The 114,286-nt window shown below is 32.1% G+C and overlaps 4 protein-coding genes across 4 annotated transcripts in view; 3 read left to right on the top strand and 1 right to left on the bottom strand.

Annotated features, from left to right (window-relative positions):
* Positions 1 to 14,586: 14,586 nt before the first annotated feature.
* LOC100242790 (mannosyl-oligosaccharide 1,2-alpha-mannosidase MNS1) lies at positions 14,587 to 63,903 on the bottom strand. Its single transcript, XM_002263448.5, has 15 exons — positions 63,587 to 63,903; positions 62,283 to 62,330; positions 61,952 to 62,146; positions 61,343 to 61,455; positions 61,089 to 61,154; positions 60,762 to 60,933; positions 49,640 to 49,729; positions 49,288 to 49,412; positions 42,625 to 42,690; positions 35,848 to 35,956; positions 35,656 to 35,754; positions 25,134 to 25,214; positions 24,876 to 25,046; positions 15,139 to 15,398; positions 14,587 to 15,034 (listed from the first exon to the last, which is right to left on the bottom strand). Exons 1-14 carry the CDS (start codon positions 63,809 to 63,811, stop codon positions 15,165 to 15,167), a joined length of 1,794 nt encoding a protein of 597 aa, XP_002263484.3. The 5' UTR covers positions 63,812 to 63,903; the 3' UTR covers positions 14,587 to 15,034; positions 15,139 to 15,164.
* Positions 63,904 to 67,254: 3,351 nt separating this feature from the next.
* On the top strand, positions 67,255 to 69,716 carry LOC100249663 (probable inactive purple acid phosphatase 28). Its single transcript, XM_002263580.5, has 4 exons — positions 67,255 to 67,480; positions 67,550 to 67,697; positions 68,368 to 68,777; positions 69,082 to 69,716. The coding sequence occupies exons 1-4, from the start codon at positions 67,301 to 67,303 to the stop codon at positions 69,547 to 69,549; spliced, it is 1,206 nt and encodes a 401-aa protein (XP_002263616.1). The 5' UTR covers positions 67,255 to 67,300; the 3' UTR covers positions 69,550 to 69,716.
* Positions 69,717 to 105,610: 35,894 nt separating this feature from the next.
* LOC100254779 (probable inactive purple acid phosphatase 28) lies at positions 105,611 to 107,215 on the top strand. The gene is made up of 3 exons (XM_002263550.5): positions 105,611 to 105,852; positions 105,931 to 106,078; positions 106,168 to 107,215. Exons 1-3 carry the CDS (start codon positions 105,658 to 105,660, stop codon positions 107,019 to 107,021), a joined length of 1,197 nt encoding a protein of 398 aa, XP_002263586.1. The 5' UTR covers positions 105,611 to 105,657; the 3' UTR covers positions 107,022 to 107,215.
* Positions 107,216 to 108,717: 1,502 nt separating this feature from the next.
* Positions 108,718 to 114,286, top strand: part of LOC100853430 (protein At-4/1) — a 10,146-nt gene continuing 4,577 nt past the window's right edge. The window contains exons 1-2 of the mRNA XM_010658596.3: positions 108,718 to 108,930; positions 109,026 to 109,131. Coding sequence (XP_010656898.1) covers positions 108,868 to 108,930; positions 109,026 to 109,131 — 169 coding nt within the window. The 5' untranslated portion in view covers positions 108,718 to 108,867. The remainder of the gene's footprint in view (positions 108,931 to 109,025; positions 109,132 to 114,286) is intronic.

Raw genomic sequence — 114,286 nt, 5'->3', positions numbered from 1 at the left:
AAGTTAAAAAGAAAACATTGATTTAGGCGAAGATACCTATTGGCATTAGATTTAAGGCAACATAAAGATATCCCATGGAAACCAAAAAATAAAAAGGATTTTTATTAAGATTAATCCACTTCCATGAAAGACAAAGTTCTAGAAATGCTTAGGTTATGTTTGACATATAAGATGTTTGGATAAGATGGGATATTATTTTCTAAGGATAATATATTGTCATTATTTATTGAAATAAGGATAAGATTTACGATGTGTTTGTTTTTTTTTTAACTTTTTGTTTAATGTAATTTACTGCTTTTAGATCTTAGATTGTTTATTTTTCTATTCTTTCATGATTTATTATAAATTTTTGGTTGAAAAAAACAAAGCTAAAATATTTGGTTTTATCTAAATTGAAAAAGTAATATATTAATTTTTCTTTACTTTTTAATTTTTAATAAAAATAAGTAAGTTAATACTTAATATTAAGTACTATTTAGTTTTAAGTTTTATTTAAAATTAAATAATAGAAAAACAACTACCCCTTAGTATATTTAAACTAGAAAACTTTCACTAGGTTGAGATGTGACATTCAGCATCTCATATAAATTTTTCAATCCTATTTATCAAGCATTAGAGGCACCAATTGGATAATCTATCCAAACCCTTATCCCATCCTACTTGTATCTTGGAATAAATTTATGTACTTTGGCTCTCGAAAAATACTAAGAAATGAAAAAAAAAATATTAAGAAAAATGATTTTTCTCATATATTTATTTTCATCATGAAAAATATAGAAAAAAAATGTAATTAAAATTAATTAAAAATTTAGATATTTTAAAATTGTTTAATTTGGGAAAAAAAAGTAAAATGAATATGAAACAATATATAAATCTAATTTATTGAATTTAAATTTTCTGATCCTACATTTCTTTTCTATTTTTTTTCTCTCACGGGTTTTTCTTCAAATTTTCTTAGAAAAAAATATAGCCTTAAATCCTATCTAACCTCCTTATTCTACAAAATAAATAGAACCTTATAAAACGAATATGGACAAATCAATTTTGGAAGTAGATTACAAAGTGTATTAGCTATCATGAAAATAATTTTTTTACTATAATTGAGATGTAGCTTTTTTCCACTGAAATGATTATAATTAAAGCTATAAAAGAGTGCTTAAGAGTGTAATGTGAATGTAGATATAGGTAAAGACTGAAGTCAAAGACAGCTTGGTGTGAACCCTATGAATATAAGCCTACAATACTAAGGAAAAAAGTCCTCCAAAAAGGTTTTATGGTGTTGATGGAAAACACACTGTTGAATAAAAGGGTGGTCGGTTACTAAGGGGACCAGAATAATATCCATGGTGGTCAAACATAGAAAAGAAAAAAAAAAGGGAAAAAAAGAATATGGTACTTAGAGTTTTCCATTATTGTAAAGATTCTCCAAACAATTCTTCTTGCAAGATATAGACAAAACAATTCATTTGTTACTTTAAGAAATTGTGAGGGCATGTTTGAAACTGTTTTAAAAAATCGTTTTTGAGTTTTCTGTAATGTTTTGCATAACAAATATCTATTTGGAAATGAGAAATATTTTTAATCTATTTTTTTATATTTTTAAAAACAATTTTTATATATAATGTTTTAATTTTAATCAATTTTCACATTTATGTAATTATTTTTTAAAATAGTATTTTAAAAACAATTGAAAACAATTAAAAGATTTTTGAAAACACCTTAGGTGTTTGGTAACTATTTTAAAAAATAATTATAAAAAATAATTTTTGAGAATAGTTTTTGAAAACTATTCTATGATTTTTATAGAATAAAAGTCTGTTTGGACCCTAAAATGTGTTTAACCTTTTTTTAATATTTTTAAATATGTTTTAAAAATTATTTTTATCTATATTGTTGTATTTTTAATCATTCTATATGTTTATATAATTATTTCTTAAAATAAACCTTAGGAAACAAGTGAAAATAATAGAAAACAACTAACAGATGTTCTTTGAAAACATCCCATTTTATGTTTTTAAGAACAAAAAAAAAAAAAAAAAAAAAACAATTTTTGATTGTCAAATATGTTTCCAGTATTTTTGTTCTAGATAATAGAAATCTATTCTAAAAAACAGTTCCCAAACATATCCTTATTCCTATTTTTAAGAACAAAAAAATAGTTTTTTATTTTTTATTGTTAAATATGTTTTTCTGTTTTTTTTTCTAGAAAATAGAAAATTATTTTTAAAAACAGTTACAAACAAATCCTAAGTAGTGAGAGTGTCTTTTTTTTTTTTAATAGATTTTTTATATACTTTTTCAACAAGATATAATTCATAAATATATTTAATTTTATTAAAATTATTTTTTATAACCAATGAGCTTTTCAAAAAATAATTCTATCCATAATTGTAAATATGGAGAGTTGTTAGAAGTGTAATAGATTAAGATTGGCTCTACTTTTAAAGAAGGTTGGGATAATGATACTATACTAGACTAATTTTACAAATATTTAATTAATTTACTAATTGAGATTAGCATACATGGATGCATGCATGCAATCAATACAAGCCTATTACTGCCTATATCTTCAAGCAAAGCCCAGTTAAGGGCAAGCCCAACTTGACACAAAGGCAAATATTAACAATTATAACCTAAAATAAATAAATAAATAAATAAATTGAGGGTACTATTATACATTTTCCTATCCTTTCTAAAAAATGTAATATTAAATATATAAACAAAAATTTAATAATAAATTGAATGGTAAAAGAACTAGTAAACATGATACTAAGAATAATACATGAAGTGTGTAAAAATTGTATGATTGCGATTGCAATTGAGACGTGTTGGACCGATTGGAAGGTTAATCCATGTCAAACTCATCAATATCCACCCAATGCCATATCAGATGATCAAGTTGGCGATTCTTAATACACGTTAAGCCTCTAAGTAATTTGGGTTCCCCCATCTTCTAAGGAGTTACATGAAAAAATAATTATTTTACGACAAAATAATATATTAAACCTAAATATCTCAAAGTAATTAACTACAATTTTTTTTGGATACACTTTTTTTTTTTTTTGTAGAAATAAAAACTTCCATATAAAAAATAAAAACTCTTTACAAAAAGTGAAAATTTACTTTATATTCTAAAAATTACTTTAATTTTTTTTTAATTTTAAATAATAAAAAATTTTAATACCTCAAAATTTTAAAATTATTAAAATTTCAATATAAGTATCTAAAAGTTTTTGTATTTTATATAAAAATTACTCCCATTTTATGAATATGATTTCAACCCATTAAATTTATTTAACACCATTTCAAATCGTTGAATATGTTAACATAATTCTAACTTATTATATCCACTAACACGGTTAAAACACATTTAACTTATTTAAAATTTAAAATTTATAAATATATTATTTTAAAATACTTTTTAATGGCTTTAAATTTCGAGTTTAACTTTATAAATTTTTTATTAATTTAATTAGTTAATTTCAATTATAATGTATTTATAATATAAAAGATCAATTTTAATTTTAAATTTACACATGTTTATTTTCTTATTTACAATTAAAAAAATAAATTAAATTTTATATAGTTCATTATAAAGACTAAATATATTTTATAATTTAAAAAATAATTCTTATTTTATATTTTTAATTATATAAATTTAATAAAATTGTATAAATTAAATAAATCATAAATGAATCAATTTTTTCCACAATTAAAAGATGAAAAAAAAAGTTATACATGTCATAAAAATTTATTTTAATTTTAACAAATTAGAAGAGTTCGATAATTAAGCGCAAACATAACTCGATAAATAAATAAGTTATACATATTAACGTGATTATCACTTCAACACGGTTTTATTAAACCAAATCTTTTAAAATTCGTCTTATTACTTTTAATCATATTGTCTGATCGTTTCTATCCGTGAGTCCCGCTGAAATAGCCATGCATAATTGTACAAATAAATAAATGAAAAATATAAATAAATAAATAAATGAACGAAAAATAAATAAAATGCAGTCGAAACTCTCTGGTCATAACCCCAAAAAAAAACCAGTCAACTGACACCCATAAATTAAAAAAGGTCAGAGAGGGAGGGAGGGAGGGGGAGAGAGAGAGAGAGAGAGGGGGGGGGGGGAGAGAGAGAGAGAGAGAGAGAGAGAGAGAGAGAGAGAGAGGAGAATAGAGATTGGGGAGGTGAAAAGAAAGCGTGCAACTTTATACAATAAATGATGTCCCCACATCATTTCATATGTTTTCTGTCTTCCATCTTTTTTTGCTTTTTCCCTCTCTCCACTTTTTCCTTTTTTTTTTTTTTCTTTTTAATTCTTTTGGATTTTAACCTATGGCTCTGGGAGAAAATGCCAAATACCAAACCCCCAAAGGGAAAGTTCTCAAATTCAATTTTCTGTTTTTGTTTTTCTTCCTGCCCTCTTTTTTATTCTTTTCAAAAAGCTGACTTTATTACAAGACAACTTGCTATCTCACCCTCTGTCCAAAGTTTTCCTTCCAAAAATTTTCCACAAAAATCATTTTTTTTCCAAAATTTCAATTTTTAATTCAATAAAATTGAATTTCACTTCACTAGTATTAGCCTTACTAAAAATAATATTAGAAGATTGTTCGGGTTTCATTTGATACTTACTAAATTTGTAAAGATTAAGATATATATAAATAAAATCAAATATAAACAAATAGAATTAGATATAAACGAGATACAAAGGAATGAAACTAAATTATATATATGACATATTGCGATTGATCTTATTTTTTAATAGATATTGATTGATTCAATACCGTAACGGAACTTAAACAAGAGAATTTTAATACTACCCATCTTAATATTCTAATAATACTCAATTTTTTACTCTTATTATTCATTATCTTGACTCAAATAAAAAAGAAGTTGAAAATTCTACTATATGGGAGGTTTATAGTATGATCATATTATTTTTAGGATCGTTTGATTAAATGAATCATTGAAAACTCTAAATTTGAAAATTCTACCATATGAAGATAGTAGGTTTGTATTATGATCATATTATTTTTAGGATTATTTGGTTAAATGGGTCATTGAAAACTCAAAATTTGAAAAGAAAATTGAAAATTTTACCATATGAAGATGTATTATAGGGAAGGTTTATAATATAATCATATTATTTTTAGGATTATTTGATTAAATGAGTCATTGAAGATTCAAATTTTGACATTTAACATTCCTATCATTTTTTGGCCTCATTTTGATAAAAATGCCCTCGTTTTTTTAATTATAAAAATAATATTTTCTTTTAAAACCTCTTCGTAAATACTTAAAATGACAAATGACATTTACGTCCAAAATTGGTTACTTTTAAAGTAAAACCATGAGAATGATTAGATGTACACATTTAGAGATTATTTCATCTCTTTTAACAAATTAATTCTTATTTTTATTTGAATCACATTTTTCTTAATTTTATCTTACGAGATTTGAAGCGAGCATTTTGGGTTGTATCAAGACTCATGACCAAGGAACTTTTTTTAGTTTCTTTTTATTTATAATTTGAAAGAAGGAATGTGGGGGTATGGAAAATGGAAGAAGATGAGGATGATAAATAAAGGTGAAGATGAATAGACGGTGAAAAGGGAGTAAAGAGAAAAAGAGAAGAGTAGGAAGCTTTTGTTACTGAAATCTAAGAGAGTGATTAAAGTTTGTCACCAGAAAGCAAAGAAAGTGAAAGAGAAAAAACACAGAAAAAAGAAAGTGAATCAAGTATCAAAGTATGTTCCTTTGTGCCTTTGCCTTTGCCTTTTTTGTGCCCTCTATTTCCATATACATATATATATATATATATTTGCATGCAAAACGATGACACCCTAAACCTCCCATCATTACTGCCCCTATCTTTATTCTCTGATCCCCATACACTTCTCTTTTTCTCTCCTTCTTTTTCTCTCTCAATATTCATCATTATTTTAAAAAATTACTATTTTTATTATTATAGTTCAAAAGTGAATCGAGATGAGATGGGAAAAGAAGACAATGATATTGCTAATATATTTTTAATATTCCTTGTTATAATCATATCATAGGACTTGAAAATGATATAAATTTTAATAAATTTGAATATGATATAACTATGTTTATCTCATAATCACATCAATTTATATAATATTTATCAACCAAACTCATGCACGTATAAATAGAAAATAAAGAAAAAGACAGATTTTAATGTGATTTCATGATTAATATGATCCATACGTTCATGAAATATACTAACGTACACTAACAATCCACTAATACAAATAAAAAAAGGGTTATAATGGTGAAGTTCTTGAAAATTCTTTTTAATTACGGTTGTGCTTTCTAAAAACCCTAAATTATAATAGAGTTAAATATATAAATGAGAGCAAATTTGTTATTCATCATATAAAAAAGATTTTCCAAAAGGTGTTGCCCTCTTCAAACCCCACGAGCTGATCGGATAGCTCGATCATTGTAAGCTCAAAAAGGAGCTCGACACTTGGCATCTTGAACGAAGTGCGATAAAATTGATTCAGGTTTTATAATCTAATACTATGTTCAATCAATGAGTTTTGGATTGGATTGTTTAATTCGACTAATCTATTTTTCTTAATTGCATTAAAATGGTAATTTTTATGATTCGGTCCTTTTCACTCATACAAATTTATTAATTTATATTAAAATGAAATAGTAATTCTTTTTTATAAGCTTTTATTAAATGAATAAAATAAAACATTTAAAATATTATCAATGTAAATTTATCTTTTATACATATATATTATTTATATATTTGTAACATGAAAATTTACATTAAAAATGGAATTAATAGTGCAAAATATCATACACAACAAATGTGATGTGCCTTGTCTCTTGTATATGCTATTAAGAAACTGGACCAAGTGATGATATCTCCCAAAGTGTTATTATACTATTAAGTTACTTATGTTGTCCTAATTTTTTTTGTTAACATTATTAATTTGATTATAAGAATAAAATGGTAATTTACTTGTTGAAATCTACAAAAAATAATTATGTAGATTTGAGAGATATCTTGCATTTGCATATCCAAACAATTATACTTTTGATTCTCTTGAGTAAAATAGACCTATATTAGTAGTTTTGTGAAAATAACGTAATATATATTTGATACCATTCCAATGTCTTTGAGTTGGAGCAGAACTGTATTTTATTAATTAATAAATTGACAATATATATGGATGTGTATAATTGGCAAGATATATAAGTGCACCAATAACACTAAAATATGATATTTCAAGACCTAATGATTCTTCACCTTTTTCACAAGGACGAAATGAGTCATTTTTCACGTCAAGTGATTAGACAACCATTGGAGAACTTAAAGGATGTGTTTTATCTATATAAAAATGCTTCAAAATTTTCTTAATTAATGTATGTTGATTGATATACTAAAACTCCATCCGGAAAATGCTCGATTTGTAAGATGAGACAAAATTTTGTTTTTCCCAGATCTTTTATCTCAAATTCCTTTTTCAAATAATTTGTTGTTCTCGTGAGTTCTTCAAGAGTCCCAATAAGATTTAATTCATCAAAAAATACTGTAAGAATTACAAATCCAATTTCTAATTTCTTAATAAAAGTACATGGACATTTAATATTATTCACATAGCCTTCTTTTAGTAAGCATTCGCTAAGGTGATTATACTACATACATCCAGATTGCTTTAATTTATACAAAGATCATTGTAACTTGATTGAATATATAGTACGAGACTTTATACTATTTGCTTTAAACAATTTAAATCCTTCAAGAAATTTCATGTATATATTATTATCCATAGATCCATATAAATATGCTATAATAACAACCATGAGACTCATATTTAGTCATTCTGAGATTACCAAGCTAATAAAGAAATGAAATGTAATTGTATCCATGATGGGAGAGTATGTTTCCTCCTAGTCAATACTAGATATTTGCAAGAAACCTTGTACTATTAATCACACTTTATATCTTATGATCTCATTATTTTCATTGTACTTTCATACAAATACCCATTTGTACCCAATAGACTTTAGATCTTCAGACGTTTAGACTATAGGTCCAAAAACTTCTCTTTTTGCTAATAAGTTTAACTCTGCCTACATAACTTCTTTCCATTTTGGCTAATCATTTCTATGGTGGCATTCTTCCACATTTCATGATTTAAGATCTTCATAATTTCATATGATATCAAAAACCACTTGGAAAGCAAAAAAATTGTTAATAACAATATTATTTCCATATCATTTTTCTCTTGTGTGAACATAACTTACTAAGATATCACAATTTTCAAGTACTTATGTCTTTTTAAGAGTTACTTATTCAATTTGTACCTCTTTAGGAATTTCTTGTTCAATATGTGTTTCTTCAAAGGCTTTCTACTTTATTTGTTCCTCTTTTGGGGCTATAAATTTAACAATTTTAGATTGATCAGTCATTTTAATGGCCTCTTTTAGAGTGTCAAGTTTTCCTTATGTTCTTATCGTTTGAGAGGTTACATCATTTGATCCAGTATGCATGTTTACCACGCTTCAGGTGTATCTTAGATTCATTTGTTAATTGTTCTATAAGAATATCAATTTGTATTGAAGTATTTGTAATCGAAATACATGACTTTGTTATTTTCTTTGTATCAATTAATGCATCTGGTAATTGGTTTACAAGATTTTGCAAATGAATGATCTTTTAAACTTCTAGTTCACGTTAATTTATACGAGGATCAAGATGAGACATAGTACAAGCATTTCAAGTAATTTCTTGTCATTATTCTAGAATCAACTTTTCTCTCCCTAATGGCGGGAAAACACTCATTAAAATGACAATCCACAAAGCAAGTTATTAAAATATTACCTATCAAGGGTTCAAGATATCTTTCAAGATATCTTATGATAGATGGAGAATCAAGATATACATAAATCCCAAGTCTTCATTAGAGACCTATTTTAATGCATTGTGTAGGTGGTACATTTACTACACAACTAAAGATTCGTAAGTGAGACATTTGGTTGTTTGCTAAGTACGAGTTGTAAAAGGGAGTACTTATGGTAAGTTGTAGGTCAAATACGGACTAAAACTGCAACATGCATAATAACATGTTCTTAGGCAGAAGTAGGTAATTTGGTTTTCATTAGTAATGATTAAGTTATCAATTGGAGACATTTGATGAAAGATTCTGGTAAACCATTTTGGGTATGAATATGAGCAATAGGATACTCAATAATTATCCCTACTAACATGCAGTAGTCAATGAAAGTTTGAGAAGTAAATTCATCTGCATTATCAAGACGTATTGTTTTGATTTGATAATTTAGAAATAGTGTTCATTATAATATCATTTGTGCAAGGAGCCTAGCAAAGACAACATTATGTGTAGAAAGGAGACAAATATGTGACCACTTAGTAGAGTAAAACTTATTATTTAATTTTTACTTTAAGTATTAAGGTTGTTTGATAAAATTAACTTAAAACATATTTTAAATAATCAAATTGACATATTTATCCTTATAAATTATAATTAGGATAAAGGAGATTAAGTAACAATGGAGGTGGTGAAATAGCAAAGACGATCGTGCAGATAATTAGGGCAAATGAGAGTAAATGAAATAAAAATGTGGACTTAAAAATAAGTTAATTGATTTTACTTATTACTGAAAGTTGCTTTTAACTTTAAGTCATATTATTAATTTATTTTTCAAATATACTTAATTTACTTAATGACTTAAATTAAGTTATTAAGTTAGTTTACCAAACACCCACTAAATCCTACTAAGCCATCCATTAAAAATAATAATAAAATAAAAAGCCATGAAACAAAAGTTTAAGTGAATGGCATGTGCCATTTTGAAAACAAAATTTTCCCTCCACAAGCATTGTGCAAACACCCCCGTTCATGCTACGTACCTTGGTCAAAAATCATAAAGTGGAAGTCACGAATCCCAACTCAAACCATTGGATCGATCTCATATCATAGGAGAAGAAAGAATATGCTTTAATTCTTAAAAGGATTTTGAAAAGTACTGCATCAATTGATACTGTAATAATGATGGTATATATCAGCTGCTACAGTACTCTATGATAATGAAATTTTTCAAAGGATGGAAGAATGCATGTATGATAGTCTAGGGTTGTGGCAGTCTTGTGTCTACGTAAGATAATACAAGTTTTGTAAGGAGGAGAATGCCATACCCAACATAGAATAATCAAAATTTGTTTTGTTTTTCAAATTGGGTTTTTGGAAACAATTGTTTTTGTGTTGTGGAAATGGTTTTTGTGACAGTTAAAAAAAGCAAAACTGTATCAAAAAAATGGTCACTGCAGGACAGTGATGTCCGGATACAGTAAGAGAGGGAGAGAGGGAGAGAGGGAGAGAGAGAGAGGTGATAATTGATAGACAAAAGCTTACACAGAACTGATAATTGATGGACAAAAGCTTTCGTCTCTATATAACTCAGAGTATGGCAGAGAAGTTGCATTCAACTTTTCTCTGCTGGTTACGTCCTACTACTACTACGTACACTGCTTATATTTATATTTATATTCATATTCATATTCATATTCATATTTGTATTTATATTTTTACATATATATTTACTTATTTAGAAGATATGTTCCCAAGTCCCAACCCTCACTTTCTCTCTGCATGTGTGCTGGGTTTGGAATAGACTCGTCACTCTGATAATTCATTTCATGCTGAACAAAACAACCCACCATGGCTGCACCTGCTTCCTCTCCATGCACTTCCTGCACCAATCTCAGCCAATGACTATTTTTGTTGGATTTTCCTTGTTTTTGTGTGAAAGGAAATGTCTTGGGCACCATCGATCTTAAAAAGTTAATTTGAGAAAAAATAAGATAGATAGAAAGTCCAAAAAAGAAAAATAAGAATATAGATTTAAAATAAAAAAATTATATTTTTATATTGTTTTAAACCCATTTTATTTTATTTATGTAAAGATTATATAATTTTAAAAAAAATTAATAATTTTAATTATATTATAATTTTTCTTATTTTTCATTCAAAAATCAAATATGAGAATATCATTTTACTCATCATCTCTTTTTCTTTCTTCTACATAATTACTTTTCAAGAATCAAATATAATTTACACGTGTAGGTTATTCTTAACTAATATATAAGCTTATTTTAAAACCATAAGGATCTATTTAATCTAAGACGGACAATATTTATATAAAAGAGTACTAGTTGTTATATATTAACAATTTGATAAAATTTAATCAGTTATTAACATAAATTTTTTTATAATTTGACATTCAAAACTCTAGTCTAATAACAAATTATCTTCTTTTCAAATAATTTTTTTCAATTATCACCATAAAATATAGAAAAAAAATTAAAATAATATAAAAAATATAAAGTCCATTAAATAAAATTTAGGATCTTTTATTGAAAAAAAAGAGAGAGGGAAGTTAAATTATAAAAAATGAAAATAAAATAAAATTAAAAGAACTACATATTTAATGGAGATTGGTACATCCATTTGATTGATGCTTGGCCCATCCCAACCACTGAAAGGAAGGACATAAAGGGATATACATTTCTCAATCACTGAAATAGAAAGGGCAAAAGGAATATACATTTCCACAAGGGATTCCTATTTGTTAAGTTATCAAGCTAATTTTCATTAATAGTCTTTGTGTTTAATTAAAATGATTTAGGCTATGTTTGGTTTTCGGGAAAGAAAAAAAATACTAAAAAAAATTGTTTTCTTGTATTTGGTTTCACTGTGAAAAAAATATAATTAAAATTTATTAAAATTTTATATATTTTAAAATTATTTAATCTTTATATAATAGAAGGAAATAAATAAAATGAGTTTGAAGAAATAAGTAAAAATAATTTATTAAGTTAATTTTTTTTATTTTCCTTTATTTTTTCTTTCCTTTTTCTTTTTATCTCTATTTTCTTTCTCTCATATTTTCCCTCAAAATTTTCAAAAGCCAAACATAGCCTTAAAATAACATTTTAAAGTAATAAAAATATATCATAACAAAATTTTGAATTTTATTAATCACCTTATTTATTTGGCTTCTCCTTGAATTGATTTTTTTTTTTTTTTTTACCTTGAAAAGGGTTAATCTATGATATCAAAAATATTTTATAATAATTTTTCAAAGAAAGAAATAATGGATTTTATTTTTTTCTATTTAAAGTCTAAATAAATTTGAATATATTTGAAATTTATGTTAAGACAAAGTATCTGAAAACCCATTTAAGAAAATGATAACTCATACTAAAGAAAAAAAAATTATTTTTCAATTTTTTTTTTAAATTATCATTATTATTATTATTATTTGTGGAGTTATTAAAGGATGCTAAAGAAACTAGGGGTGATGGGCGAGGGGTGGGGGGCTGGTGAGAGAGGAGGGGCAGGAGTACACTTTCTCTGAGAACAAATGGCAATGACTTTGAGGCAAAAGCTAAATGGAAGTCACATTAAATAGAGCAAAAAGTTGTTGTGTACAAATCCACTATTATAGTCAAAAGTTTTCTTTACCTTTTACATCTTTTATGGATCTCTGGGCACTCTAAATATTTATTTTAAATCATTGGATTGAGGGATCGAATCCATAAAAGCTATCTTCGTATCCCACATTGATGTCTTTGATGAGAGGAGGAGAGGCATTATGAGTTAAAATGAATGATAATAATAATAAATACACAAATTCCCAAGAGAAAGAGAGAAAAGAAAAATGGAGAGTTTGTTTATTGATTTGAGTGTTTGTTTATACTCCAACAGTCCAACATCCAAGACCACAAAGAGGCAGAGGGAATGTGGGAAAACGCCAAAAGCAAACAACCCAATGCTCCAAAATTCCTTAATGTCTGAAGAATCAATCACCCTTGGAAGTTTGAAGAACGCATGCCCTATCAAGCTGACACACACCACACACCCATTACACTTACTATACACAAACCCATGTACACACACACCCTCCTTTCTCTTTCTCTCTTTCTCTCTCCCCCTCTCTTTTTCTTGCTCTGTGGCTCACCTTTTCAAGCTCCTAACATGGATTCTCTTTGCCAGTCCAAAACCCATCACTCCTCTCAAGAGATAGTACTAGATTCTACTTTCATTCTTATCTCATTTCATTTTCTTCTTTCTTTATTATTATTTTTATTTTATGTGCATATATATATACATACAGAGGAAGAGAGAGAGAGGGCGAGGGTGTTTTGCTTTTATTTTGCATGGGAATTGAATAATTTTTTCCTTGGGTTATTTCAAAGTAGGCCACTTCCACTCCCACTGTCATGATTGCAGCTGAGTTGGTGGGGATGGGTTTGCTTTTGCCTTTGTTGTTCATCCTTTTTTTGGTAGGGCTGAAGGAATGTCTCTTTGCTTGAGCCTTGTGATCTCTCTCTCTCTCTCTCTCTCTCTCTCCCTCCTTCCCTCCCTCTCTCTTCTTTAGGCTTCTTCCACTTGGGTTGAACTAATGTGATTTACCTTTGTGGGTGTGGGTGTGGGTGTGGGTGTGAAATTGTGAATTGGAGGAGCAATGAAGCACAAGCACCTTGGGTGTTGGAGCTTGGGGTTTTGATTTGGTTCTTTTTTTTTTTTTTCACATAAAATCGACCATGTCTTTAATTCCATTTCAACTTTATCATTACACTTAGATGTATAGATAGGTAGGTTGTAATTATGATGCTTTGCACTAAAGTAGAAAGTGCTAAGTTTTATATGGACAATGATATGGTAATTTGTACCCCCTTGTGATGTTATACACATTGGTCAAAGATTATAATAAAAAATAAACAAGTTAATGGGCATGATGGCATTAAGACACTACTATTTTTTATTCTTTTTTTTTTATACCCTTGATTTGGTTTTTGTTATAAAATGTATCATTGACAATTCTAGCAATTAACCATATAATTTACATAGTGGGTCTTGAATTCTTGATGTGCTAGCTAGCTTTGTTGGTGGAAAGTCCCCATCTACCACGTAAGAGGAAAATGTATTGTCTCACCCACAATGTGAACATTTCCTATCATCATCAACCTAACAACATTTGCCATGGCAAACCTTCTAGATTACTATAATTTCCTTTGATAAAATAGGTGACTAACTGTTTCTCAACTGAGACAACTCACCAAATATTTCTCACTAACTTAATTAATCCGAGATCAATCACCATTGGCTCGAAATTGGTATCCTAAGCTCTAAGCTATCTCTGATTATTAAGAAGATATAGAATATGTTTAAACGGACAAAAACTCTTTTCAATAAAGTTGGGAATGGGATACTTTTCCCAAAAGCATAGGAGATAGAATTGGAAATTTTTCGAAGGCATGAACAAATGTCCAAAGCCTTTATGGGTTTACTCAGGCCTTTGGGTTCAGGTTGCTCTCGGCCCAAAATCCATTTGTCCGTCAGCATGAACTTTTGAAATTTCTCCCCACAACGCCCCCCCCCCCCCCCACCCCAAGCATTTAGCAATTTGCTTTCATTTCCCTCATTCTTTCTATGGATCCCAACAGAGGCCATGCAATTCCTGAGTACCCAAATATATCAATCCTGAAGAATTTTCGAGTAAGAAAGTGATCGAAAATAGCAAGGCATTGTATTCTACCAAAATGAATCATGAATATGCAATCACATTACAAACACAAGTTACTCTAACAACAAAGAGACAGCAATAATGCATTCTGAATTGAAAATGCTATACTGCTGTCTCATAAGGGTGTAAAGGAAGACTGAGAACCCAAACCTGAAACAAAGAATATAAGTTTATCATTTGGGTTCTCTCCAACAGGACTACTATAATCTGGCTCATCAATCATGATCCTATGAGCAAAAACATGAACAGTATATCCTTCACTCAACTAAGGGAGACAAAAATTGCTACTTATAATGTACATTCTGCCGTTATACATACTCCTTATATCGTAATGTAAAGAACTGAGCAGCTTGCAGCTGAAACAGAGCACTGCAGTCACCACCATCCCAATTTGTCTCGGTAGGACCATCAATCCAAAATATAGGCTAACTGCATGTCACAATCAATCCAGTTTCAGGAATTGACGGTGAGAGTCTTGGTCATTTATAGTTATATTATTCTAGTCTTGGGATTTGTATGTAAGAGAGTTTTACCTTAGTTGTTGAACAATGGGGCTCAACTATATCCAGTTTGGCTGGGTTTTGGTTAGAACTTGTGGTTTTTGTTGTCCAAGTGCTCCAAAATTCTCTTCATGATCATGCCGAGTTACAATTCTGAAAGGGTGGGCTTCCGTGTTAAAAACCCATTCATCTAGAGGGATGACAGATGGAGGTGAAAACAGGAGGTAGAGATACTTGAGCGTCTCAGCAAGAAAGAAACTTTGCATCATATTATCTTTGATCCCTGTATTAACCTGAACACAAATCAAGCAGGAATAAATCAATGAAAGTTTTAAGTAGCAATTTCTTATATAAAAAAAAAAAAAAAAAATTATAACCTTAGGAACTTGATTCTTATTTTGGATCTAAAACCATTCATCAAATGCAGATTATTTGTCAAAAAAATTTAAGAACAAAACCTACATTAAGGGATTGGATGATTTTCAATAAGAAAATTAGAGCTTATATTTTCCCTTCCACATACATATAAAGAATAAATTGGAGTGAAATAAAAATTTGACAGAACCCAAGCCATCTTCAGTTGTTAAGTGTTTCACTATATGAATTAATTAAGCCTCATAGACAAGCAATGGGATAGGCTGCAGCTACAGGTGACACAGGGGAAGGTCCTGGATGGGGCACTCCTAAGACCACCTCATCATGCGCCATACTTGATGTATGTGTCCTAACTCCTAAACAGACATTAATTGAATATGTGGAATCAAGCTCAAGGCAGAAAAAAAACCCATTCGAATAAGTGTGAGGTAGCAAGCATCTAGTGGCACATTTTACTGATGAGAAAAAGATCCTACCTTCCTTAAGACTTGCTGATTTTCTTGGAGTAAGCCTTGTTGATTTCAAAGAATACCATTAAAAATAGGAAATAAGAAAAAGAACACCATCTCACTTGAATAAAATTATAAAGAGGAATTCTAAAAATCAATTTTGTTAATGAAAATAATAATAGCAATAACCTCTCCAAACCTTTATTATATTAAAATATTTTTAGATCTAATAGTCCTAAAAATAATAGGAAAATAATTACACATACATTTGGCTAGATCTCACCGGCAGCTAATTGGTTGTTAAATGAAGCCCAACAAGTCGTATCAGAGGCAAGTCATAGGTTCAAATCAAGTATGCAACAATGTAGTTCCCCAAGAAATGATAACTCATGTTGAGGAAAGGATTGTTAGGTTTGCAACAATGGCACTCCTAGGAAAGTGAGGGTTCAAGATATCTAAGACGGGTGTGCATACCTAAGGATGAGTGTGATTCCAAGTCACATAAAGAGGTTTAGCTTGACCTATGTCAAACCTATAAAGAGCTTTAATTTGACTTCACTTGTAGTTAATCGGTTGTTAGATGAGATGACTAAAGCCTTTGCACAACAAATGATATCAAAGCCAAGTGTTAAGTCCTATGAGTGTTATATTGCAGGAGGGATTGTTCATGGTTGTTAAAAGTTCAAGATACACGATATGATACATTTTATGGAAATCACTATGTAACTCAAGTTCATATCTTATCTTAATTTTATCTTATGATACATGATATGATATATGATATAATGATAAACTATTTTTCATAGTACTAAAGAAAAATCAAATTCAAAAAAAAGATAATTCTTAAAAGAATTGTTGTATTAATTGTTTAGACTTATCCTTTTAAGGTTACCAAGTGATTGTAAAAAGGAGAGAGAGTAAAATAATTCCACACGAAAAGCTACACTCATGTTCTCAAAGGCATGTATAAAATATTAAAAGTTAAGTAAATTTATTTTTGCAAATGAATATGGGGGAATTGTCATTCAAGTAATTGAAATGTTGTCATTGAAAATGATGGTGATTGGTGAATAAAAACCTTCAATTAATATATTAGTTTTTCTTTTGATTCAGATTTTTTTAAGTAAGGTATAATAACAAACATAGAAAGTTGAAATTATGGAGATAACACATAAAGGCATACATATTAACAACATATGTAATAATGCTTCTCAAGAAATTATGGCCTATGAAATGAATCTCGAGATGGGTGTGTACACTTCCTAGGAAATGATGGCTTAAAAAATGAACCTTGAGATGGGTGTGCATGCCTCACGATGAGAAATGCAACAATGAAACTTATTGAGAAATCATGGCTCAAGAAATGAATCTCAAGATGGATGTGTATGCTCCTCAAGAAATGATAGCTTAAGAAATGAACATCGGGATGAGAGTGTATGCTTCATAATGAGGGTGATATCAAATAAATAAATAAAAAAGGGTTTAGCTTGACCTCACTAATAATTAATTGGTTTTTACATGAAATGGCTAAAGCCTTAGACCCAACAAGTGTTTTTAAAGCAAGGTGATAGGTTAGGTATACAACAATATCACTCTTTAGGAAATGACAGCTCAAGAAGTGAACCTCAGATGGCTAAAGCATCCCACATATTCATCTCCAGGTAGTACTCATCCCAAGGCATACACACTCATCCTAGGGTTCAACACTTATCCCAAGATATACACACCCATCTTAGGTACTAAACGTTGAACCACATAAAAAGATAAACCACTCTTAGATGAGATGGTTAAAACCTTGGGCCCAAGGCATCTCCATGGACTCAACTTGATCTCAAGGTATCCTAAGCCATATGCAAAGAAATGGACCTTGAGATGGTATGCAAGCCTTGAGATGATTGTGTTTAAACCACATAAAGAGGTTCAAGAAATCTTGAGAAGGATGTGTATGCTTCCAAAAAATGATGGCTTAAAAAACAAACCTCAAGATAGTTGTACATGCCTTGGGATGAGTTTGATATGGAACTACACAAAGAAGTTTAGCTTAACCTCACTAAAAACCAATTCATTTTCAAATAACAAGGCTAAAAGCCTTAGGCCCAATAACTGATAACAGAACTAGGTTATGAGTTAGGTATGCAACAATATTGATCCGTAAAAAATAATGGCTCAATAAATGAAATTCGAATGTTAAAACCTTGGGCCGAAGGATTTTGCACTCATCCCAAGGCAACACTCCTTCCAAAGCATACACACTCATCTTGAGGTTCAACACTCATCTCGAGGTATATACACCCATCCTGATGCCTAAGGATGTGTGCTGGATGTTGAATCACATAAAAGGATTAACCATACCCTCACTAACAACTAATTGGTTTTACGAAGAGTTAATTAAAACCTTGGGGCCTGAGGCATCTTACACACTCATCTCAAGGCAACATTCAACCTAAGGTATCCCAAGGCATACAAACCTATCCCAACATGCATTTCTTGAGCCATCATTTCCTAGGTAGTGGCATTGTTGCATACTTAAGAACTCCTCTAATCTGAAGCTCTAGAGACTCAACTCATTACTTGACTCTAATACCATTCATTACGCCCAGATCTTTAATCATCTCATCTAGCAACCAATTGACTGCCCTTGAGATCAAGTTAAACCTTTTCATGTAGTTGACATAACATTCACCTTGAAGCATATTAACACACATCCTACGGACACACTCATCCTCAAGCATACATTAGCCATCTTAAGGTTCATTTCTTAAGCCATCATTTCTCAAAGAGCAACATTACTACATACCTAACAAAAGATGTGCTTGTAATTGCTTTACATAGGAGTAAGAGGAGGAAAAGACTTGGCAAAGTTTCTTTCATGGCGTGGATGGGGAATAGAAATATGGGTTTATTTCATGGCTCATGTGGAACATAAAAATATGAGATTATTTTATGACTTTGGAGTGTGAAACATGAGCATATTTCATGGTGAAGAATTTCTGAACTCCTTTATTGATCATGAATCGGTACACACCATACACATATATATACACAAATGACTGAATAAGAAACAATCAATCTAGCTTAATTCTCTCCTAAAATTAGGAAACTAAATCATAAGGAAATATCCTAAATGATCTCTCCTTTTTTATTCCTAAATTAAAGTCCTAACTTTGGCATTATTTCAACACTCCCCCTCAAGCTGGAGAATATATATCATATAATCCCAGCTTGCAAGTTAAGTCTTCGAAGTTAGGCCTAGGTAAAGCTTTGGTGAGGATGTCTGCGGTTTGGTGCTTGGTAGGAACATAGTTTAATTTGACCGTCTCACTAGTCACCTTCTCTGTGATAAAGTGTCTGTCAATCTCAACATGCTTGGTCCTGTCATGATGCACGGGGTTCTTTGCTATGCTTATAGCTGCCTGATTATCACACATCATCAGAATTGGAGATGAACTCGTTTGTCCCAGTTCACTAAGAACCCTTTTTATCCAAATCCCTTCACAGATTCCCTGTGCAAGAGCTCTGTACTCAGCTTCTGCACTACTTCTGGCTACAACTGATTGCTTCTTACTCCTCCAGGTAACAAGATTTCCCCAGACAAAAGAACAATATCCGGAAGTGGACCGCCTGTCAATGATGTTTCCTGCCCAATCCGCATCTGAGTATACTTCAGTGTCACGGTTCTCTGTCTTTCTGAAGAATAGGCCTTTCCCTGGTGTCATTTTTAAATATCTAAGAATCCTGTAGACTGCTTCCATGTGTTCCTCAGTGGGGCTGTGCATGAATTGACTTACAGCACTCACTGCAAAGCCAATATCTGGCCGAGTGTGTGAGAGATAAATCAAGCGCCCGACAAGCCGCTGATATCTCCCCCTGTCTACCGGTGTACTTTCTTTCTCGATACCAAGTTTCTTCTGACTATCCATAGGAGTATCAATTGGTTTGCATCCAAGCATACCGGTCTCCTTAAGAAGATCGAGTATGTATTTTCTTTGAGAGACTACGATTCCTTTCCTTGATCTAGCCACTTCCATACCAAGGAAATATTTCAAATTTCCAAGGTCTTTAACTTCAAACTCTTCTGACAAATACTTCTTCAAATTCTGTAACTCCCCCATATCATTTCCAGATAGAATAATATCATCGACATAGACTATCAATATGGCCAATTTCCCGGCATGAGATTTCTTGACAAATAGAGTATGATCAGCCTGACCTTGTTTGTAGCCCAGCTTCAGGACTGCTTTTGTGAATCTATCAAACCAGGCTCGAGGAGATTGTTTAAGGCCATACAATGATTTTTGGAGTTTGCAAACCTGATTCTTTGCCATACTTTCTTCGAAATCAGGTGGTATTTCCATGTAGACTTCCTCTTCTAGGTCCCCATTTAGAAACGCATTTTTTATGTCCAGTTGTTGCAAGCACCAATCTTGATTGACAGCCAATGAGAGAAGGATCCTGATAGTGTTCAGTTTTGCAACAGGAGCAAAAGTCTCCTGATAGTCTATCCCATAGGATTGTGTAAACCCTCTAGCTACCAAACGAGCCTTGAATCTTTCGACTGATCCATCTGCTTTGTATTTTATGGTGAAAATCCACTTGCACCCCACAGGCCTCTTCCCAACCGGCAAATCTGTGATAGTCCACGTCCCATTCTTCTCAAGTGCATCAATCTCATCTTGTACTGCCTTCTTCCATTCTGAAATTTTTAATGCCTCTTGTATTGTGTTGGGAACCTGAGTATCATCAAGAGAAGTAGCAAATGCTCTGTAAGATGGTGATAACCCTTCATACGTAACATAATTCCCAATTGGATGATCTGTACATCTCCTAACACCCTTCCTCAATGCAATTGGCAAAGTAGAATCATCAATGCTGGGAATTAACACCTCTCCAGCCCTATCCTCACCTATGTTCTCTTCAGGAAGACTTGAATTGGAGTCAATATATTGGCCACATGTTGACTGTGATCCGTGCTCTAATTCCTGTCTTTTCCTCCTCCTGATGTAAACTTGTAAGTTCTCATTAGCAAGTTGTGGGGCTATAGGTTGAATAGGCATGGGAGACTGGATGGTCACGGGAGAAGGAACATTTGTGTGCTGGGCTGGCTGAACTGATGGCGGCATGGGTGTGGACAACTCAGTGGGCGCGAATTGGGAAGGATTTGGTGACTCTGAGTGAAAAGAAGGTACACCATCAAGAAAAGACTCTCACTCCCAAACTTGATGTTCATTCATGCTCTCCCCCTGAACATGAGATTTGGGATAGAAGAAGACATGTTCAAAGAAAGAGACGTCCATGGTGGTGTAAAATCTTTTGTTGGTTGGAGAATAGCATTTGTATCCTTTTTGGGTTGGAGAATACCCTAGAAAAATGCACTTATTTGCTCGAGGAGCAAATTTGCTACGATTTTGAGGATACACATGAACGAATGCCGTACAACCAAATACTTTGAGTGGTAAATCAGAAGAGGCGGCATGGGTGTGAGGAAACTGTTTTAAGAAAAGTTGACGTGGGGATTGAAAGGTAAGCACTCTGGATGGCATACGGTTAATCAAATAGGTAGCTGTGAGAATAGCTTCCCCCCAGAAATAGTTTGGAACATTAGAGGAAAACATAAGGCACCGGGCAACCTCCAAGAGATGTCTATTCTTGCGTTCGGCCACCCCATTTTGTTGTGGGGTGTCAACGCAAGAACTTATGTGGATAATGCCATGATTTTGAAGATAAGTACTGAGACTACTAGTAAAGTATTCCTTTGCATTATCTGACTTGAGGACTTGTATTTTGGAATTGAATTGATTTTGAACCATACGATTGAAGGTTTGAAAAATGTGCCCGACCTCTGACTTTTCTTTCATAAGGAAAACCCATGTTACCCGAGTATGATCATCAACGAATGTCACAAACCATCGAGTGCCAGAAATATTTTTTATCCGGGAGGGACCCCACACATCACTATGTACTAGAGAGAAAACAGTCGAAGGTTTGTATGGGATTTGAGGATATACTGTTCGAGTATGCTTTGCAAACTGACAAATTTCACAGTGATAAGATGCTGGATTTTTATTGATAAATAATCTGGGAAACAATTTTGCAAGGTAAACAAAGCTAGGATGACCAAGGCGATAGTGTAACATTATAATCTCACTATCTTTATTGACCTTAGAATTTGACACAGAATTGAAAGACTCTGACATACTCTGAGACTGTACGCAACTTGCTTGAGAGACTTGGTTGGAGAATTGGCCACATGAAAGGAGGTAGAGCCCGGAACACAGTTCAGCACTGCCAATCATCTTCCCCGATTTCAAGTCCTGAAAAACACACAAGTTTGGATAGAATTTAGTAACACATTGGAGATCATGAGCCAATTTGCTAATGGACAAAAGATTGCAATCCAAGTTTGGAACATGGAGGACAGAGTCAAGATATAAGTCTTTAGTAAGTTTTATAGAACCTGTCCCGGCAATTTTTGACTTTGAACCATCAGCAATATGGACGGATGAATGACCATTACTTGGCTTGTAATTTTGAAGAATGGCAGCATCTCCTGTCATGTGATCAGAAGCACCTGTGTCTACTATCCACGGCCTCATTCCTCTTCGATTAGCAGTGAAGGCTACACCGGTAGTACTGCCACTGCCAACTTGGCTTAATAATTTCTGTAGCATCTCCATCTGCTCTTTGTTGAATGGACTCGGCTCGGGAACAGAGGTGCTCTCAGAGTTGGCAGCCACGTGTGCTCTGCCATCTCTGTCAAACCGTGGCTTTGGTTTCCAATCAGCAGGTTTGCCATGAAGCTTCCAGCAAGTCTCCTTATAATGGCCTGGTTTCTTACAATAATCACACCAAGGCCTATCCCGTTTCTGACGATCTCCACCACTACTATTAAATGACCGAGCCGCAAGGGCAGAGGCATCCAATGTTGGGGCAGGTTGCTCTTTTGATCCCATCATCACTTTCTTTCTACTTTCTTCACGTCTAACCTCTGAAAAAGCCTCCCTGAGACTTGGCAGGGGTTTAATGCCCATGATTCGGCCTCTAACATCATCCAATTCCCTGTTTAGTCCTAGGAAGAACTTGAACAGTCTCTTTTGTTCCACAATTTGCCTGTATGTTGCTGCATCATCCGAACATTTCCATGAGTGAGTCTCAAATAAGTCAAGTTGCTGCCAATACCTTGTGAGTGTGTTGTAATACTGAGTAACTGACTGCTCTCCTTGGCGGAAGTCATGTAGAGCTGATTCAACCTGAAACAGTTCTGAAGTATTTTCAGAACTTGAGTAAGTTTCTTTGGCTGCATCCCATATATCCTTTGCAGTCCCAAACAGCAAGAAATTTTCGCCTATGTCATTGTTCATGGAATTGATAAGCCATGACATGATCATGCTGTTTTCAATCTTCCACTTCCTGAAACCCGGTTCTGTAGTTTCTGGCATGACTGCTTCTCCAGTGAGGTACTCATCCTTTCCTTTACCGCAAATGAACAGCAACACAGATTGTGACCACTGTAAATAGTTATGGCCATTTAATTTGTGTCCTGTGATGAGAATAGGAGAGGAATCATTGCCACCAAGGTTTGGAATTTCAGATCTGCCCCCTGATTCTGGTGACGTGACGCTGGATACTTGTGATGATGCCATTCCGTATTTTGTCATGGACCGGAAAGGTAGAAGAACACTTTTCAAGGCACGTGCAGGGACTGGAGTTGAGAAAAAATAGCCGAAGGACGCCGGAAAATCTGATCAGAGGGCCCGCGGAAGCAAAAGAACCCCAAAAGAGGCACGTGCAGGGCTCGGATTGCACAAACAGGTAGGAAGGGTGGCTGGTCGGCGTCAGGCGAGCCTGGAGGAGGAAGCGCGTCGCCGGAAAGTGGCTCACGCGCCCTCACTCGCCGGCGCGTGAGATGCAGTCGCCGGCCGAAAAAACGCGCGTGGGCGGCGCGTGGATGGGTTTCTGGTTCCGGTGCTTTGGGACAAATTGGAGATCTCCTCCAGGCGCTCCTTGCGGTGTAGAAAAAACCGTCGCCGGAAAGTTCGCCGGAAAAATTCGCCGGAAAAGTTGCCGGCGGTGAGTGTTTTCTGACGACGATTCGACTGACTGGAAAGTGTTTTCTCCCTTGGCTCTGAGAACAGGGACTGATGGCCGGAATGAGAGAGAGAGAGAGAGAGAGATGATCGGATTGAGATATGGCCAGAAAGATTTGGCCGGAATGAGTGATGGCCTGAATAAGAGGTGGCCAGAAGGGATTAGGGTTTCAGAAAACTGGCTCTGATACCATGAAGAATTTCTGAACTCCTTTATTGATCATGAATCGGTACACACCATACACATATATATACACAAATGACTGAATAAGAAACAATCAATCTAGCTTAATTCTCTCCTAAAATTAGGAAACTAAATCATAAGGAAATATCCTAAATGATCTCTCCTTTTTTATTCCTAAATTAAAGTCCTAACTTTGGCATTATTTCAACACATGGCTTGGGAGCATGAAAACATTAATTTGTTTCATAGTTCAGGTTATGGTATGGATGGTAAGAGTCAAGAAAACAAGTTCAATATCGATATTCTCTATCTTTTGTAATCTATGTTCTATAGTTGATTAGTTGATCTAATTTGTAGAGTTTAGCAAGTCTTTCCAAATCAAGTATGTGATTTGTGATTAATATTTTATTTCATGAACAATAAGTGGCATTAAATCTTCCAGTGCCCCACACCACAGTAACCTTCCAAGTTTATAGTTAAACTTCCTCCTATGTACATAGAGAAGGAAAGCTAAGGGCACTTTTATATGGAAAACTAATAATATCCCATCCTTTCCCCTCCCTTTTCCCTTTGGATGGTACTGTAGTTGATGACATGGACTTTGCACGTGGAGAATTGAATTGAAAAGAAAAACAAAGTTAAAATCTACCAGAAACTCTGGGTTGGGAAAATTCTTACATTCTTGTGTCCCACATATCCTGTCTCTATCCGTGAGTTCTTTTCAAATGCCTGGAAAATGTTCCAACCCCATTCTTGGTAAGTCTTGTTCCCAGTGATACGCCAGAGGTAAAACAATGACTCAATAGTTTCAGGCCTCAAAATATTCCATGATGTATCCACACTCATGTCCTGTTAATGTCGTGTAAGTTAATTTAAGTATGGGGCCAACAACACTTTCATTGTATTAGAAAATATCAAGAAAATGAAGCATCAAACCTGTCCAGCAGAAAAAAAATAGTTCTCTCCAGCCAGTTTCATAGGTGTTGATTGGTAGAAGTTATAACATGTCCATGCAAGCTACATTAGAAGGCAAAGAAGATTCTAGTCAAACAAGAGACAACAAAGCACTATCTAAGCCATGAGCAACTGGTAAAGTATAATATTTTTTATAAGAAACAATGATTTCATTGTATTGAAATATTAAGAATTGATAGAGTATAATATTTTTTTGTAAGAAACAATAATTTTAGTGTATTGCAATATTATGAAAGCAATCCTTCAAAGAAGTATCCAACCTCCATACAAAGAAGGATCACAAAGACAAATAAGTCTATACTAGTCTACAAAGTCAAACCTAAACTACAATTCACAAAGGTATAAAATCTCCTATAAAAGAAACCATATGTCCAGCTCCACATTTTGCTAACGCATATGTTGCATCATTACATAAGCGAGGAGTCCAAGAGAAGGAAGATCCCATCTCTGAAGAAATGCCAATAATCTAGTCGCCTACAATATGACATCAAAATCACCTTCAATCAAAAAATTGGAAAAAAAAAAAAACACAAAGCTTTCGCTTGTAACAACCCTTCCAGAAGGACTAGAATTTCTACCTTAGTGGCTAAAACCAGACCTGCAGGTTTAGAGAATGCTCTTAGCACTCTATAACAATGATCTCTAATTAGCCCTCTAATCCCTAACCACCCAAGATTGCCTAAAGAACATTCATCACAATTTAGCTTGACAAGACCTATTGATGGTGGTAGCTATTCACAACGCGACTCTTAGTCAATCTCGTGGTTTTGCAAACTAGGTTCCAGTCTGGTTGAATGAGGCTCAAAGGTATGCCTGCAAAAGCTTCACTAGTAGAAGCCCATACTGATGAAGAGAAATAAAATGAGTCACAAACTAATTTTAAAGACCTCCACCTCCTTAAAAATTATTCCATTCCTATCCTACCAAATGGTCCAAATTAAAGTGAGGTTGGCAATACGCCAAAGAGTCTTATCTCAAGGAAGTCCCCTAAAACTTCTAAACGATATGATCAACATCTTCTCCACCTTTCTAGGTGGAAACCAATCAATTCCTGCAAGTTGGAACAATCTACACCATAATGTCAATGTTGCAGTTTGTAGACTCCCACTCCCCTAGCACATTTTGAGTCTCTGACTAAGTGCTTTGTATGTTCTTTTCCATTGGAGCAAGTCATTAGCATCAACCTTCTTGTTCACCACAAGTCATGCAAAAGCCTTCACTTTTGATGGAGCTGTGAAATTCCAAATAAAATTTACAGGAATAAAAGGAACTAAATTAGTCAAAGCAAAGATAGCATTAAAAAAAGAGGCTGACAAAGAACGATCTTGAGGATGTTAAGGACCAAACTCTTGAGTAAGGACATGTAGATGGCACACAAACATGGTCTAAAGCAGAGTTAGCTCCTCAATTTCATGCTCTAAGAGGTTATGACAAAAATTGAAGTTTCAAGATGCAGACGAAGGAAACTAGCATTGGGGAAATAACAAAGCTTGTCAATCTCACTACTTTATAGATATTTGGGAACTGCTCATTAAGGGATTTATCAACAAACCAAAGATCCTCCCAAAAACGAATTTTTGTACCATCCCCCACCAAAAAATGAGTGAAACAAAAGAAATCCAAGGATGTTTGTACGATAGCCTTATAACGGCATCAATGTGATCACCTAACAACACAAATGGCATCCCATCCATTGAAGTTTGAAGATTATTTGATAAATGCATGAGAAAGAGTTGGATTTTAGAAAGAGACAAAAAAAAAAAAACCACTAAATTAGAAGGTATTGAAAATAACATACAATTAACTTGATTATTATACATTAGATGGTTTTCTTATTATTTAATTTTCATGTGATTTTATTAGTATTTTTTTTTTCAGAATTTTTCCCTTTTTATTATCATTAAAGTAGACGGCTATGCCTTGTTTCGCCTTGAGGCTTACACTTCGCCTCATCCGGGCAAAGCAACTCAAGATCGCCTTTAGACTTTTAAAACAATGCTAGGAGCAAGTATCTTAAAAGCTATAAAAACAATTACAAAAAATTAAATGGCCATCTACAAAGTTTTCCTTCAATTGTTGGCTATAAGAAATACAAAAAGAAGCCGTTATGGTAACCCAGTTGATCAGGGCAAACACTAGGAAGGGTGGTCCCAGTAAGTGACACATGGTCCTAGGTTCGAATCTTATCACTGATGATACCTTGAATGTGCCCGATGCTAGTTGTTGTGGGGTAGTCAACACCTCGAGGTTTGGGTCTCCATGGAGAGTCCTAAGGGCTTATCCATGGAAAGTTCCTCGGTTATCAAAAATTTTAAAAAAATTGAGTGTTGATTGAATTTCCTTTTTATTCTGATTTTTTTTTTATAAGCAAAGAAAAATATATATATATATATATATATATATATATATGTTAGGACATTGAGTCTTGTATTTTGTTTGTTAGCAATTTTGTTCCTATTCATCCTAGCTTGGAAGACTTTTTAGACAATGACTTATTCTCCACTGAAGATTTGAAGTTGCCATTGGCTCAACCAAAAAGTCATAGGTAAGTCTAAAAAGGTTTGTTTAGTGGCAACTTAGAAGATTGAAGGGTTGGAGCAGATCAATTATTCTTTTCTAAGCTAAAATGCATAAAATATTTGTATTTTTTGTAAGGGAAAAATCTAAGACTATTGAGCACTTGAAGTCCTTGTGCACTTGAATTCAAGTAGAAGTAGGCCATCCAATTGATAGGATTAAGAGTGGTAGGGGGAGAGAGTTTGACAATGTAGAAATTGATCTCTTCTGTGAATCAAAGGGGATCAAACATGAATAGTTAGCCCCTAGAACTCCTCAACAAAATCGAGTAGCTACAATGAAGAATCGAGTTCTTTAAGAAATGGTCAAGGTGATGCTTCACATGCATGATACTCTAATGTACTTTTAGGTCGAAGCCATTAATACTGCTAGTTATACTGTCGATAGGGTTCTCTTAGGCCTAGAGTGAAATTAATGAATAAAACGTCTTATGAATTGTGGTCAAGGAGAAAACCTAATCTTAAGTATTTTAGAACTTTTGGCAATGAGTGTTACATACTCAAGGATGGGGAAAACCTAGGTAAATTTGACTCTAAGTCTAATTTAGGTATTTTTCTAGGCTATTCTACCAAGAGCAAAACCTATAAGATTTATAACTAGAACACCAAAGTTATCCATGAATCCTATAATGTGGTCATTGATGACTCAGGGGATAAACAGATAGGTGATTTAACCCAGGAATCCATTAGGGATATCCCTAAAACAGTGGATGATAGTATGGAAGCCCCAAAAAGTATCCCTGAGAAGCTGGTATCGAGATGAACAACTACTTGATGTTGCTAGGTCAAGTGAAGTAGGTAAGAGGAATAAATCCAAAGTACCTAAAAATCATCCTATCTCAAATGTAATAGGAACCATGGATGACTCCATGGTTACAAGGAGACAATCTAGACAAAATAAGATAGACTTCTTTTGCTATACCTCCCAATTGGAGCCAAAAAATGTGGAGGAAGTTTTAGGAGATGAATCTTGGACTACCGCACTACAGGAATAATTAAATTAGTTTGTTAGGAATGATGCGGTACTTAGTCCTTAGGCCTAAAGATAAACAAGTAATAGGTACAAAGTGAATATTTAAGAATAAATAGGATGAAAATTGGGTCATAGTGAGAAACAAAACTAGGCTAGTAGCCCAAGAGTACTCCCAAATTGAGGGATTAATTTTGAGGAAACCTTTGCCCCTACAGCTAGGTTAGAATCTATTCGAATCCTCCTAGCTATAACGTGCTCATTGAGAATTAAACTATTTCAAATGGATGTTACGAGTGTTTTCCTAAATGGAATTCTCAGTAAAGAAGTCTATATTGAACAACCTAAGGGTTTTGAAGATCTCAAACTCCCCAATCATGTTTATAGGTTAAAGAAAGTCTTTTATGGATTGAAGCAAGGTCCTAGAAGTTGGTATAAGAGGCTTACAACTTACCTTTTGGAAAAAGGTTTTGAGAGAGGGGGAGTTGATAGAACTCTACTCATTCATAGGTCTAAGTCTAAACTTTTAGTGACTCGGATTTATGTTGATGATATAGTTTTTTGGAGCCACCTCAATTGACTTTGCCCTTCGTTTTGCTGAGAAGATGAAAAAGGAATTTGAAATGAGCATAGCAAGTGAACTCAATTTCTTCCTAGGGTTGCAGATTAAGCAACTTAAAAATGGTATCTTTCTATCTTAGTCTAAATATGCTAGGGAGTTAGTGAAGAAGTTTGGCCTTGAATCCACCAAGCACTCTAAGACACCCATGAGCACCACAACTAAGCTTTGCAAGGACATATCTGAAAAGGATGCTGAATAAAAACCAATGTTTTCAAAACCGAACCGGTCGTTGAACCGGAAAAGTTACCGGTTCACGATTCACCGGTCGAACCGGTGACGTCATAAATATGTAATTTATATATTATTAAAATTAAAAATAATTATAAAAAATTTAAAATATATATGAATATATCAAATTAAATCATATTAATATTTTAAATTTTAATAAATGAAATGTGTATAATATTTAAATGTGAATATATTAAAAATGAAAATTTTAACTAATTTTATAATTTTTAAAAATATTATATTATTTTTATTTAATATTATAAAAAAATTTAAAATCCAATATATATTATTTTGTTTGGCATATCAAATATCAAATCGCTTGTAGTCGAGTGGTGTCTAGTTTACTTACAAAACCTGAGGTCCCAGCTTCAAATCCTCTTGGGTGAATTGTTAACTTTTTTTCATTGATATTAGTTTGCAATCCCACATTGAATTTTGAGAGAAATAAGGGTGCAAAGGATGCCTATAAAAGGTATCCTCATTGAAAGCCACAGCACTATCCCACCTTGTGGGCTCAAAGATTCAGCCCACTTAAAATGTTTGGGTGGGTATGGGCTTTGTCACTAAGACATGGCCCAGTATGGTTTTTTGCCATGGCCTGGTATGGTATTTTGCCTAAGTTTTTATACAATGGGGTCTTGTGCTTGCAAAACGATGGGCCAACTTGAACCATTCGGTTCATTTAGAACCGTCCGCTTCCACCGGTTCACCGGTCCGACTACTGGTTTAGGCGGTTCGTGACCGGTTCACTGTCTAAACGGTTGAATAGGGTAAATCAGACCGGGTTGGCGACCGGTTGACGGTTGAACCGGCCGGTCCGGTCCGGTTTTTAAAACATTGGTAAAAACTTTATAAAAGTATGATAAGGAGCTTGTTGTATTTCACTACAAGTCATCCAAACATCTCTTTGTGTGGGAACTTGTGATAGGTACCAAGCAAATCCCAAAGAGTCACACTTAACTTTTATTAAAAGTATCATTCATTATATTAGTGGCACTTTAGATTATGGACTATGGTACCCCTATGATTCCACTCTTGTTATTGATGGGTATTCTAATGCTGACTAGGGCAGAAATGTAAAGGATAGGAAAAGAACTTTTGGTGCTTGCTCCTTTGTTAGCGATTGTTTGTTTGGCTAAGTAAGAAGCAAAATTCGATCTTTGTCCATTGCAAAAGTGGAATATATTGTCACAAGGAGATGTTGTATCCAACTCCTTTGGATGAAATAGATGTTCAACGATTATGGCGTTGAGCAAGGTACTATGAGTATTCATTATAACAACTTTAGTGCTATTAACATTTCCAAAAATCTCGTTCTTCATTCTCAAACTAAACACATAAAAATTCGTCGTCATTTTATTAGAGATTTAGTTGAAGATAGTTATTTCTTTCGAGTTTGTCCCAATAGAACATCAATTAGCGGGCATATTCACTAAACCCATGGATTCCCTTTTATTTCAATTCCTTAGGAAGTCCTTGGGTATATGCCTAATTGACTAAAAGTCAAAAAGAGGTATGTTTTTTTCTTTTTTCTTTTGATAGGTAAGAGCAAAAAGTATATATATAAAGGGGAAACGCCAAAGTAGCGCCCCCAAGTATACATGATGTATACAAGAAAGTAAAAGTAAAAAATAGTATAGACCTAAGGATTTGAGCTTAGCTTATCCAACTTCTTTTCCTTTGGTCTATCCCATTTCTTCTTAGGGCATTGCTTTTGATATCACTTTTTACTTGCCTTATTAGTAAGTATTTCAATTTCTCAAGTTTTAGGCCTGAGAGAAATATACTAAACCTACAAGAGTTGATTTTATTTTTTTTATCCTAAAATTATGTTAATCACTTTTGAGATAAAGAATCAAGACATATAAAATTATTTGCATAGTGGAATCTCTAAAAAGAAATAGTTGGTAAGTAATCCATAGAGAAACTTATTCAGTTTAACTAATAAAGTAAAATTTGTTTTCCTTTGGAAGAAACTAATGTCATGCCTAATTTTTTTTTCATTCCCTTGTCATGTTTGTCTAAGTTTAATATTCATGTTTCCCGAATTGTTAAAAGGCTTTCTTGGATTCTTGGCTAAAATAATCTCAAACATTCTTTCCAAGACTTGTTCCAAGTTTATATGCCTTCACTTGAAAAATTTGGAAACATCTCCCTAAGTGGAATAAGGCAATTATAGTGAAAGTATGTTTTCCATAAATGGTGTACAATGCCTCCACTTCTCAAGAAAAAAAAAGGGCAAAAAGAAAAGAAAAAGCATACTCTGATTGAATGAGAGTAAAAGTTGTGTTGTATGTAGATCGACAAATGTTGTGTTAAATAGAAATACGGCGAACTTAGCACAAATTGACCGGATGTGAATTCATTGGATCCAGGCAAGACTTAGCGGCTTCTAGGAATTCAAATTCGAACTATGAAATTAGATAGTAAGTTATTTTCCCTTGAAAATCAATGCCATCGAATTCTTTTAGATCCTTATATACTTTGATTGTTGTTCCTTTTTTTTTTTTTTTATCAAAAACAAAATATATATTGATAATAATAAAGTTGAAGTGAAGGATGAAAGGTCATGTACACAGTAAGAGTATACCCTCCATTGTACAAGGAGAAATACTTATAGAAGCATGTACAAAATCTCTCAAAAATCAAAAGCAAACTCTCCCAAAAGTTATCTACTGTTTCTAATTATAAACCAAAAGCCACCTAAGCATAATAACATTAAGGGGAATTCCTCTAAAAGTGACGGTATAAGAAGCCCCAAAAGAGGAGTAGAAATAAATAAGATCCCATAAAATCCCTTTCATTCTACACTTTTCCTCAAAAATCCTAGCATTTCTCTCTTACCACACAACCCACAATATAATGATACATGCAATATGCCAAAGCGTCTTACCTCTAATTGATTGACCTTGTTCTTTGGATTTGAAATATCGATCTTGTTTTGGTTGAACTACATTCTTTAGGCATTCTACTTGAATTATTACTATTCTTTTTAATTTTGCAAGTTAGTTTGGATTGAATCATGCCCTAAGTTATTTTCCAAGAAGTTCTCATTGTTTTTACCTTGAAACTTGTTTGTTTTTTCATCTTTTTAGATCGGTTTTCATATTTAATCAACTTTCCTATCTATCTTGCCAAGCTCCATGTGCTTGAGCACTTATCCCAACGCTCAAGCACCCTCCATCGCTCGAGCCATCAAGACTAGCGCTCAAATGGCCATAAGTCGCTTCCAATGCCGCTTTGTGCCGTAGAAGAGCTCCTTAAGTTACATCTAGTGCCACTTCCAAAGTTGGCATCGCTCGAGCACTAATCCTACATCCATCGGCCCAAGTGCCTATAAAAGACCATCCTACGCACCATTTCTTCATTTATCTCCTATTGAGTTGCTTTCAGCGTTTCGAGTCTCTTCTCTTCGCCTTCCAATGGTCTGTTTGTGTCCTATTCATATTTTTTACTTCATAATATTGTTCAAGCTATCATCTAGCTATTATCTGAGTATTTCTAGCGGTTTAGTTTTCCTAGATGTTTTTCTTGTTTTTTGTGTATTTTTACTTTGAGCTAGTATTTAGTGTGTGCAGCTTACAAGTATTGAGACAACGTATTAGATCAACGATGCATTTTCCGCTTCTTAGCACGTGTTTAAATGTTTAAGTTTAGACGAGCGTGATTGAGTGTTATGTAAACTCCGTTTGAGAGTATTAGGGGGTTTGCGTAATAATGTTTTTTCACAAAATTGACAAAGGGGGATTTTTAGGATATTGAATCTTGTATTTTGTTTGTTGACAATTTTGTTCCTCTCCATCCTAGCTTACGAGACTTTTTAAATAGTGACTTACTTTCTACTGAAGATTCAAGGTTATTATTGGCTCAATTGAAAAGTCACAAATGAATCTAAAAAAGTTTGTTTAGTAGTAAATAAGGTGATTGAAGGGTTAGAGTGGATCAGATATTCTTTTCTAAGCTAAAATGCATAATTCATATTTTGGAAAAACAAGTTACGCTGGTGGAACAAACGCTCAAGCACTAGAACCGCTCAAGCGCTTTGGGCGCTTGAGCGGTGGTTAAGTGCGCTTGAGTGGTCTTCCTGAATTTGTCAGAATATGATAGATTTCATTTTTGAAAATTCACGAGTAATCTTTTTGGTAAATTCTGGATATCGATCCCTTAGGTTCATGGACCTATACAAACCTTCTTTTAACCCATTTTAGGGTTGGCCACTTTGAGAGAATCAACCCAATTTTCCCTATCATTCCCAATCTCTCAACATAGAATTCATAGGTTGAATTTTGGGTTGTTGGAAGGACCTGCATCCCTCAGAGACTGAGAAGAATCCATTGGAGCATTGAAGGTGTTGTGTTGCAAATGTTGACAAGGTATAAGTGTTAGAGAGCAAGTATTTTGGATAAAACGGTCAGATAAATATGTGTACTTTGATCTTATATAATGGATTATAGATTAGAGGTCTTAATAGCGTGGGGGTTTTCCATGTAAAATTTTTTGTCCCCCTTACATGATTGTGATTGCTTTGAATAACCGTAATATCTCCAAGGTTTAAAATTTGGGTTAATTTATTCAACTCTTATATTGTAATCTTTAAAAACACCCATTCACCCCCCCTGGGAGTTACCTTACTAGACAAAACGTTATTTCAATATATGGAAAGGATCCTTATTATTTTGATATAATAAACTTAAGCATTATGTTTAAATAAAATAATTGATAAACACATGCCTTTTAACAAGGGTGGTGTTTTATGGGAGGTGAGCGTCATATCGATTATATTATTGTTGATCCAAACATAGTTCTCTCTGTTGCCTCAACAAGAAGTATAAAAGTTCTAAAAGAGAAGCTTTTTAGAAAATTTCATGATTTTCTAGGCAAATTCACAATCTTAAGGAAAAATTGATTATAAAAATAATAGGTACATTTAATAACCCCAATGAGTGTGATCTTGAGTGACTAGTTCGCACCATATAGTCCTAAAGATGCAATCATTGGATTGGATGAGGAGGATTTTGGACCTTGTGATGTAGGACAATGGATGCACCTTTATATAGAAGAGAATTTGTGGATGATAAGGGAAGTAGAAGAGACAAGAAGAAGAACTTGACCCTCATCCCCTTGTTATGAGATAGGGTCTTTCTTTCTCAAGGAAGCAGATCGGCAGACAAGGAAGCTAACAGGTTGGCTAAGAGAGAAGCCCTTCTTTTGTTGATTATGTTAGGGATCGCGGGTCCCCTTGAGTTTTGACTCTCTATTCTTCAATGAGTGGGAAGCCAAAGGCATAGACAATGGGGTTCTTTTATTTTTTCTTCTCCTCTTGTTCTTGTATACTGTATGAAGTATTTTTCCTCATCAAGAAAAAAAAGAGACCTAAATAAGTAGTAGATAAAAGTTTGCCTACCCTAGACAAGATCCCTCGCTCATAATGAGATTGTTGGAGATATAACACTCACAAAAGGGTAACCTTATGCAAATTAAAGATGTTTGATTCATGCTGCTCCCTCGCCTTCCTTTAAGCCTTCCAGTAGATCTCCCTCTCACCAATAGGAAAATAAACGTCTACCCATACGCAAAATAATAAAAATAATCATACATCTTGCCTTACTCCCCAAAACTTCTAAAGAAGCCCTCAGATATCCTGATAGAAATACCTTTGTTAGTAAAAGCCTTAAAATGGTGTAGCAGCTATTATTATGCACAGAGCAGGATCTGAAGTCAATGTCCTGACGTCAGAAACAAGCTTAACAAGCAGGAAGGTAAGGATGAAGAGTTTAGATGACACCATGGGGAAGAGCACTTAGTTAGCATCTGTATCAATGAAAAAGTTCTAGTAGCCTTGAGGAACAAAAGTTTCAATTTGCTCCCTGCTCTTTGAATAAGAAAGCAGCTTTATAAGACAATATTAAGAGTTTAAATGAGACTCAAGGAAATTCTTGTGTTTTGTTTTGTTTGCTAATTTTTTTATTTTGTAAGATAATCAACTAATTTTTAAAAATCTAAATCCAAGTGCCCAAAAGTTTGAAGTCAAAATCCAAGTCAAGCCCATTTCACAGAAGCCTAATAAAACTAGTCTTCAATTAATACCTCTTCCGCAAGTGATAGATATTTCTCAGCTTCTCCAGGACCATAATCATATGAAGCTAAAGCCAACATCCCTGGAGCAAAGCATGCTAATTCATCCATCTGCATATTAAGAAAAAGAAGCATTTAAAAGACTCCATAACAGCATATTCAGCCAGCACTAGAGAAATCTCCTTTTGATCATCAAAACAATACCTTATCAGACAAGAACCTCCCATTCTTCTCACATATGTATGCAAAGGAGGATGGTGTTGTCCTACGAATCAAGCTTTTGAGACCTTCCATTGATGTCTCCCACATTTCTCTGGATTTAGAATCCACTTTCTCAAAATTTCATCAAGGAAAATAATTCAGGAAATTCCCACAATTTATCAGACTTTCTTTTTCAATTATCTCAACATGGTCAATAGAATAACACAATAATAACACACCATAGCATTATTTATTAAGGCAAAAAGTTGCATGGGAAGCAAGGGATTGAGACAAAGTGCCTGTGTTTCAGGAAGAAAAAGATGAAGTGCTGCCACATTAGATATTCAATACCAGAAGAATGATTATTTTTTAACAAATTTATTTAACAATGGAAAATTGTTCCCTTTTTATAATAGGTAACGTTTTTTTTTTGTCCCTACTAAGACTTGAACCTTGTTGGAAATCTCGGTATTCTCTATATAAGGAAAACTGAGTTGTGTACAGGGTGTATATTTTGCAGTTATTATGATAGAATCAGATCCCTCAATTATAGGGATTGATAGATACGAGTTTCCTAGTTGAATAGGACTTTTTATATATATTTATATATATATTCCTAAGATGTAACTTTTTATTAAATGAGAAAGAATTCTATTAAATATTTTCTTTTGTTATGTTATCAGAGCAGGTTCTATAATAATATTTTTCTTTTCTTCTATGATTAGGGTTCATCCCTTTAGCATCATTATTTTCCTCTCTTCAGTTTTTCCCTTTTCCGTATTTGTTTGTTTGTTTTTTTCTTTTTTTTCTATTCAAGATGTCTAAAGTGTCTCAAGCAAATCTGAAGGGTTCTACCATAGAAACACAGCAGAATCATCCTTCAGGGGAGCTTCAAAACATACAGGCAGCATATAGGTTGAATGGAATCTGCAATGGTCCTAATTAGTGAGGGCTTTTGTCGAAGGGAAAGGGGAAACTCAGCCATTTGATTACTGGAGGACCAGATTTAAGCGATCCAAAATTTACTAGCTGGGATGAAGAAGACTCGATGATTATATCCTAGCTTGGGAATTGCATGAAACTAGATATTGCAGGAACCTGCATGTTTCTGAATTCTGCCTGTGAAATATGGAAGCTTGTTAAGACAAATGTACTCCAAGATGCGTGATGTTACCTTACTTTATGAGATCAGGATCAAAAATTGCTGCCACAAAACAAGGTTTACATTTAGTTACTGAATATGCTAATGTTCTAAAAAGTTTTTGGCTAGAGATGGATCATTATCAAAGTATACAAATGAAGTGCAATGAAGATATTGCCATGCTTCAAAGGTTTGTTGAGAGGGAAAAGATTTTTTTATTTTCTTGTTGGTCTTAACATTGAATTTGATCAAGTTAGAGTCCAAGTTCTTGGAAAAGAAGAGCTGCCATCTATGAACAAGACCATATCTATCATCTGAACGGAAGAAAGTAGGAGGATAGTTATGCTTGAACCACAATTGGTAGAAGGCTCAGCAATGATTTCTATCAATTCAAGTGGAAAAGAAGTTATATCTAGCAATGGTGGACAGATAGTAAGTAACAATAGTAGGTGTGGAGATTTACCTAAATCTTCAAAACCCACTGTATGGTGTAACTACTGTAAAAACCATGACATACTAAGGAAACCGGCTACAAACTCCATGGGAGACCGCCAAATCCTAATCAGTCACAAGGCCAAAACCGGAATGGAGGCTTCAGGAATGGACAACATGGACAGGCACATTTATCTAATGGTCAGACTTCTTCTGACGAGAAAACAGGTTTCGTTAGTGGTGAAAAGGCTCAGTTTAGCAAAGAAGACAATGACAGGTTGAAGAGTCTATTGGAGACTCTCGAAGAACCCTCTAGTTTGTGTTTTTCAGCAGAATCAGGTATGGTTTCTGTTTCTCATGCTTTAAGTGACTCTGATATTTCTTTTTCTAGCTCTTGGATTCAGGAGCTACTGACCATATGACCCATTCCTCTCATAAATTCTCTACCTATAACCCAGTCCTAGCAACAAAAAGATTACAATTGCAGAGATCTCTGGCCACAGTGGCTTGTCAAGGAGAAATAAGTGTGCCCTAAAATTAAAAAATGTCTTCCATGTTCCAAAATTGTCTACCAACATTCCATCCATCAACTAACAAAAGATCTACACCATAATGTAACCTTTTTCCCTACAAATTGTTTATTTCAGGACTGGGCTACGGGGACAATGACTGGACTTGTTAGAGAAAAAATGGACTTTACTACCTTGAAGCACCAAATGGTTGGACTAGTAGTAAGAACCAAGTTCTTATGTCATTTTTGTCTAAAAAATCTTCAAATAAGGACCAAATTTGGCTTTTTCATTTTTGTTTTGATCACCCTCCTTTTAGTATTCTTAGAGTTATGTGATGCAGTACAAAAAATAAAATGAAAGGAGAGTATAATTGCAAGGACCTTAGGAATCACTCCTAGAAACCTTAGGCTTCACACCCAAGTACTCTTTGCATCTCACAAAGGAAAAACTGGCTGCTGAAAATTCATTCATTGATTGATTACTTCCAAAAGACTAATCAACTACCATATAAGACTTTTCTAGGGACTTATAACTCCTTGGAACTAGACACAATAAATGCAACTTGAAAATGGCAAACTTGGACTGATTACTAACCACATTAAAGACTGTTGGAAAATGATAACAATAATGATTGAAAATGGCAACTTTAACCATTGACTAAGCCATAACTTAATTTTTGAAAGTACTTTCTAGGCTGAACCCATATTGACTTATATAAGATCCCAACTAAGCCCATTATCATCTAGAGAGTGCCAGATTAAAGCTTGGGCCTTGAAGCCCATTATCATCTGATGTAAGTACTATTTTTCCAACCATTTTTAGTATTGATCTAAAACTAGTTTGGGATTGCGCTCAAAAAAATTAGAACCAACAATGCTAAGGAATACTTCAATCAAGTTTTGTCACCCTTCTTTCAAAAAGAAGGAATTCTACATGAGTCCTCTTGTGTTGACACACCCTAGCAAAATGGGGTTGTTGAGCAGAAAAATGATCACCTATTAGCTGTTACCCGAGCCCTTTTGTTTCAAAAAAATGTTCCAAAATCTTTTTGGGGAGAAGCAAGTCTTACTATTGCACATCTCATAAGGGTACCTTCTAGAATCTCAACAATGAAAAGTCCAATGCAATGTTTTTTAGAATTTTTTTCCCAACTTTTATATCTCAAACAAACTTGCTCCACTAGTCCTTGGTTATGTATCATTCATTCATGCTCATACCTATAATCTTAGTAAGTTGGACCCTAGAGCTATTAAATGCATTTTTGTTGGGTATTCTTCCACTCAAAAAGGGTATAAATGCTCTCATCTTGCAACTAGAAAAAATTGTCTCAACAGATGTGACCTTTGTTGAAAATGAGAGTTATTTTTGTAACCCTTATCTTCGAGGGGAGACATCATCTATGGAAGATAAGGGTATGTTTTTGCTTGATCTGCCTTTCTCTTCTTCATCTTATTCTTCCTTATTTGGTGAGACTCCTAAAATAGTAAATGTTTCTCTTGAACCTGAACCTAAGTCCCTCGAACTTGAAACCCTTAGAGAGTCAACAAGAGTGGACTCTTCGAAACCTACAACTACAAAGCCATTGCAAGTGTAATCAAGGAGGAAAGCTACCATTATTGATCCTATGCAAGTTCAAGAGTCCAATCCATTACCTAGTAATGAGGTAATCAATGTTTCCTCTTCTTCTTTACGTGAATCTCAAGGTTATACTAACCTTGATTTACCCATTGCTATCAAAGAAGTTACAAGGTCTTATACCCAACATTCGTTGTCTAATTTTGTGACCTTTAACAGCTTTTCACCTTCTCATTGAGCCTTCCTCACCCAACTTAACACCATTACCATTCCACAAACCTTATCTGAGGCACTTAGAGATGGGAATTGGAAACAAGCTATGAGAATTGAGATGGAGGCATTGGAGAAAAATGGGACGTCAGAGATCGTGGAGTTACCAAGAGGAAAGAAACCAATTGGTTGCAAGTGGGTGTTCACAGTGAAGTACAAGGTAGATGGTACACTTGAAAGATATAAGGCAAGACTTGTTCAAAAGGGTATACACAAACATATGGTATTTTGACTCTTAAGAAACATTTGCACCAGTGGTTAAGATCAATATTGTAAGAATTTTGTTATCTTTAGCTGCCATATTTGGTCGGGGTTTGCAATAATTTGATGTAAAGAATGTGGTTTTACATGGAGATCTCGAAGAAGAAATTTATATGAAAGCATTACCAAGTTTCAATACAGGTTTAGGCAAAAATAAAGTGTGCAAGTTCAAGAAAGCTTTGTATGGTCTAAAGCAATCTCCTAGCGCATGGTTTGGAAGGTTTACTAAAACAGTGATGGAGATCAAGTACAAGCAAAGTCAAGAAAATCATACATTGTTTATAAAATATTCAGCTTCAGGGGGAGTCACAGTCATGTTGGTTTTGTTAATGATATAATTGTGACAGGTATGATCTAAGAAAAAAAGAGAGACTTCAGAGACCTTTGGCAAATGAATCCAAGATAAAAGTATTGGGTAAGTTGAAATATTTCTTAGGAATAGAGGTAGCATAATCTAAGTAGGGGATATTTATTTCTCTGCAAAAATGTGTTAGACTTGCTCAAGGAAACTGGAAAGGTTGGTTGTAAACCAGCTGAAACTCCCATTGAGTAGAATCACAAGCTAGGAGAGGCAACATATGACAAGAATATAGATCGAAGAATGTATCAACAATTAGTTGGGAGGTTGATTTACCTTTCACACACAAGACCAAACATTGTTTATGCCGTTAGTGTGGTTAGTTTATGCACAATCCCTTCCAGCTATCAAGTGCATCCTACACTACCTTAAGGGTACTCCGAGTAAGGGAATTCTGTTCAAAAAAGGCCCTGAAATGAGGTTGGAGGTCTATACCGATGCTGATTATGCATGATTGATTATGGACAGAAGGTCTACAACAGGATATTATACCTTTCTTGGACGAATCTTGGTGACTTGGAGGTGTAAGAAGCAAAATGCGGTGGCATGATCAAGCTCAGAAGCAGAATTTAGAGTTATGGCACACGACATCTGTGAGTTGTTGTGGATAAAGATAATTCTTGGAGATCTCATAATTAAATGGGATAGTCCTATGAGGCTCTATTATGATAATAAGTCAGTCATTAGTATTGCACATAATCCAGTACAACACGATCGAACTAAGCACGTTGAAATTGATAGGCACTTCGTAAAGGAAAAACTAGAGAGTGATTTGATTGTATGCCCTATATTCCTACAAATAATCAACTAGCAAATGTTCTCACAAAGGGATCGGCCGACTCCGTGTTTCATGTTATAGTAGGCAAGTTGGGAATGGATAATATCTATTCACCAGCTTGAGGGGGAGTGTTGGAAATCTCAGTATTCTCTATATAACAAATTGAGTTGTGTACATGGTGTATATTTTGTATTTATTATGATAGAATCAGATCCCTCAATTATAGGTATTGATATATAAGAGTTTCTTGGTTGGATAGGATTTGATATGTTTATACAACCTAAACATATTATTTACAACGATGTACTGTTTTATTAATTGAGAAAGAATTCTATTAAACAATTTTTTATTTTTTTTTTAAACCTAAAACCTCCCACACCCCCAACCCAGTCCCTCAATACTTGAGGCAGGCCTCAAAGGAAAATTTTCTGTTATTATTATTAATGTTTTGAAATTTTTTTCTTGGTAACACTTGAAAGACTGTAAAATCAGACTGCAAGCAAAACACATGATTCACAGCTGTAACATTGCACAGTACCAAAGTGATGTTCAACAAGCATGCCACCATAATGATTACCATACCCATCTTCTCCTATATGTGTGCTGTGGAAGCTACACCCTCCTTGGCATACCATTCCTTTACTTAAATTGGAACTATTCATGACTCTTGTGTTGAAGTACAGACACCTACTCATTTTAGACCATCTCTAATACTGATTTTTTTGGATTATAATTTTTATCATATTGTGTTATGCCATTATGTGTTGATCTACAGGCAGACTTGCCGCTTAAATGTTTACATTAGTTGGTAAATCATGCAAATTGTGATAGACATAACAGATTCTTCATGATGTTAGTGATGACTGGCTGAGAGGGCATATGGCCATAATACATAAGATTTTATTACATTGTGCATTATGCAGCAGCCTAAACACAGAGAACTCATTATCTGTGATGGCACAAACTGAAATTGAGATGCTGTTATTATTGATGGTAAATTCTAAGTCATAGTTTATGCAGTTGACTTGCAGTCCGAATGTGCTAATGTCATGGTATTAGGGCCAAACAGCCACCAATTACCTCTCCATTGGTAATGGTTTGCCAAGTAACAGTTTCAGATTACAACCAAACCTTTTTTCATAGTTTTCTTATCCCGAAGTGTTTTTCTTTCTCATTAGTAAAAAATGTGTTTCCAGACAGAAAAATGTGGGGGAACAGCATTCAATTATCAGAATGAAAACTCATTTTCTTGTCCACGCCCAAATGGCCCTGCAGCTTGCAGTATACAGTAGTTTTTTGTTCTTTCCAATCTATATAATGGAAACTCCATACATGTGCACAGAAATAAGTGGTGGCCCCTCAAGCAATTCAAATTGACATGAAACAGTTTGATGCATAATCTCCTATGCATCTCACCAATCCCATAATGTTAAAGAACATGAAGGCTTGTCACCTGTAATGCTTCACAGCTTCAGTTTTGTTCCCTTGTATCCAAGCCTTGAGTAAATATTCATAAAAACTGTATCATGTTAATGAGTTAAGAACCTTTATTGTTACAAACAAGCAATATCCAGAATATCACTGAAAAAGACATTTTGTAAATCAATTGACATGCTATATGTACATGACAATGCATGTTATGGAAATAAAATACATCCCAGGTAAATAATATATACTTTTGGCAGCACAATGGTTGTGACTAGTAATCATTCTGTGAAAGGCCTCATACACATACTTACCTTGATGAGAAAATTCTTAACCATCCATAAAGTAATAAGTTGCTCTCTTTCTAAATCAAATTTTGTAGGCCTCTCTATTGTTTCAAGAAGAATAGTAGCTTGAGTAGAACATTATATACTCTTGAACATCTCAAACCCTTCAATAGTGCTAAAATCTCAGCTTAAATAGCCAACCCACTGCCTACCAGCCTAAATAAGACAGATTATTTCTCCCCTATGATCTCTAATTGTTCTCTTATTATACATCTTGCTTAGGTTTCCTAAAAACCACCAATAATTTTTCCTCTGGATGAGAGCACAGAAGATAGTAATAACCTTTCCTCTGGTTCTCAAAAGAAATTCACCAATCTATTAAAATAAAAGCTAAAAGAAACCCTGCTGAACTCTTTTGTAACTGAAACCCACAGAGAACTCAATAAACACACAGTCCATGTACCATCCACCAACCTATACATATCATAAAAAATCCTAGCTTCCTCTCCACAACCAAATCAACCACAAAGCGGCTAAGAGAGTACAAGGCAAAACGCTACACCTTGCTTTCTTACAAAAGCCTGAAAGAGAATAACTGGCATATCTTAAATTTCATTGGGGACAAACTAGAAAACAACCTTCCACAAAGCATATGAAATGGAGCAATGAATGAACAAATGATTGGCTCAATCCATGCTTCTGGTTTGAAGCAGACTATGTATTAATTTTCTTCCAAAATACCAACCAAGCGAAAGCTTTCTTACTTTAGGAGGTATCCTACTGTCCAGATTAATTTGGTCCATAGGAATAAGGCTACAACTTAGGTGGAACCAAGTCACCCAACCCAAGGTTTGGCTTGGCATGGGCAGGGTTTGAATGGGTTAGGGTTGGGTTTGGGTTAGAAAATATCAACCTGAAAGTAGTAGGGTTGGAGAGGATTGAAGTTTTGGACAACTCGCTGAAACCCGAACCTGCACATAATTATTTATTGATGATTTTTAAATTATATTATCTATAATTTTATTTAAATATGAAAAATAGAAAGATTTTCCAATCCTGTTAGCTCTATCACAAAAATGATAATGACTAAACTCTTAACATTTCTCACTTTTTAATTATCTTGGCTAGTGTTTATCACTTTTAAATTGTCTTAAATGAATACGCTTATCATTTTTGTTTAATTGTAAAAGCATTTTAGAATGTTAGAATTTGAGTTTGTGAGTTGTGATTTATGTTAAATCAATAACTAAAAAACATATTTTAAGGCTTTGAGAAATTTAGCTTTTAACCTTCTTTATTTTATAATATGGTTTATATGTCAGACTTTAAAATATTAATTTTATTTAATAACTTGAAAGAACCCAAATTGCCCACAAGCTTGGCGTGGATTAGTAATTCCCAACCCGTCCTTTTTTTTTTTTATAGATAAAGAGAATAAAAGTAAACGGGAAGAGGAAACACCAAACTAGTGCCCTCTAGGTATACAGGGAGTATACAAAAGTAGCCCACAGACTTGAAACCAAGGGAGGAGGAAATAAACAATAACCCCTACCCTTACTTAGAGCCTAGCCACTACAAGAGAAGAAGGGCTCAAAACTATAAACACCCTAACCCAAGACCAAAGATTACATACAAAAGAATATATCAGCCTTTAGAGCGAAAGCCAACAAATTTCTTTCCTTCCAGATTGACCAAAATATACATAAGGGGCCACTTGCCCCTCATTCCCAATCCGTCCTTGGGTAAGGTTTGGTGTGGATTGGACATATTGCTAGCAGGTTTGACATGTGCTAGCCTTCTAACCCGTCTAAGTTGTAGCCCTATGTAGGAAGAAAGAAGAATTGTTATAGTTGGAGTAGGATCAGAAAAAGGATTTCAAATGAAAAGACCTATCCTATATGCCATTGCCCATTGAGATATACAAATAACCTTTTTGTTAAAGCATTGATAACAGAAGAAAGTTCATTAACAAATTGTTAATAAAGTAAACTTCCAAGAACTTTCATAATAAAATTCCAATACTATGAAATAACTAAAGCTCAACCAAAACGGTAAGTGTAAAGCCTGGCATAAGTCATTTCATTGGACCTATGTGTATGAACAAGACAAAGATTGAGTTTGTTTATTTATTTTTATTTTTTTATAGATAAAAGCACAGAAAATGAAAATATTAATGAAAAGGGGCACCCAAAGGCCAATCCAAAGCATATAAGAAGTAGACCACAAGTGCCTAAAGGCAAAAAAAAAAAATAAGAAGGGTACAAAAAATCTCACCAGGCCTTATCTAAAGCCCAACCAATCAAAAAAAGTTGATGAAAGGAATAGGCCCCCCTTCAACTTAGTCCAAGACCAAAAATTACAAACAAAAGAATATTTCATCCTTCGGATCAAAAACTCCTCATTTTCAAAAGCAATCCTATTTCTTTCCTTCCAAACCGTCCAAAAGAGACACATAGGGGCCCCCTTCTTCGCTTCTTGCCCACAAAAGAACCATGACACCCAAGGAGGGTCTCTTTGATTGATGAAGGGAGGACCCACAACACACCAAAGAGGGTAAATAACAACTTCCACAAGATCCTAGCCTTAGTGCAATGGATTAGAAGGTGATCAATTGACTCTTTAGCAGCACAACAAAGGAAACATGTATTCGGGAGTGACCAACCCCTTCTCTTTAGCTAGTCCAACGTTAAAGTTTTACCTCATGAAGCTTCCCAAGCAAAAAACCCACCTTAATAGGAACACAAGGGCTCCAAATAATGCTTCTCAAAAACGGAACTGTACTGCTAGCCTCCATATATAAAGGGATTTAACAGAAAAGTTCCCATCCTTAGCCTCTTTCCACCGCATCCTATCCTCCAAATCAGTAACCACTCTCTTCCCTTGTAAGGAGAAAAGGAAACTCTCCATCTCTCAATCATTAAACGACCTAGAGAACCGAGGATTCCAGCCCCCCTTCTCCCCTGAAGAATCCCAAACCTCTGCCACCCACGCCTCTTTTGAGGCCACCAACACATACAAAGAAGGGAAAGAAACACTCAAACTGCCTGTTGGCATTCGAGCAAGCAAAAAAATACGGATATTTTGTAAAAATGAAAAATAATTGAGGATTTTGTGCCTCCCATCCCTTGATGCCGTCAATTCCTTTCCACGCATTCATCCCCCAAAGCTGCCATATACTATATTGGTCAAGTAGAAAAGGCAAAGCCGTTCAGTTTACCTTAGCACAGCTGTTCACTCATATGGTAGTATTAAAATAATTGTGGTTGTTCTTCTAGGGGAAGGAAAGAGTAACTGTTCAGAATATTATAGCTCAGCACAGTACTTTTCACTCAAATAAAAATGAAATACATCATGTTCTTCATTGTCTCTTTTGCTATCCTTTGTCTATGAGAAGTCTATTTTCCAAAATTTCCCACCACCTTTTTTCTTTTTCTTTTTTATAGGTAAAAGCAATTGTATTAAAAAGAAAAGTATACATGATGTATACAAGAAACCAAAAAACAAAAAGGCGTGGACACACAAAAAACATCCGCACCCTACGGAGTTCCTAACCAATCCACAAAATCGAGCATCGACAAGGAGCCATCCCCAACATACAATCTTACACAATCTCAAAATAGATACAAAAAAGAACTTTTAAAAGAATGATTTGAACATTCACAATTCTCAAAGGCTCTCCTATTTCTTTCCCTCCAAATGGACCAAAAAAGGCATAACGGAGCAACCTTCTAAGACTTTTTCCTTTTTCAACCAACAAAAAAGCCTCCCTAACTCAAGAGTAAACCTCTTGCCGAAGAGTGCATCAACCACTATACACCAAATAAAACAAAAATTAGTTGCCACAAAATACGAACTTTCGGACAATGAAGAAGAATATGATCACTCATTTCTTCTTCCTCTTTTGCACATGTAGCATCTATTACGCATCTTCCACCCCCTCTTTTTTAGCTAATCCAAAGTCAAAATCTTGGCCCAAGTTGCCTCCCAAGTAAAGAAGTTAACTCTAACAGGGGCCTAGGAGTTCGAGACTATACCATGAGGGAAAGGATCCGCTCCCCTACAAGCCAAGGAGGAGTAGAAAGACTTGACAGAAAAAATATCACTCTTTATATCTACCCACTCCACTGAATCCTCAGAATCCATAGAAAGAGAATGATCATGCAGCCTCTCAAAGAAGTTGTCTACTTCCTCTAGCTCCCAATCATTCAACTGTCTAATAAACCTAAGATTCCAGCTACCACCATCCCAAGCATCAGCCACCCAAACATCTTTAGAGGAAGTTATAGAAGAAAAAGTTCAGGAAAGCATCCCTCAATGGCAAATCCCCATACCATCTATCATTCCAGAACTTCACCCTGTTCCTAGAACCAACCTTGAAACGCATTCTAACTTTGAAATTTTCCAACCATTCCTAATTGCCTTCCACACCCTCACTCCATACCTCTCTCTCACCCCATTCGTGCACCAACCCTCATCTTCTTGCCAACAAGCACCCGTTTCCAAAGAGGATTTCTTTTGGTCGTGAATCTCCAAGACTACTTTCCCAAAAGGGCCTTATTAAAAGTTCCAAGACTTCCAAATCCCAATCCTCCTTTCACTTTTTCCAAGCAAACAACCAACCAGCTCAATAGATGGGACTTGTTAACTAGAGCTCCCCCACCCCAATGGAAATCACTTTGAATCTTTTCCAATCTAGCTGCTATCCTCTTAGGAATGACAAAGAAGGACACTTAGTAAATCAGTAAGTTAGATAAGGTGCTCTTAATCAACGTCAATCTTCTGTCTGTTGAGAGATATTGTCGCTTCCACCAAGCTAACCTTTTCTGAAACCTCTCTTCCATCCCTTCCCATACCTTAGAAAACTTGTAGGGAGCTCCAACAAGGAGACCAAGGTAGGTGGTTGGGATGGCACCCACCTTGCATCCTAAAACCTCAGCAAACTCCTTCAAATTTGGGACATTCCCTACTGGAAGCATCTCACTTTTCCTCAGGTTGATCTTCAACCCTAAACACACCTCAAACCATATAAAAACCCAACTCAGATACTCAAGGTTTTCCTTACTAGCATCACACTGAATAAGAGTGTCGTCTACAAACAAGAAGTGTGACACCTCCACTCCCACACCATTCCTCCCTCTGACTAAAAAACCATTAATGAAACCACCGTCCTTTGCCCTAGAGAGCAAGCGAGAAAGAGTCTCCTTCGCCAAAATGAACAAGTAAGGAGACAAGGGGTCTCTTTGTCTCAGCCCTCTAGAATTATGGAAAAAACTTGAAGGGGAGCCATTTACCAAAACAAAGAAGCACGTTGTAGAAATACACCATTTGATCCATCATATCCACTTGGAGCCAAACCCCATTTTCTCCATTATCGCTAGGATAAAAATTTCCCACAACTTTTCTTTGTAATACAACCCTTATCTTGAAAGATGGAAGCCTTCTTGCACCATGGTGCTCTTTTAAATCTTTCATTAACTTTCACATCAACAACTAATTCACTTCCATAATCACCAAAGTTTACTCCAAAGTGCAAAATTTGAAGGATCGATGCACAACTCACAGTATCCAACTTCTTCTTCTCTTAATATATTCTCTTTGTGTATGGCAAATCTTGCTAGATGACACTTAGCACAAAGGATGTGAAGACATCTGACATCATGGTGCCCCAAATTAAGATCTTTCATGAACTTCCATTGTAAGAATTAATTCCACTTTCATAATCACCAAAGTTTAGACCAAAGTAGAAATTCAAAAATCTGAAGGATCAATTCACAACTCACAAATGAAGTATCAAATTACCGGCCCTTAGCATCACAAGCACAATTAATTCTCATAATTCAACAGTTTATACTTTAGCCTATCTGACCTAGCTTACTTTTCAACAGTTTACATCATAAGCTCCTCTAATATGTATCTCACCAGCTTTCTTTGCAAGACAACCCTTATCATGAAGGATATGAAGCCATCTTGCATCACAGCCCTTCCATTAAGAATTTTCATGAACTTCCACATCAACAACTAATTCCACTTCCTGAAGCACCAAAGTTCAATCCAAAGTAGAAGCTCAACAATTCAAAGGATCAACTCACAACTCAAAGATAAGAGTACCAAAAATCACAAGGTCCTATGCATCACCTAGGTCTCATTGAGTCTCATAGTTCAACAGCCTATACTTAGTAAAGTCTCATGTTGTTCACTCTCCAACAGATTATGTTACAAGGTCTCACAATATAAAGTGGACTCAAGATATCACCTGCATAAATATGACATATTTAGCTTGAGAGCTGATATCAAGTCTTTTCAACAGAGAAACTACATATAAGAGTACCACAGTATAAACTTTAAAGGTTGTCCAAAGTCCATACTTCATGGAATCCATCACATATACACCAGAGAGTAAGTACCTATCACCCATGGCACCAAATGTATATATTGATGATGATGTTGCTCCAGTATGAGGATTAATGTATACTGGGAGCAAGCCATCCAAAGGAAAAGTTCTACCAAGTTCTTTGATGACATTCTCCACCTGAAATATCAGTACCAAAACAACTTAGAACTAAAAAGCAAAACAAAAACTTAAGTTCTTCTGATTCTATAAAAATTTAGTAACTCTGCTTTCTAATATCTTCTCCATGAGTTTAAAGGATGCAAAAACTTGCAATTTTTTAAGACAAGCTACAGACCTTTAAACTATTCGGACAGGAAACAGAAACTTTGTGAGGCATTCATATCCAAACATGACAGAAAGGGTACCTTCTTCTGGTACTTGGGGTCCCTTGTCCTTTGAGATAAAGCAATAAATTCAAGCTGCTCTGTTCCAGAATCTGCCAGGACACTGTTTCCCTAGGAAAAGGGACTCTTTAGATTAACAGAAGAAGAAAAGAGTAAACAGCTCCAGAAAAGGTGCAAAGTATCAATCTCAATGCCTAATTCTCTGTCTATAAAAAGGAATATAATTAATAGAAAAAAAAATGAGAAGCATTCACAAAAAAGGATGGCAGATCCTTCAGAAAAGGGGAGAAAAAGGAGATAAATAATGCTCTAAACAAATTAAAAATCCACTGCCCCTCAATAATGAATAGCAAAAGAATTACCCACAAGAGATTTGCAAAGAATCCATCTCCTGGTTAGTAGATCTGGGACTCCAGAAAAGAAAAAGATAAATTTAGTTAATTCCTCATCCAGTGGTTGTACCTTGAGGCACCTTTATTCCCAATAGAAACCCAGGAGATAACCACTGTGAATCCCCTTCTATCCAAGATCTGCCATTCATCTCATTTAACCTTATGGGCAGAAATTTAAAAACTTCTTAAGTTTAGGTAACAAATTCATACACAGAAATGCAAATTGGGACCCTTGTAGATTGTGTGTGACACATCAATAATATAGTTGTTACAGTTTATTATTGCCATGCTAGAGTTTCTTATCACTATATTACATTTAAAGGTACTATTGCAAGACAAAAACCTAAACCTCTTCTATATTTTCTTTCTTGTCTTTTCGTCCTTCCAAACCTTAGAATCATATATTCATAGTTTCAATTATAGTGAACAACATTATCATAACAAGGGCACAAAATGTAAAAGGAGCAATCTAAATCACTCATATCTGTTCAAAAATCCAAAGTTTCTTCATCTTCTTCTTATTGAGAGTTTACTAGCTAAAAAGTGGAAGGATATTTTGTACTTCCGCCTTTCCCTCTTTGCACACATATATATAATAGATGGTGTCAGCAGTAGAGAATGGTCCAACCTCTTTCTTCTCTCTCTCTCTCTATCTCTCTCTCCCTTTTCTTTTCTTTTTTTCTTTTTTTTCCCCCTTCTTTTCTACCAAATTACTTGGCGTCAGACCAAGTCTCAACAATTGCAACATAGTGACCAAGAGGAACTAACATCATCTTCTTAAGGTTCCACAATTGGTATTGTCTACCACAAATCTTGCTTTCCATATTTGGACTGGTAGTCTTTTGTTTTTTGTGTCTCTAATTAATTGAATTCCGTCTCATATTTATAATCTCGTGCTCCTGCATGGCTGTATCTCTTTTGTATCCAAATTGCTTCTTTTTTTTGTTCCTTAAAATGTTTGGTGTTTCTGTTATGTTCATATTCTTCTTAGTGATAGCAACAAATTCAAGTGCAAAGCTTTAAAAAAAAAATTGTATGTTGAGATACTCTTTTACACAAAAAGGATATTATCATCCTTCTAGTGGCGAGCATTCATCTCTATGGAAGTTACATTTTTGTGAGCAGGTTCCTTTTTTCTCTTTCTAGATGACTCCTGTTCAGAGTGAGAATTAGTGAAAAGGCCTTTACTTCCTCTTACTATTGCTTCAAGTGGCGATGCTTGTGGCTCTAATCGTACTAGAGACACCACATGTGAACATGATTAGATTGATATAGGTGATATAGAATTACTACTAAGCAAAAGAAATGATCTAATGGTATTACATCATAAGAGCACTTCTTCAAGTAACAATTTTGGTCTTTCTCCACCATTCAATGTTTCTAATATTGAAGATGATTTTCCTATTAACCTTTGAAAAACTGTTTGTTTGTGTACTGAACATCCTATATCTAACATTCTGTTATATGCTTCATTTTCTTCTAGATACCCTGTGTTCTTATTTGATTTATCTTCCATTTCAGTTCCTCATAGTGCCACAAAAACCCTTTTTGCTTGCATCTCTTGCCGCTCATTGTATACCTCCTGTGTACCATGATGTACTCTCTTCAGCACTTGTTTATATAATCGTATTATTTGCTTATCAAGAAAAAAACCCTTTAGGTACCTGATTTGAGGAAGATAATGCACGAAGAGATGATAAATCTTTAAAATAGTGAAACTTGAATGCTGGTTGATTTGCCTAAAGAATAGAAACCCAGAGTGCAAATGGGTATCCACAGTGAAACAAAAGTAAAATGGAAGTACTAAAAGTTATAAAGTGAGAATGTTATTGTTGGGAGGTCTGTGAATTAATAGGGTCCAATTACATGCACAATTCTTTCTATAATCAGTCTTTGGTTTTGACCAGTAATGTACATGCAATAGTTGTTTATATAGTCGTTATTCTATTTAATTCTTAGAAATCAGGTCTGTAATTCGGCGTGGATTATTTTTCGTTATTTGTCTCTTTCTGGTCAACTCTCTTGCATTTTAAATAGTCCCACACAGATTCATAACAAATAGAAGAAGAAACATCACGGATCAGCAAAAGACTTGTATTCTGATTTTTTCCTTCATGCCCTTCATTGCCCAAAATTCTTTTTCTTTTTTAGTGGCCTCCATTGGCAGAAAATTCCCTTTCCCTTGAAACCTTTCATTACCCATAATTTTGTCCCTTCTTTGGCCTAAATTGCCATTGTTAATCATTGCTGCGTCTTCCATTTCACCATTCACAACTCAACCAAAAATGTCAGAAACCTCTAAAGTCAGTGTAACTCAACAACCAAACAACCAACTCTGCATCCATCTTTACTGGAAACCTTACCCTTCATATCTCCACCACAAAACTGAATGGTTCAAATTTCATGGAATGGTTCAGTCAGAAATTATTTCTAAAAAGCAAGGGAAAAATCAAGTATGTGTTAGGAACTACCCCAGTACTGGCTCTTGAGGACTCTAGCTTTAAAACATGGGATGCTGAAAACTCCATGGTGATGTCTTGGCTCCTCCTCTTCCATTCAATGAAACTAGAGATTAGTAAGATTTATCTCTTAATGACCACAACCAAGGAGATTTGTGGGGCAGTCACTCAAACCTATTCAAAATTAGGTATTACTGGTAAATTATATCCATGCCACAAAACAAGGATTTTGTATTGTCAGTGTACCCTCAAAGAAATGTGGTTGGAGTTGGATATCTATCAAGACAGAGATGGAGTCTACTACAAATATAAAGAAGCTAAAAAAATTTACTGGACAGAGAGAGAGAGAGAATCTTTGAATTCCTGGTCAAACTCAATCCATAATATGATTGAGTAGTATATGGTCAAGTTCTGGGTAAAGAATTTCTTCCATTTTCAAGAGAGGTATTTGCATCTGTTTGTGGGGGGGAGAGCCACAAGGTTGTGATGATTGTGAAACCTTGTAACCCCACAACCAAGAACTCTCCCCTGGCTCCTTCCAAGTCCAATTCTTAAGCGGGGAATAATAGAGGAGATGGGAAAAGATATGTGGATAAGGACAAGCTGTGGTGTGGCTATGGTCACAAGCCTCGCATGGAGATGTGTTGGGAGTTCCATGTCACTGGTTTTTCCAACAAGAAGGAAGTCCAATGGCCAAGCCTGGGCAAGCTCATGAAATGAAGATTGTGAAGAACAATCCAGATGCAAAAATTTTCAGCAAGGCTGAACTGGAAAAGCCAAGAAAGTTGTTGAATAAGGTAATTGGACTGCACTCAAGTTGTAGATGTTTTTTCTTCTTTTTTTTTCCCTTTTTTGATAGGCAAATGAGACTTGGTATTGAAAGCCTAAGAGGAGACTTACCAAAGTACACATAACGTATACACTAGATGCCTAATCTAAGCGAGAAGAGAACAAACAAAAGGCACTATCTCCTTACTTGGAGCTCAGTCAATCGAAAAGATCTATCATAGACATTGATTGGATCATGGCCTAGTAAGGTAATAGCTACAAGATCTATCATAGACATTGATGGGACCATGCCAATCTACAAGATTAAGTTGTAGGTTCTTGTTCCATGGCCTAGTAAGGTAATAGCTATGCCTTACATGTCTCCCTTGAAAATCATTCCACCACTTGGATCATTGATTCAAGTGCTCCTAATTATATGGCAAGTTATCCAATTTTTTTCCCAACATATTATACTTGTTCAAGAAAACAAAAAATCAAAATGGCAGATGGATCTCAGGCCAAGGAACAATTCAAAGAAATCCCTTCTTTAACCATAAAAATCAGTCCTTCATATCCCAAATTTATCCTACATTTTACTATCGATAGGAAAACTCACTAAGGATCTAAATTGTACAGTTATATTTTACATCCAGTTACATTTTTCAAGACTCGGTGATTGGGAAGATGATTGGGCATGCTAAAATGAAAGATGAGTTGTACTACTTGAATGCGACCAAAAAAGATAGCAGATTAGGTCCTCAAGGTTTAGTTTCTACTTCTTAACCTTCCCCAATGGTGGAACAAATGTGGCTTTGGGATAAACATTTAGCCCATCTTGCTTTTCCTTTATTAAAGAAATTATTGCATTCTTTGTTTAAAAATAGGAATGTTAATTTCTTCCATTGTGATGTTTAAGGACTTGCTAAACATCATGGAGTTTCATTTCCACTAAGAGGTCTAAAAATCATCTCACCATTTAGTTTGATTCACATGGATTTTTGGGATCCTTCTTGTATCACAAATATTTTAGGCACTAGATGGTTTGCCACATTTATTGATGAGTGCACTCATACCACTTTGGTTTACCTTATGAAGCCCAAATAGGAGGTTACATCAATTTTTCCTATTCTTCATGCAGTTGTTTCTACTCAATTAGGAGCAAAAATACATATTCTTTAATTTGACAATAGCAGGGAATATTTCAACTAAGAGATGACAAAATATCTAGAAAATGAAGGGATTGTACATCACTCATTGCACACTCCAACAGAAGAGGATTGTTGAGAGAGAAAAATCAAAACTTATTGGAAGTGGTTTGGTCATTTCTATTCCAAATGAATGTTCCGAGGCCCTATTAGGGAGATGCCATATCAAAACCACCTATTTGATAAATTACTTGCCATCCTAAGTTCTTGGTTTCACATCTCCTATAAAAAAAGCTTACTACTTTATTTCCAAATTGTCAAGGAGTTGGGAAATCTTCTACCAAAGATATTTTGTTGCACCTCATATGTTCACATTCACAATCATTGAGAGGTAAATTCAATCCTAGGGCTCTTTGATGCATTTTCCTAGGTTATTCCTCCATAGAAAAAGGGTATAAATGTTTTTTTATTTTATAGAGCCACAAAAAAGGGATATAAATGTTATCAACCACCAACTAGAATACATATGCAACCATGAATGTAACCTTTGTTGATCATCAACCTTATTTTGGGAAGATCATGAGGAGAACCAGCCAGAACACTGAGGAAGATTGGTTTTATGATGATAGTGGTGATGAGGGGTGTCTAGTGAACCAAATATTGCACAAAATCAGGTTGTTTCATACCATATTGCTGATTCAAGCCCTCAAAAGTAACCCATTCCAAGTCTTCCTGATAAAACCAAGTACCACTAATTTCCCCAAATGATTCTAGTTCAAAAAAATCTCAAACCAAAGTCACATCAGACCATCCCCCAAAACAAACAGCTACTAAAATTTCAGAAAAGCAAACCTCACCCATTTCTACAGAAACTAAGAATTTAAGGTCCAAATGCTCATTAGCAAGGTGTATTCTAGAAAAAGGCAGCTCTTCATCGGTTTGTCAGGTAATGAGAATGTTAATCATGGTGTTAATACCAACAATGATTTGGATCAGGCACATTGCTCTAAGGAAGGGAACTCGGTCATGCACTCAACACCAATCTCTCATTTTGGGTCATTTGAGAAAATGTCACCACAATATTGTGGTTTCACTTCCAAAATATCAGTTGATTAAATTCCTACAACAGTTTATGGGGCACTAAACATGAACAGTGACAGAAGGCCATAGACAAGGAGATGTGAGCCTTCAAAAAAAAAAAAAAAAAGACCTGGGAAACTGTAGACTTACCAAAAGGGAAAAACAGCTGGATGTAAATGGATCTACACCATCAAATACAAAGTTGATGGGACCATGGAATTGCTAAGGGTATACTTAACATGTATAGTCGACTACCAAGAGACATATACACCAATAGCCAAGATGAACACCATTAGAATTCTATTATCTATAGCAACTATTATGGACAAGTTGCTCAAATAATTTGATGTAAAGAATGTCTTCCTTCACAACAATCTAGAAGAAGTATACATAGATGTCCCACCTAGATATATTCACAAGCATGGAGAAACAAAGTGTAGACTCAAAAAACCTTTCTACAAACTCAAATAGTCCCCACATGCATGGTTTGAGAGGTTTACAAAATTTATGATGAAAAGAGGGTTACTATCACCCAAGTCAAGTTGACCACACTTGGTTCAGAAAACATTCTCCCAAGGGAAAGTAACTACTTTAATCATTTATGCAGATGACATTATAGTTATTGAAGATGATCACTAGGAAATTATAAAGTTGAAAACATACTTGGCAAAAGAGTTTGAAATTATAGATTTAGAAAGTCTGTGGTATTTATTAGGTATATAAGTTACTTGGTCAAAACAAAGGATTTTCATCGCACAACAAAAGTATATACAAGATTTGATTAAAGAAATGGGTATGCTAGAATGTAAACCAACTAGGATTTCTATTGAGGTAAACCACAGACTAAGGAAGAAAATTGAAGAAGCCCCAATAGATGGAGGCACCTATCAATAAATGGTGGGAAAATTGATCTACCTATCACACATAAAGCCAGATTATCTTTGATGCAATAAGAGTAATTAGTCAATTTATACTTGTATCATTGAACTCCCACTTCGAGGTTGTATACAAAATTGTTAGATTCCTAAAGGCTACCCCAAGCAAAGGAGTAATGTTTCAATGAAATGGTTATCAATGATTGCAAGCCTACACTAGTGCAAGTTGAACAAGATCCATAGTACATAAAAGGTCAACAATTGGATATTGTACATTTCTTGAAGGTAATCTCATCACTTAGAGAAGCAAAAAACAACATGTTGTTGTCCAATCAAGTACAAGGGTTGAGTTTAGAGCTATGACTCAAGCATTTACAAGTTATTGTGGCTTAGAATTATGCTCATTGTCCTTAAGATTAAGATCAAAGAACCCATGATGTTGTCCTATGACAACAAGGCAACCATTAATATAGCTCACAACCTAGTCCATCATGATCATATGAAACATGTGGAAATTAATCAACATTTCATCAAACAAAAATTGGAGACTGGACAAGTGTGCATACTCTACATGTCTTCTTCAAAACTATAGACGAACAAGCTGACCAAGGGTCTCCCTAATTTGACATTTCATCAAATCTTAGACAAAATAGGAATGCAAAATATTGTTGCACCCACATGAGTGTTAGAAGATTTGAGAATTAATAAGGTCCAAATACATGCACAATTCTTTCTATAATTTGTCTTATATAGTTGACTTATATAGTTGTACATGTAATAGTTATCCATGTAGTTGTTATTCTATTTAATTTCTAGAAATTAAGTTTGTAATTACGCTAGAATTATTTTTCCCTATCAAATCTTAGATAAACTAGAATGCAAAATATCTTTGCACCTGCTTGAGAGGAAGTGTTGAAAGATTTGTGAATTAATAGGGTCCAATTACATGTACAATTCTTTCTATAACCAGTCTTGTATAAGTATATATGTAATAGTTGTGCATATTTATTTTATTTAATTTCTAGAAATCAGAGTTTGTAATTAGGCTAGGATTGTTTTTCCCTACTTGACTGTTTTTTGTCACCTCTTGTATTTTAAATAGCCTTGTATAGATTCATAATAAATAGAAAGAAGAAACATTTTCTTTACTGCATTCAAGTATCTAAAGGGTTAACACAAGCTGCAACATAAACTGTCAGAAAACCATTGCTTTAACTGCTAGATGTATTCTGTATGTATTTTGTCATCATTGGCTGCAAATCTGAATCATCCTCTTTACCGACTCGATGTCAAAAGTTCATTCTTACATGGTGATCTCAGGAGGAAGTGTACATAATACAACCTCCAAATCTTTCTATTGCTAAACGAAAGATTAATATAGCCAGAAACAATTGTCAAGGATCGTTTAAGAGGTCTATCAGGACCCTGACAAAGATTTGGTCAGCCCAAGGATGGGCAAATCATACTATATTTGTCAAGCATAAAGGTGGTACAACTACAGCTCTGATTGTGTATGTCGATGATATTGTGTTTAGTAATGATGCAACTGAGTTTTCCCTATGGAAGAAAACCCCTCGGAAAAGAGTTTGAGATTGAAGACTTGGATCGCTTAAAGATCATTTCTGGGCATTGAGATTGCTCAATTTAACAAAAATATTTTTGATCATTAAAAGGAAATATGTGTTAGATTTGTTGAAAGAAATCAGGACATTAGGATTTAAATGAAAATATAGTCCACTTGAGGTGAATTACCAATTCGTTGATAAGGTAGGGCAAAATTCTTTTCACAAATGCAAAGGTTACCTAAAGACGTGTTTGCAAAAGGATTTTTGCATAAGCAATATGGTTACATGAAAGCTAAGGGTTTTATAGATGTAGATTGGTTGGTAATATTGCCTTTTGTTCATGGGAACCTTAACAGGGTTCAAAGTATCAACCGAGTCGATATAATGCATAAACTCAGCACTGAACCAGTGTGACTCGGTTGACTCAACTGAGATTCCAAGTTAACTCAGTCAACTCAGTTAGGTTACACAAAATTTTCCAACGTAATACATAGTATCTTTTTTCTTTTCAATCACAACAAAAAATCAAATTTTTTTTAGATAAATCAGAGATTCCCCAAAAGCAAACACCAATGATTCTAAAATTGAATCTCTCAACCCATCAATGAGAAGATCAAAGAAGAAGAAGAAACAAGCAAATTTAACCCAACCCATGACCCTTTTGGAAGACTATAAGAGGAGAATCCACCGAAGGATGAGGGCACAAACAATTTAGGATTTACTTAACTGATTTTTTGAAAATTGAGCATTGTCGGAGTGTAGGAGCTGTAGTGCGGTGACGCAGTGGTGCTTGTCAAGTGGACTGAAACTTCCAATCCTTCAACAGCAAGGCAACTCTCCCTCACAGTCAGATTCATCTCTGCCTCTCCCTCCGGTTGTAGGTTGCAGAGTTAAAATTTTGCAGTCATGGGTATTGCATGTGTATTGTGGACTATGGGTGGGAGGAGAAATTGGTAAAGTAAAAAATTAATGCTAAATGACTTTATATTTATATTTTATGGTTATGTGGGTGGCTAGAATGATTTTATATGGTTATGTGGGTGGCCGGTATGATTTTATGAGATATGATTATATGGTTATATTATTTATGGAATAAATTATAAAATGCATTTATTGGTAAATGATGGATATGATTCAGTGGATGCTTTTATAACTATTTAAATAATGTTAACTATGAGACAATTTTGTTTTATTAATTTTTTGAACTTATTTAATTGTACCTTTTTTTTTTTTTTAATTTACATAATATTTTTATAATTTTTAAATTTTCTAATTTTCTAATTATCTTATTTTGCATATCATTCGATACCGAGCCAAAACACCGAGACTGATACGCCTCGGGAGCCTCCAAGTTAGTAACCGATACTACGATTATGAACCATGAACCTTACAGCTTGACAAAGTAATAAACAACAAGCAATAGCAAGGTTAAGTGCAGAAGTCAAGTTAAAAGAATGGCCTATGGCATTTGTGAACTTGTTTGGCCAAAGATTCTTCTCAAGGAACTAGGTAAAGAGGTTAAGCTATCTGAGAGTTTATATTGTGAGAATAATGTCACAATTAACATAGTTCATAGCCTCATAATCCAGTGCATGAAGCTAGAACTAAGCATATTTAGGAATACTAACACTTCACTAATGAACAAATCAGGTGTGGCCAAATCTGTACCCTTTTTTCTTTTTTCTTTTTTCATTTTTTTTTTCTTTATGTCATTTTTCTTGTCCCCATTGAAACTTGAACTTGGAACCTCCTATAAACCAACCCCAACCCTTTACCACCTAAGTCAAGCCTCAAGAGCAAATATGTACTCTATTTATGGAAACTAGTTTTCAACTTGCTGATGTTCTTCCTAAAGGAGTAACAAGTCATCTATTTCCCATGGTGTTAGGCAAGTTGGGGGCACAATATATTTGCACCAACTTGGGGGGGCCCTGAAAGTTTAATGAATTAATAAGTGAAAGTGTATATTTGTATTTCTCTTCTCCTCGTTCCACACACACACATATATATATAACACAGGGCATAGTTGTAGGGAACAATCCAACAATCCTATTTCTTGTCTTTTCTTCTATTCTCCTTTTCTCTTTTACCAAACAACACTTTGATCCTACATGTCACAAGAAAACAACAAAAATTACTTGCTGACAAAGCTTATGTTGTAGATTAGATTCTATGTTAACACATCATGCAAAATGTCCACTAGGCATACAATCAAGGCAACCCTAACAAAGAAGAAATGATTAACATGCCACACTAGTTCAGGTATATCCATCCACATATATATTTCACAATGATACATTTCACAGATAGGGCTGCTTAGGCAGTGCCTTTTTGGAGGTCATAATAGCAAACCTATCAGTAGGTATTCACAAATTTATACAAAACACAGAAACCAGAGTAGAATAAGTTGCTTAATAATAATTGAGACAAACTAAGGACAGAAGCAGCAGAGGAATCCATTGTATTAGATTGAACAAAACACAAAGAAATCTTTTGAAAACATGCCAAAATTCAGTAGAAGAACATTTAGGTATGTTTTACTCTTGGGGCCACAAGTTTAGTCCGCAAACATTCCCAGACCATATAATACTCACTATAGAATCCCCAGATTCCAATGGACAGAAAATTTAGAACTGAGACTGGATGCATTTCTTGAGCCATGTTTTAAATTGATAGCTATGTCAAATTGGAAGCAAATTCATATAATCTTTAAGGTTGTCAACAAATAACAATGCCCCTTTGTATAAGTCTAAGAAAGAATGTTAAGGTAAATCAACAAGTTATTGTCCTAGATGACCTTATAGAATTAAATAAAAATAGGTCAGTCAATAAAAAGAAAAGAAAATATTCAGAACTTACTCCTGTCCATCCAGGGTTATTTGCATTTCCGTAAGCCAGGTTAATTCTGTTATAAGGAATTCCTGACGGAGTATTCCAAGCAGGCAGCAATCTATCTGCAATATCTTGAGCCTTTTCAAGGAAGACTTTGTCACCGGAAAGATCATATGCACTAAGAAGTCCACCTAAAACTCTGCATTCAACATAAGTATACAAAAAGGATAAAAAGCAGTGGACATGTCATACGCTTCTTCCTCTCAACCATCCCAGAGAGGACCTCTGTCCCCAAAGAAAAAAAAAGAAACTTATTATTAAATAAATAAATAAGATGAAACCTTATAATGCAACCTTATGGTTGTCTCAAAAACACTAGCCTCATAGTTCTTGTTGAAATCCAACGAGTTTGCAACCCACCTGCCATGAATTACAGTCATGACTACTTTTAAGTACTATCAATTCCAAGCTAAAAATTCAAATTTAAAATACATCCCCAAATGGAGAAATCAGATAGCAAAGTAACAGCCCAATAGAAGAAGATGAAGCATATACATTTAGACAAGAAGGGAAGGGGAAAAAGAGAAGGAAAAAAAATATAAACTCACTCTCTAGCTCTTTGAAACTGTTCATCAAGACCCATTATGAATAAGGTATCAAGACAATCTACTATAGTTGCTCCAAGACCACCAAAGGTATCAATACCATTTTTTGTTTGTGGCTGCTTCAAATGAAAATTGAATATATAAATTGCAGAAGATGCACAATTGAAAAAAAAAAAAAAAAAGCACACACACACAAACAAAACCTCTGAGTAAATACAAGCCATCACATTTGAATGTACATTGCAACTTGCAAGTACAATCTTGTCAGCTCAAACACAGAGGACCATTTTGACAAAAAAATTGCATATATGGACTCTTGCAGAAGTTCTAATACAAAAAAGGACCCTATAGAATAGTTTTCAAATTAATATAGCAAAGTTTATTTCTTCTTTTGATATACAACGGAATGTTGTAAGTTATCTGCTTCTACATGTTCTGGAAAAACACAGCCATCTCAGATGCAGTAAGGTTACTAGCTTCCCATGCCTCAGTTTCAAAAGAAACCGGGGCATATTTGAAGAAATTTACTACTGCTGCAGGTGGCTGCATTTTTTATGGACAAAATTGTTTAAATTACAGCATGGCAGGTGTATGTTATTAAGAATAGCAAACCTGAAGTTCATCTTGGCCCCATGCGTACTTTTCATAGGAACTCCATGCATGAATCATAGCATCTTTTACTTGTTCTCTCCGCCGAAAGTTAGTGGGATCATCTTGACCAATGGACTCCTTGGCTGGTTCACTAACTCTATCACTTAGTTGGATGCTTAAACCCAAATCTCGTAGATAGTTCTTCAAATCTTCAAGCTACAAGAAATATTTTTTTTCATTTGTTACCATTAAAATCATAAGGATTATTGATGCATCAGACTGAAAAAACTACACCAGTCAAGTCTGTGAACAATTGAGAAACCATGGCTGATGAGAATTTTACAAATCTTACCAGATTTTGCAGGTCAATAAGCTCTTCATTTAATCTTAAAACCTCTACCTGAAAATTCAAACAGTTAACTTGGCTGGTAAAAATTACATTTCAACCCTACACAAAAATATAACAACACAGTCAAGGGATAAAATATTGATATTGACAATAATATTGAGGTTCAAAACATATTGAAATAATGATAGACCAATGAAAATGTCGATTTTGAAAGATATTTTGACATATTGTAGATATTTTATAGATAATCCTGACATATTTAAAGAGCGATATCAGGGTTGAATATCAACCATCTAGTATATATCTGGATATTGTAGATAAAGCAGACAGGTTTACACTTTACATTTACATCTTTCCACATTTCAAAACAACCAAAGTGGAAGTGGCTCACCTCAAATGGAAAATCATCAAGTTTCCTCAAATATTTTATTTAAGCCATGTTATACGGGAAAACATCACCTAAACCCATCATTTTGCAAGTCCTACTTAGTACCTTTGTGCTTGAAAAAAAGGATTTGAATGCATAATTTTCAACCATACTTTCGTCTGTCTTTTTTTCATAAATGTTTGGGGCCTGTTTGCCAATGGAAATGAAAATTACACAAAAAATTTTACATTTGAAAAATGAAAACTTGTTTTCAAATAGTTAAAGTGATTGCATATTGTAAGACACAGACAAATGATATACTCTAATGCTTTATAAAAACGACCTTTAAAGTGATTGCATATTTTAAGACACAGGAAAATGATATACTCTAATGCTTTATAAAAATGACCTATTCTTAGAAGTATCTTCAATATTGGATTACAACACATGCTTTCTGTGTCATTTTCATGTTTTCAGTTTCCAAGAACCTAAAAAAATTTTCCATTTTATTTCCATTACCAAAGAAGCCCTTGCAAAGTGAAACCTATACAATTATTTATGGGTTCTGCTCATTTTTAGAAATGATATGACTTCAATGAACGCCTTTTTTTCCCCCTTTTTTTGGTGGGGGAATCAATTAAACGCACCTGCATTTAGTTCTTTCCAGATTTCTTTTCTTTTCAGTAATACACATGCTCAAGACAGAAATTTCAGAATTTATTCCCAAAATTTTGCAACAATTTCCAATTCATTCAGCTGACTCAAATCCAAATTAATAAATTGAAATTCACAACCCAGATTCTTCCAATGTGGGAACCCAACTTTCCCAAATGTTAGCCAAATTTCTGAGACTTTGGACCACAATTTACCCCAATTCAGCTTGCCAAAAATAAAATTTACAAAATCAAGATGAACATTTTTGAGAATAAAAAGAGGGTACCGTGTGGTCTCTGGTAAGAGTGATTCTATCCCACACAATGAAGGTGACCGCAACAAACCCAATGAAGACTAGTACCAAAGTTCTCCTCCACCACCTCAATGGTAATGATGGTGATGATGATGATGATCTGGTTTTTCCCATTTTTATTTGTCCCTTCTTTTCAGTATTATACAAGCCAAAATTCAGGAAAAATAAAAAATAAATAAAAATCTGGGTTTTGTTCATCGATGGTACTAATTAAAGAAAAAAAAGAACAATAATGAAAGAAGCCAAAAACAATCACATTTTCTGATTGGTGGTTAAGAAAATGTGAGGTTGTAAAAGAAAATTTTTGGGGAGGAGTCTAAAATAGAAACCCATTTTTCCACCATTTTTTTATATTTTAATTAATTATAAAATCAGAAATCAACTATAATAGATAAACTTTCTATTTTTTATTCTTAACTTGGATAAACTTTCTATTTTTCATTCTTAAATATAGAAAATAATAATAATTTTTACATAAAATTAAATAATTTTATTTTAAAAAAAAATCAACTTAACTTGTATCTTTCGAAATAATAAAAATTTGTTAATATCTTAATTTTTTAATAATTTTTAAAAATTATTATTATTTTAAGATACTAGTAAGAGTATACGTGCCAAACATGTGAGAGAATATGAAAAAAAACTTTAACAAAAAAAAATTAATATGTGAATTTATTATTTCAAAACTTACATAAAAATCTAAGTAGAGATTCAAAATCAAATAATTGAATTAAACATGAAACCAAATTAAAAAAAATAATTGGGATTAGATATCAATAATATTATACTTTTTGACACAAAATTTTATAATAATAAAATTATCTTTTAACCAATTTTCTTATATTAAAAAAATAAATATCACCTTGGTCATTGACCATAACATTTACCAATTTTAATTTAAATATATTATTTATTTTTTACACTAAATTTATAAAAAAAAAATTGTGTTAATTATTTTATACATAGTTTAAATATTTTTTTTCCTTTCATATAAAAACTTTTTAATAAAAATAAGAACAAAAATGAATTAATTTGATCAAGAAATTTGTGGATTAAAAAAGAAAAAAAATCTTAAAAACTTTAAAGAGAATAAAATTTATAATGAATGAAAAAATTGAAAAGTTTTCAAACTTTTAATGATAAATTCTTATAACATTAATTATATTAATAATGTGGTTTTAAAGAGCATAAAATTTATAACTTTAAGATTTTTGGAATGAAAAAAGTGAAGAGTAAATAAAAAATTAATGATTTGTTTTCATACATTTTCTTTTCAAAAAAGTAAAATAAAAAAATTTATATTAAATTTAAAAATTCTTGGAAAAGTTATTGACTTATATTATGTTGTTAAAAATTATTTTTGAATTCGTTTTTAAAAACTATTATATATTTTGTAAAACCTATTATTATTTTTTGTTTTTAAAGATAGAAAATATAATCCAAATTAAATTAAATAATCTCACATCAAAAGAAAAATATATAATATATCAAATTATTCAATCAACCGAAAAAAAATATATAAATAAAAAATAAGTTATATATAACTCAACACTCAAATTTTATTTTCTTTCCCTCGTATTTTTCATCAAATTTTTGTTAGCAAACATGACTTAAATAAAGTTCATATTTGGATATCAGACTCTTTGCCTTGCACCCTTTTTGTGCCTATTGGGTTGTTAATGTCTAGATATTTTTTGGGTCTTATGTTGGATGCCGAGGAAAGTGAGTAAGAAAAAAATATATATATTTAAGGATTGAAAACTCAATTGAGTTGATTTTCTTATATAAATTTTATTTTTTTCAAGATTTCTTTGAAACCAAAAGATTGAAAAGTGCAAGGTTGTGAATTTTCTTTCCTATTCATTCAACTTTCCTCAATTTCTCAACAACCAAACATGATTCATTATTTTGTTCTTTCAACTAATTTTTTTCGAGAAATTAATGTGATGATATTAACTACAATGTGATAGTGACCTAAAGTAACTTGATTATGGTTTTATATTTTATTTTATTATAAAAGACATAATTTGTATTTCCTATAAGTTATTATTTTACTTTTAAGGCATGTTTTTTTTTTAGTGATTAAATTTGGTTGTCATCTTCTAAATGAGGTTATAAATAAATCTACTTGGGTTTATGAACATTCCCTAAATTTCAAAAAATTATAAATAAATCTACATTATGTTTAGTCCTCAAAAAAATTGATAGAAAATTCAAAGAAAAAAGAAAAAGAGAGGAAAAAAATGGAAGAAAAATAAAAAATAAATTTTAAAGTTCATGAATTATTTTTAAGCATTAATTCAAACTCATTCCACTTCTTTAAACTCTTTTATATAAAGATTAAATAATCTTAACATACCTGAGTTTCTTTTTCTTAGTGCTTTCCTTAAGGCAAACATAGCTAAAAACATAGAATCCTATCAAATGTAAACACTTAGGGTGCGTTTGGTGCGTAGGAATGAGTTTCTCATTTTTTTTCTCCTTCATTTCCATGTTTAGATAACTTAAATAATAATGAGAATAGAATCAAAAGTGAATTTAATGGAAATGAAATTTCCCTTGTGAATGAGATTTTAATTCATCTTAGCTAGGGGGTGTTTTAATTCCTTAGTACAAGCTATTTTTAAAAATACTGTTCAACTATTAAAAAACTAAAGACTTTACATAAGTTATTTTTAAAAATCATTTTTTATTTTGATTTCGTGACACAAATTGTAAATTCAATTTATATAATGTAAATTAAATTTAATTGACTTCTTATTAAAAGTAAGAATAATTTTTAATTACAAATAAATTTAAAAATAAATAGTTTTTAATAAAATATGAATATTAATAATATAATAAAATCATAAATGATATATTTTTATAAATATTATAAAATATAGATATTAACATTAATTGATTTTATTTAATCTATAATTAATTATTTCAAATAATTGTTAAGAATTATGAGATGTATTAAATAATTTAATAAATTAATTATATCTATTATTTTTTATAGTCATTATATATATATATATATATATATATATATATATATATATATATATATATATATATATATATATATATATATTTTGTGAGTTTTAAATTATTTTTTAAAATTATTAAATTTATAAATAAATTCAATACAAAGTCTCTCTCGATTTGAATTCATTTTCTCTAATGAAAAAAATAAAAATAGAACAATTCTCTATTTCACTTTTTTTTTTAAGAAAATTATTTTTAAAAAACAAAAACCAAATAGTGTTGTAAATTTTTTAAAATAATTTGCCCGCATAGGTTTTTATTATTTAGAAAAAACAAACCTCTCAACGATTTTTTTAAATAAAAAAAAAATTTAAATCATATGTAAGGATATTATCATAATTTGTTTATTTTTTTTTATTTTTATTCCTATTTTTACTTAACATTGAAATAAAAATAAATTATTATTATAATCTTACATTATTATATACATTCAAATACAAAAACTAAATTTACCAAATTTATTTGATTGAATAGGAATAGAAATAAAATATTCATTCCGAGTTGCCATTAATTTAACAATAAGACTTTTATAACAACTTTTAATAATTTTCTTTATCAGTTTTATCATTAAAAACACACACAAAATAATAATAATAATAATAATAATAATCCAACTCAAGAATAAATACACCACTGACCGCATAGCTAGTGGGAGCGATGGAAGCACTGAACATCCGCTACACCTTCCTCTACCTCACCTTCGTCTTTGCAATTATCTACCTTCTCCAAACCCTAATCTCCCATAAGCTCATCTTAGGCCGTCAACCCATCACTCTGAAGCAAAACCCACATCTACCTTTGCGCTTCTCCTCTGATGGCATATTCAAAATCCTCCAGGTTCGCCCCCGCTTCTAGCTCCTGCAGTTCTCCTCCAGTTTCGTTGACCTTGACTGATGATCTTCGCAGGTCGCCGATATGCATTTCGGAAACGGAGTGGTGACTCGGTGCCGAGACGTGTTGCCGTCGGAGCTCGATGGCTGTTCGGATCTCAACACCACTCGGTTCCTCCGGAGGTTGATTGATGAGGAAAGGCCTGACTTTGTTGCCTTTACAGGTACTTGTTCTGTTTGTTTTGGGAGAAAACAGTTTCCTGGAAAATTTTCGCCATTATCGATGCTTTCACCATGCAGTTCTCCTATTCATGAAATTATAATCGATTAATTTCTGGGTTTAATTCTCTTTCTTCGCTTTTCTCATCCATTTTCAGAATACATAAAGTAAATTTTCAGAAACAATTTCTATTCAAAATTTCTAAGTGACTCACCCATCCTAAAACTCTTGGAATGATCATTGGGAAAGACTTTGATATGAATAGAACCTTGAAAGATAGTGTGTTGGATCATGTAGGCATTTCATTGCATAGACTTCAATCAAAAGTGTAGATATGAGCTCTTGTTTTGAGCCAGGAATCATAACAATCTGTGTCTTTGGCAATGTCGGGACAAAACTTACTAGAATTTGTAATCTAGGAAACCTCCTGAGAAAAATGTGCATAAGAGTGAAGTAAATAAGAGTAAAGAGATCAGCAGAATTAGCAGATAGTTCTGAATCTCTATGAGCTTGTTTGATGTTAATAAGAGTGACTAAGGGAAACAGTCACATGTCTAAATCTGTTGAAACTTAACCCTCTCTCTCTGGAGTTTTTGGTTAATGAGACCTTCGTCTGTTAAGATTCTTTCTGTTCTTCTCTGAAAAGATTAATCTGTGGTCATTTCTTGTACTAGGGGATAATATATTTGGAACGAGTGCTGCTGATGCTGCTGAATCTCTGTTTGAAGTCTTTGGCCCTGTCATGGAATCTAGACTTCCTTGGGCTGCAATTTTGGGGAACCACGACCAAGAATCAACCATGACCCGTGAAGAATTGATGACACTCATCTCCCTTATGGATTATTCAGTCTCACAAATCAATCCAGCTGAAGATCCTTCCAGTCCTGCCGTAGACATTGACGGATTTGGGAATTATTATCTGAGAGTTAATGGTGCTCCAGGTTCCCACTTGGCAAACAGCAGTATCCTCAGTCTCTACTTTCTGGACAGTGGAGATAGGGCTACTGTTAATGGTCGTCGAACTTATGGATGGATTAAAGAATCTCAACTTCGTTGGCTTCGTGGTGTTTCTCAAGGATTTGAGGTATACCTTACTGAACAATGTTAATGCAATCAAGTATGATTTCAATTTTATGCAATAGGGCGCGTTTATTGCATTTCACCAGAATAATTTTAGACTATTAACCATTGAAGGATTCTAAAATTCAAGAAAACAATTCCGATTTTCACTTTAATGACATGACACCAAATGGTTTTAATAAATATACGTTTCAAGCAGTGCGATTATTTCTCCAAAAATTCTTCTCTGATCATATGCATCCAATAGTTTCAAGTGAGGTTTGGTACATTTTGATTTCATTAACATGTTGCAGGTCACACCCTAACAGGGCCAAAAAAGGGATTCTAAACAATCAGCAGACCTCATTTTACCACCAGCTGAAACCCCAGCCCTGGCGTTCTTCCACATCCCAGTTCCAGAAGTCCGGCAGCTCTACTTCAAAGAGATTGTAGGCCAGTTTCAGGAGGCTGTGGCTTGTTCAGCAGTAAATTCTGGAGTCCTGCAGACATTTGTCTCCATGGGGGATGTGAAGGCCGTGTTCATGGGCCATGATCACACTAATGACTTCTGTGGGAACTTAGATGGCATATGGTTTTGTTATGGTGGAGGGTGTGGATACCACGGTTATGGTAGGGCAGGGTGGCCAAGGAGAGCCAGGATCATACTTGCGGAACTTGGGAAAGGGGAGAGGGCTTGGACGGGAGTCAAGAGGATCAGGACATGGAAGCGACTTGATGATGAGAAGATGAGCAAGATTGATGAACAAGTCCTATGGGACCTTAATTCATCAATATGACTTCCAGATCTGCAGGTATACAATCTCATTTTACCCAAAAACCAGAACCAGTTATGTTGTACATTATCATTGTGTCATTAGAATTGTTGATGAAGAGACTTATGGATGGTTTCTTAACGCTTTCTTCTTTTAATGAAGAATATGAAAATAAAGCTTGATCTGGGAAAGCAGGCTTCTTTGTCTCTGTTGAGCTTCATAATTCTAGTGTTTGCAAATGAGGGATGTCAGGATTAAAAATTTATGTATCTATAATCTATTAATGCATTGATTGACGCTCATGCTGTTGTCCGCACTTTCCTGAGATCCAAACAGAGTTTTTTAAGTATCTTTTAGGTTTTTAAACTTTTTCCAACACTGGGAAGAACTCTTTTAACATTGAATAAGTTGTGTGAAATGGGCCCTACTTCTCTTGTTAGCTTCATTGATTGATTAGGCTCAAGGTAAGGACTGATGATGTTTTTTTGCTTCTTTCCCTTTCCCTTTCCCTCACCCTTTGGTTTGAGCCTTTAGGCTTTTAGGGCAATGCTTTTGGTGTCTCTTTTTTTCTATATATACTACTTTTCTTTACCTAAAAAAAAAAAAGTCATGTGAAATGGGTCACATAGTGTGTTTTCTTGTTTTAGAAACAAAAAACACTATGCTTCAAAATTCATATTGAAGTCGGCCTTTTTTTTTTTTTTCCTTGTCTTAATTTTTTTTCCCTTAAACAAAATTGAGAGATTTTCCATCAAATTTTTGTAAAAACTAAAACCCTTATCCCCAAATATTCAAACCCTAACAAAACATTTTCAAAAAGTCAGGGGCTCTTTGGAAATTATTTTTGAAAATAATTGTCTTTTAATACGCAAAATAGTTTTTTAACTTAAATTACACAAGATTTTCAATTGAACAATTTTTTTTGAGAATTTATTTTTGAGAAGGTATGTTTTTAAAATTTTCTGGGTTAGGAACCACACTAAAATTTAGGTTTATAATACTAGATACCTTGAAAAGGTATGCATCTTCTACATCCTTAGAGGTCACTAGCATTATTTATAGCAATCAAGTCATTGACAATTTATAAAAATAAGGTATGTCGGTGGATATTAGATTGGTACTATTAGAATAAAATTATAAATAAAAAAAAAATTCATAGTAGTTATCACTTAACAAGCATGTTGACTTGTGTTGAGCCTAATTATATTGTTCACAATAATGACTTGAATAATTTAAAAAATTAATATTGATTTGTTTTGTCTATTAATAAATATTAATGGATTAATTAGTAAATTGTTTAGTTAATAAAAGAAGGAACATGATTAATGGAGTAATTAATGTGTTGACCTAGCTAAAAAGTAGTTTAAAGATGGTTAACAATAGTGAACTTTCTTTGCAACACTGAGTTGGTGGCTTAAGTGGTGTTTGTTTTTTAGCTGAATAGAAAAAGTCAAAATATTTAGTTTTTTCTTTAAGCTCAGATAAAATTCCTTTGGCACCTTTAAGAAGTTAATAATATCATCCATGCATGTAAACAATTTTAGAAAAAGCTTAAATGATCCAAATTCAATTTATTATTTTGAAGGTAGGTGAATCAAAGTAAGTGACAACAGGAGAGGTTTTTGAAAATGACTATATGTAGGGCTTCACCAAGGCCCGATTTATTTTCATGAATTAATCCATGCTTCTCTAACTTCCAATGATCATAATTAAGCTCATGAAAGCTAGGATCACTCCATTATTATGGAGTCATGAATTTTATTCATTCATAAAAGAAATGAAAATCAATGAAAATAGAGCAAGTATACATATTGAATGAAGAATGGTAGCATGATTTTGAAAATTAATTTCTCTCAACCTAAGGATGATCTAGAATGAATTAAAAACAATTAAGGAATAATTCATATAGGTAAACAATTGAGAAACATTTTTTTACAATCACAAAGATCATATAAAATTACAAGACAACAAGAGAACACTTAAGAGAAAAGGTGTGTGTGCGGGTGCTGAATACTAATCTGATTGTGAGCTAATTATAGACCTAAAAGTGACCTAAAGGAGAACCTAAGTGAGCTGGTTGTGAACCTAAAAGAGAGCTAATTGTGGGACTCAAAGTGACCTGAATATAAGTCTTAGAAACAACCTAATTACGTGTCCAAAGAGCAAGCTGATTGTGAACATAAGGTGTGCTGATTGTGAATTGAATTGTAGGCTATAAAGTGTGTTGATTGTGATCTCCATGTGTAGCTATGTGTGAGGATGTGAATTGAATTGTAGGCTATAAAGTGTGTTGATTGTGATCTCCATGTGTAGCTATGTGTGAAGATTGCTGAGTGAAGGTGATTGTAATCTCTAGGTACATCAAGAACCATAAAAGCATGTAAAGGAAACAATCATGAAAGCTCATTTCACTTGTGTGAAACCAAAGTTTGGTTAATATCGGTTTTGATGATAACAAAATAAGGTTTAGAACTAATGATTATATTTCAAGTGTGATTAGATAAGACGATTTCCAAAGTGGCAATCATAAAGACAAATCAAGCCAAAGAGAAATCATGAAGAAGAAGACCACCTCAAAGAGAAGTGTTTTTCAAGACCCAAGCTTCTTAAGATTTCTTTGTAAGGTTGTTGGTGCACTAGGATTTCCATGCATTACATTCTTTACTTATGCACCGAAATCATCCAAGAGTTATTTTGTTTTAAATATTTTTAAAATTGGACGATTTCATGTTTTCAACTAAAACCTTGTGTCGAATGTTTTTTCAAACTTGTTTAAAAGGTTTTAAGTTGAAAAAGTTGGTTGTTGAGCCAAAAACGGCTCAACCGGATGAACAGTAACCTATCGACCCCCTAGCTCAATCGGTCGAGGGTGCAAAAAACTTTCTTTTTCTTCCAGAACAGTTGTTCAACCGGTCAAGGTTAAACCTCAACCGGTTGAGGTCCGGTCGAGGTCCAACGATCACCTGCCAAGCATTAAATGCTAACGGCTAGTCAACTGGTCGACCCCCAGCTCGACCGGTCGAACCCCCAACGGCTAGTTTGACTTTTTTCTTCTATAAAAAGGCTCAAATCTTCATTGTTTCATAAGCTTAACCTTCCCAAACATTTCTTGAATATATTTGAGCCTTGGAAGAGTGTTTTTAAGTGCACCATTGTTCTAAAACTTGCATATCTTTAGTGCACCATTCAATCCTAGTTTTCTTGTATCATTTGAGCTTAAAGTTTTTGTATTAGGATTTTGTGAGATCATTTATTTGTAAATCTTTGAGAGGAAGTTTCTCAAGTGTGTGGTATCACTTGAGGGGTTGTTCAAGAGTGGGATATCTCTTAATAAGTGTAAAAGTGCTTGGAGCCAAAAGTCCAAGAGAGTGAATTGGAACCATAATCCAATTGTATTGCTTGAAGGCTTGGTTTGGAAGTCTTGAATTAGTGGAACCTCAAGCTTGGGATTGAAGCTAGAGAAGAGTATATGTAGGCCGGGTTGCGCCAAACCACTATAAAATTTTGTGTTTGCATTCTCTCTTTCCTACTCTTTTAATTTATATGCAATTGTCTTTATATTGTTTATTATATACTTGCATATAATTGTCTCTTACATTCACATAGTTTAAATTTGCAAAAATAGACCATCACCCTATTCACCCCCCCTTTAGGGTGATTACCATAGGTTGGATTAACCTAATTTTTCTAACAACTTGAATCAATGAGCTTGAATTAGGTGAAAGAGAAAGAAGCATAATCCTAAAACAATTCTAAAACATCAATTATTGGATAATATCAATCAACAACAATTAATCACCAAAGATTCTCAATCAAATCCTAAGAACAATTCTAAATGTCAATTTATCGATAATATCAATCAACAACAAATCACCAATGATTCTTAATTAATCAACAACCAATTGTGGCCTTGAATATCCACATCCAATAAGAGAGTTTCCATATCCAAAGATGAAAAGAAGGAGAAGAAGAAGAAGTTGAATTGAAAAATAAAAATTCAACATGTAAAATTAAGGAGACTCACTTGATTTCTTCCTTCAAAACTTTAGATCCAATGTGTTCTTCTTCAAACCATATTTTCCAAGGATTCTAAGAGCAATTTGACATTAAAAAATTTAGAGAATCTCCTTCCCAAAACCAATTGCATCTATCTCTTTCAATGGCCTAGAGAATTCTCTCCATAGTTATCATTCTCTCATCTCAAAATTGTGTGCATCAATGGCCCTCACTCCTTCCTCAAGCAGATTTTCTCACTTTTAGTTTCAATTTTCTCTTAAATTCCAATCACAGCCATGATGTCCCCGAGTCCCCAAAAGTCTAGAGACTTGTTCCACATGCTCTCCTTAAAATGTAAATGTCTCATCCCTCCAAAAGTCTAAAGACCTCTGTCAAAATACTCAAAGAAACTCCACAGAAACCGAGAACTCTGATCAATTTTTTTTAACTATCACTACATCCATCTATATACAGATATATATCCTATACACGGAGTCTAACTGATTTCTAAATTGTATATGGTAACATTAACAAATACATGGTAAGCCAATTTGTCAATCTTTTCCTATATGTACAGCCAATATGATTCCTAAATTGTATATGGTAACATTAACATCCCCTATCAAATTGATGCTCGTAAGTCAACCAGCAACAATTTGCCAACAAGAAATTGATGTCGTTGTCGAGTCAAAGCTTTGGTGAAGATATCAACCACTTGGAGATCAGAGGAGATGTGAGGAAAAGATATCACCCAACTTTCCAAGGTGTCTCGAATAGAATGACAATCAACCTCAATGTGCTCGGTACGTTCATGAAAAATGGGATTGGTGGCAATTTGAATAGGACTAGTGTTATCAGCATGAAGAGGTGTAGAAGTATTCTGAAGAAACCCAAGCTCCTCAAGAAGACTGTGTAGCCATACAATTTCAGAACAAACAGTAGACATGACATGATACTCGACCTCAATAGAGGATTTAGAAACACAATCTTGTTTCTTTCATCTCCAAGAAATTAAGGCATCACCTAAAAACATACACCAACCCGTAGTAGATCGACGTGTATCTGAACACCTAGCCCAATCAACATCACTATAGGCAACAAGTTGAAGAGAGAAGTCGGTAGGAAAAAATAACCCACGAGTAGGTGAACCTCAAAGATAGCGGATGATGCGTTGAACTGCAACAAGATGGAGATGTCGAGGAGAAGTCATAAACTGACTGACCTGATGAACAACATAGGAGATATCAAGTCGAGTAGTGGTCAAGTAGATATGACTCCCAACCAGACGCCAATAGAGAGTAAGATCATCCAGAAGGTCCCCTTCACTTTTCTTGTATTTGACATTTACCTCCATAGGAGTATCAACAGAAGAAGTGTCCTCCAAACTAGCCAAAGTGATAAGATCTTGAATGTACTTATGCTGGTTCACGAAAATACCACTAGCCCAATGATGAACTTCCAATCCTAAGAAGTATGTGAGCTGTCCAAGATCTTTCATATGGAAAGTTGTATATAACATCTGCTGAAGCTTAGTAATCAAACCACAGTCAATGCCAGTAATGATAATATCATCCACATAAACCAAGATAAGATATACCCAACGCAGACGCGTGGAAGAAGAGGGAAGAATCATATTGACTTTGGGTAAAACTGAAAGAAAGAATTGTACTGCGAAACTTCTCAAACCAAGCCTGGGACGCTTACTTGAGCTCATACAAAGAACGTTTTAGCTTATAGACATCATGAGGAGAAGAATTAGTCATACCAGAGGGAAACTTCATGTAAATCTCTCATTGGAGATTACCGTGAAGAAAATCATTCTTTGCATCCATTTGATGTAGTTGTCATGATTGTGAAGCGGTAATAGCTAAGATGGTTCGAAAAGTGGTCATTTTGGCAACAGGAGCAAATGTCTCCTCATAATCAACCCCATATTCTTGCTTGTTACCCAGAGCTACGAGGCGAGCTTTGTACCGGTCCAAAGAGCCATCAGAACGAAGTTTTACAGAGAAAACCCATTTACTCCCAATAGGTTTGACTATAGAAGGACAAGGAACAATATCCCAAGTATGATTCTCCTCAAGTGCTTGAAGTTCTGTTTACATTGTATTTTGCCAACACTCATGTTCCATGACCTGCTTGTAGCAAGAGGGAATAGAAATAGTGGATAAAGTAACAACAAGAGAGACAGGAGAGAATAATCCATACCAATCAGGAGGTCGAGAAAGATGAGTAGATCGACGAAGAGTGGTGGAACCAGGAGCAAGATCAGGCGTCGGGTCAAGATAGAAAGGGGGCACAGAGGAAGTGGAACCGAACTCATGTTGACTACGTCTTTCATACACAAAACTAGGTTTGAACATTTCCAAAATTGTTGGGGATTCAGAAAAACTAGGTAGAAGAGATACAGATGTAGATGGCAGCTCAACATGAGATGGAAAGAAATATTGATTTTCAAAGAAAATCACATTCCGGGAAGCTCGTATACGATGAGCATGGGGATCATAACAAACATAACCCTTGTGAGGGATAACATAACTAAGAAAAACACACTTAACAGACTGAACAGTAAGTTTATGTTGTTCATGAGTAGGTAGATGCACAAAACAAACACAGCCAAATGTACGAAGATCAAAATATAAAGGAGAATGACCAAACAACTTAGAGAAAGGAGAAACATGATTTAACATAGGAGAGGGTAAGCGATTAATCAAATGAACTGCAGTAGAAAATGCTTCACACCAAAAATGAGGAGGAACCGATGAGTCAAGTAAAAGAGTTCTTATCACATCAAGAAGGTGGCGATTTTTCCTCTTAGCAACACCGTTTTGTTGTGGTGTCAAAGGACAAGAACGTTGAGAGATGATCCCTTGACTCTGAAGAAAGTCCTGAAACTCATTAGATATGTATTCTCTGCCAGAATTAGAGCGCAAGACCTTGATGCTGGCAGAGAATTGAGTCTTAATAAGTGTAAGAAAGCACTTAAAGACTGAAAAAACTTCAGCCTTAGCCTGGAGGAAGTAAACCCAAGTAAATCAACTTAAGTCATCAATGAAAGTAACAAAGTACTTGTAATGTGCATGAGAAACAATAGGTGTAATCCCCCAAACATCACTATGTATAATATCAAAACATAGTGAAGCACAAGATGTGGAATGAAGAAAAGGTAGAACTTTACTTTTGCCAAGTTTGCATGACGTACAATCGAACGAAAGATCAAGAGAAAAACATGCTTTATTTCCCAATAATCCAAAATTAAACAAAGTACGAAGTACATCAGAGTTTGGGTGGCCAAGACGTCTATGCCACATCTTATGTTCAGAGCCAACAACATTACATGCAAAGGAAAGTAAAGGAAAACTAGGAATAATAGTGGAATGTGAAACATGAAGAGAAAAGAGTTATCCCACTTTAGGCCCCTTCGCGATCATCTTCTCGGACACTTGATCCTGCACAACACAACTAGAACTGGAGAAATTGACATTACAATTATTATCAACCAATTGACCAACAAAAATAAGATTTGTGGAGAGGTTAGGAGACATAAAAACATTAGTTAAGGAAGAGAAAAGATCACCAACAACATTGGTAGGTAGATAACTACCATCAACAGTGTTAATTTTCAAATTTTCATCATAATTTCTGACATTGGAAAGAGAAAGATTAGTATTCGTCATATGGTTAGAAGCTCTAAAGTCAAAATACCATGGCTTAGAAGAAACCGTATGATTACCTAAGAGCCCAAAAGCAGAAAAAACAGAAATAATCATTTGTTGTACCATTTCAGGAGTGAGTGTGTTCAGGTTTGCTAAGACTGTAGGAGCAGGAATAGGAACAACCGATGAGGCAACAGGCAATGCAACAGAACTAGAGGCACCGATGGAGGCATGATAAGTTGTACCCTGCTTCATTTCAGGCTGAATGGGACAAACAAAGATGATATGACTTTGTTTCTTGCAGTCGTTACAGAACTTCTTGGGACAATCCTGAGCAATGTGACCAAAATCTTTATAACTAAAGCACTGGACAACACACATGTCTCGACCCTTATTCCGCCCCTGTGCTACATAAGCCACAGAAATAGGTGCACTAACATTAGCTCGATGTTCCATGGTAGCTTGAGTTACGATACGCTGCTCCTTACACAGAAGTTCACTCAAGCAAACATCCAGAGATGGTACAGGATGACGATTCATCAGATTAGACCGTTCAATTTCAAAGTCAGGTCGTAGTTTCATCAAGAATTGATCTTGTTTGTTGGTTGCATGCACTGCTTGGGCAATAGAGAGAGCTGCAGCGGGAACATTAGCATAAACAATGTTGGAATTATTAGTCCAAAGAGTTTGAAAACCAGAAAAATATTCCTCAATTTAGAGACTTCCTTGTGTGAAATTAGCCATCTCATACTCCAATTGAAAACGCTTAGCAGAGTTGTCTTGATTATAAACCGTGTGGAGATAATTCCACATAGCAACAACAGTTTTATAAGGCCTCAGATTGAGAACAAGGTGAGGTTCAACCGAGCTAAGGATCCAGGTCATAACCCGAGCATCTTTAATTTCCCACTTAGACAAAGCCTCGACATCACGAGGTGCAGGATTACTCCCATCAATATGACCCCATAATTATTTTCCTTTGACAAATAATTTAAATTGAAACTCCTAAGCACAATAATTTTTGCTAGTAAATCTAATAGGAAATGATTCCAACTTATCTGATGACATGATGCAACCGGGAGACAAAGAAAATAGCCCACCAGAAAATTGGAACAGAAACGACCAAGAACCAGGTCACGATGAACCCGATTGACACTGTTTTCGATGCCAAGCGTTTGATTGGTAGAAGATCACGAACTCTACTCAGAAGGTGCCGAAACCTTGCTCTGATACCATGTCAAAATACCCAAAGAAACTCCACAGAAACCGAGAACTCTGATCAATTTTTTTTTTATCTATCACTGCATCCATCTATATACAGATATATATATATATATATCCTATACACGGAGTCTAACTGATTCCTAAATTGTATATGGTAACATTAACAAATACATGGTAAGCCAATTTGTAAATCTTTTCCTATATGTACAACCAATATGATTCCTAAATTGTATATGGTAATATTAACAACTTTTCTCATTTTCCCTCTCAAATTTCACTTTAAATTTGATTCCTCTTCTAGAGACTTCTTCCAACATCTTCTCAACAACCCCTCATGCACCTCACATGACCTTTTCTTGATGCCTTATTGCTCTTCCCTTAACCATCTACTTGTATTTTTCTCCTTCTAGAGACTTCTTTCAAGCTTACCTCATACTTCCAAATGTAACTCCTCTAAAATCAAAACTCAATCATGATTTAAAATCAAAATTCAATCATGCCTTAAAAATAAAAAACTCAATCATTAAAAATAAAAAAATCTCAATATCATGCACCAAAAATCAAAATCAATCACATGCACCCAAAATCAAAATCTCAATTTCATACACCAAAAAATCAAACTTAATCACATGCACTAAAAATCAAAATCAATCACATGCACTAAAAATCAAACTCAATCTCATGCATTAAAAATCAAAATCAATCACATGCACTAAAAATCAAACTCAATCACATGCACTAAAAATCAAACTCAATCTCATGCACTAACAATTAAAATTAATCACATACACTAAAAATCAAAATCTTGACATGCATCCAAAATCAAAATCTCAATTTCATACACTAAAAATCAAAATCAATCACATGCACTAAAGAACAAAATCAATCACATACATTAAAAAAATTCAAAAACTCCTAAATTAAACCCAAGGCCAGTAAAATCACACTAAGGACTCACATAAATCCCTCAAGAAATCTCGAACAATGACCCAAAAAATGGCGACAAAATGAGTAACGGTGGACCACCATGGGACACAACAAACGACTAAATGAGAAAAGATCCTAAGTGAATACCACAAGAAGAGTATAAAGTGAGGGAAAACTAGTATAAGATGACATGTGCTAGAAGGACAAAATGGGGGGCTTACATCATTTTTTGATAAATTTAAGAAATAAAAATTGAATATTTAATCAACATTTTGAATAATGGTTGAATTGTGAAATAATTTAACATGTTGGATTATGCATGTATATATGATGATTACATGAAAAACATAATGATTGATGTGTTGAGAATTGTTGCTTATGGTGGAGATATACTCTGTTATGTTGTGATACTCTGTTTTGTTGGAACTAATTCGATATAAGTTGATATACACCATGAGCAACATGGAGAGTGTGAAAGACACTAAAAAAAATAAAATATAAAATTAGTTTTAAGACACCATGATTGATGGCTTGAAAACATATAATAAGTGGGTGAGATGGTCCTTGGGTGAAGAAAGAAGAGTCAATTACTTTAGGGTAAAAGACTTAAAACATTCCCAAGAAGATCCATGAGTGGATATAATAGGGGGCATATACTTTTTCATTGGGTGAAAGTCCCTAAAATATAGGTATTGTGGCTACAAAAGAAGAAGCATCATTTGATAGGGTACATGGAAGTCCTTTTAAAGGTATATGTAAGTTAAAATGAGTTGTTGTTGATATATATACAAACAAGTATGCATACATGTGAGTGTGTGTGTGTGTGCATTCACATTTTTGAATGAATTTTGGTGTTGCTATGGAAGAATATTGAAGACTATTTTACAAGTTTTTTTACTATACTCTTCTCCACTAAGCTTTAGCTCATCCTTTATTTTTCTAAAAATGATTTTTGAGGTCAAGTTATAGGTGTATAAGAAATGAAGAATACTTGAAAATTTTATGAAGCTTGAAGACTTGTTGTTGACTATATTAAGTGTCTTTATATATATATAAAGAGAATTCTCTACTGCTAGGTTATAGTCAATGAAGGTTCATCTTTTTTGAGATGTACAAATTTGATTTTTATGATAGAAAATCTAAGTTTTCAGTTGGAAATATGCTTTTAAGTTTACAATTATTCAATAAAAGGTTTAAAAGTGATTTATAGAAGTTTTAGGTGTGGAAAAATGGAGGAAATATGAAAAACATAAAAATTTATGGGATTGGTGAGGTGTTGGGTATGCCAAGTTGAGGTGTGCAAGAATTTTAAAACCAAAGGTGCACAAAAGGCTTACTATGAGGTGCATGGAAATAATTTAAAGGAGAAAAAGGCGCGTAGGATTTTTTTAAAGGACGAGTATGCAAATTAAGTGGAGGTGCGTATGATTAAGTTAAAAAGTAAAATGCCCAACTTAAGTGGTCGTGTGTAAGTTTTGTTTAAAAGGCAAGGTACACAACTTAAATAGTAGTATAAAAATTTGTTATAAAATAAAAAGTGCATAACTTAAATAGTGTGCAACTTAAGTGGCACAATTCTTAACTCTCTACCTCAATTTAGCTATTCTAACTTCAACACCTCAGTATAATTGTACTGTTAATACCTCTATTTGAACCTGTGCACATCTCAGCTGATCTACCTTAGTTTAGCTAGCCACCCTAACTCTAGAACAACTTAACATTCTACTTATATTATAAACATTTAAGTAAATGTCCTAATTTATATCTCCATTTGTTTTAAGTTTATAATGTAAATAAAAGAATACTCCCCCATAATTTGAATTCAATAAAATAATTATAGAAACTAATTCCAAGTAAATCTAAATCTAATTTTTCAATTGTAGTTATAAATTAACAGTTTTTATAAATTTTCTTTGACGAGAAGTTCGTTGAAGTAAAATTATTAAGGATAAAAACCCTAAAAAATTCTTTTGAGTACCATCAACATGAAAACAATAACATTCACTACTTTTTATCGCAAATTTCTATTACTCATACTTAGTAAAAAAAAAAATTTGGGTAGCTAAGACAAAATATATGCTATATATGAAAACACTTTACTAGACCATGCTATTTGAACATTTACACGAAATAAAATTTTATTTGGAAACTTGTAAAATAAAGATTAATATGATTATTATTTGGAAACAAAGAGATAACAACATATTAAAAAAAAATTGATTGTTACCCTTAGGACCAAAATTCTTGAATATAAAAATAAATTATTAGGATAACAATAATACAATTATCATATTATTTGCCATATAATTCACACTTCAGATGCTGAAATTGTGGATTGAACTTAGATTTTTGTATTAAATCATAATTTTAAAGCTTAGGGTGTGATACACACTCTTCTTCGTGTTTGTGAATCACTTTGTTTTGGTTAATTTTCACATTCTATAAATGATTATTAAGGAGACCAATTTTCTATGGGAAAAATAGAAAAAAGACGATTATAGCTAGTAAGGTGTGAGATTACCTTGTAATTTTTTTTTATTATAGTAGAAAAATCTACAACAACAGAGTTTCTTTGTTTATTAGACATAACTCTTATATTGAGAGTGAACCACTATATATCCTGGGTACTCTCTATTTTCTTTAGTTTCTTTTGTGTTATTACTCTAGTAATACAATTTACTCCTTATATAAAGTCATGTATAGAAAGTATTTAGTACATATCTTGATAGATAAGAATTTCTAACAAATAAAACAAGTGAATTAGGATAGTAATATTTGATTAATGGGGATTGACACTATTTTAAATATTTAGGGTATTATTTAATATGTAAATTAAACATTTGATATTATTTATAAATTATAGGTATAATATATTCTTCACCTACTTTATATTTTTAATCAAATTTTAATCATCCCTTTTTAGATTATATTAGCATATATATATACTTCCTATCAGAATGCTTTGGAGACCAAGAAGAACGAGTTTTATATTTATAAAAGTTCTTTATCTTTTTATAGAGAAAAAAAGAATAGAGAGAATTTTGTGTGTATACACGCACACACAAAATAGTGTTGTCTTTTATTTTGTTTTGATTTTCATGAATAAAATCAATTAGTTTTGGAGAGATATTTTAAATTAAAAATATTTTACACCAATATTCCTTAATATCTTTCTATAATATTATTTGATGGAAGAAAATCAAGATAATGAACGAGTCTTAAAACATAAAAAAAAAAAGCCATTATATATAAGGAAGAATAAGTTGATATGCTCACAAATCTCTAAAAAAAAGATATATATATATATATTACACCTATATGCAATCATCAAAATAAAGTAAGAAACTTATTACACTTAATGTCAATCATAGGATGAGAAGTTGAGAAATACAGAGTTACTAGGATTCAAGCATCCATTTGTTCCACGCTTGATGATACTCCATAACATGCTAAAATATGAGATGAAAGGATGTTGAATTCCTAAAACAAAATAAAATACAATATTCATCAATTTGAAATAATCTCTTTAATTAGTTACATGAAAAGAAAATTTACATTAGCATTTTTGTTTTAAAAACTAGACAAGTACTCTTTGGTTTGTTGCTTAGAATGGTACCTTAAATATTGTTATTCTAGGGGAAAAATAGCTGCAATGTTAAACTATTATATTTTAACATTACACTATACTAAACCTTGTTAAGTGATTAATAAAGATATACATAAACCTTTAAAAAATAAAATAAAATAAAATCAAAAGATCCCACCATGTGGAATTCTTCTTCCCATGAAGACTTTATGTTTGCTGAAATTTTTATCCATTGCACCTATGTCCTTTCTATAGTAACCAAAACCACTTTCAAATCTGAAGATTAAAAGTAGAAGCTTAATTCAAATGTGGTAGGCTAAATTATTAAATTATGAGATGAGTTGTTATATGTAAAAATAAAATACACGACGAATAAGTATCACTGGAAATAGAGAAGATTGCATGTCTTGGTTCGTAGAGGTTAAGAGTTGCACCAATGGTGGGAAGAAAAATTTATAAAACAATTTTTTTATTTTTTTTATTTTTATGCATAATCATCGCCAAGGCCATGTTAGAAGAGAAGGAGAGCTTGTCTCTCTTTCTCTCTCCATGCACCCACTAACTTTCCCCATAGTGGTTCTAAGTCCGACTTTGGCACATACCACCGAAACCACAAGAAAGCTAACAAGGAGGTGGAGGTGTTTAGAGGACTATTGAACTATGGTCCACAAGCAACACAAGACCAACTTTGTAACTTGGGGATTATTTTTTTCTCTGTACTTTCTCCTTTTTATTTATTTTTGTCTCTAAAGTTAAAGAAAGAATTAAAGCTAGATATTAACAAGGGTGGAATGATATCTATGTTGCTTTAAGCAATGACATTAGAGTGCAATGTAGAAATTAAACATGGTATCCAACTGGTTGCCCATTTTCTTGGCTTTTCAACGTTGCAATAAAAAGTGTACACTAAGGCTATGTTTAGTATAAAGAAATCATAGCCCATGATTGTTAGAGCATTTAGAGTAAATAAAGGCTATGATTGGTATAAAGAAATCAAAGCCTATGATTGTTAGAGACTTCAAAGTAAATGATTTAGTGTAAAAAAAAAATTAGCTTAAGAAATCAAATACACTAAGGCTATGATTAGTATCAAGGAATGATGAGAAAATGAACATCTCATTCATTTTATCAGTAATTCACATGTTTTGGATAACTTAATAACAATGAGAATTGAATAAAAAATGATTCTAGTAGGAATGAAATATCATTCATAAGTGAGATTTCAATTGATCTCTAATAGAAAAATATTAACTTGATTCCTTCATTTCCATTAGGTTATGGTTAATTTTTATAGTTGTTATAGTTGGATGTCAAAAACATCTAGTTATTGTTCAAAACAAATCATTACTATTCATTATTGATCTATTTATTCTCTAGATGATATTCTTTTTATAAAAAATAATAATAATAAAAAATATATAGAGATGGAAAATTTAAAATCACATAAAATCTTACTAAGAACAAAAAAAAAAGAAAAACAATATGTGATTTTGTCAAAAAAAATTGTATATTTCTATTTCATACAATATCCAAAAGAAAGAATAATTCATACTAATTGGTATGTTTATATACTATATACTCATTCAAATCTATAGTATTCATTGTGCCATAGAAATAGAATTGGTTGAAGTTGATAAAATATAAAATAAATAACCCAAAGGGCTTCCATTTATATTTCTATCTATGTTTATCGTGCTACATTTATAAATGGAAAAAAATATATCAAAAAGTTTTAGAACCCAAAATTTACCTAATTTAAAACTTTAATCTTTTTTATTATTAATTGATCAAGTTCGAAGAAAAAATACACCTAATTAAAATTTAAAAATTTGGATGAGACTATTAATTAATCTAATTTGTTGTAGCTAATCTAATCTGTTAAAGGTTACATGACTTGATAAAAGCTAGTTTAGTAATTCCTTTTTTTAATTCTATGTTATATAAAGTAAAGTGCTAGATATCATAACCTTTCCTATAAACATAAATATCTATTCATTGGAATAGAAGAGAATCAATTAGTTACATAATGAATTAGTTACTAATGTGTACATCATTTCTATTTAATAACGTACAAATAGGTCCTTGATTTTTTTTTATTTTTTTATATCTTTGTCTAAGTAATTGTTGAATCCTTTCCTTCAGATAAATGGAATAAAATGGATTGATATTAGTGTGATCTGATCCATTATCAACGATCAATCCTGAACTTGACAAATCATTTTTTTTTCCAATATATGAAATACAGGATTTCACTAAGTTAATTGTTAGGAAATCTCGAATAAGACCATTGTCCTTACTTCCATAAAGGAAGCATGGGTATTTTCGATAGGATAATTTTTTTTTTCTTGGTACCAATTCAATACTAAACAAGTACGAACTAATTGAATACTTGTATTAGAAATTCACCGAATTGGTTTGTCATTTCCATAAAGGATATAATTGACAACTTAAAGGTGCATATTATCCCATATCTGCAACAGATCCTAAGGGAAAAGTGTTGCTAAATTTATACGGTGTGCTATTTCATATGTGACTACGGGTCGAACCAAAACAAAATAATTTTTATTGGTAGGTGTGATCCCTTGGACATAGATCTAATTTTTCAATTTTTTTTTCCTTGAAATTTCTTTTTCTTGTTCTTGGTGGTATCAAGATGCCGATATGTTGGGATATCTTATTTGTCTCTCCAAGAAACTAGATATCTCTAGAAAATATTTTAAGTTCAATCATTTTTTTTTCTCTACTCGGCTTCTTGTATTTAAAGTGATTCGTGTGTCTACTCCAATGATACTATTGCTCTGTACCATTATGGAAGCAGATCTAGGTAAAATATGCACTTCCTCAAGAATGAAAAAAAAAATCAATCTACTTTCATTTGGTATTTTGTCTTAAATTCTTTGACTCCTTGATATTCAATCAAATCCTCTTTTTTAATGATTGAGTGCGCTTCTATAATCCCATATTTAGTAATTCTTGAGTTATTTCTTCTGTATCGAGGATGGTCGAAATAAGCAAGAATACTATTTATACAGAAAATACCATTTATAGGTATTTCAATCGAGATACCTGAAGGGGGCATTAGTTCTTTCTCTTTTTCTTGAATCGATTGGAATGAAATGATGAATCTATTTCTTCGCCTCTTTGCCAATAAATTAGAATTCTCATGTAGAATGGTAGGATCTATGAGATTACAACAACCAGTATATATGATTTGATTAAGTTCTGAATAAGCAGGAATCCTATCTTTTTTTTTTACCGGAAAAATCAGAACTAAAGAATTTATGTATCACTTGATCATTAGTCACTGAGGAGTTAGAAATATAATTTCGTTCGACAGAAAAAGAACGAACGCTTATTTGATCTTGATCCTTGTGGATTGAAAAATGGACTATACCGAATCTACATGAACCCCCTGATAATATCCATAAATGACTTGTCTTTGGTAATATATGAACATTACCATATGTAAATTCAAGTGCATGGTACACATCGGTACTTCGATGCATTTCTCCATCTGAGTCAGAAAAAATATGTTTTTGAACCCTTTCCTTAAAATTTAAAGTGTATGTTCCTGCGCGAATCTCAATAATCACTTGTTTTGATTCTACATATTGATCATTTTGAACTAGAAGAAAATTTTTTAAGGGAATATTCACATTATGTATAATACCTTCACTCTCAAAAGTTACATACAAGTCTATATAAAGCATAATGATTCTAGTAGTATGATTCTTTATGGTTAATTTTTATTTATTAAGTTAATATTATTTTTCTTAGTTCTATTATTTAGTAAAAAAAAAAAAAAACAAACTCTCAAAAGATGTTCTTAGGAAATGAAATAAAACATTATTTTAAACTATATTTAAGGTTAGTATTGTTAATTTATTTCTTTTTCTTTTCTAATTTCCATTGTTTTCTAACATTGAAATAGAAAGAAATAATTATATTAACTTTACATTTGTAGGTTGGATTCATATTTAAAAAAAAATGATAATAATTCCTACTTATAAAATTTTTTGTTTTACCTTCATATATATTAAAGTAAGTTTACAAAAATGGTGTATTTAATAAATAATAACTTCAAAAGTAGTATATAGTGATCGAATGAGACATAGTATGTTGTAAACTAAATTGTTAGATTATTGTCCTTATATGTAGTTACCAAATCAGTAATGTTAAAATTTTAATGAATTAATGTTATTTCTTAAATTGATTACTTATTATTGAAAATCAATAAACAAGTTCAAATATAAAAAAATAATTTAATCTAAAAATTAAATTAGTGGAGAAAAAATATAATTTAATGTAAGTGTATTTTGTGTATTGGAAATTCCAGGTCAAAATTCTCATTGTGTATCATAGCTCATATTCTTCAAATCCTCTCTTGGACACTTGTCTTTTCCAAATTGTTTGTGTTTGAAGATGACTAGAGGAATTGGTAAGTGCATTTAAGGAGATGGATGATGGCAAACAGTGATCAATCGTATTTTAAATTTTTATCCTTGTATTGGAAAATGAAATTGAAGCTTAAAAGTGTAAAACATTGTGTTTAAAACATTTAGATTGATTTCTAATTGATCGAACTAAATGGTAACAATTTATTTTGAACCTATATTTTTTAGTCTCGTCCGATCGATTAGATTTTGATCATACCTGCAAATTTTCATGATTTTCCAAACAAATCTCAACCATTGGGTGGTGAGTTTCAAAACCTTAATACTTAAGCCCTCTTTCAAGATGTGGAGAGATAGTTGTGAGAGTAAAACCCCTATGTTTAAAGCTTTAGAGTTTCTCTTACTATATTGGGGTGTTCTTAATCAGTTTTTGAGTGAAAAAATCTTTATTCCAAATGGGTTGATTCATTGTGTTCTTAATCCTATCTCTCATATTGCTCTCATATCCAACTTATTGAGGCAAACCCCAAGATTCTTCTTGTGTTGACTCAAGAAGAGGCCGAGATCAAAGCTTGGAGTGGATTCCAAGTGTTTTCCTGAAGAAGAATGGTGGTAGTTGAAGCTTGAAGGTTCTAGGCAAGTGGTCTGGGAAATGATGAAAGACTTGGGCTAGGTAAAACCTTGTACTCAACAATTTTTTCTTCATAGTGGATTATTTGATTGTTTAAGGCCCGTGGTTTTTTTTATCTCTTCAGAGGTTTTCTAAGTTAAAAAAATTGGTGTCATTGTCTCTCCTTTCTATCTTATCTTTCGATTAGCATTTCATGAGCTTATGGTATTTTTAATTGCGTCTTGGTGATTGGATTAATTGGAGCATGACTTGAAATGTGTCTATTCAATCTTTGAAAGAATAAGATCTATGACAAGGGGCATGCGAAAAAGAGTTTTTATATTGATTCTATGTTTTATATATCATGTTTAGGGAGTATTGTCTCATTTACATGTGACTTGCATTGAATAACTTGTTTGGGAGAGTGTTGGTGCATCCATTGTTCCTTGCAATTTGCTTGTTTGTTCATAAGGTTGAAAAAAAAAATCATTGTATAAGGGAAAAACAGGGGAATTGTGAGTATTTGTGAGATACTACTTCTAATTGTTTTAAAAAACACTTATGCAACCCCTCTCTAGTTGTTATCCATAAGTGAGATTCATCTTCATTTGAGGTCATATTTTTTTAGAGGAAAAACTACCCAAAATTTTAAGCTACTATACTTTCTTATCAGACTATACTAAACCTTCTTATTATTAATAAAGACATATAACAATTTTTTATATCATTTTTTAATTAAATTGTAGCAAATTTATATTTAAAACTTGGGTTAGTTTCATTCACCTCCCTTGATGTTTCAGTTGAAAACATTTTATATTTGAAATTTCATCAAATACATCCTTTATCGATTTCATTTATTATTTTCGTCCACATTCATTTTCACTCAAATAAGGGTAGTATGTGATGAAATTTCAAACCAATAAGGGTCAAATGTATTTAATCAAATCCTAAGAGGATGTAAGTAAAACTAAGGTCGTGTTTGTTTGTTTTTACTTAATTCTAAATAGAACTTAAAACTAAATAATGTTTAATAGTGTTAAGTATTATATTATTTATTTTTGTAATATTTTATTTCTATTAAGCATTAAAAAGTAAAGAAAAATCAACATGTCACTTTTTCCATTTAGAAAAAGACAAATATTTTGGCTTTCTAGTAAAAAATTTATAATAAGTCATGAAAAAGTAGAAAAACAAACAACCTAAAGCTATCATAAAAAAGTTAAAAAAACAAACACCTTCAATCTTAAGTTAAATTAAGGTGGTGTTTTTATTTATTTATTATATCACTCTAAATAGAAATTAAAATTAATTAGTGATTAATGTTGTTAAGTATTAGGTTGTTTGTTTTTTAAATATTTTATTTATATTAAGCATTCAAAAGTAAATAAAAAATAAAAAAAATCCAATGTGTTACCATTTTCATTTAGAAAAAGCCAAATATTTTGACATTTTCTATTTAGCAAAAGATTTATTATAAGTCATAAAATAAAATATAGAAAAACAAACAACCTAAAATCTTCATCAAATATCTAAAAGAACAAACACCTTCAATTTTAAGTTAAATTAAGGTGGTGATTATTTGTTTTACTTAATTTAAAATTGAAATTAAAATTAAATAGTACTTAATAATGTTAAGTACTAGGTATTTTGTTTTTGTAATATTTTATTTCTATTAAGTATTCAAAAATAAAGAAAAACAAAATGTTACCTTTTTAATTTAGAAAAAGCAAAAAAAATTAGTTTTTTCTATTCAATTAAAAATTTATAATTAGTCATGAAAAGTAGAAAAACAAACAACCTAAAATCTTCATAAAAAAGTTAAAAAAACAAACACCCTCAATCTTAAGTTAAATTAAAGTAGTGTTTGTTTGTTTGTTTGTTTTTTTTTATACTTAATTCTAAATAGAAATAAAAATTAAATAGTTAATAGAGTTAAGTTCTTGGTTGTTTGTTTTCGTAATATTTTATTTCTATTAAACATTCAAAAGTAAAGACAAACCAACATGTTACGTTTTTCATTTAGAACAAGTCAAATATTTTGACGTTTTTTATTTAGTAAAAAATTTATAATAAGTCGTAAAAAAGTAGAAAAATAAATTATTTTCAACAAAAAGCTAAAAAAACAAATACCTTTTTACCCTAAACATCCTAAAAAAATGAAACTATTATTTTAATCATTCTTTAGTTAAATTAAATATTATTATATTTCAACATTTTCATCTCAATGGTTTTTGGTAGTGTTCTTAACACTATATTATATGTATAATTGTTTTTAACAATTCTTAAATTGTGTTTTAAAGACTATTTTTGAAAAAAATCTAAATAGATTTAATGGAAAACTTTTATCAAAAGGTTTTACAATGTGAAATTCTTATTTCTATGACGACTTTGTGCTTGTAGAAATTTTTATCTATAGTACACATGTCTCATCTATACCAACCAAAACTGCTTTCAAATGTGAAGTTTGAAAATAGAAGCTTAATTTAGAAGTGGTGAATAAAATCATTAAATTATTGGATGAATTATAGATTACAAGTCTTGGTCTATGGGGGTTAACAATTTCACCAACAATAGAAAAATTTATAAAACAAAAATAATTTCATAGTCGGTTTTCTTATAGTGTTGAAAGACATATAATAATTTTTTATATCATTTTTTAATTAAATAGTAGCAAAGTCATATTTAAACTTTTGGTTAATTCCATTCACCTTCTTTGATGTTTCGGTTGAATACATTATTGATTTGAAATTTCATCAAATACATCTCTTATCAATTATATTTATTATTTTCACCCACCTCATTTCTCACTCAAATAAGGGTAGTATGTAATGAAAGTTCAAACTAATAAGGGTCAACTATATTTGGTCAAATCCCGAGGGGATGTGAGTGAAACTAAAGTGGTATTTGTTTTTTTTTTTTTTATACTTAATTCTAAATATAACTTAAAACTAAATAATGTTTTTAAGTTGTTTGTGTTTGTAATATTTTATTTCTATTAAGCATTGAAAAGTAAATAAAAATCAACATGTTACTTTTTTCATTTAGAAAATGCCAAATATTTTGGGTTTTTTAGCCAAAAATTTATAATAAGTTATGAAAAAATAGAAAAACAAACAACATAAAGTCTTTATAAAATGGCTAAAAAAACAATCACCTTTAATCTTAAGTTAAATTAAGGTGGTGTTTGTTTGTTTTTACTTAATTCTAAATAGAAATTAAAATTAAATAGTGCTTAATAGTGTTAAATATTAGGTTGTTTGTTTTTCAAATATTTTATTTCTATTAAGTATTCAAAAGTAGAGAAAATCCAATAAATTACTTTTTTCATTTATAAAAAGCTAAATATTTTGACATTTTTTATTCAACAAAAAATTTATTATAAGTCATCAAAATATAGAAAAACAAACAATCTAAAGTTCGCATAAAAAAACCTAAAAGAACAAACACTCTCAATTTTAAGTTAAATTAAAGGGGTGTTTGTTTTTTTAACTTATTTCTAAATAGAAATTAAAATTAAATAGTGCTTAATAGTGTTAAGTACTAGGTTGTTTGTTTTTGTAATATTTTATTTCTATTAAGCATTCAAAAGTAAAGAAAATCCAACATGTTACATTTTTCATTTAGAAAAGCCAAATATTTTACCTTTTTTTTTTCAACTAAAAATTTATAATAAGTTATGAAAAAATAGAAAAACAAATAACCTAGAGTCTTTTTAAAAAATTTAAGAAAATAAACACCTTCAATCTTAAGTTAAATTAAAATGGTGTTTTTTTTTTACTTAGTTCTAAATAGAAATTAAAATCAAATAGTGCATGCTTAATAGAGTTTAGTTCTAGGTTGTTTGTTTTTGTAATATTTTATTTCTATTAAACATTCAAAAGTAAAGAAAAACCAACATGTTATTTTTTCATTTAGAAAAAGTCAAATATTTTGACATTTTTTATTTAGTAAAAAATTTATAATAAATCATAAAAAAGTAGAAAAACAAATAACTTAAAGTTTGAGAGCAAATTAGTTTCAACAAAAAACTAAAAAACAAACACCCTCTTAGCCTTTAAACATCCTAAAAAGGAAACTATTATTTTAATTATTCTTTAATTAAATTAAATATTATTATATTTCAACATTTTCATCTCAATGGTTTTTTGTAGAGTATTTTTAGTAACACTCTACATTGTATGTATAATTGTTTTCAACAATTCTTAAATTATGTTTTAAAGACTATTTTTGAAAATATTCTAAATAGATTTGATGGAAAACTTTTATCAAAAGGTTCTATCATGTGACATTCTTCTTCCCATGAAGACTTTGTACTTGTAGAAATTTTTGTCCATGGTGTCCATGTTCTATCTATACCAACCAAAACCATTTTCAAATGTGAAGTTTGAAAATAGAAACTCAATTAAGAAGTGGTAGATTAAATCATTAAATTATTGGATGAGTAGTAGATTACAAGTCTTGGTTTATAGGGGTTAATGATTTCACCAACAATAGAAAAATTTATAAAACAAAAATATTTTCATTGTTGATTTTCTTATGGTTTTGAAAGACATATAACAATTTTTTATATCATTTTTTAATTAAATCATAGCCAAGTCATATTTAAACTTTGGTTTAATTCCATTCACCTTCCTGGATGTTTCGATTGAATACACTATTAAGTTGAAATTTCATCAAATACATCATTTATCCATTATATTTATTATTTTCACTTATCTCATTTCTCATTCAAATAAGGGTAGTATATGATGACAGTTCGAACCAATAAAGATCAAATATATTTTGTCAAATCTTAAGGGTATGTAAATGAAACTAAGGTGGTGTTTGTTTTTATTACTTAATTCTAAATAGAACTTAAAACTAAATAATGTTAATTATCAAGTTGTTTGTTTTTGTAATATTTTATTTCTATTAAGCATTAAAAAGTAAAGAGAAATAAACATATTACTTTTTTATTTAAGAAAAAACCAAATATTTTGGTTTTTTCTATTCAACCAAAAATTTATAAAAAGTCATGAAAAAGTAGAAGAACAAATAAGTTAAAGTCTTCATAAAAAAATTAAAAAAAACAAAAACCTTCAATCCTAAGTTAAATTAAGGTGATGTTTGTTTTTTTTTTTACTTAATTCTAAATAGAAATTAAGTATTAGGTTGTTTGTTTTTGTAATATTTTATTTATATTAACCATTCAAAGTAAAGAAAAGCCAATATATTACATTTTTTATTTAAAAAAAACCAAATATTTTGGCTTTTTCTATTTAGCCAAAAATTTATAATAAGTCATGAAAAAAATGGAAAAATAACCGATTAAAAGTCTTCATAAAAAAGTTAAAAAAACAAACACCCTCAATCTTAAGTTAAATTAAGGTGGTGCTTGTTTTTGTTTTACTTAATTCTAAATAGAAATAGAAATTATATAATGATAAGTATTAAACTGTTTGTTTTTATAATATTTTATTTATATTAAGCATTCAAAAATAAAGTAAAGCCAACATGTTACATTTTTCATGTAGACAAAGTAAAATATTTTGACTTTTTTTTATTTAGAAAAAAATTTATAATAAGTGATGAAAAAATAGAAAAATAAACAATTTAAAGTTTAAAATCAAATTACTTTAAATAAAAAGCTAAAAAAACAAACACCTTCTAACCCTTTAAACATCTTAAAAAGGAAACTATTATTTTAATCATTCTTTAGTTAAATTAAATATTATCATATTTCAATTTTTTTCATCTCAATGCTTTTTTGTAGAGTGTTCTTAGAAACACTCTACATTGTATTTAGAAGTGTTTTTAATAATTCTTACATTGTGATTTAAAGACTATTTTTGAAAATATTTTAAATAGATTTGATGAAAAACTTTTATCAAAAAGTTCCACCATGTGGAATTCTTCTTTCCATGAGGACTTTGTGCTTGTGAAATTTTTTTGTTCATAGTACCCATGTTCCATCTATATCAACCAAAACCACTTTCAAATGTGAAGCTTGAAAATAGAAGCTTAATTCTAAAATGGTGGATAAAATCATTAAATTATTGGATGAGTTATAAACTATAAGTCTTGGTCTATAGGGGCCAACAATTTCACCAACAAAAAAAAAAAATTATAAAACAAAAATAATTTCATAGTTGGTTTTCTTATAGTTTTGAAAGACATAACAAATTTTTATATCATTTTTTAATTAAATCGTAACAAAGTTATATTTTAACTTTGGGTTAATTTTATTCACCTTCCTTGATTTTTCAGTTGAATACATTATTGATTTGAAATGTTATCAAATATATCCCTTATCAATCATATTTATTACTTTCACCCACCTCCCTTCTCACTCAAAGAAGGGTAGTATGTGATGAAATTTTAAACTAATAAGGGTTAAATGTATTTAATCAAATCTTAAGGAGATATAATTCTAAATAGAACTTAAAACTAAATAATTTTTAATAGCGTTAAGTATTAAGTTGTTTGTTTTTATAATATTATTTCTATTAAACATTAAAAAGTAAAGAAAAATCAATATGTTACTTTTTCCATTTAGAAAAAGCCAAATATTTTGGTTTTTTAGCCAAAAAATTTATAAAAGTCATAAAAAAAGTAGAAAAACAATTAACTTAAAGTCTTCATTAAAAATCTAAAATAACAAACACCCTCAATTTTAAGTTAAATTAAGGTGGTGTTTGTTTGTTTTTTTTTTTAACCTAATTCTAAATAGAAATTAAAATTAAATAATGCCTAATAGTATTAAGTACTAAGTTGTTTGTTTCTGTAATATTTTATTTCTATTAAAAATTCAAAAATTAAAAAAATCCAACATATTACCTTTTTCATTTAGAAAAAAACCAAATATTTTAGTTTTTTATATTCAGTTAAAAATTTATAATAAGTCATGAAAAAGTAGAAAAACAAACAACCTAAAGTCTTTATACAAAAGTTAAAAAAACAAGCACCCTCAATCTTAAGTTAAATGAAGGTGGTGTTTGTTTTTTTTTTTACTTAATTCTAAATAGAAATTAAAATTAAATAGTGCATGCTTAATAGAATTAAATTCTAGGTTGTTTGTTTTTTGTAATATTTTATTTCTATTAAGCATTCAAAAATAAAGAAAAATCAACGTGTTATGTTTTTCATTTAGAAAAATCCAAATATTTTGACTTTTTTTATTCAATAAAAAATTTATAATAAGTCATAAAAAAAAAGTAGAAAAACAAACAATTTAAAATCTGAGAGCAAATTACTTTGAACAAAAAGCTTAAAAAAAAAACACTCTTTAACCCTTTAAATATCCTAAAAATAAAAATTATCATTTTAATCATTCTTTAGTTAAATTAAATATTATTATATTTCAACTTTTTCATCTCAATGCTTTTTGTTAGAATGTTCTTAGTAAAATTCTATATTGTATGTATAAATGTTTTTAACAATTTTTAAATTGTGTTGTAAAGACTATTTTTGAAAATAGTCTAAATAGATTTAATGGAAAACTTCTATAAAAAATTTCTACCATGTGAAATTCTTCTTCCCATGAGGACATTGTGCTTATGAAAATTTTTGTCCATAGTACCTATGTCTCATCTATACCAACCAAAATCACTTTCAAATGTGAAGTTTGAAAATAGAAACTCAATTTAGAAGTGATTGATAAAATCATTAAATTATTGGATGAGTTGTAGATTACAAGTCTTGGTATATAAGGACTAACAATTTCACCAATAATAGAAAAATTGATAAAACAAAAATAATTTCATAGTTGGTTTTATTATAGTTTTGATAGACATATAACAATTTTTATATCATTTTTTAATTAAATGATAGCAAAGTCATATTTAAACTTTAGGTTAATTCCATTCATCGTCCTTGATGTTTCAGTTGAATATATTATTGATTTGAAATTTTATCAAATACATACCTTATCGATTATATTTATTATTTTCACTCACCTCTTTTCTCACTTAAATAAAGGTAGTATGACATTAAAGTTCAAACTAGTAAGGGTCAAATGTATTTACTCAAATCTTGAGGGGATGTAAGTGACACTAAGGTGACCTTTTTTTTTTTTTTATTATTATTACTTTATTCTAAACAGAACTCAAAACTAAATAGTGTTTAATAGTGTTAAGTATTAAATTATTTGTTTTTGTAATATTTTATTCTATTAAGTATTTTAAAGTAAAGAAAAATCAACATATTACTTTTTTCTATTCAGCTAAAAATTTATAATAAGTAATGAAAAAGTAGAAAAACAAACAACTTAAAGTCTTCATAAAAAAAACTTTAAAAAAAAACTTCTTCAATCTAAAGTTAAATTAAGGTGGTGTTTGTTTTTTTTACTTAATTCTAAATAGAAATTAGAATTAAATAGTGTTTGATAGTGTTAAGTACTAGGTTGTTTGTTTTTGTAATATTTTATTTTTATTAATATTTAAAAGTAAAGAAAAGACAACATATTACCTTTTCATTTTTAAAAAAGTCAAATATTTTTACTTTTCCTATTTAACCAAAAATTTATAATAAGTTACGAAAAAGTAAAAAAACAAATAACCAAAAGTCTTCATGAAAAAATTAAAAAAAACAAACACCCTCAATTTTAAGTCAAATTAAGGTGGTGTTTTTTTTTTTTACTTAATTCTGAATAGAAATTAAAATTAAATAATGGTTAATAGTGTTTAGTACTCGGTTGTTTGTTTTTATAATATTTTATTTCTATTAAGCATTCAAAAGTAAATAAAAGCCAAAATGTTACCTTTTCATGTAGAAAAAGCCAAATATTTTGGTTTTTTTTATTTAGCAAAAAATTTATAATAAGTGATGAAAAAATAGAAAAACAAATGACCAAAAGTCTTCATAAAAAAGTTAAGAAAACAAACACTCTCAATCTTAAGTTAAATTGAGGTAGTGTTTTTTTTTTTTTTTACTTAATTATAAATTGAAATTATAATTAGATAGTCTGTAATAGTGTTAAGTACTAAGTTGTTTGTTTTTGTAATATTTTATTTCTATTAAGCATTCAAAATTAAATAAAAAGCAACATGTTACATTTTTCATGTAGAAAAAGTCAAATATTTTGACATTTTTATTTAACAAAAAATTTATTATAAGTGATAAAAAATAGAAAAAGAAACAATTTAAAAGTCTAAAAGAAAATTATTTTCAATAAAAAGTTAAAAAAAAAAAAAAACAAACACTCTATAACCCTTTAAATATCCTAAAAAGGGAACTATTATTTTAATCATTCTTTAGTTAAATTAAATATTATTATATTTCAATTTTTTCATCTTAATGCTTTTTGGTAGAATGTTCTTAGTAACACTCTACATTGTATGTATGATTGTTTTTAACAATTCTTAAATTATGTTTTAAAGGCTATTTTTGAAAATATTCTAAATAGATAGGATGAAAAACTTTTATCAAAAGGTTCCATCATGTGGAATTTTTTTTTCCCATGAGGACTTTGTGCTTGTGGAAATTTTTGTTCATAATACCCATGTCTCATCTATACCAACCAAAATCACTTTCAAATGTGAGCTTGAAAATAGAAGTTCAATTTAGAAGTGGTGGATAAAATCATTAAATTATTGGATGAGTTGTAGACTACAAGTCTTGGTCTATGAGGATCAACGATTTCCCCAACAATAAAAAATTTATAAAGCAAAAATAATTTTATTGTTGTTTTTCTTATAGTATAAAGTCAACTTTCCATATGATGAACCTCAAAACTTTTAGGCCCACTCAATAGGCAAAGTTCAAACCCAACTTGTAGATAGGTCATGTTTTAGTACCATTTATAATTAAATTCATCTTTATATTTTTCAAGCCATTTTTGGTTGATAATTTGGGTTGGATATACATATCCTATATGTCTAGGATTTTATTTTTATTGGGATATAATATTTAGAATATTATATCTAATGAAATATATTATATCATGCTCATGCTTGATTTGTTTAAGGATTAAAAAATAAATATTATGTTATATCTTAATAAATCTTAGTATTTTTTTATTAAAACATAGGAAATCTTTCTCATATTTAGTACTACTTAGAAGTTTTTATTTTATTTTATTTATTTATTTATTTTTACAATTTATCATTTGGTAAGTGATTCTTTATTATTTGTTAATACTATTCATGAATATAAGATTTAAAATGTAGAAATAAAAAATATTGTATTATATTTTTAAATATATACAAATATTGTATGTGTCTATATATTAAATAATACATATGTATTAAAAAATTATTTTATGTTGTATTTATAGATTTTTTAATTCTTTTCTTTTTTCAACTACAATTTTAATTTTTTTTATTATCAATTTTATTTATTTTATAAGTAATATAAGAAAATTAAAATAAATAAATAAAATGGATGAGAAGAATGAATTTATGATCTATGAAATATGTATATTTCACATCACAACTTCAAATTATTATATTCCATTTAGAGGGATATAAAAAATAAGGTGGATCACATATCTTATCATATGTTTAGTTGAATATGAGATAGGTTATGATATCTCATGTCTTATTCTATCATAATTTATACTCTACCAACCAAACATTGTGTAAAAGATAAATTAAAATAAATGTAATTACGGGTAAATTTTACTCGCCTCCCTTAAGGTTTGAGATAAATGCACTTGAGCACATTGAGTTTGAAATTTCATTAAATACGTGCATTTTTTTTAATTAAAAGTGAAGTGAGTGAAAAACACAAAGAAGAAAGATAGGTGAGGTATTTGACAAAATTTCAAACTAATGGTGACTAAGTATAATCTTAGGTGAGGTGAATGAAACTAACGTATATAATTATTAATGAAAAAAATATATTTTTATCACTTTTTTTTTTTAACTCTTTCTATTTTTAAGCTTAAGTTTCAATTGTCTCTTTCTATTTTCTAAAAGATAAAATAAAAATAAAAATAATAGTTTATATCTTTATCACTTGTTTTGCCTTCTGATACCCCTTAAAGTTATCCATAGGAATTCCCTTTACTTTACCTATCTACAAACACAAAATGTTAGGATAAAATGGAAAGAGAAGGGGTGTGTATGTTTAAGTCAAACCCTTTATAATTATCAAGTTAACATGGAAAATTAGAGAATTTAATATATAGTTTTTCATTATATGGAATCATGCCACTTGAATTGTTTTATACTAATATTTGTGATTTAAAATGGTCAATTATTAAGCAACTAATGTAGAGGTTGTCTCTTATATTATTAATGCATAAGATGACCATTATGACTTAACTTGAGAGATGTCTATTTTGGGGCATCTATTATAATATTAATGTGAGAACTATCTACTATAAAATTAATGTATGCATATTGGGACATCCAATACATAGCATTTAAACTCCATATGAATCATGTCGTGGGAATTTATAGCAACCATAAATATGATGATGGTCATTTCACATTAAATGTGTCATGATAAGAATGACTTTCTTTTATGGTTGTATGACAAATGTGGTCTAAGCATGACCTTTCTTATTTACTTATAGTTTGACTTGTGTCTTCTATTACACGTGTCTTTAGTATGTGTCCTTGTATCTTCCCCTTATTTTCCAATGAAATTGAATTATGAGAAAGAAACTCAATACTTGTAAGATGTGTTTAAGGTGATGCCTCACTTCATTTATAGTTGCAAAGTAGTTTTTTTTATAATTGTGGGAGTATTTTGACAATTGTCTTGCCCTTTATATCTTCCAAATTAAATCATAACAAAGTCATATTGAAACATTTTATTCTAAAATGGAAACTATGTTTTAAATAAGTATAAAAATTTGTGAATTTCACCAATATTTCCCATATTAAACTTTTTGGACATCCATGTAATCTTCATAATTTAAACAAGGAAAAGATTACTAAAATTGGCAACTTTGGAGTTTAATCAATTTCTTTTCTCAAAATTTTCTTTTTATTTTCTTTACTTCATAATGAACTTTTTTGTTTATTTTATCATTCTTCAATTAAATTAAATAACATCATATTTAAAATTTTTCATTCTAATACTTTTTTTTGGTGTTTTAAGTAACGCTTGAAAAGATGAAGAGTGCTTTAGAATTTTTTGTACATTGTATGTACAATTTTTTTTTTAATAGTCCTTAAAATTATGTTTTGAGAACTATTTTAAAAAATATTCCAAATAGATTCAATGGAATTATTTTAATCAAAAGATTCCACCATGTGGAATTCTTCTTTTCATGGGGACTTTATGATTGTGGAAATTTTTGTCCATTGCACTCATGTCCCATTTATACTAAAACCACTTCAAATGTGGAGATTGAAAATAAAAGCTCAATTCAAATGTGGTAGACAAAATCATTAAATTATGGGATGAGTTGTTATATGTCAAGGTAAATGATGGTGAAAATGTATTAGTTGAAAGAGAGAAGATGACAAGTCTTGGTCTGTGAGGTTTGACAATTGCAACAATGGTAAAATGAGAGAAATTATAAAACAAATATAACACTATGATTGTTTTTTCTTATAATATTGAAAGAAAGAAGATGATAAAATGAGCTTCCAATTAATATGATGTATTCATTGAACCTTAAAAGTTTTTTACCACACAATAGGCAAGGTTCAAACCTAACTTGTAGCATAGATCATAGTGTGGTACCCTTTATAATGTGAAAAATTAATGTCCAATATGGTAACACCTAGAGGGTAACACCTAGAGGGTGAATTGGTGCATTTAAAAATTTATTACATAAGGAGTTGAATTTTTAATGTCCAATATGGTAACACCTAGAGGGGAATTGGTGTATTTAAAAATATATTAAATAGGGAGTTGAATTTTTAATATCCAATATGGTAACACCTAGAGGGGTGAATGAGTGTATTTAAAAATGTCCAGTAGGGTAACACCTAGAGAGGGAGAATGAGTGTGTTTAAAAATTTATTAAATAGGGAGTTCAATTTTTAACCCAATTTTAACGTGCGAGATATCAAGGACTGTCACAATAATCAAAATATTCAAAATAAACAAATAAACATGCAAGAGACATTGGAAATTTTATGTGGAAAACCCTCATACTAACTGTAGAGATGAAAAAAAAAAGAAAACAACATGTCTAAGACCTCAAATTTAAATTTACCATATGAGATCAAGTCACATAGATTTACTTGGTTGCTTTACCCTAAAGACTTGCTCTCTAAAACCTACAACTTAATCCATATCTGCAATGCAATAATTTCTAATTGCTCCTGCTCGTCAGCGAGTGAATACTCTTGAATCTCACTAAAGAGATGCAAGTCTTCAAACAACTAAGATTCAACACTTTGAATTCTTCTTGAGAGATTGGGAATGGTAGGGCAAGTTAAGTTGAGTCTCTCTCGGCGTGTTTCCTCCAAAAAACTACATTTTGGTAGGGTATCTATATAGGAAAAAACTAGTAAATTCGAATCAATTTAGGAATCATATTTTTCCTCAAAAAAATTTAGAGGCTTAAGAGTTTTAAAAGGATATAAAAATATTTCATATTTTAAATTAAAAAAAATTTTGATTTTTTTTAATATTTCTAATTTTAAATCCTTAATTTAAAATTTCTTTCAAAATTAAAATTCTTAATTTAAAATTCCTTTCCAAATTATTTTTATTATTTGAAATGATTTTTCTTTTCAAATTCTTTCCAAATTAATTAAGACATTTTAATTCAATTAAAACTTCCAATTCAACCCTACCTTATCAGAAAAACTAACTTGCCTTTACTCAACTTTTTTTAAACTTACATGTTACTTTTCAATTGAGCAAATAACAATTTTGAATCTGATTGAGTGAACAATAATCTTGAATCTTTAATGGAGAGTAAATCACTGTTCAAAAAGTTTTCTAAGTCAAAAAATAATTGAAACAAAATTACCAACATACAATGTAGATTCATTGTCTTAACAATCTATCCTTTTGATAATTTTGTGACAAAACATCGTTAAATAAACCCCCTCAAAAGTAATGGAGTTTACATAACACTCAAGTACACTCATCTAATAAAGATTCTATGGAAGGCAATACATTGTAACACGTATCTCCCAATTTTGTATCTTCCACACAGAAATAACTATACCAAATGTAAAACATTGTGTGAGATAAAATATAATCAAGGAAGCAAAATAGTACTATAAGGAAAAAAACTTTCTCTTGAGGATAAAAATTCTATCCTATGCTATATAATATTAAAAAAAAAAAATTAGAAGTCACTAAGTAAATGTCTCATTTAATAATTTTCCTTTTAAAATCACTCCCACATAGGCTACTATATAGTCACATGATCTAAGTCATTTTTATTTCTAGAGTCATATAATTTTTTTTTTCATATTCATATTTATATTTCATACCTAAGTCCAATTTCTAGGTAACTTAATGTTATTTATTTCCATTTAATTTTCATTTCTTACATTAAAATATATGACAAATTAATGGGCATGCCCACTTCAATGACATTGGTTGATGAGCCTTAAGCGACATTGGTTGATAAAGAAAATTAAAGCTATATTTTGATTTTTGAAATATGTTAAAGAAAAAAGAAAAAGAAAAGTATTAACTAAAACAATTTTTTGCTATAAACAATGAAATGAAAGAAAAATTTTCTTTATTTTTTTTCTTCTTTTTCTTTATTTTTTTCCCTTTCAATATGTTTATTTCTTAAAAAAGTTAATAAAAGAAAATACAAGAAAAATTAGAAGAAACAATAAAATGAAGGATAAGAAAAAATAAATTTAAAATCAATAAATTATGGGAAAAAGTGAGTTTTTACGCACTCATGTAAAAATAATAACAAAGTAGAAACTCTCTAAAAATAATTCAAGTTTTATGCACTCACAAGACAAAGGTATCACCATGGTTAAAGATAATATCCATATCATCGATAGTACCTAAATGGTCGATCTTTCACAAAAAAGAAAAAGAAAAAAAAACATAAAATACTAATTATTTTTAGATAGTTGCTTGAAATTTTTATTTTATAAACTTGAGTTTTTATTTTTTTGGTTTTTTATATGAGTGTATGAAAATACATTTTTATTTTTTCTAAACCCATTTCATTTATTTTTATCTTTATATAAAAGATAAATAATTTTAAAATATATAAAATTTTAACTAATTTTTATTATATTCATTTATTTTTATATTTTCAATAACAACTAGATTTAAGAAAAATATTTTGTGAGAAAATAGAAAAATAAAAAAAAATGCAAGAAAAATAAAAAATAGATTTAAGATTAATAAATTTTTAAAGTTTATTTTACTTATTTTTTTTATATAAAAATCAAATAATATTTATTTTTTTTCTTATTTTTTTTCACCATAAACCCAATAAGAAAATAACATTTTTTTTTTCTATGCCATTTTGTCTTGCCCAAGGTGGGTAGTCTAAGTGCCTATTTGACAAAGTTTTTAAAAATAGTTTTCTATTTTTAAAAACAAAAAACAATTTTTAAAAATTCATAACATTGTTTGGTTATTGTTTTCTATTTTCAGTTTTAAAAACAAAGTAAAATAGAAAACAACTTTTAGAGAATAAGTAAAAGTTGTTTTCATTGATTTTTAAAAATAATAGAAAAACACATTCACTTTATTATTTTTCTTCTACATAGAATTATTATTTTTCAAAATTTTTCCTAAGAAAATTAACTCCAAATTAAACAAAACTTAATGCTTTGAATTTGTTAACCAGTCTATTAATTTTTAAAAATAATTTAAAACTTAAATAATAAACTCACTAATACCATAAATTTATTAATATAATAAAATATAATTTTTCTAACATATAATAAAATAGTTTATTTTCTACTAAAAATACAATTTATGATTTTATTATAATGTTACTATTTATGTTTTACTAAAAACTATATATATTTTTTTTAATTTATTTGTAATTAAAAAATTATTTTCATTTTTGATAAGACTTCAATTCAAGTTAATTAATTAATATTATATAAATTGAATTTAAAATATTTTTACAAAATTAAAATAATGTTTTAAAAAAAATAACAATTCACCCTAACAAGTCTTTTTATTTTTTATTTTTAAAATCCTTTTATAATGATAACTTACCAAATATCCTTAATTTTATAAAACATTAAAAAGCTTTTTTTGATTCTTTAACTTTAAAAGAGTTTCTAAAAAAACATAAGAAATCATGATCAAACAAAAAATAAAAATAATTAATAAAAGTACTTAATTGACTTATATTAAAAATGAATATTAAAATTATTTTTATTTTATAAGAATTTTTGTTTCACTACAATAAAAAAATTGTTTCATACTTAAAAACTAATTTTTTATCTTTAACTCATATATAATTATGGATTTAATTTTTATTTTTTAACCAGACTTAGCTTGAATTTGATTTTATATTATTATAAATTAATTTTATAAAATTTTGATAAAATAAAAGTAATATATTGTTCTTAAAAACAATATAAATTCTTTTATCCAAACAAGCTTCTTGTTTTTTATTTTAAAAAATTATTTTTTAAAACATCTTATCAAACACTTTAATTTTTTAAAAATTCTAAAAATCCTGAAAAACAATTTTTAAAGATAAAATTTTAAAAACCGCCAAGCCCTAATTTTTTTCTTTAAACAACGACAATTTGGGGCTTTTTTAACTTTTACGGCTATTTTAAAAAATAATTCCTAAAAAATGGTACTTTTCAAAATAATTCTTAAAATATGGTATTTTGAAAAATAATTCCAAATCTACGGCACTTTTTTTCACTTTGAAATGTGTTTCTTAAAGAGACACCTTCTATGTTTTTCATATCAACTATAAATGTTAAAAAAAATTGAATTTACACTAAAAGTGTCTCTTCAAAAGACGCTTTTCCATAATTTTTTTATTAGTCATACACGTTAAAAAAAATTGAATTTATACTAAAGAAATATCATTTCCATAATACCATAAAATCAAATTAATACTAAAGGTGTCTCTATAAGAGACATCTTTGATAATTTTCATATCAGTCACACAATTAAAAAAATTGAATTTACATTGAAAGAGTTTATACAATTTCACAAAATTGAATTTATACTAAATGTGTCTTTTGAAAATACACTTTTAGTATAAATTCAATTATTTCAATGGATGATTGATTCAAGAATTGTTGAAGGTATCTCTTCAAAGAGACACCTTTAATATAAATTTAATTTTGTGAAATTATAGAAAGTGTGTCTTAAGAAGACATCTTTAGTATAAATTCAATTTTTTTATTATGAAACTAATATGAAAACTATAAAAAATGTCTATTTAAAAGACACTTTTAATATAAATTTGATTTTATAGAATTATAAAAGGTGTCTCTTGAAGAGACACTTTAACTTAAATTCAAATTTTTTTTAATGTGTGTTACTGATATAAAAATTGTAGAAGGTGTCTCTTGAAGAGACACCTTCAATGTAAATTCAATTTTATGAAATTATGGAAGGTGTCTGTTCAAGATACATCTTTAGTGTAAATTCAATATTTTTTTAACATTTATAGTTGATATGAAAAATATAGAAGGCGTCTCTTTAAGAAATACCTTTCAAAGTGGCAAAAAGTGCCATAGATTTAGAATTATTTTTCAAAGTACCATTTTTTAAGAATTATTTTTTAAAATGGCCGTAAAAGTTAAAAAAGCCCCAATTTGACGATGATTTAATTGTCGCATGGATCAAACAAAGAATATTTTATAAATTGTTGAAAGAAACGTTCTTGGAATTTTTTAAATACAGACAACGGCAACATGCTTTGTGGGAGCGATGGAATCCTCTGTGAACCAAAGATGGATCATCCACTACACCTTCCTCTACTTCACCTTCATCTCTGCAACTCTCTATCTCCTCCAAACCCTAATCTCCCCTCAACTCATCTTAGGCCATCAACCCATCACTCTCAAGACAAATCCTCCTCTCCCTCTCCGCTTCTCCTCCCTTGGCGCCTTCAAAATCCTCCAGGTTCGTCTCCCCTTCCATTCCGTCTCCTGCGGTTAGCTCTTCTCCACTTTCCTTGACTTTCACTCCCCATCTTCGCAGGTGGCCGATATGCATTTCGGAAACGGAGCGGTGACTCGGTGCAGAGACGTGTTGCCGTCGGAGTTCGATGCCTGCTCCGATCTCAACACCACTCGGTTCCTCCGCCGGTTGATTGACGCGGAAAGGCCTGATTTTGTTGCCTTTACAGGTACTTGACCTGTTTGGTTTGGGAGAACAAGGTTTCCCGGAAATTTTCGCTTTGCGAAAATATTAATTGGTATTCCGTTCTCTTACTAGGAGACAACATATTTGGGACAAGCGCTGCTGACGCTGCTGAGTCTCTGTTTAAAGCTTTTAGCCCTGTCATGGAGTCTAGACTTCCTTGGGCTGCAGTTTTGGGAAACCATGACCAGAAATCCACCATGACTCGTGAAGAATTGATGACATTCATCTCCCTTATGGACTATTCACTCTCACAAATCAATCCTCCTGAAGATCCCTCCGATCCTGCCATTGGACGCCTTTTGGGAGATATAGACGGGTTTGGGAATTATAATCTCAGCGTCAATGGTGCTGCAGGTTCCCATCTGGCCAACAGCAGTGTCCTCAATCTCTTCTTTCTGGATAGTGGAGACAGAGCTACCGTTGGGGAACTTCAAACTTATGGATGGATTAAGGAATCACAACTTCGCTGGCTTCGTGGCCTTTCTCAAGGATTTCTTTCGCCTCCAACCGAAACCCCGGCCCTGGCTTTCTTCCACATCCCAGTCCCGGAAGTCCGGCAGTTGTACTTGAAAGAGATTGTGGGTCAGTTTCAGCAGCCTGTATCGTGTTCGATGGTTAACTCTGGAGTCTTACAGAGCTTGGTCTCCATGGGAGATGTAAAGGCTGTGTTTGTAGGCCATGATCACACGAATGACTTCTGTGGGAACTTGGGTGGCATATGGTTTTGTTATGGCGGAGGGTGTGGATACCATGGGTATGGTAGGGCAGGGTGGCCAAGGAGAGCCAGGATCATAGTGGCTGAGCTTGGGAAAGGGGAAAGGGCTTGGATGGCCGTGGAGAGGATCAGGACATGGAAGCGACTGGACGATGAGAAGCTGAGCAAGATCGATGAGCAAGTCTTATGGGACCTCCACCGCCCTCAGTAATCTGCAGGTATTGAAGCTCAGTACTTCACCCAGAACCCAGCAATGTCTGTATTCTGTATATATTCACTGTGTAATCATAAATTCATGATTATTAGAAACCCCAGTGTATGTCTTTTCACTTTTTTTTAATCCAAGGATATGAAAATGGATCTTGCAAAAAGAATTCAATGGTTTATAGGCCAAAGTACTCATAAGTCATCTTGTTCTAGTTGTTGTAAATTTTAATATTTCACATTGCTTGAGGGGAAAAAAATCTCAACACTTGGGACAGGTAGGCCTACTTACCGTTGGTGCACGAACAACAACGTCTTTTCCAGTCAACTTCCTCTAAGTAAACACCAACAAGGTATGCTTGGATGGTTTTTCAGGTACACCCTTTCGAAGTTTAAGTTAATTTCTAAAAGAGATAGACAATAGGCTTTTTATTATGACAGTGTTGTAATATTTTATGTGCCTGTTTAATGCTTTAAATTTCAATAACTAACCTTTGTGAATAACTCGTCCTCCTCTCTTTGAAATAAGGTGTGCTTTTGGTTTTGTAAGTGTTTAAAATAATTTTGTCTTCTCCATATTATTATATCTCTAGAGTCAATAACTTTATATGAGGAGCTACTAAACTCGATCACTTGTTACTTTTCTGTTTTCTATTGAAGTCTATCTTGTAGAGGTACTCAAATTGGATCAATGATCGATTTCTAGGTTTTGTCGTAAACCTAATTAGTTACTTTCAATTATGTAAATCAATAGTTCAAACCACACTCAAAGATAGGACATTTCCCATTTTTATAGGAACTTTTATATAATAAACAATGGTATCTCCAATTGTGTTTAAACTCGAACATCTATATTTATGCATTTATGTTCATGATTTCTCCTGACGTAGCGGTTCGATATCTTTGCCACTCGTGTAATGAATGTGGCCATTGCCCGGGTGACACTTGGCTCATTCAATATCTAGGCCGGAAAGGGGTTGCTAGGGGACCCACACTTACCTAACATGGATGCATGTAAATGGTTCGTGATAATTCAAGCAAGGCCTTTTGATATTTTTGGTGAGAAAAACCTCTTATTTAAGTTTAATAAGAATTTTCATAAGGTTACATGTTTGGTTTTTGAAAATTTTGAGAGGTAATAGGAAAAAAGGAAAGTAGAGATATAATAAAAGAAATAAAATAAAATAAATATATTATTTTTATATGCTACTTAAAATTTATTTAATTTATTTTTTCTTTTTTATGTAAAGATTAAATAATTTAAAAATATATAAAATTTTAATTAAGTTTAATTATATTTTATTTTTTAATATTTTATTTATTAAAATCAATATAAGAAAATAATTTTTCTTAACATTTTTATCTTTTTGTATAATTTTTTGGGAATTAAACACAACCCAAATTTTCTCTCTTTTTATTGAGAAGAAAAAAATTTCAACTTCTAAGAGTTTATTGAAAAAGTAAAAGTAGAAGCAACCAAAATAAAAAATGAAAGTTTATTAATTGTATAATTATTTCTTAAAATAATCCTTAAAAACATGTGAAAAAAAAATTTAAAAATATTTTTTAGTTATCAAATGTGTTTTTTATGTTTTTACTTTGGAAAACAAAAAATTGTTTTAAAAAACAATTTCCAACATGTCCTTATTAAAGTATTTTATTTTGTTTTCATTTGATAAATTATTTTTTGAAAGAATAAAAATAAATAAATAAATAAATTTATTTTATTTTATTTTAAAAAAAATTTAATTTTTTTCGCTCTTTTCCAATCATATATACAGCAAAAGTCACCTCAAATGAAAAAAAAAAAAAAAACTATAAATATTTGAGAATTTTGAAAAGTGGAAGGAGAAATGGCGGCAACCAGCGATGAAGAAATGGAGAGTCTACTCTCCACCTTCGATCAGATCTACAAGGTTATACTTAATTTCTTCTTCTTCTCTCAATCTTCTCCATTTTCGATTCATTCATAATTTGTTTTCCCCTTCTGTTTGTGGTTTTGGTTTCTCAGGACTTCCAAAACGGCGTCGTAGAAGTCCAGCTCCTCAGATCCAACTGCAATGTGGAGATCGAGAAGCGCCAAGCTCTTCAATCCACCTGCGACAGTCTCAAGCAAGGTTGATTCCCTCCTTTTCTGCTTTCACTTGCATTTTTGGCTCTGTTTGGATCCCGAGAAAAGAAAATGGGAGAAAGTTGGAAGTCTCTTTTTCTGTTTTCATTTGCATCACGCCATTCTTCGAACCGAAGAAAAATGTTGAAATTTGCTTTGAAATGGATTTATCTAACTATTTTCTGCATTTTCTCGGCATCCAAACGGGGATAGAGGTCTTGTTTTCTTTTCAGTGCAAAGACGAGAAATGCTAATGGCAGGCAGCAATTACATGAATTGCTTTACTGAACAAAGATAATAAAATTAGCGTAATTTTATTAAGCACTGTGGTTGATTAATGCTTATGTTTATTCGGAGAAACAATTCATGGGATTTAGCATTATTTGGACAAAGAAGCTTCAGCTTGAATTATGAATTGAAGATTTTTTCTTTCTGTTTTTCAATGTTTTGTTTTGTTTTCTCTTTTCCTTTTGTTTTATAGATTCAAATGGAGCCAATAGGAATAAAAAAACTTTGCAACCTATGTTTTCATATCTTTCTGAACTGGGAAACCAAAGCCTCTACTGGATTGACCCTAACACATACAACTGTTTGGTTTCTTTCATAAGAGTTTTTTTTTTCTTTCCATATTCATCTTTTTCCCTTTGAGGAAAAAAATGTGAAACATAATACTAATTCTTATGGTTATGACTATTTCTAATGTTCCTATTTGGTTGCTGAGAAATAGAGGACAAAGATTATAAAATTTTTGAAACCTTATATTCTATGCTTTTTATAAAAAAAAAAGGGGAGAACAAATCACCTTAGAGTTGGTTGAGGATAACTCAATGGAGTTAGGATTTTCATCCTTTATTTTTATTGGAAATTTTTTTGGGTCCTAAGTAATGAAAAATTGAGGTGGATTTTTTTTTAAAATTAATTTATTGGGTCCTGAATGATGAAATCAAGGATTCAAAGTTTTGATTGACTTTAGATTTTCTCAAGAACCAAACAGACCACTAAAACAAGGAAATTCAATGAATTAGTGAGTGTTTTAGTTTGTACTGGCCAGATGGCATAGAGATGCTTTTGCAGTAATTGAAAAGAAGAATTGGCTGAATTACATTTCATTGATGTCAATTGATGTAATTATACAGAAAGTAAACTTCGGTTACACATTAGTCTCTCCTATAATTAAGCTATCACCAATCAGTCTAACTACAATCTAGGAATACAAAGAGGAAACTATTATATACAGAATATATCTTCTTTATATAGAAGATTTGCTAGATTAATTTCCTAACACTCCCCCTCAAGTTGGAGAGTGGATATCTTGTACTCCCAACTTGCGAATCATAGGAGTAAAAACTTCTTTTCCCAGAGCTTTAGTCAAGACATCTGCCAATTGATGTGCAGAGTTCACAAATCTTGTAGCAACGGATCCATCTTGAATCTTATCTCGGATGTAATGACAATCCATTTCAATGTGTTTGGTCCGCTCATGAAAGACTAGGTTTGCTGCAATATGCAATGCAGCTTTGTTGTCGCAGTATAACAATGAAGGCTCTCGATGCAATACTCCCAAATCTCTGAGAAGGTATCTCAGCCAAGTTAACTCACAACAAGCACCTGTCATAGCACGATATTCTGCTTCAGCTGAAGAAAGCGAGACTGTTTTCTGACGTTTAGATCTCCATGAGACTAATGAGGGGCCAAGGAAGACACAGTAACCTGTGGTTGACCTTCTAGTGATTGGACATCCTGCCCAATCTGAATCACAATAGGCTCGCAACCTAAAATCACTGTTTGAGGAGAAGAACAATCCTTGCCCAGGTGCGTTCTTGAGATAGCGCACAACACGAAGTGCTGCCTCCACATGAAGCTTACGAGGCTGATGCATAAACCTGCTTAATACATGCACAGAATATGTAATATCCGGCCTTGAGACAGTAAGATATATCAATCTACCAACCAACCTCCTATAATGACTTGGATCCTTGAGTAAATCACTTTTATCAGACAATTTCAAACCTCGCTCCATAGGAGTATCAATAGGTGCCGCACCTAACAATCCCGCATCCTTAATGATTTCTAAAGCATCCTTACGTTGAGAAATAAAAATCCCATTCTTAGAAGAAGATACTTCAATGCCAAGGAAATACTTCAAATCACCAAGATCCTTAAGACGAAATTGACTATGGAGGAATTTCTTAATTGCAGCAATACTCACAGAATCATTTCCAGTAATCAAAATATCATCAACATATATCAGGAGGGCAGTGAAGGACTTGCCTTGTATTCTGGTGAATAAAGAGTAGTCAGCTCGAGATTGAACATACCCTGCAGCTCGAATAGCTTTCGAGAATTTTGAGAACCACTGTCGAGATGCTTGCTTCAAGCCATATAGTGACTTATGTAATCGACGCACCAAGTTTTCCTCCCCCTGTCTCCGAAGCCCTGGCGGCGGGGACATGTAAATCTCTTCATGAAGATCGCCGTGAAGGAAGGCGTTATTAACATCTAATTGGTGAAGTGACCACCTTCGAGCAGCAGCCAAGGCAAGAAGACAACGAACTGTGATGATTTTGGCAGTGGGAGAGAAGGTATCCTGATAATCGACACCCTCCAATTGTGTAAATCCCTTGGCAACTAATCGTGCTTTGTATCTCTCAATTGATCCATCGGAACGGTGTTTAATCTTATAGACCCACCGACAACCTATTGGCGTCTTCCCTGTCGGAAGAGATGTGAGAGTCCAAGTACCATTGGCCTGGAGAGCCTGCAATTCGGATCGCATCGCCTCTTGCCATTCAGGATGGATAGCGGCTTCAGAATAACTTTTGGGTTCTGTGACTTGACTGATCTGGGCAATAAAAGAGCAATGTGCAGGCTTGTAGCGGTGATATGAAACATAATTGGCCAAAGGATAACGTGTACCTTTAGTCAGACTTGGAAACAAGGAAGGAGATTGGTCGGAGCAAGCGTGCGTGATGTGAGAGCATACATAATCCTGTAGTTTCGCCAATGGATTATGGGAGCGGTTGGAGCGACGAAGGGTCTCGGTTGGGGCTGGTTGTGGCGGGCCAAGGAGAGATGGGGATGGGTCGGGAGATTGGATGAAGATAGAAGCAAGGACGGTGATGAAGGAAGGGAGGAGGTAGTTGGCAAGAGTGTCTCGACAGACGGGGAAGGAGGCGTTGGGATTTCCAGCAGAGGTGAAGGAGCATGCTTGGGGCGGTGAGTGTATGTTTTGAGGAGAGCTGGAGTTGGATTCGCAGTGGGCTGCTCATCAGGGAGGGAGGGGAGATCAGAAATTGTGGATGAAGAGATGGGTGTGACGGAATTGAGTGTGTCTGAATTGGGTGCGAAAGAAGAAGAGGGAGCAGAGTCTGTGGTGGGAGGAAGGATAAGGCGAGAAGGATTAGTGACGTGAGAGGGAGTTGGGTCATGAATTGGAGCAGGAATTGGGCCTGAAGAGTAGCCCAAATTAGAAGTAGGAAGGACAGACTCGAAGGAAGCATAAGGAAAGCGATTTTCGTGAAAACGTACATCCCTGCTGGTGAATATTTTTCTGGTGGAGAGATTGAACAATTTGTATGCTTTTTGTCCAACGGGATAACCAATGAAGATACAGGCGATGGCACGGTGATCGAATTTGTGAGAGACATGGACATTGGTAGCATAAGCGAGACAACCAAACACACGGAGGTAAGAGTACGTAGGTGGTTTCAAGTAAAGGCGTTCGAATGGTGTTTTGAAGGAGAGAACGGGTGAAGGTAAGCGGTTGATGATATGGACGGCGGTGAGTGCATATTCTCCCCAAAATTGAGTAGGGAGTTGAGCTTGAAATTTCAAGGCTCGTGCAACTTGTAAAATGTGGCGGTGTTTGCGTTCCACCACCCCATTTTGTTGGGGCGTGTAAACACAAGAGTGTTGGAAAAGAACACCGTTATCTTTGAAAAAAGATTGGAGTGAAAGGAATTCTCCACCATTGTCACTTCGAAAAATTTTGATATGAGATGCAAATTGAGTGGAAACATAACTAAAGAAATGTTTGATAAGAGGTTGTGCTTCATCTTTGTGTTTCATCAGAAAAATCCAAGTGAAGCGCTTGTAATCATCAACAATAGTAAGGAAATAATGTGCACCAGAAAGTGAAGAATGTTTATAACGACCCCAAATGTCACAATGAATAAGATCAAATGGTTTTTCGGATGAAATTTCACTAGTACCAAAAGGTAAACGATGTTGCTTTGCCAAAGGACAAATAGGGCAATCATTATTAGACTGAATTGAAAAATTTAAAAAGTTCTTAGCAATGAAACTCAGACGAGAATGGGAAACATGCCCTAAACGGCTATGCCAGAGATCAGTAGATGAAGTGGTGAGGTTGCAGGTTGGTTGACGATTTGGTGATGAGTAAGAATTGGTCTCGGTTTTATTTGTCGTTAACGCCGCTAGGTAATACAATCCATCACGTTGCTTACCCAAACCAATCATCCTCCTCGTAGCCAGATCCTGCAAAACACACCAATGAGGGAAAAATGTTACCGAACAATTCAGGCCTCTTGTTAGACGACTAACTGACATTAAATCGACTTTGAATGTAGGTACACATAATACATCACGCAGATAATAAACAGAGTTTAGCGGCAAGGACCCCTTGGCAACAATGTTAGCCTTTTCTCCACTAGGTAACAATACTGGAGGCAATGAAATATTTTTATCTTTATGCAAGAACAGCTTTGGAGATGAAGAGATATGGTCTGTTGCGCCGCTGTCGATGATCCAGTGGTGTGAAGAAATTTTAAACAAACCTGGTTTTGCTACAGCTGCATTTGCTTGAGAACTTGTACCTCCATCTTTGTCATTCAGAAGGGACAGGAGCTGTTGAAGTTATGCTTCTGTGATTCCAGTCAACACCGACTTCCCACCATCTTTGTTTGCACCATCAGAAACTTGATTAGCCACAGAAGTATTCTTGTGGCGGTTAAAATTGGAACCTGTTCTTGCCTTTGGGTGTCTTGGAGGATATCCGTGCAGCTGATAACACTTCTCGACAAAGTGTCCCATTTCCCCACAATAGGTGCACTGAGGTCGCCCTCTGGAAGATCCTGAACGACGTTTGTCTTGATCAAATCGTCGTGAATCTTGTGAACCGCTGTAGAAGCGGTCTGAACGAT

This window comes from Vitis vinifera, chromosome 11, assembly GCF_030704535.1.
Source record: "Vitis vinifera cultivar Pinot Noir 40024 chromosome 11, ASM3070453v1".
Taxonomy (NCBI): Eukaryota; Viridiplantae; Streptophyta; class Magnoliopsida; order Vitales; family Vitaceae; genus Vitis; species Vitis vinifera.
The sequence above is the reverse complement of the archived record's forward strand: the minus strand, read 5'-3'. Positions and strand labels throughout refer to the sequence as shown.

What these genes read in the sequence shown, in the direction of transcription:
- LOC100242790 (XM_002263448.5), bottom strand. Translation starts at nt 63,811, where the DNA reads ATGAACAAAACCCAGATTTTTATTTATTTTTTATTTTTCCTGAATTTT. An exon ending in ACCCCAAGTACCAGAAGAAG is followed by an intron (nt 49,413 to 49,639) that starts GTACCCTTTCTG and finishes CTGATATTTCAG; the next exon opens with GTGGAGAATGTCATCAAAGA. An exon ending in ATTTTTTTTCTGCTGGACAG is followed by an intron (nt 25,047 to 25,133) that starts GTTTGATGCTTC and finishes CGACATTAACAG; the next exon opens with GACATGAGTGTGGATACATC.
- LOC100249663 (XM_002263580.5), top strand. Translation starts at nt 67,301, where the DNA reads ATGGAAGCACTGAACATCCGCTACACCTTCCTCTACCTCACCTTCGTC. An exon ending in GCATATTCAAAATCCTCCAG is followed by an intron (nt 67,481 to 67,549) that starts GTTCGCCCCCGC and finishes TGATCTTCGCAG; the next exon opens with GTCGCCGATATGCATTTCGG. An exon ending in TGACTTTGTTGCCTTTACAG is followed by an intron (nt 67,698 to 68,367) that starts GTACTTGTTCTG and finishes TTCTTGTACTAG; the next exon opens with GGGATAATATATTTGGAACG.
- LOC100254779 (XM_002263550.5), top strand. Translation starts at nt 105,658, where the DNA reads ATGGAATCCTCTGTGAACCAAAGATGGATCATCCACTACACCTTCCTC. An exon ending in GCGCCTTCAAAATCCTCCAG is followed by an intron (nt 105,853 to 105,930) that starts GTTCGTCTCCCC and finishes CCATCTTCGCAG; the next exon opens with GTGGCCGATATGCATTTCGG. An exon ending in TGATTTTGTTGCCTTTACAG is followed by an intron (nt 106,079 to 106,167) that starts GTACTTGACCTG and finishes TTCTCTTACTAG; the next exon opens with GAGACAACATATTTGGGACA.